Raw genomic sequence first — 134067 nt, 5'->3', positions numbered from 1 at the left:
ACATTGCTTCTTCAGCATTCCTCCCCATCTCCTGCATTTTCTAAACTTCAGATTTTTTTGGCGTTTTTTTTTCTCACCCTATCATTTTTTTTAATGTGAAAAAATGTATTCTGTAGTTATGTTGGAGATGGAAAAATAAATGAATGAAAATGAAAATGTTTCAGGGAAGGTTGCGAGGAGGGTGATACTGCTTGAGCTAATCGCCGGATATGATAGGGAAGAACTGTGTTGTAACTTGAAGGTCAGCAATATGAGTTTGAACATTATCCGTGTGTCAACAGGTAGCCAGTGTAATTTTTTAAGGGTATGTGTTATACTTTCAGGGGCGGATCCAGGAATTTCGTAAGGGGGGGGGGGGGGGGGATGGCACAAACAATATTTCTGATGCTACTTCAGGGTTTTATCTCATTTGTTCTTTTTATTTCTTTTGTTTTAACAACCAATATAGAGGGGGCACGGGCCCGGTGCGTCCGCCTCTGGATCCGCCACTGACTTTGTTGACGAGGAGTTGGAGTGACAAGCCTGGCTGCGATGTTCTGCAGCAACTGAATGCGGTGGATGTCGGTAGAAGGAAGGCCATACAATAAACTGTTGCAGTCTATCCGACTGATGACAAATGCATGAACCAGAATGAGTGTAGCTTTATTTGTGAGGAAACCTCTGACTTGACTGATGCATCTGATTGCTGCCATAGCCGATTTGCAGAAAGTTTTTATATGTTCCTTCATACTGATATGCTGATCAAAGACGACCCCCAAATTTCTAGCATGAGGCACAGGATTGGTGTGACCATCACCAACACAGACATTCAATGGGTTGGGTTGAGAACAAAACTTTGATGTGAAATGGATCACTTCCGTTCTGGCATCATTCAGATACAGCTTGTTCCTCATTGCCCAAGCTCTGACATCAGTTACACAGGCGTTTAATCTTTCCAACGACTCTTCACGCTCAGTGTGCTTAAAAACATTATGTACATTTGAGTATCATCTGCGTAAAACATTACATTCGCATCATTGGCGCTTATGATGTCATTTATCAGTGCTGTGTACATCGTAAAGGAACGGGGCCCGATGACCAGTCCTTAAGGAACTCCTAGTTTATCACTGCAGGCACCCCTAGTATTACTGCAGGTTTCCGAAAGGGCATCTTTTATCTGAACTATGTGCGTTCTGTTCTTAAAATATGAGCAAAACCATTGAAGAACAGTTCCCCTAATTACAAAGTAGCATTCCATTAACTCTCTAGCAACACCTATACCGCTTCCTGACGAAGCGGTAATATGTCTCACTGAAACCTGGCTACATTCAGACATACTTTCGAGTAACATTGAAATCCCTGGCTTTGATGTTGTCAGACTCGATCGCTCTTTTGAACAAACAAATAAATCGAAAGGCGGAGGCATATGTTTCTTCATAAACAAACAATGGTGTAGCAATTTTACACAACGATCATCCGTTTGCTGCAGGGACATTGCACTTATGTTAATCTCCTTTCGGCCGTTTTATCTTCCACGTGAATTCCCCCAAGTGCACGTCTTGCTCGTTTATATTCCGCCTGATGCAGATAAAGATAATACAGCGCAGGTGATTCATGAGAAAGTTAATGGTGTGGAAACAATATCCCCCGATTCACCGATAATAATTCCCGGAGATTTTAATCAGTGCCAGTTGGAAAATTCTATGCCTCATTATTATCAGACAGTTGATTTTGCAACGCGAGGGGACAATATATAGACAGATGCTACTGTTCTATTCCTAATGCCTACAAGTCTCTCATCCGCCCAGGAATAGGAGCGTCTGATCATCACACTGTGCATCGTCTGCCTAAATATAGGCAAAAAGTAAAAACGGTGAAACCTATGAAACAAACTGTGCGCATTTGGGATAAGAAATCAACTGAGTTGCTATAGACGGCATTCGAAATTACGGACTGGGAAATGTTCCAAAATGCATGTGATGATATTCATGAACTTACTGATACAATCAATAGTAACATCGTTTTCTGTGAAAGTCTGCACATCAAGTCTAAAACGGTGACTAAGTATTTGAACACTAAGCTGTGGATAACAGGAGAAATAAAGGGGATTCTGAAAGAAAGGAAGGCTGCGTTCAGAGAAGGTCATGGCGACCTGGTCAAAGAACTGAACGTCACATTGAAAACAAAAGTAAAAGAGGCTAACATAGTTTACGGAAAGAAGTTAGAAGGCTGTTTTCAATCGAACAACAGCAAAGACGTCTGGAAATGCCTTGAGTTAATGACAGATTATTCTAATAAAAAGAGAGAGAATGTGTTTGCTCATGAGGTGAATCCAAAGCAACGCGCCAATGAACTAAACGCATTCTTTAATCGGTTCGATGACGACAATTTTCAACACCTGGCTGAAGAACAAATGACAGATATTCGCGCTTTCTACGATCCCCCAATCACCATTGCAGAGCATGAGGTCCGCTCACGCTTCAAGGCGGTCAACCATAGGGAATCAAGCGGACCGGATGGTATCAGCGGGCGCGTCCTGAAAAGCTGCGCATCACAACTACTTGCTATCCCGTTTCACATGATATTCCAGATGTCTATCAACGAGATGACCGTGCCTAAGTGTTGGAAAGAGTCCGTCATTACGCCAATACCCAAGAACAAAAGACCGACAGCCAATAACTTTTTTTCGGCAAATCGCGCTGACATCTGTTGTTATGAAGTGTCTGGAGAGAATCGTATTGCGCAATCTCATGGGTCCTCTTCGTGAACACATGGATAGATACCAATTTGCATATCAATGAAAAGCGATCCGCCACAGACGCAGTGCTCACTCTGGTAAATACACTACAGACACTCTGGGGTGTTATGCAAGGGCAGCTTACGTGGGCTTCTCCTCCGCTTTCAATACGATGCAGTTGTATAAACTGATTGAAAAACTCAAACAGTTGAATGTAAAACCATGCTTGATTGACTGGATATATGATTTTCTTCATGAGAGAATGCAAAAAGTGAAAATTAACTATGCTCTGTCTGATGAACTCATAACAAACACTGGTGCTCCCCAGGGTTGTGTATTGTCACCGAGTTTATTCATTTTGTATACGAATGACTGTATCTCAAATGATCCCTCACTGCACATCCTGAAATATGCTGATGATACTGTGATTGTTGGCTTGATCAAACAGAATGAAGATGCATATAGAGAACATATTGCTTTTGTTGATAACTGGTGCAAAGATAACCATCTTGTAGTGAACTCAAAGAAAACGAAGGAAATGATTTTTGATTTCAGAAGGAAGAAAGATTTTGAACCTCACACATTGCCAATTGTATTTGATGGGGATCCGATTGAAATTGTTCAAAGCTATAGATATCTAGGCACTGAAATTGATAATCAGTTAAACTGGGAAGATCAAACAAAAGCTGTGACCCTGAAATGCAATCAGAGACTGTACTTTCTGCGCAAACTGAAGCACTTCAATGTGAATGAGAAAATCCTCTGGCTTTTTTACACATCAGTAATCCAAAGCCTAATTACCCATGATAGTGCTGTGTGGTTCAATAATGCGAAACAGAAGGATTTGGTTAAAGTGCACAGAGCTGTAAAACAGGCAGGAAATATAACCAAAATCAGAGTTGACCTAAACAACGTTTGTAAAGAAAAGGCTGTGAATAAAGCCCGCTCCATTGCAGCTGACCGTACCCACCCACTCAATGATCGATACAGCATGTTGAGGAGTAGAAGGAGATTTAAATCAATCAGAGCAAGAACATCCCGTTATCTGAATTCTTTTGTGCCTTATTCCATCCGATTATTAAATGATTTGTAGAATATTTTATATGCATTGTGTTATGGTATCCTCAAGACATGTAAATAAATAAACCCCATCAATACAGTGTTGCACGTTCAGTTCTAATTTCATCTTACGCTGTACTCACAATCTTCATCCGGGCTTCTGCAAGATATAAAGTTAATGGATTATTGATGATGATGAAAGATGTGTTTTATTATTTTGTTATGTTGTGTAATTTTGATAAATACGGTGTTTTTTTTTTCGTAATAGCTCACATGTTATTGGAAAAGTATTCATGTGCATGTATTGTATGTACATTACATTGTATACATGCATATATGTATGTATATATATATATATATATATACAGTATATATGTACTATAAGTATGTAGGAATATGATGATATTTACTGAATTGATTAATTTGATTAGTAGGGTTTTAAATGGTAATGGTGTTATAGTAAGGTTGGAGAGATTGGAGGTTGGAGTATAGATTTGTATAGTATGTAGGTAAAATAATCATTATGATAATAATAATGTTTATTGAATTGATTAATTTGATTGACAGAGTTTAAATTGATATAATGTAATGATGAGGCTGGTGAGAAGGTATGCAATTTTTTTTTTATTTTTATTTTTATTTTTTTTTTGGGGGGGAAATAATTATGTAGATTAAAATGATAATGATTGGATTTTTGAATTAATTGATTGGGTTGATTGCAAATGTGGTATGGTTTAGGAAAGTTTGGAGGGATGTATAGATTGAGCTGGAGGTTGTACGGAAGGTTTTGGATTAGTGTAGCTGATGATGTTTATGTAAATTATGATTAATGAAATTTGTTGAGAAGAGAGAGGAGATTGAATTAGATGAGAGTGAGAATTTTTTGTTTGTGTATTTCATTTCATTCTTTGATTATGGATGAATAATTTGCAGGATTTTGTATACTGTGCCAGAAATATATGGAAACAAATCACCCATATCAGTTTTTGTTGTATTTACAGTTAAAGATAAAGATATATTAATAGGCTGAATGTTTGAAAATTGGTGATTATATACAATGTTCTTCTGTATTATAGTGTTGTCAAAAAGATGCCTTTATGATGTTTGATATGTCTTGTGAATGTTGTCAATGTTATTGTGTATTGTATATTTGTCTGTTTTGTAAAAAGCATGTGGACAAAACAAATATCCATGAAATGGACAATAAGGACTGAAATGAAATGAAATGAAAAAAATGAATCTAAAGCCAGAAGGAGATCATTCTGGACCTTCAAAAGAGCTGACTTCCACACTAAGCGTTTGATTTTCTCCTCGAAGAACCTACGAAAAGACTCTGCAAGTTGAACGGGGGAATCATGGCGTGGCAGGATCCGGTTTGATGCATTTGGTGATGACAGTGTCCGAACTATTAGATACAATCCTCTTTGATCACGAGGAGCAATTTTCTTCAGAAAATAATCCGTTTTCGTCTGGCAAAGAAATGAAAAATAAGCTTTACACTTCTCCGTATAGATGTTCTTGTGGAGTATTTATTACTGCCCGGAAGTGTCAAACAGTCGGTCTAAATCTTAAAGTTGCAGACGTCAAAGACAAGTTAACATAACACGTACAAATTGTCTTTTGTTTGCTTACATGGAATAACACTTCCCCCAAAACAATGGATTTTATGGTTTTATTACGTTCTTCCACAAACGGAGATGACTTCTGATGATTGTGTATAAGTGCTGGACTATGAAGACGATTTTTAAAACACTTCTGATGATGAGTTCTGTCATTCTACTTTTCAGCCTCCGTTTGTCACCTGAATGGGGAATATACTGAGGTTCAGAAATGATTTCAATGGGGTATCGATGGGTTTTGAAATCAAGGATCAACTCTTTTTCAGAGCTAACAAGTCTCACGCATTCTGCGTGAGACTCAAGCATTTAGGGGCCATCTCACGATCTCACGCATGGCACCCATTTTTCTCACGCATCGGGCGAAGTCTGCAACTTGGGCCTACAATAATGAGCATAGCTCAAAAGATTAAAGTGATAGTTGCAATTGAAGGTATATTTCCATTTTGTCTTTCAAAATAAGTAAAAAATAGTCACTTGAAGTATGCACCTGATCGCTAAAAATTGAAAAAGCTCCCTACCATGGGAGACCACAGGGGGGAAAACCCCCTTCCACACCCTTGCTCGCGCGCACATTCGCGCGCCGAGATGCTGAGTCATGAAAATCTCACTCATAAAAATTTTTTGAACTTGGCATCCCTGCGTTTTTGTCAGGGACCTTTAACTCCGAACTCATTATAACCAAACCAACAATGACAGATTAAGTTTCACACATGATAGATCGTATATTTCTGTCCTCAATGGAAACTGAGTATTTGACGCAATTTGGCTTGAGCTATCATTATCACGGGAACGGATCTGGCAGTATTTCATATTTTACATTGCTCGTTTTGCAATATAGAACGCCAAACTGTCCGAGTAAGTGTGTGGACATTGATGGTTGGTTTGTGGTAGTACATGTTAAGTTTTCTTTTCACAAGGTACCAATCACTCTTGTGGTGTGGCGACTCTTATAGATGATAAATTTGACATAGAAATAAATAAGATAGATTCACAAAATGGTGGAAGAACTCTACTTTTAGATGCTACGATAGACGGTTATGATGTTATCCTAGTAAATGTTTACGCACCGGCTAAAAAGATGAAAAGAGAAAGCTTTTTTAATGAAAATTGATAAATGGTTGAGTTATGAAACTTTAGAAAATGAAGCCCATCGTATTGTAGGTGGGAATATGAATTGCGTACTCGATATAAAGAAAGAAGTACGTGGTAGTCAAAGCTCATATTATAAGACACAACAAAGTTTGCACAAACTGTGTAAACAAAGAAAACTGATTGACGTGCGGAGAAATACTCATCGAAATTTGTCATTAAATGTAGCATCAAGACTTGACTACTGGTTAGTCAGTAAAAGTGCGCAAGCAAAAGTTTTGTCAAATGATATAAGACCATGTTATAAAGGTGATCATAATGCTATTTCTCCTAAGTTAAAGATTTCAAATGTTTCTAAAGGTCCAGGGTGTTGGAAAATGAATACAGAAATATCAAAAGATGAAATATGTCAACAAAAAATTAAATCTCTCATCAGAAGTATCTCAGGTAATGCGTGTTTTTCTTTCACACAGGTATGGGAACTCATAAGATTAAAGTACGTGAGTTCACGCAGAAGTTCTGCAAAGATAAAGCTTCAAAAAAGAAAGAGGCAAAAGTATGCCTAGAACAAAGATTCAGTAAACTTCAGAGAATGATTGATGTAGAGAATGATGTTAAGATACGGAAAGAGTATATATATGTTCAGAAAGAACTTGAACAAGTTAATGAAAGAGAATGTAGAGGCGCAGCTGTTAGAGTTAGGTGGCTGGAAAAGGGGAAAAGTGTACGAAATATTTTCTAGGTTTAGAAAAATATAAATCAGAAAGAAAACAGATAAACCAATTGTTTTCAGTAGAAAAAGACAGATGTTTAACTGAGCAAACAGAAATACTGCAAGAAGTAGTGATTTTTTTTCACTGTTATATAAGAAATCTAATGTTGATGAAAATAAGCAAAATCAGTATATCAATTCAGTTCAAATTCCTACATTGAGTGAAGAGGGAAAGAGCAAATGCGACCGTCTGCTAACGATTGCTGAATGCAAACGTGCAGTTTTTTCAATGAATAAAACAAATCACCCGGTTCTGATGGTATACCTATAGAATTTTATCAAACTTTTTGGGATGAATTTCAATTTGTATTGCTGAATTTTCTTAATGAATGTTTCAAAAAGAAAGAAACGTCTGAAACTCAAAAAAATGGACTCATAACATTGATCTATAAAAAAGGAGATCAGCGACATTTAGAAAATTGGAGACCAATTACGCTGTTGAACTGCGACTATAATATAATTGCCGCAGTTTAGCCACACGCTTGCAATCAGTGATTAGTGAATTGATATTGTAAACGAAGATCAAACTGGTTATATGAAAAATCGATTATCAGCTTTTGATATACGAATGACAATCGATATTATTGAATACATGAAAACAAAAATCCTAGATGGTGCAATAATGATGGCAGATATTTCAAAAGCTTTTGATGTAATTGATTTTGATTTTGTGTTGTGTTTAAACAAATTTAATTTGGGTAATATTTTTCAGACATGGATAAAAATACTGTATACATATATTCGCAGCTCAGTGTTAGTAAATGGATGGACATCTGAGTTTTTCTTAATACAAAGAGGCATTAGACAAGGATGTCCACTTTCAGCTTTACTTTTTGTGCTTGCTGCAGAATTTACGTCAACCCGAATAAGAAATAATAAGTGTATAAACAGTATTTCTGTTTTAAAGATGGAGGAAAATTTTGGAGTAAAATTATTACAAGATGCAGATGACACATTAATTTTTTTTTTTGTTTCAGATAAACGATCATTACAAATAGTAAGTGAAGAGTTGGAATTATTTAGAAATGTAGCAGGACCAAAATTGAATGTACATCAGTTATGTGTCTGGGAGCTGCCTAGTCAAAATGGTCACTCAGTGATCTTGATTTAGTGTGGACAGACACACCCACAAAGTACTTAGGGTTTTATGTTTCACCTGATACGGATAAAGCACGAGCTTTGAATTGGGAAAACAAACTTACGAAATTACAAAGACTTTTGGACAATTGGAGAAAAAGACAAAACTTACTCTTTTTGGTGGATTGATCATTGTAAAAACCTTAGCTTTAAGTCAAATAGTTCATATACTTATGGTTGTCACAATTCCTGAGAAAATATTGAAAAGATTGAATAATATGTTATATACTTTTATTTGGCAAGCAAAAACTGAAAAAGTGAAACGAACTATTATGATTAAAGAGTTTGAAAAAGGAGGCGTTAATATGATCGACCTTTCCATGCAAAAACTCAGCTTCCGATTGAGATGGCTTGGATGCACTAGGTGCAACAAAGGGATCATGGAGTAAAATGTGTTTTTATTGGTATAACTCTTTTGGTGGATTAGAATTGTTACTAAATTCCAATTTCGATTGTTTGAAAGTGAAAATGATAAGTAAGAATCAACTCTCATTGTTTTATATTGAAATATTAGAAGCTTGGTTAATGATAAAGAATAATATTTGTTTAAAATATCAACCCATGGTACATGGAGTACAATATGAAATGTTATGGCATAATGAAATTGCAACTTTTCACAAAAATACTTTATTTTATGATGGTTGGTATCAAAGTGGAATTGTATTTTTTAAAGACATTTTCAAGAATGGTAACTTTATATCCATTCCAGAAATTCTGGCTCAACTTAACAGAAAAGTAAGCAAACATTGATTTTTTATTATATTTCATTACGCCAGGCTATCCAAAAGCATGGATAAGCAATTATACGGAATGGTGTATAAAGTTTCATAATAGATCATTAGAAACTCCTAAAATAAGAATAGGAATAAGAAAGCGTGAAGAGAAGTATTCAATATGTTTTAACCAAACAGTTTTACAAACTGTTGTGTACACACTGTCCCGATGGTAACAGAATATGTTGTATATACTGGGAAAAATTTCGACTTATCATTTGACTGGATGAGATAACAGGAATGCATCTGTCAAAAGCTCATAAGGAGACTGAATTAGATTTGTTTTTGACAGTTGCCTTTTGGCGTATTTATAGATATATACTGTTAAGAAATAAAACCGGAAAAGAATGTCGTGAAACTAATTTGCAACATTATTTTGTTTGAAAGAGAAATTTGTAAAAGAATAGAAGAAGATTTGAATAGTCAGAAAACACATCATAATTTACCAAAGCAAATGATGAGATGATGATGATGCAAATGATGATGTGTAAATAGTTTGTGGTTTGTTTGTTTTTAATCTCAAGAATGTCTTTTGAAGCTCAGTGCATTTTCTTTTTCCCCTTTTTGTATAATGTGATATACAATGTTGAATTATGGAGGCAATAAAGACCCTGTTGGAGTAAAAAAAAATATGTTAAGTTTTGAAACAGGTGCGACTAACATGTCTTCTGCTTTCAAGTGACACGAGTTTCAGGAATATTATTTCAGGAATAAACTGAGTATTTGACATATAAATTATTTTGGCGTGAGTTTTCATTATCATTGGAACGGATCGGGCAGGATTTCATGTTTTGCTTTGTTGGTTGTGCAATGAAACGCCAAAATCATCATTATCTTATTATTGTGCTACTACCATGTCTTCCTTCTCCATGCATAATAATTGAGGGAATTACATTAGGTTTCCAAGTGGCACCAATTTCAGGAATACATTTTGTGATTTTTTTTCCTTTCATTCAATGGGCAAATTCAAAATTTTGAGCATGCTTTCAAAATCTGAATCATACGAATCTCTATGAATAGAGTTTTAAATAATGACACATTTGATACATTAGTTAAAATGATTAACAGAGAAGCCGCACATATTGGTAGAAATGAATCATCAACTATTGAAACATGCTTTTATGAAGAAAAAAAAATCAGTACTTGAAATAAAACATTCTCCAAGCCGCAGCTGCCTCGGGCATTTGTTTTGATAGAGGCATTAGCGCCTGTAATGATGATTTTTAATTCTATGTTTCCAAGACCATGCAGATAATTCATAAACCAGTTAGCAGACGATGGAGGTAGTAAACGAACCAGTCACAAGTCCATGTACATAGTTCTCGAACCAGATAAAAGACCACAGATTATAATTGTTATGCTATCAGTAAAAAGGAACGGTTTGTAATTTAAGAATTTGTCAGGTGACCATGTACATAGTAAATTAACCTGTTAGAAAACCTGGTAAGTAGTTTTGAAGTGGTGAGAAATCCATTTAAATGGTTAATGAATCGGCTATTGAAAGATCACTTTTGTGTAATTAATTTGGGTACTAGACATTAGGTTTAGAGACCGAAGACCATTTGCAAGTCAGTACAGACCACAAGTCAGAAGACGATAAAGATAATTCATGCACCAGTCAAAAAAAAGAAAAGATTAATTTATTCTAGGACTTGGATGAAACATTATTGCGCGTGTGTCTCCGATTGTTGAGGGCTGTATAAACCCGAAGTAGGGAGGTGTTCCGGTTTAGCTTTTCACGTAACTATCAAATTGTAATCGTTTTGTGGAGAGATATTGGGTGTGATTAGTTATACGATACACTGTATCTTCAAGGCTTTGCAAATATGCATGCCCATGACTGCCTAAAACCGATTTTGCCTCTTTCCAGATAAAGCATATAGCGTCATCGACATCCACACACATCCATCCATCCACGCATCAATGCCAGCCTAATTAGTGTTGATAGACTGTGAAAAGAAGGAAATGGATTACATGTTTGATCGCCGAAACCATTACGGAAAGTATACACCACTTTCCATATTAACCCATTCCATGCTGAATTCTGAAATCCCCGTAGACTCACAGACCACCAGTTTACCACAGGGAACGGGTTAATTACTGTAAAATGGGACCTTCTTGATTGTCTTCAATACAAACAAGGAGCTGCATCACTCAGACAACAGAAGACATTGACATAATAGTATGTGCTTTCACTTTAGATAGGAAAAAAGCAATAGCACCCATATAGGTTAATTTGGCTATTTTTGTTGTTGAGTTAAGTTTATTCATTTAACCACGGTAAAAAGAGCTTGTAATCAGCTATTCTTCTTCTTCTTTAAACTGAACGCCATCTTAAAGGAGACCTCCGGATGATTTTAAGACATTTACTTTTGAACAATTATAATTAGTTACACTGAGTACAGAATTTCAGAATTTATAATGACTTGGATGAGGAATAAGAATGTTTTCAAAATTTATTACAAATTGCAATGATCTAGGATGATGACATGGCAGCTTCACCATAAGAAAGCATGAGTGGGGGCTCAAGGAAGCAGAACAAAAGAAAGCATGCATACATTCTACACAGGTGAACTTGTTAAGCAAGCAGTATTGTAATGGAATTGCACTGTTACATTTCTGAAATATGTGAGCCTCCTATGTCATCAACATTGTTCAGTGCAATTTGTTTAATGTTTTCAGAGTATTGGTTTTCTCTGCTCAAGGACCACAATAAATTCCAGGAATCTTTACATGGAGCTGTCGATTTATGTACTACATGATGTGAGATATTTATGAAAATCGTCTGGAATGCCCCTTTAAGTTTCTTATTGGTACATGTATCGCATACGTTTATATAATGTTTACGGAAATGTCCCCTCGAGATCGTCAAACGGAAATGGGAAAACATAATTCTGTCACTAAGTATTATACGTTTTCAGCGCAAAGCGATTGAGAGAATGAAATGAAGAATCAGGCTTAAGGACGTTTGAGTGGAGCTCACTGCTATCAAGCAACAATTATTATATGAAAACATATTGAGACAAAAGCACTCTTTGTATGTCTGGCTCGATATAGTCACCTGTTCGTTCATTGCAGAAAAGGAGAAATAATCTCTGAAACTACAAAGGGTATATATTATGTACTTACCTCTCAGCTTATTCTTTTTCTGTTGTGTTTGTTTTTGTTTTCTGCGCAAAATCTTATCAAGACTTCATGACAAATGTACTTTTCGTATGTTTGTATAATTGTATTGCCTTTCAGAAGAAAAAGCACTCGTATAATTCTCATTGTTAAGCTAGGAATTTAATATTGCTGCAAGGGTGCTTCGAAAAAACACCGAAGGGTTTTTTTTTTTTTTTCATCCTTGACGCTTCTTAGAGGACGACATCAAAAAAAAAAAAAAAATCAGCCAGAATCTATTCCTACCTATCCTGCCTTTACAAATACATACTTAGGCACCACTTGACGAAGATGGAAAACCCATCAGAGTCAAAAGAACTCATTTCTGTTCTGCTGAAGATAAGTGTTTAGTTTATATCTCTTCTCAGGACGCTTGCAGTCTTTGTAATCCCAGATCGGGGTGATACAAAATGTAGCCCTTTTCCACGATAATGATAGTAATGGTCTTCTTTATCCAGGGTACTAACTTTAGTAGTCTCTTCAGTGTTGCCACTGCTCTACCCTAGATGGCCCTGCTGGTATTATTACCCTAGCGTTGCCAGGTACCAATTTATACACCTGGATCGAGAGGGACATGGTGGGTAAAAACATCTTTGCCAAGGACGTAAGCACAGGGCGGGAATTGAACTCGGGTCCTCCGTTTGGGAGTCGGGAGTCTTATCCACTATGGAAAGATACAGCATACACAAAAAAGCAACAAGAAAAAGAAGACCCACTAAAACAAACAAACAAACACAAACAAGCTACAGACCGCATGTAATCCAACGCAGAATAGGTGGTGGCGCAAGTTTCGTCCTTACTCTTTGCTTGCGCGTGTTGTTGCTGTTGCTGTGGCTTTTCCGCTGTGTTGGGAGTTTTTATTTGAAATAAGATCCTGTTAGTATTTGTTTAAGATAAGAAAAGAATGACAGCCAATCAATTGCCATGTTACAGCGTTGATCATTACAAACACTGATTACATTGATAATGATTAACAACGAAAATGGTAATGAGAATGGCAATGATAGCAGGTGAAGGTGGTCATAATGATTATCAATAAAGATAATTATCTTTATGATAATAATGAACTGCCTTCTGACAGTATGTTAGCTGTTGGTGCCGCCTTAAAAGTTAAAAGAAGCCCTGTTGCTGTATTAAATTTCTAAGAACTGACAGACGTGTCAGATTTCGAGTTTTATACCGGTCTCAAGTTTGACGTTGTAGAATGAGTTGCCTTACTTGCCTGAGAATGTGCCGAAATCAATGATGTTGCAAAATGATATTACAAAGTATGACAAGCAATAGCGGAAAATAAAGCATGAAAAATGAATTTAATAGTCAGAACAATGGAAAGGTAATGCAATATCGCTCATAAATATGATTTGCAATAATAAGTTACCAAGCTAGGAGTTTTCGGTGATATACAAGGCATGTGTGTATTTTGTGTGTGTACGTGTGTGTGTGCGTGCGTGTGTGCGTGTGTGTGTGTGTGTGTGTGTGTGTGTGTGTGTGAAAAAGAACTGGCGTACTAGTATTCATGACGCGTTCATGCGTAATCTAACCATAACGCGAGTGAGAGAGAGAGAGACAGAACGACAGACAGACAGAGCATGAGGGAAAAAAAAACATTAGAAAACTGGACATCAAGTCTAAACACACATCCGTTTCCATTATGGCGCAGGAACGAAGAAGATTGCTAACTTGAATTTAATGACTGGATTTGATTCTTCGGCCAAAAAGTGATCACATGACCTCTGACGTAATGCGGGAGAACACTTTTTGAAGAGGGGCATTACATTGATATAAAAACTCGCTCCTCGATTCCTGCGGTTTCCAATCGGGGTTTGTCATCGTAAGTCTCGCTCCGGGTTGGCTCTCGGATGACATGCGCATCAGCAGTTCGCGCCCGCATCTGGGATTCGTCATCTCCGTGGCTAAAATCGACCATCGCCTGATCTTCATCTCCATTTGCTACCCATGAGCGCCGTTACTTCAAGTTGCTGAGATTCTGCGTTGGTCCCCTAAACCAGGTAGGAATCGAAATATTTCTCATTTAGTGAGATGCTGGATATTTGAAAGATAGGATATTTAGGTATTCCCATCATTGCAGTATCTCTCCGGAACTGATGAAGGAAGTGTGAAAATTGAAGAATCATTTTTGTGATGGTCTTGCAGTGGTCATCACAACGGACGATTTTGAAGTCCTAGTATGGTTGGTTTTGAATGATGGAATTTTATAGCGAGAAGCTAGATTAATCTAAACAAAGTTTCATATGCCGACGGCATTTTTTAAAATTCAGATATGACGACCTTGATAGAAGTTTTATGTCTCCAAGCAGTCGATATATTGCCAATGTCTGTGAACTCTGAACTTGGCCTATGCATTAATGATTCCGTTGTTTAGGTATTAAATACCACAGTCTTTTGATTTGGAATACTCCTTTGCGTGATAAGAAGTCTCTTTTTATCTTCTTGGAGTAAATCATTCTATTTCTAATGTCTATTCTAGATCATTATCTATCCTATATGCTCACTTGTAATCATCATAAAATGAACTGAAAAACTCGTTGGACACATTAATGATGTTCGTTATTCCCAGGGTTCGTTATTCCGAAACACATATTTCATATACAAGTGTACATAGATGTTCATAAATCCGAACAATTGCGTTCGACATTCCGAAGGTTCATTCATGCGAAAATGAAATAAGGTTTCTTATTCCGAAGGTTTGCAAATGAAATAAGGCTCGTTAATAACCCCAAATGAAATTAAGGTGCCTACTAACGAGTCTTATTTACGAACCGTAGTTCGTTTTTGGATAAATGAACCTTCGAAACGTCGAACCTTCGGAAAACGCCGCAAACCTTCTTATTAACCGACATCTAGTTATGGGAATTTGTATGTTTTAGAATAACGAACGTTGGGAATAACGAAACTTGTTTCATCACTGGATTAATTAGCTTTCGAAATAACGAACCTTATTAAGATTGCCATTGAGTGCCGTGGATAAGATACAATGTTATCTTTCGTTTTGTTACTGTTCGATGTAAGATCAATGCACTGTTGAGAGCAGTTGACTTCACTCAATTATTCAACAAAAAATCTGTATTCTTCTGTTTACTGATGGGGGAAATCATGATATTGTGTCAAAAGAAATAAGATATATAAAGCTGGTTTAAAGCAAGAGATTATTAAGCAGAGAGGTGAAGATACGGAGTAAGAGTTTTCTTCAGTTTTATCTGCCCTCTGTACAACTGAAATTTGTAAGATCGCGACTATTGATGTACATATTTTAACAAACCTGTCGGGGAAAAAAAAGGAATCAGCGGAAATCGAACCTGTCAGCCACTGCTTTTCGGGCAGCGACACTACCAATACCATTTCCTCTACATGTTTGTTAAAAAAAACCCCCAACAACAACAACGTAGATCAGCAGTATTGCGATCTTACAAATTTAAGAAAACTTACCCCAAGATAATTCAATGATTTTAATGAAAACATAAACTGATAGCTCCATCTCCGGAATCAAAACTTCTGAGTCTGTTATCACGAGGCAACTAAAACATTATTTCTGCATGGTTTGAAATCCACATCACTAAAATGTACATTTCAGTCTATGATATCATAAGACACAAAAGAATTAAAATTCACTTCAATTGAAATTTATGTTTATTTTATTATGCATTCGGGAGTCGTTTCCGTCAAATGCGGGGAAATATGATAAAGCAGTTTATCCGCTAAGATTGAGGATTTAAAAGGTCACTGTAATACAATTGTTCTCGCTTTCTCCTGGGATTTTTGCTCAGCTTACGCCTAGACAGGGTTATGTGTTTCCTTTCATTTGTAAAATTCTTGTTTATCTCTCTTATTTAGCTTATTTATCAGCCTCCTTCCGGCCACCCATTCTTAAACCCATCCTCGTTACAATTCAGTATACGCTGCTCTTCTTGATAATGTTGATCTTTTGTTGTGGTGGTTGTTGTTGTTGCTGCTGTTGCTGTTGTTTTGAACGTCTCGTCAAATCTTCATCATACCTACCTAACATCAATGGACATTTTCAAATTACGCCACTCTACGTCTCAAACAATTGTTCAAATTTCCTTTTTAGTTTCAACATGACACAGAGCTACACATGAAAATGTAACGTAACTTTGTGCTAAATTAGGTAGGCTAACCCAGTGTGGTTTTTGCATCCCTGCTAAATAAGGTAGACTAGACTGGTAAGGCAACTTCGACTCTGATTATGTAAATTTGCCACTTGAAGATGTGGATAATCACATCCCTAACCTAAACACTTCCATAATTATGCTTCTCTTGGACTTCCAAGCTTTTGGAATTTACCATAACGTTCAACTTACAGTAAAAAAAAAAGCCCTATACATTGACTACAAATCGAAAGACGCAGACACCGTAAAAGTGTAATAAAAACAAATATCCAAAAATACATTCGTCTCTGACTAAATGTATAACACGCAAAGAAAAAGAAACAATATTTTTCTTCCTTGAAAAGTTGAAACCGTCTACGCATGTTAAAACATCACTTGGAAGATTGTTGTTCGTGCTCTGAACGTATCACCAAATGGAATTGAATAACATGCGCAGTGGAGGTTTTGCAATATAGTTGTTAATCAGATAGTCAGAATGTCAATTTATTTCTTTTCTGTTGAAAAGATTCTAGCTTGAACCAACTCTTCCGATAATAAAAATTTTCAGAGTTCATTGTTTAAACATTACTTCATCTTTCTTACCTTTCGCTCCTTATGACCAAATAAGATGACGAACAGTGTTGTCGTTCTAAACGACAAAGTCGTTTGCGTGTCATGGCAAAATGAGCAATTTTCTCGTAAAGTAGATAATATCTCTCATTGTTAATCATTGTGAACACTGCCTTAATTCAACTCCAGACATAACTTTGTATTCTGCCGGTATGCATGTATAATTTCCTATTTGTTAACCATTATCTACCATGTAAAGTCGAACACTGGCGTAGCCAGGGGGTGGGGGGGGGGGGGCGATGGGGGCGGTCGCCCCCCCCCCCCCCCCCCCCCCCAAGATTTGGACCGGGGATTTGGGAGGCGGAAAAAAAAATGCGTGTATACTGTATGCATGCACATATATCATGAAGCGGGTCTCCTTTCCAACCTTTCATCAAATAAGATTTTTTTTTTATTTCACTCATAGTGTGCACCAGATCGTTGAATTTCAATTCAAAATGTGCAAAATCTCTCGTGCTTGGGAGGGGGTATCCCCCTCCCAAACCCTCCCCCTCTGTGCCTCTTTCCCTAGCTAAGTACACTTTTTAGATTTACAAAAAATTCTGAATAATTCTGAGTGCACAAGACTTATCACTTATATTCCGAAAACTGAAGGTTCCCTCATGTATAAGGGGAATTTCCCCCTTTTAATCGACCCTTTCCTCCCTCAGCCCCCCCCCCATCAGTTTTTTTTTTTTTTTTTTGGTGATTTCCCAATGTTGATTCCATCAAATATGCGTATACGAGATATCTCAATTTCAACCTTAAAAAGATAAAAGCTCCATCGGAAGGGAAGGGTGGAGATAACACTAGCCCACGCCTTCTCCCTGCTCGCCCCCCCCCCCCCCCCCGCCATGCACAGAAGTAGACTGTGGCTATACCCAGATCGCTTTATTTCAATTCTAAAAACGCAAAAGCTCCGCGAGCGGGAGAGGGAATCCCCCTTCCCCTAAGCTCTACCTCACTAGACTTTGTACATACGCACAGATGGTGCACATTCGGAATAAGAGCTAAATTCCGTGATTTTACCACTTCGATGAAAAAGTATTGCACCAAAAATTTGCACCAGATCGCTGAATTTCAGGTCTGAAAACGCAAAATCACCATCGTGTGGTAGGGGATATGCCCCTATCTACACCCTCGTGTGCATGCTTTTTCTGTTTGATTGCTGAACAGACAGCGTTCATGATATTCAGTGTAAGAATTAATACAAGAAGACTAGTGTATTTAAATTATACCATTTTATAGGTAAATTTATTGGTCAATAATAATCTACACCATACTGCAACCTTAAACAAGTGGGACTGTTTCAACTCGTTAAAACACGCAAAAACATGCATCAAATTGCACCATTTGCAACATCAAAATGCAACTAGAGATTGTAATTTGTCATTACTGACAAATTAAGGTGATCCGATTTTTTTCATCAATAATTCGAGTCCTGATCGCAATAGGCATGATCATACAGGTTTCACCTGTGTTTAGAGACATTGGCCGTGTGATGTTTGGATTCTCATTTAGAAAAGGGAGTCATATCTGCCATCTTTGGTACCAAATTCTGTATACACTAGATAACAAAGATACAGCAACAAATACATATGACCTTTGACCCACCTTTACACTCCCAAGATGGCATCTGAGGAAAAGGTGTTTATTTTGTGAAATAATTCTTGCGACATCGTCTATACGTGTGCAAAATGTGGGAAAGATAGGACAGGTATTCGCCAAGATACAAGATGAAACATTTATGACCTTTGACCCTAATTTACATACCCAAGATGTTGTCCGATCAAGTAGTTGTTATTTTATGAAATAATGTACGTGACATGAACTAAACATGTGCTAAGTATGGGGGTGATAGGGGATGTTTTTCTTGATTTATTGCAAAGAAAGTTGCAGAAAGAAAGAAATATGTCAGTACATCGAAGATAAGCTTTAATTTCAACCAAGTTTTTCGATGTAATTTCGACGTTGTATGAAAAAACAAAGGGCATTTGACGATGGTGCAAAGTCTCAGCTACAACATATCAAAATCTGGGAGAAATTCATCCAAGGGTAAGTGAGCTAGTGCTCGATAAAGACAGTCATGTCAATTTTCACATCTAGAAAAATTCCCTCCCATAGAGATAACACATAACGAAGATAAAGAAAGAAGTACATATGACCCTTGACCCCACTTTGCACAGACAAGATGGCATCTGAGCAAAAAGTGTATATTTTGTGAAATGATCCTTGTAACATGGTCTTTGCGTGTGCAAAATATGGGAAAGATAAGACATGTATCCACCAAGATACAGGATGAAACATTTATGACCTTTGACCCTAATTTACATACCCAAGATGGTGTCTGATCAAGTAGTTATAATCTTGTGAAATAATGTACGTGGCTTGAACTAAACATGTGCAAAATATGATGGTGATAGGGTATGTTTTTCTTGAGTTATTGCAAAGAAAGTTGCAGAAAGAAAGAAATTTTTCAATACATCGAAGATAAGCTTTAATTTCAACCAAGTTTTTTGACGTAATGCCGACATCAAATGAAAAAACGGAGGGCAAATTACGATAGCCCAAAGTCTTAGCTACAACATATTAAAATCTGGGAGAAATTCATCGAAGCATAAGTAAGCTAATGCTCGATAAAGATAGTCATGTCAATTTTCATTTCCAGAAAAACTGCACTCCCATAGAGATAACACGTAAACTGGTCAAATTTGACAATATGACTTTTAATCCATTTTTACGAGGTGATGACGTCATCCAGTCAAAATTTTGTAGTGATATTATTGAAAGAACATTAAATAAGCTTCAACATACTGAAATCTCGGTGAAAATTGGCAAAGGATTAGTGAGATACGCTCGAATGAACTTGAAATTTGATGACGTCATTTTGAAAATTTCCTTTTTTTACTTTATTAAGAAATGTGATATCTTTTTATCATTTTTTCAGCATCGACAACCCATGAAATGACATGTAAAACTCATCAGCTTTCAGAATATGTTAAAAAAATGGGGGGTCACCGTCCATCCTGACGAGTAAAATCGGATTTAAAATTGGCGGTTTTTTGGCATAGTTGCACTGTCTATCGCCATTGACGCGCGCGCGGAATTTCAACTTAGACGGGCCCGTATGACGTCATATTGAGTCGGATTGACTTGAAACTTGGTAGAAATATTCCTTGACATTTCAGACATCCGATCAAAGTGAAAAAACGGGAAATTTCTATTGCATATGAGCTGTGCGTGCGTATATGCGCGCGCGCGTACGCGTCCGTCCGATTTTTTCAATTTTTCAAAAAATGCTTTAAATGGTCTGAAACGTGTGCAAAAAAAGTTTGAGCTCGATTGGATTATACAAATATTTCAACGCGCGCGTACGCGCACGTTTTAAGGTATAGATAAATTTTGAGAATATGAGTAGAATGCGCTTGACTTAGAATATATGTGACGTAAATTTCATTGAAATATTCCATTCCATTAATGAGATATGATTGAGAATGTGTTTTCATATAATGACGTCATAGTGACGTCACGGTCGACTGATCACTATGATTTTACTAGATCTGTCATCTTTGGGACACGATACATGCATGGTGTAAGTTTGAACTTGATAGGCATTGCACTTTCTGAGCTAACCTCTGCACAACTTTTGGGGAGAAATAAAGAAAGAAGAAGAAAGAATCTGTACAGATACAGAAGGTGATCCGAAAGGATACTCGGATCACCTAAAAAGTTCTTACCGTGGGAGGGGGGACACCTCAAAAACATGCATCAAATTGCATCATTTGCAACATCAAAATGCAAAAAGTTCTTACTGTGGGAGGGGGGACACCCCCCTCCCACACCCTCCCTTACCCCCTCGCTCGCTCCGCTCGCTCGAGTTCAGTCGCGTTCATAATATTCAGTGAAAAGAATTAATACAAGGTGTATCTAAATTATACCATTTTATAGGCAAATTGTTCAATAATAATCTACATCAAAATAAACTGCTACCATAAACAAGTGGGACTGTTTCACGTCGATAAAACGCGCAAAACCATGCATCAAATTGCACCATTTGCAACATCAAAATGCCAAAAGTTCTTACTGTGGGAGGGGGGACACCCCCCTCCCACACCCTCCCCTACCCCCTCGCTCGCTCCGCTCGCTCGGGTTTAGTCGCGTTCATGATATTCAGTGAAAAGAATTAATACAACAAGTGTATCTAAATTATACCATATTATAGGCAAATTGTTCAATAATAATCTACATCAAAATAAACTGCCACCATAAACAAGTGGGACTGTTTCACGTCGATAAAACGCACAAAAACATACATCAAATTGCACCATTTACAACATCCAAATGCAAAAAGTTCTTACCGTGGGAGGGGGGACACCCCCCTCCCACACCCTCCCCCCCCCCCCCCCCTCGCTCGCTCCGCTCGCTCGGGCTCGGTCGCTTCGCTCCCTCGCAGACTAACCGCCCCCCCCTAAAATGAAATCCTGGCTACGCCGTTGAAGTGGAATACATGCCTATGTTATATCTTCTGATTCATTTCGTGTTATGTTTGACGAAAAAGAAAGAAGGAATGAAATAAATGAAATGAAATGAACTCAATTCAATTCTCGGAGCAGATACAAACTGTAAAGATTATTCCTCTCTTTAAGGATATAATCTTGCACAATCCATTATACAGTCAAATCTTCATATTTACCCCCCCCCCTCTCTCTCTCCCAAAAAATTTGAAAAATATCTGTCAATATTTCAAAGAGGTAATTACCAATATTTTCGACAGAATCATAATATATATATTATACCACTCATGCTCTTTGGGATTTTGTTGGTAAATCTGAGGGTATTGGCCAGTATTTTCCGGTCTTCAAGGTTTTTGATATGATTATTCCTAAATACAAATACAATTACATATATATGTATATATGTCATATACATATATATGTATATGAGTTTCACGCACTGCATGGGATTCGTCCATCAGGCATTGCCTAATGATCGCATCCCAAGCTTTGCGTGAAACTCGGAGTAGCAATAAAGCATGCACTGACGAACCTTACGTCATCTTGTGTAGACGTTATCAACAAAATCTGGTTTCAAGATCCCGAGCGTCGCTTACACTCGTTGATGTCTTAAATCCATGTAGGAATGATTTCAATCTTCAAAAAATCTCATTCACATTTAAAAAACAAAACAAAACGTTTTGTCATTGTTGTTGTTGCTTTTTCTGTTGGTATTTTTGAAAGCTAGAAAGCTTGATTCCGATCCAGAGATAATACTTGCCATGTTCAGTGTGCTATTCCCCCCCCCCCCTTCTTCACTTCTTCTTCTTTTACAGTGGCCTAACTAATCTGGCAAATAACTCCCTAGAGCGGATGGCTCGGCAAAGGAGACTTCTGTTGATTCTCTTCCTAACAAGCTTGAGCGGTAAAGACCAATATACATCTATATATATATATATATATATATATATATATATATATATATATATATATATATATATAATTAATGTGAATTGCCATTATAGACTATTAGCTAATTGTAGCAGAAGTTCTCATACTTGATAAAAAAACGATGGTATTGACGAGTGTCCATGTTTTAGTCGAGTAGTGTCCTCAAACATGCGCTTATCTTCACATGCATTCAAGTCAACGTCGGCATTGAATAAATGTCCTTTTTCAAAAGTAGCTTCGAAGCATCATTTAGTTAATGAGATAATCCAAAACCATCAAACGGCATACATTATTTCTACAGTGAGATCAAGTAATATAGAAATTTTTCAGCCACAGGGAGATGCAACGGTTTTTACATCACTCAAGGGGCGCTTATTCATTGTTCGATGTACTCGTGATCTGGTTACTACAATATATAGAAGAGGCCGGTGAATGCTCTTTTGAATCTAAACGAAAAATCATGAAGTCAATATGATTGACGTATGATTTCGATGTAGTTCTACAATACGTTATATTAATGTCGTAGGATTATGACAAGGAAATCAAATCATATATAAGTATATGTATAAATATAAATATATGTATATATTTATACATATCATATACTACGTGTGTGTATGTGTTTCATATGGAATCATTCGCGTACTATATAGAGCGTATGTTTCCTGGTAATTTTTTCATTGTCACAACGTACAATTTGTGTTTTGAATTTATATCGTAGAACATTTTGGTGCACGTCACGAGACCGATACCCTCCAATCATACAGCCATCGAGTCATGCAGCACATGAGTTAAGTCCCGTGTTGTGATGTCGAACTCGGGGGCTGTTTTTACCTATAGTGTCGAACTCATGGGCTGTTTGACTAGTGGGCTGTATGACTCATGGACCTTTTGTTGTTGTTGTTGTTGTTTTTTAATGTCAAACTCGTGGGATGTATGACTCGAGAGTGTCGGTCTCGTCGGATGACCCCGAAAATTAAGTTGCAATAAAATCAAATACTGATTTGGGGAAAAGGTGTATGAGTGCAGTCAAGGGAACAGGGAGCGATGCTGATAAAGTGAACGAATTTTGTTTGTGGCATTGTTACCAAAAATTTGTGAAAGAACTATTAACAAACCATTTTTACTCAGAGGTAATCATACATGCAATCATGCCCAAGAACAAAAGTTTGAGGAAGTGAATGAAATATGCGTAAAGAAAATAATTTAGGCACGCTTTAATAGCTTCAGGTTTTTCGTAACACATCTCGGGGGTGTTTCACGAAGAATTTAAGTCGAACTTAAAATTTAAGATTGACTAAAAATTATGGTATGCTGTGTGTGTCTTCAATGTTGCTCACCTTTCTAATGAAAAAGAAGATTTCGGAGACTTTTTTATATAGCCATTGATAATACTAGATAAAATAGATAACAATGGAATTATTCTGTAAACATTCATGATGGCTTGAAGTGGGTGGTGATTAGGCAAATTAAATTGCAGGGAAACCAGTGGCATAGCATAATTTTTAGTCAATCTTGAATTGAGTTCGACTTCCTGAAACACCCCCATCTTCTCTTCCCCTGAAGGATCCCACGCTCTGGACCTGGTCCGGCATGGCTCTCATTTGATTACTATCGTTTCTCCAAATTTTCCCGACAACTACCCCAATAATGAGGATAGGGAATGGCGGTTTGACATACCGTACGGAAATATGGTAAGATTTTAATGGAATCTGTATTTTTCTTTGAGGTTTTTCTGCTGTATTTTTTCTTTTCGAAATTCTCTTTTCACGTTAATTCTATTGCCATAAGAAGTTTTATTCCTTCCTGTCCGGGAGACTCTCCGGTGATCAGGAGGTCGAAGGTTCGAATCCTGCTCGAGTATGTACGCCCATGATTTTTTATCATGGCTACTGCAAAAACACTGATCAATTCAGTGTTTATTTACGTCAATGTAGGGCAATTTGTCAATCAGTTGCAACAAGTTTTATTCCCTTTTCCATTTGCATTTCCTTTTTCATATTTATGAAATTTGTTCCATTTCTCCGTTTATTCCATCTTGCATTTCTAGATATCTCTTTATATTTCTCCTTCAATTTCTGTTTACATGTTTTATATGTCTACATATATTTCCAAATGTCTATTTGTATCTCTTTTTATATTTGTCGTTTGTATCCCTTTTTTATTTCCGTTTAATGTAAGTAGATGGTTAACTCTTCAAGGATTACTTATTTGCTCTGCACAGGAAAAAAACAAACAAACAAACAAACATCAGAAACATAAGTGACTCTTCTTCTGTAATTAGCACGCGTGCTGGAATTGACGTTTCGTGTCTTAGCGGGAAGTAATGTATAACTAAAATACTCTCCTCTCCTTTTGCTAGAAATGATAAAGTGAAATTTTAAGCCCCACATGAATTTGGACTTCCATATTTATAAATGAGCAATTAAAACATGTTATTTACAAGCAAAACAATCAAAACTATCCAGCTCTTAACCCAACAATAACAAACACCCCAAAACAAAACCTCTATTAAGCGTGTTAAGTGATATTTTAAAGAATGTTTGACATTGTGATAGTCTCGCTTAAAATCCACTTACAGGGTATGCTTGGTTTTATACAATATTTTATCAATATCGTGATTTTGATTACTGTTGCCATTATTACCATCATAATTTTCTTAATCATTATTGCACTAGATGCTACTATTCCAGTACATTATTTGAGAGACAGACTTGAAAGGATTTCGAATGCAAAGTAAACAGAGAAACATCTATCACCGAGCTATTGGTGCTGGTATGATCTTGATCACATCAAAAGTTGGTGATTTAAAATGTATGTGTGCTTTAAATGACAACGACTTAATACAGTATGCGTCCTGTTCTGTTTGCTGATTTGTGTGTGTTTTTTTTTGTGCTCTTCTACAGGCGCTGGTAAACATCTACAATGTTGACATTGAACGAAATTTTGATTCTTTGACTATCACGCACGAATCCTCTTCCGATGATGCCGGCACTTCCGTGTTCTCATTGGCTGGTTCTAACGTGACGTCACTTACTCTGCCAGGTGGCATTGTTTCAGTCCATTTCTGCAGCGACAATATTGTAGGCATGATGGGTTTTGCGCTCGACATCACGTTGCTATCCGAAGGCGGTAGGTTTTGCACACGACACTTCAATGATATGATCGTTAAGACTTACCGAATGTTGTCATTAACTTGTTACGAAATGACTGATTTCGTATTGAAATAGGCCATGCGACAATTGGCGCTCCATACAGCTCGCACCAGCTCGCAGGCTCAGGTCGCACGGTAGGCATTGGATTTACTTGACATTTACTGCCTGTATGAACGTTAGTGATAACCTTTGCCCCATACACATCGTTCAAAGGGATGGTACAGTTTTGGTTGAGATGGGGATTCGGATTCTAACTTTTTGGGAGATAATTACAAACTACTTCATATATGAAATACTAAAGAGCATACGATTCTAAGAGGAATGAAAGTTTATTTGGGTAAAAATCAGTTTTGAAATATCCAAAATCAAAGCATAACAAAGGGGTCGTAATAAAAGGTGGGTCCCACCTTTTATTAAGACCACTTTGTTTCAGTTTACTTTTGATATCTCAGCCATTTAAAAACCGATTTTTCATTAAACGAGACTTTCATTCCGCTTAGAATTGTATGTATTTGCTCTTTAATATTTCAGGACTGGTTTCTAATTATCTCGCAAAAAGTTTAAATCTGAATCTCCACCTCAACTTAAAGTATACTATCTCATATGTATACATATATATTTATATATATATATACATATATATAAATACATATGTATATATAATACGGAACATGATTAAGATTATGGTGTTTTTGTTTTTTTCGGGCAGCCACTTCAAGATTATTGTAATGGAACAATGAACAACGCCATCGCCAAAATATCATGACATCACTACTCTGGAAGCCGAAATGCTATTAATGGCGTTTTTTTGGTGAAGACCTTTTTATCTTAATTGGTTGCCTCGACTCAAGGTCGTACAACCCTGCGAGACTTGGAAAAAAATGATTAACACAAGTATGTCATGACTATCTTTAATCCACTTAACGGCAGCATCGTGTGCGTACCACGGTGACGCGGGTTCTTTTAACCCGATCGAATCACATTTCTCGAGAAGAAATCACACTAACTCAAAATCAGCCCATTTAACATAATTATAAGCTGAATTCGAGTCCAACTGAGCCTTATACACACCGGCAGGGTATAGGCACTATCATTCGCGAGATATGAATTTCTAGTAGAGGCAGTTGTCAAATATTTGGAAGTTGCGTCAGTCACAATAACCTTTAGTATATGGCCTTGATCACAATAACCTTTAGTAAATGTCCTTGATATTGTGAAAGCTTGATACTTATGTCATGCTATTATTCACGATGTATGAACTGCTAGCGGAGGTATTGTCGTGAGATATTCGCCAATTACGGTAGCCACTAGCTTGTCCGTTTTCTTTCTTTTTTTATAGATAACACCGGAGATGACATCGCGAAAACCTGATCATCAAATCCTCCTTAATTGTCTGTTTATTGTCAACTCTACAGTGATAATAGACAGGGGCTAATGATGGCTTATTATGTGTTGTAATCATGGCCGTGTGAAAATTACTGTAACTGTGCGGTATGATACTTTATTATGCTCGCACACAGAGTTTTCTACGTTCACATTGTGGAGATTTAGTAACCATAATAACGCCCGATGCCAGGCCAAAGATGATTGTCTAGGAAAATGGGTACAACTCAACACAAGCAAGCACTACTGTTAAGTAATTAATCAACGTGGGATTAATCAGGCTTCTCATCACGTCGGTCTAGCGAATGTTTCAAGATTTCTTTCAGCTTTGAAATGGATTGCGCCTGGAGAGTTTTCTAAAACCTCCATACAGGTGGTACTTGCTGTAATTTACCGTTAAGTTTCAATTAAGGTCGAATATAAATGAGACATCAATGTTATCATGAAAGTAATGATGAATAATCATTATACACTCATCTATACATGTGTGTGTATCTGTGTTGGTATTATTGTATTGTAAATCTATGATACAAATTCCATACTGATGCCTAAAAAATTGTCTTTGCAGTTGACTGGAATGAAAATGGGAGTGACATCAACTTTATTCGTGACGGGATTCCCGATTTCAGGTGCGCGTCGGGACTGCAGCACATTCGACAGGTGGCGCGCTGCGATCAGGTGATCGATTGCCACGATTTCTCTGACGAGATCGGTTGTGACGGCGTCCGCGGTGAGTGTCTCTTGAGTGGAATTCGGATATACGCGTAGACTTTAGTTTAGCATAGGTAGCTCACAATTAGACTCGCACACAGCAATTGGATTGGAGCAATGGAGTGAGCTACGCTCGCAGCTCCCCGCTGGCGCTGCGCGTGCGTGTCCTCAAATATAGCGAGCTGCCTTTGCAAAAGGCTAGTATACGCGTTTGGAACAGAAGCCATGATATACATGTAATGGAAGTACACTGCAGGGAGTTCGGATTATGAGGGACATTCTGCTTTGTTTGAAATAGAAATGAGTAAGACAGTGTAGTATGGTGGAAAAAGAAAAGGCTCTTGACAGTCAATCGTATGTTCTAAGTGCGAATTCACGTGCTTATTAACCCATGCTGTGCCAGGGATTTTGGACAGTGTGTACAAAGCTATGTGTTTTTTTTTTGTGTCAGTCGTAACAAAGAGAGTTGAATCTTTGGACAAGGTATGATTTCACCTAAGATGTCCCATCTGACCAAGTTGGAGAAATAATTATTTACCCATCAATTCTGAAATGTATAATAACGAAAGGGCTCTCTGGTAGTAGTACAGTGCTGTAATTACGCTGAAAATGCTACCCTGACTTTGAACAGGATGACAATAACTGTTATATCATCCGAAGGCGCTTCCTTTATGAGATATGACCCCTATCAACATTTCAGAGGCTCTCATGCGGAAACAGGAAAACACACACACACACACACAAACAGAGAGAGAGACAACAGACACCACAATAAATCAAATGCCGATTTGTCTTTTTCACATATTATTCGTCCACAATGCAGGAGGAAAGGCTTTCAATAACATCATCCAACAATTTGATTTTGCAGTCTCCTGAAAGGGCAATACGAGCATCTCAAGAAACTAAAGCAGAGTACATTTCTCCCTCCTAAACAGACATTAAATTTAGGAAGAGCCGATTTACAAAACAGGCGATATCTTTGGCCATATTTTGTTTATTAATCTTTTTTTTTACTGTACTTTTTTTTTTGCGGAGAGGATTAGAATAGGTCTTCTGCTTCGACTACCACTCTCCTTAATATTTCAACTAACCATCAAAGATTTTCTCTTGATTCTCATTTTGTTTGTTTTCTTTGATTGTCTTCTTTTGCGTGTAAAGAGTGCGAGGACAATGGTTTCCAGTGTGGAGGGACGGACATTTGCGTCAAGGCGCATGCGCGTTGCGACGGTTGGTTCGACTGCCCTCTACGAGACGATGAGGCCAACTGTGGTAATACTCGGTCGTGTCTCCATCCTATGAGAGAGGATTTAGGGAGATTATTGTCACTTTCATTCTCTGCTGCTGACGCTTTTCAATAAACTTTCCCTAACTCAAAGCAGAATTAAAGGACAAGTCCACCTTCGAAGACATGTCGATTGAGTGAATGCAGCAATATTAGGAGAACACATCATCAGTGAGAGTTTGAAGTTTGAATCCGTTCAAAAGTTATGAATTCTTGAAGTTTCTGCTTAGTCACTGCTGGATGAGAAGACTACTACAGCTTGTGATGTCACATGTGTACAACGATACAGAGAAGATTAACAGAAAATTCAACATAATTATTTTCACTTTTCTTGCATAACAGAAGAACGCTTGACTTGTCTGTTTCAGAAGGCAAGGGCGATGATTATTACCCTAAACATATACGCCAGTGACACGTCGAGGAAATGTGCACTTTTTATGCCTCCGCTACGAAGTGGCCGGAGGCATTATGTTTTCGGGTCGTCCGTCCGTCCGTCCGTCCGTCCGTACGTCCGTACGTCCGTCCGTACGTCCGTCCGTACGTCCGTCCGTACGTCCGTCCGTACGTCCGTCCGTCCCGTTTTGTTTTTGTCGATATCTCAAGAACCGTGTGGTGGTTTTACATCAAACTTGGTATGAGGGTATATCCTTGGGGGATAATACTTTGTGTGGATTTTAGGGTCACAGGGTCAAAGGTCAAAGGTCATAGGTTATTTTGTGAAGAAAAAAAAATTGAAATTTCATGTTTTTCTCCATATCTCGCAAATGGTTCAAGGTATCTTCATGGAACTTAGTATATATGCTTGTACCGGTGGGCAGTGATTATCTAGGGAAGTTGGGGGTCATGGGTCAAAGGTCAGGGGGGTCAAAGGTCAAGGTCAACTCCTCAAAATATCACTACTTTCCTTAAAATGCAATATGCCTGAAGGTTTTTTTTTTTTTTAAACTTGATGTATGGCATGTATTACCCAATATATATTTTTGGGGAAGTTTCTTGCCAAAAGGTCAAAGGTCAAAAGGTAAAAGGTCAAGTGAAAGTGCTAAATTGCACTTTTTCCTCCATATCTCGAAAGTAACTCAAGGTATCATCATGAAACTTACATATTTATGCATGTTCAACCTAACAGTGATTCTCTTTGGAACTGTGAGGTCAAAGGTCAAAGGCCAGGTTTAGATAATGCTATTTTCCCATTTGATACTGAAATTATACTTTTTCTCAATACCTTGAAAATTACTCAATGCATAAACTTATAAAAGGGTCAAAAGTCAAGTAAAAATCATCAGTTCCCCAAATACCTGCACTCTGACGTTTTAATCATTCATCCAATTGAACCTAGTTTTAGGAAAGTGAACTTTCAGCACATTTGTGTCAAACCTGTCATTTTAATATTTTGCCAATTGTATGAAACTGTCATCACACATTGTCAAGACATTGTACTATTGACCTATTAGGAGAACCATGCATTATGGCGGAGGCATATCAGTAGCCGTAGCGATATATCTAGTTCTCAATACCTTGAAAATTACTCAATGCATAAACTTATAAAAGGGTCAAAAGTCAAGTAAAAATCATCAGTTCCCCAAATACCTGCACTCTGAAATTTAATCATTCATCCAATTGAACCTAGTTCTAGGAAAGTGAACATTCAACACATTTGTGTCAAACCTGTCATTTTAATATTTTGCCAATTGTGTGAAACTGTCATCACACATTGTCAAGACATTGTACTATAGACCTATTAGGAGAACCATGTATTATGGCGGAGGCATATCAGTCGCCGTAGCGATATATCTAGTTTCTCTTAAAAAAAATCAAATTTTGTGAAATTCTCTTTATTTTTCCCATGTATCGTTCTACTCATGTAACATCATGCACTGTAGTAGTCTTCTCATCCAGCAGTGACTGCGCAGATACTTTAAAAATTCAACTTTCCGTTCAAGAAACTTTTGAACGGATTCGCTGATTTTCCCCAAAATTTTCATTGATGTGTTCTACGAATATTGCTGCATTCACTCAATCCACATGTATAATGAAGGTGGACTTGTCCTTTAACCAAAGTCAGTAGCCACCCATTAAGGGGAAATCCAATCCAAATATATGAAGAGTTTGTTTGCAAAAACCGATAAGTCCATATTTGCCAAATTGAGATATTTGCGATTAAAGGTCAAGAAAAATAAAGAGAATAATAAGAAAAGTTTTGCTTCTTTTGACCATAACTTCAAAAATACACCTTTTTATGTAGTGACCAATATATCATTTAAAAGGTATTATTTTGTACTTTATGACAGAGATCATACTTCAAAATCTTCAAAAATGAACTTATCGGTTTTTGCAAACAAACCCTTCATATGTTAGTCTGCTAAAGAAAAAACTAAAATGTTACGAGTTCAATGGTAAAGTTTTTGCTGAAATTGGATGAAAAAAATAAGGAAGTTATGACATTTTGAAGTTTTGCTAATTTCTGCAAAGCAATTCTGGTATACAGTGGATATGAATATGCACATTAGTGAGCTAATCATGTCATAACCTCACAATTTTCCGTGGATCGTGTACCAAGAGAACCCCCCCCCCGAAAATTCAATGTTTCTGTCATTGAAGCCTCAAACACGAAGTCATTCCTTGTTGAATAACTTCAGAATAAGACATAAATGATCAGTTATAGATATACCAGAATTTGAGCTTTGTGCGCAATTGCGTTTGAATGAAAAACGGGAAATGTAAAAATTTTATGTACAAACTTTATGGGTAATTGTTAGGGGATGACATGCTAACTTTGCTATTTGCATGTTCATAATATTGACCGTTCAAGAACTGTTTCCTGAAAATTAGCGAAACTTCATATATCATAGCTTCCTTATTTTTCACCCTTTTTCGATCAAAATTTTACCGTTGAACTCATAAAATTTTTCTCTTTCTTATCAGACTAATTTATATTTAGACTAGATTTTCCCTTTAAAGGCGTGAACTTTTCCTCCTCTTTTTACTGATGCCTGTTAAATCTGTAGCTATCTAATTCTCATTCTTACTTTGAGGATTTCTTTCTCTGCATGTTAAAATTCAGGACGGATCAGTCCAGAGTCTTTCTTCCATAATGGATTCTGGATAAGTGAAGTTAGTTCCCGAAAAGCATATTTAAGTCTTGAAAGTGAATTACTGACCCTTCCACGCCTACATGCAGTTTCAGTTGAAAGTATCGAGGGACACGCCGGTATTACAAATCCATTTCGAAAGTATTAGTTTCCTGGGACAAAATGCAAGCGGCTTAATTCGTTTAATAACCGGCAGGCATAAACACAAATAACCCTGAAGACCTTTAAAGTAGACGTTGCTGTAGTTGACTACTATACATTATGACGTCGTCGTGATGATGCCGTCTCACAATGTCATGTCAATCACCAGAATCGAGAACGCGTGCATTATTGGTTTTATCCATCGTCCTGTATATCTAGAATGGCGTTCTTGTCTGTAAAATGGCTTTCTCGTTTTCATTTATTCATTCAGTTATTTTTTCCATCTCCAACAGATCTTGTAAATACAATTTTTTTTTCACATAATATATAATAAGTGCATATATGTCAACATTACAAAATATGATAAATGAAATTTATGGATATACAGATAATAGGGTGAACAAGAAAAAGCACAAAGAACATTCTGAAGCTAAGAAAGTGCAGGAGATGGGAAGGAATGATGAAGAAGCAATGCTTGTAGGGTGCATCCCCCCAAACATAGCAAAACAACTATAAAAATATTTTATCATTAATCTTATACTTGGTACATTAAACTGAATTTACAAAATGACTTACACGAACTACGAATGAAAACCTAACTTACCCTAAACAAGCACCCAGACAAATCCAAACACAGTGTGCTGTACATATCTCAGCACACATGCTCAGCTCCCTAAAATGGAAGAGGGGAGCTAAAGCGTAATGCTTTTGTCATTTTGTAAATGCAGACAGTTTATAAGTTATTTTGATCATGATTCATAATTTGGTAATCTAAGGCCACCTTTCGTCCTATTATGATGGCGTCATCAAGCCCAGAAGACGCCCCTCCTATAAAACAAACAAACAAACAACAAACAAACAAATAAACAAACAAACAACAAACAAACAAACAAGCAAACAAACAAACAGAAAAACACCACCGTGAGAATGTTTTGTTTGTTTGTTTGTTTGTGTTTTTCCAGCCTTTCCTAGTCGACGTGTCCACTAGTACATCTCAGGGTGGGAACGAGGTTATCATTTACTTAATCACTGGAAACACATCCACTCACTAATTCAGCTACAGTTTGGTGTTAAGTGAATAATTATGTGACATATAAAAAGCACAAAAAACATTTTCTCACATGATGACGGAAAACAAGGAAAATACATATGTATTCATGGATTATGATTAGGCCCTACTAATGATTTATTTCAGACTACAGTACAGCTGGTAAGAATTCTCTCGATCACAATTAAGTGTTGACAGAGATGAAACAGCAGGCATAAAATATTAGTTACACAAAAATCCTTGCTTCAACTACCAGGCACGGAGCGGTGTCCAAGGGGCTGCCAGTGCGGAGCTTCCCCGTTTGTCTTCATTCATTGCCCGATCAGCGAACCGTGTCATCAGCAGGATCCGCCGTGGTTGCCGCTGTGGGCGAACTGTACGGAGATATCTAACTGGCGCGAAGAGGACTTCGCATCCCTTTCCACAGGAACCAACATACTGTGAGACACTGTTGAATAGGCTGAAAGAGCCTGGGCTCTTAATTAATTTAAGCTGTAGATTATGTCATCTGCTCGTAATTGTATCGTTGGAAAACGTTATCTAAGACTGGGTTCTTTTCTGTAGTGGCTCCTTCTAATTTCAAACAATTCCACGTCTAGACGGGATTAGGTACATGTAATCAAAGCACGCCTGAGATTGTTGTATAATATACAATAGTTATATTATAGTTATATATTATAGTTCATATCAAAAATGGATTCGGGGCAGATGAGAAAATCAAACAACGTTAAATGGTCTCCACTGGTCATAAAATGATCTTGTACTATAGTGGCATGCTCAACAAAATGTGATATTACGCGAGGCTATACGTAAGATAATACATGTAATATATAAATATATGTACATATATATATTTTTTTTTTGGGGGGGTGGGGGTGGGGGCTGACATGAACAGCAGATGTCTACCGTGGAGTTGGTGGCCTAGTGGCCTAACGATTCGAGCCCTGCCCTCATTTTGTAGGACACCTTGTACACTCCTGGAAAATAATGTCACTATCAAACCTGGATTATTGTGCTTTACAATGGTTATAACGTCCTCAAAAGCCTGCTCGCAAATATTCATGGTTTCCTCAAAACTATGATATGATATGATATGATATGATATGATATAGGCCTATATGATATGATATGATATGATATGATATGATATGACATGATATGATATGATACGATACGATATGATATGATATGATATGATATGATATGATATGATATGACATGACATGATATGATATGATATGATATGATATGATATGATATGATATGATACGATATGATATGATATGATATAGGCCTATATGATATAATATGATATGATATGATATGACATGATATGATATGATATGATATATGATTAAGATATATATGATGTGATATATGATATGATATGACAATCCCTATTCTATTGCAACTGATTGACAAATTGCATTTCATCAACGTACTCCAAACATCGATCATTTAGTGTTTGAATAGAGTTTGAGTAGCCGAATAATAAGTCAACGAAAGATAATTTGTCAAGCAGCTGCGATAAAAACGACTCGACGCAAGAATCACTGATGGTTTGAATACGCTACTTTGATTCTAAGTAGACCCTACGGCCTTTAAACTTCCCTATACAGGAAGCTGGGACTGACGCCTCTGCCAAACTTAAAACCAGGGGCTTTTCAGCACTTGGGAGAAGTTCACAGCATGTAAGTAAACGTTTGACTCGGTGAGGTCGTATCATCTCACCGTGTTTCCGTAAACGGCGCTATATTATCTCCGTCTTCATCCACGCCGAACAGCTCCATAACTTCGCGCGCGTAAGAAGGAATACCCGAAGAGAAAGATTGAACTTCGAAGCATTCAGTAAGAATTCGAAAATAGAGCCGATGGCTGGAGGAAAAAACAAAACAAAGCATGCTTTTCGGCAATCGCATTTTATTTCTGACTTATGCATTTTGTTTGTCGTGATTTGCTCATGGCGGCGCTAATCAATATGGCGAGTTATTGATTTATTTTTATTTGTTTATTCATTTTTACATTATCATTACTATTTTCTAGGGTGGGGGTGGGGAGGGGCTATGTGACTGTCTTATTAGGTACATTATGTTAAACTGGATAACCGCTGGTGACGTTAGACAGATAGATGCCTAGAATTACAAATTTTACAGTGTTTTTTTTTTAAATATTTTTTCATGGAACTATGCACGAAAATTTGTTTGCATTCTGTGTGTGTGTGTGTGTATGTGTGTGTGTGAGTGTGTGTGTGTGTGTGAGTGTGTGTGTGTGTGTGTGTAATTGAATGATGACCGTTTATTTCAAATTATTTCATTTCAATTTTCAGTCATTTTCCAACAAAAGTACAAAGTACAATAAAACATTTACATTGGTTGTTGTTGTTGTTGTGTTGTTTTATTTTTTTTTCCTTAGGGTGTGTTTAAGTACTAGTAACCTGGGGAGTAGTATGAGGGCTATTATGGGGTGCTTGGGGCGTATTTGATTGTTCGTATCGTATCGTGATATTGATGAGGGTATCGTTTGTTTGCGACATGCATTTTTTTTTTTTTGCTGCAAGGGTTGTTCTGTTAATTTGTAAGCAGCAGGGTTAGTGAATTTTGATATGATGTACATGTGTATGTATGATATGGTATAGTGTTATGTTTGATAAGTAGTGTGGTGTGACAGACGAGCATTTGCAATTGTTATGTAATTGTTACAGGTAGTAATGTAAAGAGTAAAGGCTAGGGGGTTGTTGGGTGTCAGGGGTGGGTGATGTTTACATAATATTCAATAGATTAATTTATTTTCATTGCTTTTATTGGGTTTTTTTAGTTATGAGGGGGATGACATATATATTATTTATGTGTATGTTTCAATAAATATTTTACTATATGTATCATAATTTTCAATATATATGTGCATTGGATCCCATGGAGGAACAGGATAATTCTACTAATGAATCTGAAGTGGGCAATCCATCAATTTTGTAATCTTTGATTATTCAGGTATGATTTAAGTTTTCCATGTATTTTCTTAATGTGAAATGGAAAATAGATAAACAAACAAGGAAACATACGAAATCAACGCAGCTCATTTTCTTATAATAACGAAAAGATAGTTTAAGAGAGTTCAGTCATGAAAGTTAAACTGTAAATAACTTGCATCAAGGAAAAGTTGTGGGAAATGGAGGCTTGTAGACTGCAGTCCCCTCGTGAGCAGTTCCAGTAAAGGGAGTAAAGGGCGTTTTCGTTGTTCCGAAGGTTCGCTGTTCCGAAGGTTCGTTATTCCGAAGGTTCGTTAATCCGAAACACAAATTCCCTATACCTAGAGGTTCGTTAATCCGACAATGAAAAAGGGTTCCTTAATCCGAACATTTGTGGCGTTATTCGGAAGGTTCGTTATTCCGAAGATTTGTTAATCCGAAAATGAAATTCGGAATAACGAACCTTCGGAATAATGAATCTTCGGACTGAAGAGCCTTCGGAATAACGAACCTTCGGAATAACGAGCTGTAACCGTGCAGGAGGCCGCTATGACGGGTTTGAATGTCGTTCATGCGTTTTTGTTTCTTTTCCCGATAATAGGGAGCTCACAGGGTGTCAAATTACGCATCTCGAGGCTGGACACTTCGACGGGATGGAGCGTCTAAGAATGCTGTAAGTACAACATCCAACCTAAGTTTATGATAAATTGTGGAGGCGCTGTGGCATAGTGGATAAGACTCCAGACTCCCGGAGGACGCGAGTTCGAATCCCGCCCAGTGCTTACGTCCGTAGACAAGATGTTTTTACCCACCATGTCCCTCTCGATCCAGGTGGATAAATTGGTACGTGGCAACGCAAGGGTAATAATACCAGCAGGGCCCTCTGGTAGAGCAGTGGCAACACTGAAGAGACTACCTTGGATAAATAAGACCTTATTATTATGATTATTATGATTATGATGATGATGATGATTATTATTATTGATATTGTTATTACTATCATTATTATCATTATCATTATTATTATCATTATAATTAATGATATTATTATTATTATAAACAAACACACAAACACCGACACAGACACACAAACACACACACACACACACATACAGAAATAGAAATATTTTCAAAACTTGAGCATGTGCACATATCAATGCTCAATGAATAAACGGATTCATTACACAACTACTGATGATTATATATTATATTTGTACTACATTCTAAGACTATGGTACATGTATAAGTTACACAAGAATTCTTCATCTACCAACTTCTTTATCTATCTAATTGAGTTTTATCTCATTATTACGTAACCAAGGGATTTCGTCAGAATGCGGCCAAATGAAAATAGCGGACAGAGCCCAAGTACATCATAGTATCATACAATGATAACAGTTAAAGGGAATGGCTAGTAACTGATCAGTGGGAATGCTGGGGGATGATTGTTCCAATCCTTGTGGGATTCATTTAAGAGTGCATTATATATCTATTGTTGTGTGAAAATTATTTGCTTCAGCATGGTCTCATATTCAAGTAATGTGTAGTTTAATGTGTAGTTCAATGTTTCCAGGTTAGCATGCCTGTACAGTGTCGTTAACAGGCTAAAATGGAAACATTGAACTGCACATTACTTGAATATGAGACAATTCTGAAGCAAATCATTTTCACACAACAATAGATATATAATGTACTCTTAAATGAATCCTATAATCATCCCCAAGCATTCCCACTAATCAGATTACTAGCCATCCCCTTTAAGCCCATTAAAAGGAGAATATACCAGCACAAGGAATGTATGCTATCGAACTCACCTCACTTTCATAGCATTGTACAATATAAGGGCATGATCAATTTGCTAGTGATAATAAATAGCAGAATATTCATGAACATGCTAAGTATGGACCAGTAGCAGGCTACGATAAAAAAAAAACAAACAAAAAAAAACAACAACAAACTAATACCACGTGCCTAGTGGCGAGATTTATTTATACTCATGTGGTCTAAGTTTATGAGACCCTACCAGAAATGTGACGATCCACATACAATAATGGCTGCATTTTGAAAAAAGAAAGAAATGAGGCTGTATATTATGATCATTTGGACTATGAATGTACAACGCTCACCGTTTTGTTTTTCTCTGATTTATACTGCAGAAGATTATCCTATAACGGCCTCACCTATTTGCTGAATGGAACGTTCCGAGGACTCTACTACCTTCAGCTGTTGTAAGTATAACTAATGCTTCCTTCATTTATGGCTTCAATTTTCCTCGGATCCTCTCTGTTTCCATGGACACAAGTGTTCATGATTCATAAGTATCTGCGAAAGGCCTTTATTGTTTGATACAAAGGTATCAGAAAATGTCACATTTTATTCCTGAAATTTGTGAGGGGGGGGGGGGCTCAGCACAAACTCTGCTGACAGATTTCAAAGGGGAGACTACTTTTTCACCGTGCGAAAATTGCACGTGTTTTCTGCATCTACTGAAACAAATAACGAAGTCTCCTACTTAAAAGAAAGCGTGACGAGTTTCCAACATCGCCAGGGTGTGTTTGTAGATGGATTGACCACGATCGACCAATACTAAAAAGTTCTTACCAAGCTGGTTTTAATTCTTATCTAACCAATGCAGCCTAGATAGCATCACGACCAGGTAATATTGCTGTCACTGCTCTCTCCTTTTATGACTATTCATGAGGCAGGTTCAAGAAAGCAACCAATGGCAAACGCATATCCATGTCATGTGACCGTGCGTTGATTTCGTAAACATGCACATGGTAGGAAAAAAACCCGCTGAAACAACTGTTCGTTCGTTTGTTTGTTTTTTTTTTTAAATTAACCATCTGAGAAAAAAAGTAATGACTGGATAGCTCGTATCTAACTGAATTAGCTGGTCTTCATGTGGTCCAGTTGGACGTGAGGCGGACCACTTTACCGGGTTACGTTTGCGACGAATGACGCGGAACTTTTATGTGCATGACTTGTGACTCTCTCGCACACGGGACCTCTATTTTATGCCCTATAATGGATATCCGAGGGACAGAGTGTTTTGTCCCTTTCTATAAGTGGACGGTGTGCTTAGACTCATCATTGCTCAGCTAGACTCGGGAATCGAACCCGGGTCCCTCTGGATCTGGAGCCAGACGCGCTATACCGACTGAACCAAATCACCGCCCACCGTACTTTTCAGATAGCGAAAATAATGATGACAGCAATATCAACAATGATGTTTTTGTGGCTGTGTAACCATCTTAAAGTTAATCACTTGTACATCAGCCCTGCCTTTTGTCTTTATTCTTTCCAACACAGGTGGCTAGAAAATAATGACATATTCAGGATCGACGAAGGCATTTTCACAGATCTCAGGAGCCTCTACTTTATGTAAGACAATCATACAATGTGCATGCCTAACAAAGGACGTCAATTCGTATTCCTCGCACTTCCTCTCATTCTCAGAATCTATCTTTTGTTCGCTTTATCTTCAGATTTTGCAATTGTCTCTTCTAATAATGGTTCAAAATCTCTCTCTAAAAAAGAATGAAATAGTCACAATCATTGAGAGATGGCGCTGAAATTACAATGACCGCGTGAAAAATTGCATGTTTCTGAAAAAGAGTCTGTCTTTTCAAATTTATATAGGTCTACAAGTATGGATTCAACCCTTCAGATTCCATTCATCAGCTATAACAACGTAGGATTAATAATTACGATATTGCGCAACGTTACGCAAATCACCAACGCTCTCTCACGAAGTAGATAGTTGTGCTTTTATACGGATAAACCTCTCGAAAAGACAATGCCGCTACAATGAAGAAGAAAGATGGGCATCCTCGTAATTGATTCTGAAGTACTCGGTCAACAAAGAGAGCGTCTTCTCATCATTTAGTGTTGTTGGTTTGTTTCACATTGACTAGAGACTTTGAATGGAATCCGGTAACAGACTTCAGGGATGGAGAGTTCGCTGACCTCGGTAACTCCCTGGAGCGTCTGTAAGTGATCTTTTAGTTGGTGTTGTTGTCGATGGTGTTAATTAAGCTGCATTTACACCAAATCTGGAACGGGTCACGGGAAGGGGTTTTTGCTACTGTGCGCCAAAAGGAAACATGTCGGATTCCGTTAAAAAAAGAGTCAGTTCAGTAATTCGGTATAAAATCACCCAAAATGTTATTCTTATGTCAAAATCAAGAGCAACAAAATCAATAGTAGAAGATTAATTTTGTAATAAAATTATTAGTGGGGAAGTGATATTGATTTGTAACAGAACCAGACATGGTTCCTTTTGGCGTACCATAGCAAAAACCCGGTCCATTGCCCGTACCGCCCTCGGTGTAAACGGGCCTTTAGCGTTTACGTCATGTTTCATTCTGATCGAATAATGTAGGCCTACATGATATGCTAAAAGATTCCTTACGATTCATTCTAGAGCTGTGGTTTCGTGCTTTTATTCTTTGGGATATCTCAAGATACTTTCTCTTTCTTGTAACTGATTTAATTTTCCCCCTATGTCGGTCCTTGGTCTACTTAAAGGTACATCCCGCTGTCACGTGATGGTCTTTAAGATGTATTTTTCTGATCAGAAACGTTTTGGTACCTCAAAAGTTTCCCTGAATTTCCTTGTCTTTGTTTGTGTTTCAGGTTAAAGTACCTTTCGTATAACTAACACTGTGAGACTTACTCGCCCCAAAGTGCTCTCCATGTCGTAGTAATCATGCAATTAACTGCCACCAGCAGCCCCATACGCATAGCGTAATGGGGCTTCGCATTGTAGCATTCAGAATCATGGCATATTTAGTATCGCGGGTAAATATCAACTTAAAATCCAAAAATTTCTTCAATTTGAAGACTTACCAATTAAGTTGAAGTATTGAAAACAGGCTTCGGGCAACGTTTGGTTCTGCCAATAGTCCCTTTCTGTTCGAATTGATGACTGAATGTGACTCGGTCGAGAGGACCTTGGGAGAGCTACATACACTGAATACTACGGCCAGCGCATGCGCACACATCACATGAGCACAAATTTCAAATCCATGAACGGATAAGATGTTTGTGTGCGCATGCGCTGGCCGTCAATTCAGTGTAGCTCTCCCAATTAGGTCCTCTCGACCGAGTCACATTCAGTCATCAATTCCAACAGAAAAGGACTATTGGCAAAACCAAACGTTGCCCGAAGCCTGTTTTCAATACTTCAACTTAGCTGGTAAGTCTTCAAATTGAAGAAATTTATGGAGTTTTAGTTGATATTTATCCGCGATACTAAATCTGTCATGATCCTGAATGCTACAATGCGAAGCCCCATTTAGCTATGCGTATGGGGCTGCTGGTCACAGTTAGCTATGCGTATGGGGCTGCACGCTGCTGCTGGTCGCAGTTATCATGCAATAATGGTTTCGTACAATACGTGTACTACCTCGCCGCCGTACGGCGGCGGCTCTGGTACGAAACCATTATTGCATGATTACTAAGACATGAGAGCACTTTGGGGCGAGTAAGTCTCACAGTGTTAGTTATATGAAAGGTACTTTAACCTGAAACACAAACTAAGACAAGGAAATTCAGGGAAACTTTTGAGGTACCAAAACTTTATATCATCTTTTAAGCAGGCTTCTCAGCAGGGACACTGCCTAGGGCGTTCCAATGAATGATAGACCTGTAGGCCTCAGTAGTAGTGTTAATTAAAGGACCGTATCCAATGACCAAGAGATAGTTGGCTTCTACGAAATGCGGTAGGTTCATTGTGAGCATCACTTATCTGATAGATAAGCAAACACTTCGGGTTTCACTCAGTGCAAAAAAAAAAAGAAAAAAAAAAGAAGAAGAGGAAAATAATCGCTGTTCGGTCGTAATCACGGTGTAATAACTTGGGGATCTGATCGAATTTCTACTTCGTTCAACCGAGTTTGAAGCAGTACTTTCCTAAGCACAGGTTCTAGGATACTTACCCTCTGGAAATTTACGTCAGTCCCTTCCCCTGACCCTATAACTCTAATCCTAATCCAAACTCTAAACCTAAACGTAACCCTTACCCTAATCTTTACTCTGACCCTGTCACTAGCCAGTTTTTAGCCGCGGGTAATTGTCCTGATACTGTTTTATCGATGTTCGTTGTACCATAATTGTCAGGAATATTCTTATTCTATACTCCCCCGTTTTTTAAAAGGATTCTGACTCGCACCAACCTCACCGCCCTAAGACCAGAAATGTTCGCTGGGATCGCCAAGAAGCTAGTGCGGCTGTAAGTTGAGCATTGATACTCAGGATGATTTCTACAGCAAGACTGGATCAACACCTTATATCGAGCCCCTTGACACCCCCACCCCCACCCCGAGCCGTAGACCCTATATTTTCTCTTGATCGACGCACTGTTCTTTTTTTAAAGTTTTCGTTCTCACTCTCCATTCAATTCAATTTTATTTCTGCATTCCGTTGTCGATACAAGCTAGCAAAAAGTCAGCATGTTTTACAAAATTGATATACAAATAAATTTGACATATTACATAAGGAAACGTTTTGTATAAACTTAACATATAAAGAAAACTTATGAAAAGCTTGCTTCCAAAAGGCGCTAAATCCATGCATCATTTTTCAATGGATTTAGCGCCTTTTTGGAAGCAAGCTCTTCATATAATGTGAACTTGATGCGCACAAAAAGAGGAATCACTAAGAGTAAAGTCTCTGATAAAACGACTGAAATGGCGAGGCATTCTTTATTAAAGCAAGGCTTGATGGCCCCGGGTAATCAAACAAACAAAACGAAAGGATAGAAAAGGGCAACACCTTTCAACCGTGGAAACATTACACAAATACAATACTTCACGTGCGAGTTTCTTCACTTTGTCTCCTCTACAAATTAGATTTGTTAGCAAATTTAATTTGTAGAGGGAGACAAAGTGAAGAAACTCGCACCTGAACCTTCACCCCTCTGAATAATATCTTTCTTTCATCTAATACAATACTTAGTCTACCGATTGGGTATTTCAAATTTTGAAGAAACGATTGTAAGTAACATGAAACGTTGTTGTTCTTAGTTCTTAATTTTTTAGCATAGTCCACTCTAACTGTAACTGAACCGTCTGTGTATAAATCAAAAATAAAACTCGTTAGACACATCATTGTGTGCTGCGGGAAACATTGAGCACCTCTCCTCACACTTGAGCTGGATGTTTTATGTCTATATTAGAATTGCAGTATTTCGGAAGCAAATGGTAAAATAGAAGAAACTAGCAATCAGCTTGTCTTAGGGTTGTGATATTTGGAAAGAAGATAAGAAAATCATTTTAGATGTTCTTGAAAAGAAAAATAAGATCGTCTGATGATTCTGTCTTTGCTTTATTTGTTTTCTTGTGTGTCTGCAGCAACCTCCAGAACAGTACTGTTCACAAATTTGAACCGGGAACTTTCTCCAACATGACACTGCTAGAAGACCTGTAAGTTATGCGCGTTTCAGTTTCAGCGATGATAAGATTGTCGAATTTCTTTTTAATATGTTCACAAGTTATCACTTGTGTCTTTGCTCTCGATGGTGGTGGGGAAATGGAAACCTAGAATTGCTTCATTGCGTAATTCGAAGCAGCAAGTTGCAATTATGAATAAGAGTAGCAACTATTTCAACCCCATTACCTGTAAACATTCGGCATGGGTATGACACGCCCATGTCTGTTTTCTTCTGTGTGATTATGATCTACAATGTATTTTAAGATGAACGTCATTCTTGTTTTGTTTTGTTTGTACCATTATCTTTATCTTATCAAAATCATCAAATCATGCAACAAGATTGCTAAAAAGTTGCACGGAGTCATTTCATTCACATTATTTAAAGTGCAATCCCATTACTCCACTTAATTTGACTTTAATGAATATAGTTTATTATTTACATGAATATTGAACATTAGACGAACAGGATGATAGCAATTTTGTAAAAATTATAAATTATATTATGCAAAGATTCAGAAATAGTGATGATGTCACCATTTCAAACCATATTATTCTTCCAAGGATTTGTAAAAAAGATTTGTTTGATTCTTTGTTCTAGAATTCTGTCATCAGTGGCGACCACGCCCACGCAACTTTACCCTGGGGTGTTTGATGGGCTCGATAGTCTGAAAGCTATGTAAGTTTGCCCACTAACTGCCAGATCTCTGAAGTCTTAAAGGGGAAATCCACCCCAAAAATTTAATATGAATTCAAAAGAAATAGGAAAATATTCCCTACAGAACGATGCAAAAAATAATGACAAAAATCGGATAAGAAATCAGAAAGATATGACATTTTGAAATTTCACATGTCTTATTATGTAAAACATGTCTCGACCAGTCTTGGAATATTCAAATCAGCAAGTCAACGATGTCATGCTCTCACAATTTCTTATTCATTTCATATACAGAAATGACAAAAATCTCATATTTCAATTGTACAAATATAACGCTTGTCTTAAAAACCACCCCAAAATAAAAAAAGAACAAATGTTAACTCTAATATATCTTGGTATGGGAACATGCGTTCACTTGTAGCAGCTAAAAATAACATTTTTCCGAATCTAGATATATAGCATACATGAAATTTTGTGAGGGTATGACATCATCAACTTTCTCATTTGAATTTTCATAAGGACTCGTCAGGAAATGTTTTCTGAAAAAAATGTGAAGTTTAAAATTATCTTCCTTATTTCTCATCCGATTTTTATCATTTTTGCATCATTCTGTAGGGAATATTTTTCTCTTTCTTTTGAAATTTGTTTATTTTTGGGGTTGATTTCTTCTTTAAGAGGTATCTCACTGAGAGAACACTAAAGTGTTTTCGAACGAGAGAGGTGACAGATCCCTCTTTCGTCAGGGGTCATAAACAGTTGCAAACAAGTTCGTAAAACAATGTTCATGTCGTAAAGCAATTTCAAACATATTCAAACTTTCTTTGCGTCATAGGAAATTAAAAGAAAGTGTTTGCGACAATGAGAACTGTTTGCGAATGTGATTGCAACTGCTTGTGAACCATGACGATACCTATTCGCTACACCCGCAAACTTTCGTCACCACGCATTTGTAGATTTTTTTTAACGTATAGTACCAAGTAGTATTATCCTTACTTAATGAGAAGAGAAACAAATAGAAGAATATGAGGTAAGTGGAAGGGGAGTATTCTTTTGCTGAAAAGTTAGTGCAAAGGAGTGGAAGTAATGCGATAAAAGAAGTGGACAAATAGAAAGGCTGTATGAGTGTGCGTATTTGTGTTTGGCTGTGTGCGCGTCTGTGTGTAAAAGAGAATTCAAGCATAGGTTAAAGTTAATAAAAATCTTCAGGAGGAGGGTTTTTTCGGCAGTAACAAAGTTATTTTTTGCTAAAATATACTTATTTATGTTATGTACATGTATCATGATTATGTATAATAATGTTAATCACTGTTTTCATACGGTATAGTAACAGCTAGGCCACTCTTTTGAGACGTTGAGAGTATGATAATGTTACGTTGTCTGCCTGTAATAGGTATACTAACGATCCACGGCTGTGCTGCGTGGCTCCGGATCATGCCGAATGCATCGTGGAGATACCGCCACATCCGCTCTTCACGTGTCGTCGAACTTTCCTCCAAAACACCACCATCAAGATCTTCATCTTCATCCTCGCCATCAGCGCGTTGGTAGGCAACAGTCTGGTGATCATCAAGAGGCTTCGGACGGAGGTATCTAGCGACGTCGCTCGCGTCCAGTCAATTCTCATCACAAATCTGGCCGCATCAGATTTGCTCATGGGCCTGTACATGCTGCTCCTAGCCATCATGGATATATACATCGGGGAGTCGTACTTCTGGGAGGGGAGAGCGCAGGAGTGGAGGTCTAGCACCCCCTGCCAAGTTTTGGGGTTTATGTCAGTTGTCAGCAGCGAGACCTCTGTGTTCCTCCTCACCCTGATCAGCATCGACCGCTTCATCTGCATCATGTTTCCCTTCAGCACCAAGCGCCTCGGGCCAACAAGCTGCCGCATCGTCGTCAGTTTCATCTGGTTCCTCGCTCTGTTGATAGGCGCCGCCAGCATCCTCCTCACCATCTTCGATCCCGACTCCTACAACCTCAGCGACGTCTGCGTCGGCCTGCCCTTCATCCGCAAGTTCATCAACCCCGAGTTGCAGCCGGACGATCGAGCCCTCAACTCGTACAATCTGGCCCTCTACCAGATCGCGACCACGTCCTCGATCTCCACCTGGCGTTTCTCCATCGTCCTCTTCCTCGGCATCAACTTCTTCAGTTTCTGCCTGATTGCCCTCTGCTACATTCTCATCTTCATCAAGGTGCGCTTCGTGCGCACCGAGGTCGGCAAGCGCACCAACAAGTCGGCAGGGGAGGTCAAGATGGCCATCCGGATGTTCCTCATCGTCGGCACCGACTTCTTCTGCTGGATGCCCATCATCGTCCTCGGGATGCTGGTGCAAACCTCCGGCATCACCGTGACGCCCGACGTCTACGCCTGGCTCGTGGTCTTCGTGCTGCCCATCAACTCGTCCCTCAACCCGTACATCTACACCATCATTTACATGATATCCAACAAGGAGAATAAGTAACCTTTACCACTGTACAGCAATGTTCAGGGTTAAAGGGATCGCATAGTTTTGGTTGAGACCTAACTTCAGGTTTCTAACATTTTTTGGTGAGATAGTGAGAAACCTCTTGTGAAATATGAAAGAGCCTGTAATTTCCCAGAGGAATTTAAAATGAAAATTGGTTCTAAAATGGCTGAGATATACCCAAAACAGAGTGATCCGAATAAAAGGTGGGACACACCTTTCATTACAATGGGTTTGTTTTACTTTGTTTTCTGATGTCTCAGCAATTCCAAAACCGATTTTCATCAAACAAACTTTGAATTTCTCTCAGAATGGTATGCTCTGTGCTATTTCATAAAGTAGTTTCTGGTATCTCACAAAAGGTTAAAAGCCCAATCCTCACCTCAACTAATATCCTCCCTTTCAGGATAAAAGCGTATGCAAAGTACTTGTAAAAGAGTCAGTAATCTAGTAGGGTTAGGAAAAGATTGCATCAATTTGTGGCTTTCACTTGTTATTGCTCTGCTCTGCACCAAGGCGATAATTATCTGATTCGTTTGGCAGCTGTGGTCTTTTTTTGAAAAGTTTTTTTTAAGTGTTTCTGTCTCTTCACAGCTGTATTCCTATTCAGTGTTTTTGTTTAAGTATTTCTGTCCCTTCACTTTTCCTCTTCCTCCTCCTCTCTCTCTCAGACCTCTCCTCTTCTCATTCTCTGTTCTCTTTTTTTTTTTCTAGGTGGAATAAAACACAGATGGGGAATCACTTGAATGACTGAATAACAAGCTTTATTCAGATGACGATTTTGTTTGTTTTCCTTCATGTTTATCAGCAGGAAAACATGAAAAACTGACGAAAAAATTGATATGAGTCAGACGCGTCACCAAGTCCCCATGGGGGCGCTATTTCTTATGTGGCGGCTGGTGGGCGATCATGTCCTGGCTGATGCAATCGATAATCTGAAAAGGAACTCTGATGTTGGTGTAAGGCATCGCTCGTCTGCCGCATAGCACAGCACGCAAGATTAGATCGTACAGTCATATCCCATACCTTAAATCTTTACTTGCTGTACACTGTATTATGTTATGTTCGTCCTGAATTCAATGACACGGATGCACTTTTCTGGTGATAAAACATAATTATTTTATTAGTTGTATTTGTGTCAGTATAGTTAACAATGATATCAATAGTGTATAGTCGCAGTGTTAGTGCTAATGATGATAGTGCAAGGATTTCTCAGACACTTTTCTAGGTTTGTTGTTGATATCAAAAGTGTTATCAAATGTGAAGACAAAATCATGCACAATGGTCAAAACACTCGTTTTTATGTACGTACACTATTATGTATGTATGTATGTAAGACATTTTCATGCACTTACCGTCAGAGGGCGCCATCATTAAATGCGTTGAAAAAATTCATCATCTTCAGTTGTTAAACTCGTGTGCTCTTAGCGCCGACTGATACAGAAATACCTCATAGCGTCGTACAGAAATACCTCATACCATTGTACACAGAGTACAAAATCCCTGGCACATGGGTTGCAAGGGATTAAACATCAACACACAGTGCGTTCACCGAGTTGCCTACTTCATGACTGCCTCTTGACAAGACTTAGTCTGGACTAAAACTAACAGCCGTCCGTCAGGTTTTGGTCTGTATAGGCATACGGTGTCAGACGTTCATTCTTTCTCCTCTATATTATTAAGCTTGGAGGCCTTGTCCAAAGGCTAACACGGAGCAAGCTGAGAAGCCTGTTCACGACGAACCGGGCTGGCCAGAAAATACACAAAAACGGCCAATGATGGGTGGGTGACAGTCTGTTTATAAAATCTCCTCAATTGCAGCAATAATGCAGCGAAAATTTTTGAATTAGTGATGAATAATGATAGTCATAAAGATATTTGTATAAATTTTAACAGGCATTAGGCGTAAATATTCATAAATGAATGATACACGCCAAAAAATCAAAATAACAACAACAACGTCATGCATCAGTTGCACCTCCACGTGATTAGGGAAGAATCTTGACAGCTTTGATATTAATTATAATGTCGAATGATGTCATGTTGGTAAAGTCCGTCTACAGGTGTCTTTTTGCCTCTGTTGTGTAATAAAGGTTTTTATCACTCCTCACATTAAACTATGTCTTTTCATTCTCAATATTGTGAATGTTTTATTCTATGAAACTTTTTTTTGGGTGTTAAAGTAGATAAAATATTTTGCAAACGATTGTGTATTTATTTGTTTGTGTGTGTTGATCATACAGTAAGTCTGAAAGTGGTAAAGTCCGTCTGCAGGTGTCTTTAGCCTTTGTAGCATAATAAAGATTTTTATCACTCCCCACATATCGTGTCTTTTCAATTTCAATATTGTGAATGTTTTATTAGACGAAACTTGATTTTAAATTTTGTTAATTAATTAATTGATTAATTAATTATTATTATTATTTTTTTTGGGGGGGGGGGGTGTTAAAGTAGATATGTGAGCGATTGTGTATTCATGTTTGTGTGTGTGATCATTATAGCAAGTCTGAAACCAGCATGAAATGCCTCTTTCTTAAATTCACACTATGTAGAAGTCTTACCTCTGTGGATACAGGCAAAAATGAGCTACCCTATAAACACAAGTTGTACATTAAATATGCTTATATAAGAACAAGTGGTTTTGCATCTCGAATGGTATACACGTTTGATGAGACTTTAAATGTATTTGGAACTAAAAAGCACTAACCATTTTCATCATTATATATGTACTATAAATCATGACTAGGTATACATGTATACCTATTCATCTCTCTCAATGTATCTTACTCTCTCTCTCTCTCTCTCTCTCTCTCTCTCTACATATATATATATATATATATATATATATATATATATATATGATAATGAAATATTTATAGTGCATATAACAAATGAATGTTCCCTATGCACTTTACAATCTCATCACAAAACATACTGTAATTAACAATTTACTTTCAATACACACACATGTACAAAGAAAAAAGAAAATATCAATTCACAAATAGATGTCATTAAAGAAGATTTGTTGAATATATGTATATAGAAATATATGTACACTGTATGTATGTATATAAATATATATATAATCATATACACATAAAAATTATATCTATCTCTCTCTCTCTCCCTCTCTCTCTCTCTCTATATATATATATATATATCTCAAGAGCAACATCCACCTCAAGTCTAATTTCTTTCACTATATGCTACCCACAATGAGGCACTGTGTATGTTTGGGAAAGGAACAATCTCTCAGAATTTATATATATGTATATATATATACATACATATATATATATATATATATATATATATATATATATATATATATATATATATATATATAATATAATATACATATGTAAGGGCCATTGATGGTCTACATAAACACTGTGCTGTGATTAGTCACAATGCAATCATGTGACTAACGCAGTGAGACTTGAATTCATTATTCACTCTACTACCTGCAATGATGTCAGACGTCGGGAAATTTAACTACCCCCTCCCCAAACCGCCCCCCCCCCAAAAAAAAAAAAAAAATGATGGCCATGCAAGTGTTCAGTATTCATACGTTGAAGAACTATCAATTTCTACCATTTGCACCTCGAGACTGCTCTGCTTTGTGGTATAAACAACAATGGACAATCTCTTTTTTTCTTGAGGAATTTTCAAGTATTTTATTCACAGGAAAACTGCATAGGAAATACTGTCATTTTGACCAGACTTGTTTTTTCTTCTTCTTCTTCTTCTGAGCATTCACAGAACACATGGCATAAAATATAATTCATTTTCAATAATATCTTAACCACCTTCCTTCCAAACGCCTTTATAGATCTATCCGCTACATTCTTTGTAAGAAAATTCATATAGCAGTGTATTTAGGATGTATATACATACATACATATACCACTGAACTAAAAAATGAAGGAATTATACATTTCATAATGATTCATATGATTGCTTTAACTTCGATAATCTAGTTAAGCCCTGTAGTAGATTACGTAAATATATTTGGCAAATATGTTTTTATTGTGTTTATCACATTTGTATACAAAGAAGGCTATGTACAAGGCAGAGATGTATACAATGTGCTTTGTAAAGCATGATACAGTACAGTCCAGTCCATATCACCTCTATATAATCATCTATATATAATATACCAATGGATATAATTTTTGACACGCATTCACAGGCTACATACACTGTGTCAGCTCTAACACACATCAGCCTCCGTATTCCTAGCTACATCTTGCAGTCAAAATGCAAGATGAGTGAGTTCTGTCCATTTAAGCTCTTTCATAAGAAACCCATACAATCTGCCTGCGTGTAATCCCTCACCACACCCCCTCCCCCATACGAGACAAAACATGTTTAAAGCTGCATTCTGTTCTTCCTCTCATAAAGTAACAGCTGCATGGCAATCACTACATCCATTTCATTACGTTTTCCTTAAAAGCTGTATGACATTACACATTTCTTCTAAGAAAATATATATTACTGAGATACCAATTCAATAGAGATACAATTCAAAGTGGGCAGTTTTGTGCTAATTTAACATTCAACCATTGCCAAAGTCCAATGTTACACATCTTATTTAGAGACATTATGTATCTCTTCTAGAAAAATATCTATTACCCATCCTGATGCCAGAGTATCTAAAGTGGGCAGTTTTGTGCTGATTCCACATTCAACAACTGTCAAAACCCAATCTTACATATTGCATCGGTCGCTTAATTAAAACAAACAACCTATGGTTTCTCAGATTTCAAGAAATCAATAATTTGACTGGTACTACAATTGTTTTATTGATCACCATATTAATGATGTGTTAGTAACTCTCAGGACACAAGACTTGAACTCTCGTATCCATTTTTCGATTTAGTTTTACCAAGGCCAGTCGGCACAGTATTTTAGGTTGAATTTGGTGAAGTTGGCCTTTGCGCAGCCTGATGATAATAACAACCATGGCAAGTATCAAAATTCAGATTCTGTTTCAAATTTAACATCTCCAAAATTGTATTTGCACACTATGTTGATTTTTTATTTTTATTTTTATTTTTTATTTTTTTTTTGGGGGGGGGGGGAGGGGTGGGGTGTAATTTGGAGATCATATTTCCCATTTTGATAACTTCAATCACTCCTAAAAATTATCATCAGTGATGCATTCCTAGCCAAATTCACACATTACCCCACAGCTAAATTTTCGGATGTGAAACACCCTCCGGACAGCACATGATGAAAGATAGACTTTGCATATTCATTCGCATCTCAGATCTCTGCTGCAGTTCTTTTGAAGCAGAATACTCGAAAACAGTGGCATCATATCAAGTTTGGTATATTCACACAAGATATGACAGGTGAAAAATATACGGATGCATATATTCCACCTTCACATGTTCACATTGGCAAATTTACAAATATATCACTTGGCAGTTGTGAGAGTTTTTTTTTTTTCATTAGCAGACAATGAAAGCACTAATGCCACTTGCAACAGGATTTGAACAGAATGATGTATATATAAGTATATATATATATATATATATATATATATATATATATATATATACATACATATATATATATATATATATATATATATATATATGCACACACCTTTCATTCATTCACAAAATGTGCAATAGGTATAAAAAGGCAAATTGCATACATGCCCTGTACAGATTTTAATTTGCAGCCGAGTACAAAGAGATACAAGCCGCACTGTTGAGACAAAGATTGCAGACAACTATTGCTCTCAAATTCCTGTGTGTGCAGGATTTTCCAACATTTTCACCCAGACTGCCATTGTCTGATGAAAGCAGCTCCATCACCCCTACACCCCGCCTCCCCCCCCCCCCCTATGCTTTTCATCAAAGGCAGGGGCTTATTAGTTCTCTCCCTAATTTGACGCCAGCCTACTGTATACTCTGAGGTACGCATACTAACACATACGTTTCATTCCTGTACATTACTGTTCGCTTTGCGCACACCCTTACACCCACTACACCACCAAGTGTATGAGTGTGTTTAATACTTTATGATATCAATACACATTCTTTCAAATAGCAATGTTTCCAATTACAAGGAATAAAAAAATCATATTTTGATGAGTCAATAAATGTCCATATTCATATGAAAGCATGCTCATGATGCAGGAAAAAACAAACAAACCCAGAAATCTGAAGCATTGCAAGGGTAAATCTAATTCGAAGATGTTTTGATTGGCAATCTAATTTCTAAAAGAATTTGCAAAGTCCTGGTATGCCTATACATAATTCAAAAAGTTAAACTGATGCAAGTGTTTGGCTTTGGTTCTATTCTGTATTACATCATTATTATTGCCATTAGCATTTTGTTGCACAATCAGTGTTATTCGGATCTTTTGGGAGAAAGTCAATCAAATGCTGATGACACTTTAAGCATCAAAGTTATCCTGATGTTCTTTGATTTGTTGAGTTTTTTTTTGTTTGCTTTGAGCTCCGGATAGATTAAAAATGGCATTCTTTTTATTATCAGTATCATATTTGTGTGTGTGCGTGTGTGTGTGTAATCTCTACATATCACATTCCCAGAGATGGCCTGAAGAATTGCCTTAAGCCGGTGAAAGTCTAACGACAGTGAAAGAAAACTAAATGAGAGGGAATTATGTTGGTATATTTGATTCCAGGTTAAGATTGTATTGTGTGCATACATGCCTAGGGCGCTCACTGAAAAGTCAGTCGGCGGTTTCGCAGTGGCACATTTTTGTGTTTTGCTTCTGAGAGAGAGAAGAGGCAGACTTCCCCTACAATAATGAAATGTTCCAAACACCAGCGGGGCTTATTTGTCAAAATCTTAAAGGGGAAATCTAGTCCAAATGTAGGTTGGTCCGATAGGAAAGAACAAAATGTTAGGAGTTCAACGGTAAAATTTTGAAATTCGAAATCGGTTGAAAAATAAGAAAGTTTTGACATTCTGAAGTTTCGCTAATTTTTCAGGAAACAGTTCTTGAACCGTCAATATGAATATGCAAATGGAAAAGTGAGCATGTCATCCCCTCACAACTTGCCATATACATGTAGTTTGTACATAAAATTTTGACATTTCTAGTTCTTCATTCAAATGCATTATGCCCGAGGCTCAAATTCTCGTATATCTATTATTAAACTGATCACTATTCTGAAGTTATTCAACCAGGAATAACATCATGTTTCAGACTTCATTGACAGAAACATTTAATTTTTGTCATTTTTTTTTACACGATCAATGGAAAATTGTGAGGTTATGACATGGTTAGCTCACTCATTTGCATATTCATATCCACTGTACAAGAACTGTTTAGAAGAAATTAGCAAAACTTCAAAATGTCATAACTTCCTTATTTGTCATCCGATTTCAGTCAAATTTTTACCATTGAACTCATAAGACTTTACTTTTTTTAATCAGACTAACTTATATTTGGACTGAATTTCCCTTTTAAAGAACTGTACCAGCCACAAGTCAAATTCTATGACAAGGATATCTAACATAAGAGAAAACCTACCCTTATGAAAGCACCATCTTTTCTCTGTTTTTCAAATGTTGCTCTCCGAATTTACTATAATTATGATCTCATTTTCCTTTTTTCTGGGAATATCATCATTTATTTTTGAAATGGAAGAGAACCCAATGTCACTCGGGGAGGAGGAGGTTTTGTAACAAGGAAATTTGACAGAGATGTATATGCACATGGTACTCTTATCTATTTCTGAAGTTAGTTAGTCAGCAACATTCACTAATTGATTTCATATTCTGATTTCTCCCACCCACAGTATACCGTAATGGCAGTTATTGATATCGAGGATATTTTCTTATGGGCCTGATACACACATTGCATGTTTCTGCGCTCAAAATCTTTTCTTTTTTTTTCATTCCTTATACCATTCATCTCCCACTGGATTTTCTCAGTTATTATGCCTTGCTGTAACTGCATGATCTTCACACACTCAACACCCACATAGTCACACAAACACATGCACGCACATCTACACATTCCTAACACACTCCCTCCCCTTCAAACACACACACAGACACCAGGACATACTCTGTGTGTATTTCAGTGTCTTAAAAAAATACAGGATATTCGCTCCACTTTTGTGAGTTGAATGAAAGTGTACACTGATGATATCACTATATCACTATATATCAAATATAACTATCAAATATCACTATAACAATGATACAACTGCATCGATTAAACCATCTGCCTCATCTGCAATATTCTATGCACCTTGGAAGTAAGTAAAATTAACTGATGATATCTGCAATATATATATATTTTTTCATGAATTCTAGAGACAACTTTTATGATCCAACCATATTTCCATCTTATATCTCTTCCATAGTCAAAGTCTCTATTTTTCTGTTTCCTTGAAATATTTCGAATTATTACCCATTTCAGACATCTGAGCTGCGGGTCTACAAAATTGTAGTCCCCTCGTTTCAAGTGCTAGCAGGAAAAAAGGGGGAATATCTTTAAAGGCATAATTTACCATTTGCAGATGGAACAAAAGACCAGCATTACTGCTTCAAAATAGTTCTAAAATGTGAGTTAGGGATAGAAACAACCAATGTAAAAATTTATACCAGTATAATCGATGCTGAATATTGTTAAATATACAGAATGTGAACAATAGTAATAATAAAAATGTTTCCAGGCTTAACCATCTAAAGCTACGGTTTACTGAGAAAAATAGTGATATCTCCTTAAGCTTTATTGCAAACATTTTGTATGGTATGACGTTTTGTGATACAACTGACCTACACACATATGCATCATCAAAAGTGATATGTTGAACATTTTTAAATTCACTGCTCCCAAAGGTAAACTGGACCTTTATGTCCCTATCTTTTACAAATGCCTACAGGATTTAGATAGAGAGGAATATAGCATCTGGGCACTTGAAAATTTGCTGTTGATGAGAGTTTTGCGTCAGAGGGCAAATTCCCATGTTAACTCGTAAACAAAGAGGTCGATTGCTGCAGCTGCCTTCTGCTGTGTGTAAGTGTACGTGTGACTGCGTGTTGAGCTCAAGCTGGTGCCGAGTGGAAATTATTTCTTATTGGGAAGTTGCAAAAAGTTTAAATTGTGGCTGTATCTATTACTGCTCAAAATGCCTGAAATAGGAAATAACAATGACATGGACTGGCTACTTTGGGGGGATACGACATTAATTGCCCTCACCATAGAATCCTACTGCCCGAGTTGAAGATGAGGGGAATATAATTCTAGTTCAGGCAATAAATGTTGTATCCCCCCTCAAGGCCAGTCCATATCTTCAACTGTTTGTTTGGACTTTGAAAGCAGATAGAGTAGTGAAGATTTTCACACACTATTTAATGCTGCAATGCGAGCAGCCAAAACAACATCAATACATGGATGTTGTACCATACTGCTCCCATACATAAATTCTCACAGAGTGAATATATATATGCCCCTGCTTTTACCACTTTAAAATTTCACAACAATTTATCATAATTATCTTTTCCATATCATCTCAAAATGCACAGGATGAACCCTTCAATGACTAGTAAATACTGGCATCAGAGAAATAGAACCAACAAGTTAAAATTGTGAAAATGTTAAGAGAGCATATACAGATTTCTACTACAAGCAATCATATGGATATTGATAAGAAAGGACAAAAGCATATCATATTCCATTAATATTCCCTAATAGGAACTAAACATGTGAGATGATGGGTAAAGATAAAAGTGTAGGTGAAGTAGAGTTTTTGCATGGAATTGTTTTTCACAAGCAGTTTATATCTTGGAGAAGTCTTGGACCTTGGCATAAACAAATTGTTCTACAAGATAACAAAAACCAAAAACATATGAATTGGTTGAAGAAGAGTTAGTAAGCTTTATATGGAACTTGTGGAAATGTGAGATCAAAGTTGTACGCATCATGAAAAATACTTTTTCCCTCTCTCTGTCATAGTCATCATGATTTCACACCTTTATTTCTTTCTTTAATCATTCCCTGTTGTTCTTTTTTAATGTCTTTTTAGGATTCTGCACAGTTCCATGTACATCCCAGCAACCCCCTGTGGGGAATGTGTATTATGACCAGGTGTAGACACAAAGTAGCTTTCATTGGCTTTAAAAATACTTGCCTGATCAAGCACGTGAATCTCAACACATCCAGCTTACTGGCTCATACATAGAGTCCAGCTCAAGAAAGGACATCCAAATATTCACCTAACATTTCACCCTACTGTGATAAGCCAGATTTATAACACCTAAAAAAGAATGCAGCTATCCGATCAGTCGATTATCCATCACGTGACATGCAGTTAAAAGTACCACTGCACACTGCTGCTGTTGGCTGTGCAAGTTTGTTTGAGTAAAAATGCGACATCACACAGCTGACGTATGTCACCAATTTCCATCGACTCCTCTGTTAAACTCATGATCACTGTTTTTTTTTTTCCATTGCACGGCCCTGATGTCACAATAAACCAACCTTTGCCGCACGCACTCAACAGTTACGAGTGTGCTTTCAGTCATTCATTTTACTGTCAAGGACTTCAACTGGTCCGTTTCACACACTACTGACTTGTGACTGCGCTGCTCATTCGCCTTTTACAACAACAAAAAAAAAAATGGTGGCCATTTCTGCACTAAATTCAAGAATTTGTGTGGACCACATCTGTTGACATCTGAGGTGTTGTATAAAACAAATAGTGTATGGTCTCTACTCATGCAATGGAACAAGATTTGCACTCCATGAAAGATGAGGTGCACTATTCAACTCGGCTTCACCTCGTTGAATAGAGCGCCTCTATCTTTCACCTCATGTGAAATCTTGTACCATGACACTTATGACCATTTTCTATTTGTATGATATGTTGCACTCTTATGACACTGGTGAATTGGCATCAACACAAATACTGAATTGTGTTAAATGACATAGTACAGACATCTACTATTTTCTTTAATACATGGCTTTAACTTTCAAAAACTTTTACTAGACCAACATCATCAAAATAATCTTCTATCTTGTTGTTGCAATGTTACCGAAAATGACCTGTACCCACATACCCTGCAAATGCAATGCCATGTCATATTTCTTTCAGACATTTTCCCATCTGTCTTTTTTTTTTTGCAATGCTTTTGTTTTGAAATACCTTCAAAGGCCAATTTCAGTACAGTTATCTTAAGAATTACTACTAAATATAACTGTCCTCAAAGTGCTGTAGATTCTTAAAGTTCTGGATGATTCCCCTTCTGTTAAAGAGAGAGTATAGTATTGGTTGAGGTGAGGATTCGGCTTTTAACTTTATGCGAGATACTTTTAAAAACCACTTTATGAAATGTGAAAGAGCATATACATTCGTAGAGGAATTAAAAATATATTAATCATTGATGAAAATTGGTTTTGAAATGGCTGACAAAGCAAAAAACAAACAAAGCAAACAAACAAAAGGATCCTACTATAAGGTGGGTCCCACCTTTAATTAGGATCATTTTGTTTTAAATGTCTCAGCCATTTCAAAACCAATTTTCATCAAATAAACTTTGATTTCCTCTCAGAATCATATACTCTTTCACATTTCATGAGAGATTTCTCATTATCACAAAAAGTCATCAAAAAACGTTGGAACCTTAAGCTTCATCTCAACCAAAACTGTACCATCCCTTTAAAGGCTGGTCTACAGTCCTGTGATGTGGAGTCATGCTTCACAGCGCAAACACAATACCACAATACTTTACATCACAAGTAAGCAGAAGAGATGGACAGTTGTAAGACATGGAACACCATACTTCAATTAATTCATTACATATACTGGAGATGCTCTTGTTTTTGAGGAATATATTCCAAGAAACAAAAATACAACCATCCATTCCCCAAGTACAACATTCAGCAGGAGGTGATAGCAATAGACAATATCATATGGATGCAGTGCAGGAATTAAAATACTATTCTGTAGTATTGCTCATGTTTTCTTATTTCAGATGGACAAATGGTGGCAGTTTGGAATAATTTGTGCTTTAGTGTGTAAGTGTAGTTTGTTTAATGGTTTATCTATTTGTTAATTTGTTTGTTTCCCTAAACTTGCATAATCTGTGACTGCTTGAAAGATGCCTGGAGCATTCAGAGGAAAAAGGAGAGAGCTTCAAAAAGCAGGTGAATGAACTCAATTGAATCAAATTAAACCAAACGTTGACTTCTTGTATGTGGCCTGCTATAGAGGCAGTGTATGCTTATTGTGAGAACGCAACTACAGCTTTCGTATAGCCACAGTCACACTGGTAAAACTTCCAGAAGCTTAACTTTGAGAATGTTACGCTTTGCGAAGTTTGCTCATCCGTTCACACTAGCAGTTAAAACTTCTCAGAGGTTCAGTTCCTGAAGTAAGGGTCTCTGGTGCCCATGTACAACTAAGAGGAAAGCACATGCCATCTGATAGTTAATGATTGTTATGTAAAGAATGCACAAATGTACATTCAAATGAGCGCGTGCTTCGCAAACAGGCTTGTCATGTGACAAACTTCACGAAATTTCAGTTGCATACATCCAGACTGCACAAATTTCATCAAGATTTGTGGGCTGGTTTGGGGAAATTTCCCTACTTTTAGAGGGAAGTTTCATGAGAAGCTTTGCTAGAGGTGTTTGGAAAGTTTGTGGTTACAATGGCTAAACTTCGAGAACTTAAACATCGCGAAGTGCTGCCAGTGTGACTGCAGCTTGTAAGTTTGTGCTGATAGGTTTGCTAAATATGCATGTGGGGATGCAGTTCTGCATAGATTTCTGTCATTAGTCCTGGCCATTAACTGTCTAAATTTGCTAGATGCTGAAAGAGCTTGCAAAAGGAATGCAATTTTAAGAAGTTTTACCATTTTTAATTACAAAGATGTTAAACATTTAAGAAGAAACGGTTTTGAGTAATCAGTTCTATAGAATTGCACATACTATAACATAATTATGCAGAAAAAAAAATATGTGAAGAAAACACGGAATAAACTGGTAATAAAGTGCACGCTTCTACCAGGATATTACTACTAGTAAGATCAAAATCATTTATGTCATAACATATCGAAGATTAGAATATTTTGTATGAATACTTGCTACATCTTTTGGCCCCCTTTATACAATGTAATTGCCGCTTATTATACATTGGGTACAGCATTTGCTTGTCCATTACATTTTATACTGTAAATTGATGTATTCAATGATGAAAAAAACACCACACAATATAAGTCAAACTGCCCGACAGGATTAGATATGTTACCAGCAAAATATTGCAATACCCATAAGATTTTAATCCTTGCCAACCTTGTGATAATCTTTTGATATTAGGATAATACTGCCATATTCTAAAAGAAAAAATGAAACAGTGAGTCAGAAATGAACATACAATGATCAGACGGCATTGATTCCCCATACAAGGAGAGCATGTTCAATTCTGGCACTCATACTTGTAGTGAAATGCAGATTCCAAAAGGAGGATTGCTCTTTTGTTCTCACCAATTTTTATTTACTTAATGCCACAGTGTTTCACACACACACACACACACACACACACACACACACACACACACACACACACACACACCAAGTTTGGGCGCTTTTCTCCACGAGACACAAAATCACTGGAAGTTTTAACAGTGGCAGCTAATATAGCCACCATAATCACACGATTGCACTTGACCTGGTTGCCGCCCGTATGTTGCCATGGTAACTGTACGTATTGTAAGCTGCAAATTGTTGGTGCTTCGCATGCCAGGGCTAAGATATAATCCCCCTTTGCAATACAGGCATAGTCCTCCTCGGGTGGGGCACATAGGGTTTCAGTTATGTGTATTAATCCTGTACCACAGGGATTAATGTACAGTCCTTTTGACATGCATTCACTCATACATACATACATACATCAATAAATGCACGCACATTTAGATACACTTGCAGCCTCATTTATGCATATTCTCTGACAATATGATTGACTCATACCCATTCACACTACATGAACACCCTCTGCTCAAAACCCGCAAACATATGTGAGGAAAAAAAGAAGGGAGAAAGATATCCTCCCAATAAACTTAGATTCTTGTCTCGCTGTCTAGCGCCGAAGAGCTTCCGGCGCTCGAGAGACGACTGCTACTGTACGAGACAGTATCAGGCGATCGTGGAGGCATGCTGGGTATTGGAATGTCTTGGTCGCTGGTTGCCGGGTTGCACACGTCGCTCTCGAGGTCCCGCTCGCTGGACTGCGGGCTCCCCTCCGCCCGCAGGGTCGAGTCACTCATGCGGTCGTGGGAGTGGACGGAGCCCGCGTCGCTGCCCTGGATGTCGCTCTGCGAGTGCGACGTCTTTATCCCGAGCGCCTGCTTGTCGTCCTCGACCAGACTCGGCTGCGACGACGACGACGACAGCTTCTGGATGGCGGTCGGCGATGTGGACGTGGGGTCGGCCGGCGACGTCGCCGACGAGGTGTCCGACGACTCCGCCCGCGGGGGTGGAGGTTCTCGGGGCCGCTGGTGGTATGAGCCCCACCCTCGACGTCTCATGAACCCCCTCGGGGCTGGGTCGGACTCCTGAGAGTGGTCCTCCTCTTCCTTACCCCCCTCTGACGCGGTCTTGGCATGCCTCTCGTCCCGGTACAGCTCAATCAGCATGTCCAGCTTGCGGTCAATGAGAGTCACTCGCCGCTCCACCTTCACCACCCTGGACAGCAAACTGATATTGGGGTCAAAAAGTTCCAGGTCGCCGGCGCCGCGACCTTTCCGCCTCTCTAAGCCTGATTTGCCCAGGATCTGGTCTAACCTGCATGTGCAGACATCATACATAATGGAAAAATGACTCAAACATGATGGACAGCTGCCAATACTTGAATGAAACAGTGTGATACTCATTTATCTTTGAACTTGCAGCATCTCAATTTTGACAGAGAGTGTTACATGTATAATACTTAAAGCATAAAGTGATTATTTATACCATTCACCATTCTAGGTGAGCTTTGTGAGCATGTTTCACTTCTAGTATCACAAGTTGTAGACTACAAGATATACTCAGAGCATTTACAGTGTGAACTATCATACACAATTGTTTTGATGCACTCAACAAAAGCTCAAAGCAGGGAGATGGAACATATACTGCATATATTATGTTTGGTATATATAGAAACATATACTGCATATGTTCTATGGCTGAAAAGAGTTGCTGACTAATTCCAACATTTCTAATCATGGTAATTAGGATAGATTCTTGATATTTCATCTGCAGATGAATGAAAGACAATAGCACTACCTAGGGAAATTACCCTCTTTAATTCATTCAACTTTCTTATGCTCACTTTATGACACAGCTAGAGCCAAATTTCCGTAATCTTTTCCTTTCTTTTATTCTTTTTGAGAGTGCGCATGATAATTCAAATATGATGAAAGGTGATGGTCAAGCAGAAGAGAAAAAAAAACACTGAAGTATGAAAAAATTTGTGAAAAATCATGCTGTCATAATCAAGTATAGCCAGGAATAAATGTCACCATGGTATTAAATTATTGACTTAACAACTTATTTTAATCATTCTGTACAGTCAAATTGTTTGCAGACTTTTCAGTCCTTATGGAGCATCTAGCAATTATTTTGAGGAGCACTCAGGTTACCAAACTAAACAAACTGTCGAGCAGTGACTTTAGCATGACATGATTCAGAAGGACGCAGAATGCTCAGAACAATTTTACTGGAATACATTTAAAAAGATTGCTTTAATTTTGTCTCTTTCATCTCCTCACCTCGACTGAAGATTCTTGATTCGGGCAAGCATGTCCGCGTGGCCCGACGAATATTGCTCAATGACGTCCTTCACATCGTATGGCCGGAATGCCTCTTTGAATTTCCGCCGCGCCACAAAGTATTTGATCTTGCGCACGGCCCTAATCGCATTCTTGTGAGCCTCGGTGAGTTTGGTGACGCGAACCGGTTCCTCGACCTCATCTACAATAATAATCAAACATACGTCGGAATAAATAAGAAAAGCGACATCAAAGACCCTTTTGCATTACCAGCTACACACCTAAAACAATGTTAACAATTTACAAACTTTGAGAGCGGCTCTTTACAGTTTTTCTGGTAGAATTTCTCTCTACAACCAGTCTACTGCAAGTGTAAGTCTCATTATAATAAGCTACTTGGGGAGCTAGCAATAATACATGACAGAACTCTAATAGCCAAAAAAAAAAAAAAATCCGAAATAATATCTATGAAGGCTACAAGTGGTAACATGAATAGTTTGATTAATCTTTCAGACATGTTAAATGTATATTACAATGAAATTTAAACTGAAAAGGAAACTTGATATTTGATCATAACGCACACTTATCATTCTTTACCCATGGAATCTTCTGCTTCCCATGAAATATGCAAGGCAGTTCATGACACTATATTAGGCACTGCTGTGATTTAATTGCATTTTAAGGAGATAAGCCTCACAACAAGAAATCAAACCAAAGAAACTCGTGGCTTAGTAGCAATGGGATCCCATTTTTTCAATCCAATGATTTGTCCTCATTACATATACCTCCACCAAAACAGGTACTCACATTTAATCCATACCTAACATGAATATATCGGAAAAAGAAACAACTTGTAAATGCACAAATCACACACAACAGTTGTAGGAATGTTTCTAACCACTTGTAGAAGAAGGGGATAAGTTTGTTCAGAGAATGAGGCATAGAAATAATGAAGCCAATCTCATAATATGATACTCCCCAGTTATCTAACCATCACCACAAGAGGGAGACATACAAGGAACACACAAGAAAAAGTTGTAGTGTCCAAAAATGGATACAGAATACAATGGCATTAACAGTGTCAGCCTATTACAAACACGGAGAATCACAAATGGGTACTATAACTGCAAATACAGCTGTAGAATATGAAAAAGAGATTGAAGAAACTGTTTTTTTTTTCATCCACAAAATCTCATTTTGTCAGTGACAACCATGGACACTACAAAAAGAGTCCTATAGTCAATGCCTGGCTAAAAAGATTGAGACAAAATGGCTGATGCTTTGGTTTCCAAACTTCTTATATTACAAGTTACCATTTTTTAAAAGTTGTATCAACTGAGACACAGCAAAATGTTCCCCAGAATTCTCCTTTTCAAAACATGCAATTTTAAGGGGAATAATTTCCCATAGGGCCTATATGCATTCCATCTTTCACCCATGCTTAGTGCAGAACTCATGCATGCTTGCTAGTTTGTAGCATGCAAACATTCAGTACTATTGTGCCAAAGTCTTTGCATCAAGATATTGCAAATATCCAGGAGCACATCACAAACCTTCTTGCAAAAACAATGCAGATTGTTATACCCTCTTATGTGGCTGTTTTGGGACAGCAATTACGATAACAGGGTTAACAAAACACCACCACCAAGCCATATTAGATGGACTACTTGCAAAATCAAAGGAGAAATTTTTGTTTTCATTTTGGAGATATTTTGTGGGGTCAAAGAGGTCAATATGCTAATACAGAAGTTATTAAATTAATTTTGATTTGCAATTTGCAATGGTTTCAGCTTTCACATGATGCACAAAGAAAATGGAGAGAAGTGATAAGACCAAAAACATTAATCAACTATACAGATGTACAAAATTCATGCACAAATTTTGATGGATCAACTGTAAAGACCTGCCATATCTGGATATACACTACTGAGATAAAAACAAGTGCCATATACATGCAATCATATATCCTCTATAATATACTACGAGGTCATACGTGCACTGAGATCCACTGCCAATATGAGCATGCATATCCAATCATATCACTTTACTAGGACTGCATCCATTCAAAAGAGAGACTTGATTTAAAGACATTTGATGTGAAGAGATGTTTAGGTTAGGAATGAGCACTAGTCTTCTAATTACTGTATATGCGGTATATTTCACAGTGTTTTGATTTTTCCAGATTTCACCAATACTCACTCGTATGTGGAGTTAGCAACTAACAAAAAATATCGACTCCCACAATTCAAATGCACAGTATAATCATAGCAAAGGTCATAAATTGCTATTTTTTCCCCCTTGAAAAGTGATGATATTCCTCATTCAATCTTTGAATGTGGTTCTCGGTTGCAGATTAAACCACTTGCAAAATGTCTTTCAATTCTTAATTCTCAAAATATTACACCCTATGAAATATATGGCATATACAGTGGAAGACACTTCAGCAGCTATTGGTATATGAAATTTGTCCAAGGGATCAACCAAGAGAGCTTGTGTATACAACTTGAACCGGCTGTTACTTATATACATGGATGTAACACTATCATACAGATAACTTCAAGGAACATAATGACCTTTGACCCATTACCCTCCTTACATCAAAGAATTAGTATGTATCATGTGAAATAAGTTTCATGCATGTACATGCACTGAAAAGGAGTCACATTTCAGATAGAAAAGAACATGCAATTTATGCATTTATAGTTTCTGTATGTTAAGCTGTTAGTATGCCATTTGATGACCAGTGGAATAAATGATTGGTATAGATAGAGAAGAAATAGCTCGATGGAAAAGACTGACTTGATGTAAAGATGTTACCATCACATGACGAATGTACTGATGACTCAGGAGTGGAAAAATCAAATCTGCACCAATGTAGAAAACAGCTCTCTCGATTTTAACACGCATTTCAAATTATTACTTTCATTTCAGGGCAATGACAACCCCCCTAGCTCTTTGCATCACTCTTTAAAAGGAAATCTCCAGAGACTGTTATAATTTCTGGCACTTTAGACCAACATTGGTTTCAAGAAATAGTCTGGTAAAGAATTATCTTTGAATTCACCAGCTTCATGTGCTATTATCATTGCCAATTGCAATTGAATTTGCACTAGAATGTACATGCCCACAGCTATTTCAAATGAAATGAGGTGTAAAGGTAATGAAACACATCACTTTGTGGTACTGCTCCAAAATTTCCTTCCATCAACTTGCTCACTGTGTTTACTGAACTCCTCTGTCCACAGATACGTAAGCTATGATTGTAGATCTTATATCATCTCAACGAAGGTGGATCTCAAATTACTTGCAGGTTGTTCTAGCATCATTAGAATGAACATCCTTTCATTAACCTTCTGACTCCCATATACTGTGACCCCCCCATGTCGAGTCAAGGCATGACACATATACACCTGGTTCCTGTATTTTAAGGCAGAGGATTTAATTGATAAAGGGATATCTGAAGTAAGCAAACACCACTTGGTGTCATCCATTCTCTTAACCCTACCAAGGCCAAAGATGGGACCATCGATCGTGCACAGTGGCCATGGAAGTTTTATCAGACGGTGAAACTGAGGGAGTTAATGCATCACAATAAGGACTGACCCACATTAAGGTCTCTCGCACAGGGTATTCAGAGCACTTGTGACTCCATCATCACTACCACCATACCCTGATCTAGCTGAAGACACTGAAGTTGAACACACTGCAAAGTCAAATCATTTGGCTTATAAAATGAATATTTGTCCTGAATTTAAAAGTTTGACAACTTAGGTGTCTCTTCACTGAATCTTACTATTCTAGGATCATTTTAAAATGTAAACGTTTTGGTATATAAGAATCAACTTAACCATGTTTGAATTGACAACCAATTTAGTTGACATGCCTGCATACTCTTACATGACTACATCTAAACTCTAAACCTATTGTTAAAATTGTACTGACATTAATGTGATGTGTAAATTTTCCATTGTTCACGCGGTACTTTTTGGAATTAAATTCAGACAATCATCGATGGTATCTGATGATTAAAGTAAGAAAAATATTGACAAAATTCCAGAATCAGACAGTTGTAGTTTGATGACTGTTTGTCAGGGTTTGTGGGTGATGGATCATATCAATTTGCATATATAGATCCAGGGGGCACCATGACTACAAATCAAATTGGGTTTCTGGGAGGAGAAAGGATGATCCACGAAGGAAAGGATCCGAAGGAAGGGACATAACCATGCTTTCATCCTGCATTCTCTAGCAAAGGGATGCGGCATCAATGCACCTGCCAACGAGCACATCACTGTTTATCTTCTCTCTGTATCAAAGGTGGTCGCATGCTAATTAACCATCAGGGTTTACTAGGAAAAATAGAAACAAGCAACAGCCAACTTTCACTTCTCCAGCAACAAGTGAAAGAAAGTAGTGATTCATTACCATGGATGCACTTTGCACACATCATTAAAGTCACCTACAACGAGCATAGGTGTGAGAACCTGATGTGCCCACTTCAAATACAGCATTTCAAAATTTCAACCCTCGATCGGTATCAATCAAACACACTAATGAGATCGCAAGCCACTATTGGATATAATACCCGCAGCCCTCTGCAATCCATATAAGTGGAAATATACCATGTGGTAGGAAATGTAGTCCCACACATGGAGTCACCAAATACAAAGCCTTTGTATGCAGTTGATGTCTTTAACCCTTGCATGCTACACTAATCTCCTGTCCAAAGGTATGTGTGTGGAATTTGTACACATTTGTCTCAAAGACAAAGAAAGGGTTAACTTCTGGTTTTTTCTTATACACATGATTTCTCTCTTTGTTTGTTTGGACGCCAAAGTTTCCGCACAAACACAACCACAACCACAAAACTAAGGTTTACCCCCATCCCCTCCAAAATAGCCTCATTAAGAGCATGCAATTCTACGGGGAATCAAAAGTCTATTTGATGAAAATCGGTTTTGAAATGGCTGAGATATCCAAAGACAAGGTGAAACAAAGAGATCCTAATAAAAGTTATGGCCTGTCGCCTTTTATCATTATCACTTTTTTTTTTGATATCTCAGCCATTTGAAAACCAATTTTCATCAAATAAACATTGAATCCTTCTTAAAATTACATGCTCTTTCATATATTTCATAGTAGGTTTCTCATTACCTCACTTAGGAATGTTATAAACCTGAATCCTCACCTCACCCAGTACTGTACAGTCCCTTTCGAACTACTGTACAAGACCCCCTCCCCTCCCTCCCTCCCTCCTCCTCCACAAAAAAGGAGGGGGTCATACATGCTGATGCAGATTTGAGAATGGAAGATGAAATGATGACAGAAGATGAGGGAAAGTGTTAGCACCTTTGCCATGATGGTGATGATGAGAGTGGCGGAAACTGCGAGTGGACCGCATTGAGTCCTGCTCACCAAAGGTACCCGTGTGGCTCCCGTTGCTCAGCCGCACGCTTAGCATCGTCTTCTTCTCGTCATGGTCCGGATCGTCGATGTCGCGCTCGGAGCTCTTCTTCAGCCGCTCGCTGGTGCGGTGCATCATGGGACTGTTGGCGTTGTTACTGCGCTTCATGGACAGCCGCGAGATGAAGTTGTTTGACCTGAAACTACGGTTCGGGATTCATAGCGGCGGAGGTAGTGATGGAAGGGGAAGGAGGAATATCAGTTGACATGTTAATAGTCTCTCATTTACAGCATGGAGTGCTAAAGTATGACATCATAGCCATTCATCACTATGGGAACTGGTTCTAAACAACCTCACATTGTCCAAATATCTGTGAAGAAAAAATAGTTGTAATCTACGCTTGTACCTGGTTCCAACCTACTGCCCGAAGTATTGAGTCAGGATAGGTTTTTTTTTTTTTTGAACCAGCACTAAGCTGTAAAATAAAAGACTGTGACATCATCACTTCCAGTACCCTATATTGAAACTACACTGATATCAGCTTGAGTTTGCTAAAACACCATGCTTGTGTATATAAATGCTGTACTGCTTATTGTTGTTTAATAGGTTTCATGTGAAACAGTAATTTGGTTTACTGCGTTTTCAAAAGTGGGGGGGGGGGGGCAAAATGGTCGGAACCTATATGTTCCTATGTGCATTATGCAAAAAAAAAATGGGGGGGGGGGGCAGCCCCCTGCCCCTCCAGTTGCACCGGCCCTGCTTTAAAGAATACTAGAAAAGGAATATGCATATAATCTGAAGGAAATGAATATTTCTTGCACATATTTTGATATTACACCCAAACATTTCCAAATTAGCATTGTCATACAATTCCAATGACAAGTACAAAATTTACTAAATAATCAACACTGAAATATTCCACACTTTGTGGCACACTTGACGTCATCGATCCTGCCCCCTTTGAGAGAGGATAGGGTCGTGATCTCCGTCAATGATCCCTATGTACCTTCCTGTGGTAGGACTGTGTACAGGTTTGATATGAGGTTTCCACGTCGCCGTTGAGCTTGAGTTCGGATCGGCTGCATAGCATCGCCACAGACACTATTTTAGGAGGAGATAGAGAACGTTTTGTTGGATCATGAAAAAAATTCACATCAAGAGTGTGTGTGTGTGTGTGTGATAGACAGAAAGAGCGAGAGAAAGAAATTGATTTGGAACTGAACACCTTAGTATACCCTGATCCTCATGAGCACTTTGTCCCGAAACTTACACAGCATCATAATAAACAGCAATTATGAAATCTTCACAACAACTACTGTACCATAACAGTATTCATGTGGGATTGCTGATTTTTTCTTACCTGTATGAGTGTGTCTTACATGTACTTGTATTCAATCAGAAGGTTTTATTAGAGAGAATTATACAAATGTTGATATAAATGCTTGACAAGGGATTGCCAGATGCAATGAACACACAAATGGTCTGGGAAATTGCTGTAGGTGTATAGGTCTATATCCAATATCAAAATCCTTCATAAATAGTCACTATTAAAAATGTGCAACCACACAAATTGATCTACCGTAAAAGTGGATATTGTCGTGCGAGCAATTTTTCGTGCTTCACTGGTTGAGATGGATTTCGCATATTTTTAATTCTGCGGAATCAGGACATTACCTACTGGATTATATGGCATGCACAAATATTGGCGTGCTTTTATTTTCGCACTAACTTCTGGTTGCTCGAAAATTTCAACACCGCGAAAATTTCCACTTTTACAGTATTGTTTGCAATCACAATGGAGCAATAGAATGTGAAGAAAAATTATTTGAGCAAATGTTAGATGAGGTCGTCTGGAGGTCAAGGGTTACCATTTATAACTCACCTGTATCAGTTGTGCAGCAGGATGGCGCCTGCGGGCAAAGTGCTTCTGGCGTTGCTGCTGCTGGACTTGCAGAGCAAAACCGGAACCAAGGATACCCTAGGGGGTGAAAGGTCAACATTGTGGATAATTGTACACATGTCCTAGTTTTTGTTGTTATTGTTATCATGCTGCTCTCTGCTTTTACAGTGTATTCCCGCCATCATTCTATGCCATACTACAGGACTAACAGTGAAAGTCTCCTCTGATGGCTTACATATAAGCAATGAGAAGAAAGTGTCTTGCCCCAGGACAGAACTGCCACATGTCGAGGGACTTGAACCATGTACCTCATAATGGAGAATATGCGGTCTTATATCCACTAACCCACAGTGTCTCTCGTGCATCGCTGGCTCCGTTGGATAGATAGATGCATGTGGAGCTATAAGATGGTACCTCAGAAAATACCTCAAACTACATCTCTATAAAGCTTGTCTTTTTCATGGGCCTCTCTTTTCCAATAACACAATAATTTTATCACATATTCCAATATAGGTTGTGCATTTTGTTTTTTTTTCTTTCCACTTTCAAATGTACCTTCATAATTACTGTGTATTAGAATGATTTCTTGTTCAAATTCATTCAAAATGTGAAATTGAAATAAGAAAAACAGTGAGTGAGGCAAAATGAATAAAATCACACAAAACCCTGTGCAAGACTGACTAATGTAGCTTACATTTTAGAAATGTTCGTCTAAAAATCCTGTTTCAGTGTCAGGTTCCCAAAAATGTTGACAACATACAGCATGCACAAATTACAGGTTTATCATACATAGCCGTATCTGATCTAAAGTAAGTTCCCTCCGAATGATTGACTTTTAAGTGTCACATGGGGCAGAAAAGGGCTTCAATACAGAAACCAGAGGCTTCTAATTGACTAGTGTATAGGGTGAGGGGAAAGAAATATGCTGCAAATATCATCAACAATGTGATGACATCACACCTACTTCTTTGCAGTCTGAGCTATACCTAATTTACAAAAATTGAAAGTTTCTTCTAAAACTAATGGTGCTTTACTCAGGGATAGATCCAGGAATTCCATAAAGGGAAAGCACCTTTACAAAATTAAAGGGGGCACATGCACCCCCATTTTTTCTCTTTATTTCTTTTGTTTTAACAAAAAATAAAGAGGGGGCGTGTGCCCGGTGCACCCCCCTCTGGATCTGCCACCGCTTTATACAACATTTTATGCATGAGTGTTAATCCTAGCTGCCACTGGTTATGCTTCTCTCTAGATTGAAAAAAAAAAATAGATAAAAGAAACTTACTGCAGGAAGGGCAAAGAAAGAAATGCCAATGATGGCGAAGACAGCGGCAGCAAGTTTCCCTGACCAGGAGTCTGGTGTCTTGTCTCCGTAACCGACGGTTGTCAGGGTTACCTGTAACGTGAGGATGAGACAAGGACATACTGGTAGACATACTGACTGAAAGACATGGCAGATCTTGGCTTGATATTAATTTATCAAAATCAAGTGTGACCTCTTCAAATTTATCGCTGATCTTCCTAGTGTTCTGCCATCATAATTACCAAATAATGTCTTAAAGATATTTGTTTGTATGCTTTTCCCTTATATATTTGACCCCTCTGTAAAACAGCGCTGTTACAAAAGCAGCACTGAGTACAGTCATCTTTCTGTTGAAGGTCTATCTTTATGGAATATATCTTTGTTTGTATATCTTTTAATGATGGAAAATAAATACACTACCCAGGTAAGTTGGGACTTGGATTTACAATCATGACCGTGAATGTATACATCACAGGGGGTTTGAACCCATGACCTTCCATTTCTGAAGCCAGCACCGTGTCTACTGCTTCATCCATGGTGCTTCCATTATACCATGGTGCACATTACCAGCTTGGTCTAGAGGCTGGCCTTATGGCCACACACGTTTGGTATGTGGGACACGAAGAACAAACTCTAGGGTAAATAGGGGAAAAAAAAAGGGGGGGGGGGCTCTTAACCTTCCGTAAAGAGAGGAAATAGCAAGTGGCAAGGAAACAAATATGAAATAGACAGCTAGATGGATAGTGAAATTTGACAAGTGACAAACAAAAAGATACACACACACATACACACACACATATGAATATAATATACAGAGAGAGAGAGAGGGAGAGAGAGAGAGAGAGAGAGAGATAGAGATGGGGAACAGAGGGAGGGAGAGATACACATAAATTGAAAAAACAAAGAAGTTAATAGCTGGATGTATAGAATATAATGCTGATGGGGATAACTGAATAAATAACTATTTAAACTGACACAGGGATGGATAGGAGATAAATAGACAGATAGATAGAGAAGGGGGGGGGGGAGGGGAGAGACAACAAAGAGAGAGAACATGGCACGGGGAGAGATGGGGTTACTCACCAAACCTTAAAGGAGACCTCCGGATGATTTTCAGAATTTTACATTTGAGCAACTATAAATCAGTTATACTGAAGACAGAGTTTCAGAACTTGTGATAATTAGGATGAAGAATAAGAATATTTTCTAAAATTCAGAACAAATTGCAATGAACAAGGATGCTGACATGGCAGAGTCACTATAAGAATGCATGAGTTGGGGCTCAAAGAAGCAGAACAAAAGAAGAAGGCATGCATAGATTATACACAGGTGAACGCGCAATCAAGCGGTATTGTAATGTAACTGCACTGCTACATTTCTAAAATATGTGAATCTCCTATGTGATCATCCTTGTTAAGTGTAATTTGCTTAAGGTTTTTCAAAGCATTGTTTCTCTGCTCAAGAACTACAATAAATTCCACAAATCTATACATGGAGTTGTCGATTTATGTACTACATGATGTAAAATTATGAAATTATCTGGAATGTCCCTTTAACTAACAAGGCATCAGCTGAGAATGAGAAGGGCGTTAAGGTGCCTCAAACACTATTGGCTTTAGGGGCAACTTAACGCCCTTATGATTCCCAGCCAACGAAGGGGGCAGTTGCAAATGAAGGGGGCTGAGATCGTTAAACTCACCAAGCCATACCACATGGCGTCTGGTAGTGTCTTGTAGTCACCATCATTCTCCGCTTTGTTCTCCAGCGTGAAGACCAAGAAAGACACGGATATGAGGGCGAGGAATCCGATGTACCACGTCGTCAACAACTCCTGTGCAAGCAAACAGATCCCATGTGGCAAATATGAATTATTCCAGTAATACCAAGCTGGTAATGGGTACAAGGATGTAGGACATGCCAGGGAGAAGAAGAAGAAGAAGAATTAATTAAGTTATTTTCCTCTATGAATTTTATGTGTTTATGAACTGTATTAAATTTTTAAATATTTTACTCGCATTCATGTGAGTCCCTCAAAACTTCATAATCAGGGGCGGATCCAGGAATTCCATAAAGGGGAGGTGCCTTTACAAAATTAAAGGGGAGCAACATGCCCCCCCCCCCCCATTTTTCTTTTTTATTTCTTTTGTTTTAACAAAAAATAAAAAGGGGGCACACGCTCAGTGATGCGCCCCCTCTGGATCCGCCATTGAGGGAGGTACGTCAGGCAAGCGAGAAGAAGAAGAATGAAGTTATTTTCCTCTAGGAAATTTATGTGTTCTTGAACTGTACTAAACCTTATTTTACTTGCATTCATGTAAGTCTCTCAAAACTTCATGATGAAATGGGTTTCAGCATACCACTTTGGTTGTAGTAGACCATAGTCCCACGGGAACGAGATAGATTTTGGGATAATTACACAATTCTGATCTTATTGGCAGTGAGTTTCAAGTCATCTCTGGCAAAAGGGTGAAGGGAGCAAACCCAGAGATGCAACATTGACAGATTTAAGAGCAATATCATGATTAACCAACATGCAAGAGAGACGTCTTAACCCAGATTTTGAGTTGCTTTCTTTTTCCCATATCACTTCAGCATAATAGAAGACAAAAGAGAATGGATGCATGCCAAGATATTGAGGTCATCAACCCAGCATCACCGCCTTCAATGTTTTGTACCCTTATCTTCTCCCAATTCCCTACACATTTTTTTTTCTGTAAAGCACCAGATTTTCTCTGCATGAAATTTTCATGAAATGGAGCCAATGACCTTTTTTTTTTTTTTTTTTTTTGCGGCATGAAATTTTCCCCAATTGTCACTGGCATTCAATGCATATAGATAGTATACACAATAACTTTGGAGTGCATTTTAATTTTGCAAATCTTGGCTCTTGTGAAATTTGCCAATTTAAAATGCATGCAAACACTTTTGGTTTTACAGTACCAGCCTTTGATGCCTTTTAACATCTGAATTTTTCATTGTTCCTCCAGTCCCGACTATCTATCCTTCCAATTATGCTCTCCTTTTCTTTCTCACATCTTCCAATTCCACCTATCTTTCTATCTTTTCTTCCTGCCACACCCTGTCATCCCTCACTTTCAACATCTCACATCCAGCATCCTAAGCCCTCCATCCATCCAACCTCCTAGCCAACATCCGCTCTTAAATCCTCCAGATGGTATCCTTCTCCCTTCTGCCATCTATCTCACCTCAAAAACTGATACCACTATTAACAATATGTGCTGAGCAGCTAGAAGATATGTCACAACATGCAACATTAACCCTGCTTTCTGAGAATGGTTCCCATTATACCAGGGGGGCGATCTTACACCCCGTTCTCTGAGAATAGTCCTCATTATAAACAAGGGGGTGAGCTTTACACCCCTGTTTTCTGAGAATGGTCCTCATTATACCAGGAGGCATGCTTGCTTGAATTTTCTCCTAATTAATGCTTATGCCTCATCAATTTACATTAAGTTGTACTCTCACAGTTACACATCTCTAATACACTCCCACATAACACCAATAACACACCGACTTCATCTTAATTTCACACCCTAACACCTACACCTGCACATATGCTTTAAAAAATCATCATCTCACAATATGCCACCTTTCCTTAGAAATATATAAAGAAATTGAATGAAAAAAAAGATAAATTCTATTTTCAAAGTAATTTATTAAAGTAAAGGTAATTCATCAAATAGAGAAATTCAAATCTTTTCAATGATACTGCACTTGTCACGTAACAAATGCTTTTGAAGATATCTTTAAAATCATAGCACATGCACATTTATGTTATTTTCTTTGTGTTTTTTTTGGCAGCTTCAATCTCAAATATCCCTCATTAGATTGAAATGTATTATTGGTTTTTGCAATTAAACTCTCCATATGTGCAACAGTATTGTAAATAAACGAGTAACAGTTTGGTAAAAGTTAAAGGAATGGTACAGTTTTAGTTTAGATGGGACCTCAGGCTTCTAACTTTTTGAGTGCATGTGTTTGTGCGATAATGAGAAAGCTCTTATGAAACATGAAAGAGCAGAATATTTTAAGAGAAATTTGAAGTTTATTTGCTTAAAATTGGTCTTGAAATGGCTGAGATACTCACAAAAGAGATCACAATAAAATATGACAGGCCACAACTTTTATTACGATCTCTTTGTTTTACATTGTTTTGGGATACATCAGTCATTTCAAAACTGATTTTCATCAAATAAACTTTCAATTCCCCTTAGAACTGTATGCTCCTTAATATTTCATAGAGTGGTTTGTAAATATCTTGCAAACAGTTAAAAGCTGAATCCTCATCTCAACATATACTATACCACCCCTTTAATTAATGAAATAGTGCCCCATCCCATGTCATTCTCTGCTTTTATACAACACCTATTTAGAATGTAGCCATCCAATTGGTCGATTGCCCATCACGTGATATTTAGTGAAAAGTTCCCTTGCATGCTCTTGCTGTCAGCCGTGCAATTTTGTTTGAGCAAAATGTTCCATTGCACGCCTCTGCTGTCACAATAAACAAACATGTGCCGCGCGCACTCAACAATTACAAGCGAGCTTACAAGCGCATACTTTTGTCACTCATTTTTGTAAACAACTTCGTTTCGCATACGTTCGTACACGGTGACTGCGACTGTGAGGCTACTCATTCGTCTTTCACAGAAAATGGTTGCCATTTCTGTGCTAAATCCAAGAATCTGTGAGTACCAAACCTGTTGACGTTCGAGGTGTTGTATAAAACAAATAGTGTATGGTCTTTACTCGTGCAATGGAACCAGATTTCACACTCGGTGAAAAATGAGGCGCACTATTCAACTCGGCTTCGCCTCGTTGAATAGAGCGCCTCTATCTTTCACCTCGTGCGAAATCTTGTACCATCGCACTTGTGACCATTCACTATTTGTATAATAATGACACTTTCCTGTTTGTTTTCTCCATCCTTTACATTATGATTGCAACACATAAAGTCACCACCCTTATATCTGCTGTGCTACTACTACTGTTCCTGTGTCTACAGTATTTTTGGATTTTGTTTAAAAAACAAATGCCATGTCAACATAAGGCTACGTTTCTACTGTTCCTGAGTTTACATTATTTTTTTTTTCAAACAATTACCATGTCAACATAAGGCATAGAATGCAGTGAATCAATTCATACCCAAATCAGAAAAAACAATGATGTACAGTGACTTCATCAGCCTTGTTGTTGTTGTTGTTGTTGTTGATGATTCACTTGCTGTAATATGAAATATTTACAGGTGTCGAATTTTTGTGAATTTTGTGATCTGCTGAACTAGTGAAAAAATAAACGATAAAACATGAAAATTTGGGGAAGCAAATTAAAATACTGTCAACTGCAATAACATATGCATCTGCAGTTGAATCACTGTAGATGAGCTGATTTAGCTATAATTCACATCTCCTATAGATACCTGCCTGAGTATATTCGGGGCTATAGTCGTCAAAGGGTTAACTGATATTTGGCCAGCATGAGAAAATGGAATGGATGAAAGTTCCCTCTCCCGTTCCTTTTTTGTTTGTACATATCTTACCTGTCTGTGGGCCCACACAACTGAGCCGAGAAGTTTCCACGTGTTGCCGCGGCGATCGACCCTCACCATTCGCAGGATCTGAATGAAGCGAAGACCTCGGAATGCTGGCTCTAGGAATTTGCCGTTGCTGCTGCCTATGACGATTATTAACACGGACGCTATAACTACAACAATGTCTGTGTGTCACACCCAAAAAGAGGAGAAAGAAGGAAAAGGGAAAAAAAGCAAATGTTAATTGCAAATGAAGAAAAATTAAAAAGCAATCAGTGGTGTGATTAACAACAACTTTGAACAAATAGCATGACTCTTTCATGAAAATATTCCAAACAAGCCTCAGAATTTAAGGTAAAGTCCCTTTTTATATGTAATTTGAATAAAAAAGTGATTAAGCATAATGACTAGTGTCAGTTAATACTGCTTTTCCGATTTCAGAAAAGAGGATATAGAAGGAAAGACACTTAAATGTTATTTACAAAATCAGCCAGCAATTGCTCCTGTATATCAGTCTAATTTTCTGATCAAAATTTCATCAAAGCAATTTGTAACAGCAAATTCAACTCAATGCTAACTGTAGACAATTGTATTGGACATTTACTTGTTTTGAATTGAAAATTGAAATGCAATCAGCAGTATGATTAACAACAACTTAGAACTAATAGTATTGTTCCTTTATGAATATGAAGAGTTTGTTCGCAAAAACCGATAAGTCCATATTTGTCAAATGGAGATATTTGCGATTAAAGGTCAAGAAAAATAAAGAGAGCAATAAGAAAATTTTTGCTTCTTTTGACCATAACATCAAAAAAGTACCTTTTTATGTAGTGACCAATATATCATTTAAAAAGTATTATTTTGTACTTTATGACAGCGACTGTACTTCAAAATCTTCAAAAATGGACTTATCGGTTTTTGCGAATAAACTCTTCATAATATTCCAAAAAGCTTCAGAATCACAGAAAATATAGTCCCTCTTTCATTTGGAATTGGAAAGAAAAAATGTAATCAAGCATGTGACTAGTATCAGTTAGTAGTGTACTTCTGATGTTTCACAAAGAAAGATAAAAGAGGATAAATGAGGGGATACTCTTTAATGTCAATTTACCAATCAGCAAGCAATATTGCTCATGGATACCAACCTAATTTTCTAATCAAACTTTCATCAGAGCAATTGTAACAGTGAAAGCAACTCACTGCCCACTGCATACAAATGTATTGGACATTTATACTTGTTTGTATTGAACCCAGACAGTGATAAGTCATGACATGAATAATAGAAGGTAGTTTCTTCCAATGTTACATAGAGATAACAGCTTGCTAGCCCCACCAGAACCTTAGCAATGCATTCATGTAACTGATCCCCCCCCCCCCCCCCCCAGCTTACTTTGAAAGTTGTGGTCGTGAGTTCAATCAATTAAATAATAGCATGCACCAAGCTTTCTGATCTGCAGTAGATAACCTACAATGTATGTGTATGATACCAGAATAGATGAACAGGCCTGAAAAGTACATTAAACATAATACAGAACAAAACAGCGAATATCCCTCGGTGACATGAGAAGTTTAAGTCCAGTTGGACTATTCCTAGGCAGGTCAACAGACAGACAGACAAACAGACATACACAAGACATACACACACTCTCCTTTCCTTTTTTATCTTTCTCCCTACACACACACTCACACGCTATGATGATCTGGATAGTCTCTTGCAAACTTACTAAAGGTAGAATCTGCTCATGTAATTCAATTCAATAGTGTCATTGACTTCAACACTTGTATTATCAGCATTATAATGATTAAATGTACAATGGTACCTAGATGAATGTAATATAAATACATTTTATTGGTATATTGGTGTTGCTGTTGTTTTCATTTCAGTATTTCATGTCCTACAAGCTTGGACTTTTAGTGGAACACTTTTTTGCCGTCGTTATGATTACTTCTTTTAATTTGTTACCATGACAAAGTGTGCATTGTTTTTTTGTTGTTGTTATAATACCATTTGTGTATATATTTTACATTGTGTTCAATGATCTGTCTTTCCCAGCTGGATGAAAGTCAAATTGACACATGTAGCGCTTTGTATCATGTATTTTTTTAAAATGGAAATAAATAAACGATTGAATTGAAGTAAATTGGTATATGAAAAGTAGAATGATACTTGATACTTCAAACAGTTATTCTTCCTTTACTCCCTGTAATCCACCAGTCTGCCAGACATCATTGCTTCCATATATCTTGCCTCTTTCTTCGCTGCTCTCACGATATCTGTTAGGCCTCAGCAGCCCACTGACACACTGCGCATGACTAAAGCGCAGTATTCTCGCTGATTGCTCCACAGCGGCGAGACAATTTATCGCTCCCGAGAGCTCCATCAAAACCGCTGTTAAATTCTCTAAATTGCCACGGCCCCTCAACCTTAACTACATGTTAGCTGTCTTCTTTTCATCGAAAGTCTTGTAAATGATCTTTCCGCTTCTGCCCCCCTATTCCACTCAATTTGTTGAAATTCAGCCGAAGCAGAACAAATGTTCTGTTCCATCTAATCCACTACGCGTGACAATAATTTTTGCATGATAACTGTAGACGGGGAAAAGAACCAACCCATTACGCCCTCCTTTAGAATCACTGGGACTTTCCCTCAAACTTACTTGCAAATATATATTTTTTTAAAATGCCAAAATTGCCTTTCTGGAGAATACTACCCAAACAACATGACACCAACCCAGTTTCTAACAATAGACATGCATTTATAGACTTTTTGGGAACACATATTGATGGGATACGTCCTTTTTTCATTTTTCCCTGCTTGTACAGTTTGTACAGAAATACTATACATCTGCACGACACATAGGTAAAGATGCAAATGCAAGAAAGGAAAAAAAAAGTATCTTGATCCAGACACATCTGGCTTTTTAATTTCTAAATAAAGAAAGAAGAATAAACAAAGATGATGCAGAAAAATAACCCTCCCAGCATCAGCGACTGTGAATATCAACTGTTCCTGGACACAGCAGTCTCGCCGGTGGCTGTGATTGGGTTAATGTATGCATTGCCCATCTTCTATCCCGTGAGATGCAGCCTCCACTTCACTTCAACTCAACTCCTGGGGGAGCCCTTCAAGCTTTGGAAATATCCATAACAACAACTACGCAAAAAAAAAAGAGAGAAAAGAAAAGAAAAGAAAAGAAAATGAGACAAAAAGAAAAAGAAAAACTGCAACTTGGATCAACAACCTTGGTTCCACTGTTTCACTCTTGCTGGCAACAGCTCTGATGGAGCTGTTGCCATGGCAACCCCTCCATCTCCTTCCACACCACCTGCGAGAATCCTTTCCCCCGGACGAGGATCTTAAGCCTTCTCCACATCTGCCAGCGCGTTCCCAGGAGAAATTCTCTAGCTCAGGATACACGGCAAGCAGAAGTGAACCACCTGAATTATTTATTTTTTTTATCAATTCTCTATTTCTCTCCTTCTCTCTCATTTTTGTCTTTCTTTTTCTATCTCTCCTTCTCTCTCTTTCTCTCTCTTTCAGCTTCCTCCTAAAATACAGCAGTATTCTACTGGTGAAAGATCTGCCAGCAAGATTTGAACAGGAAAGACAGTAAAGTGGGACATTGCCAGCTGCTTCACACAGAAAGGGAGCTCATTGTGTTTCAAAACAATATCTCGGATGATTAGTCAAAAAAAAACATTCAAGGACTGCACAAGAATGCAGTTCTCATTTGCCAAATAATAATACGATACATTATAAACACATGGTATGATATTGCATCCACGATACAATAACATAAAATGAGATATATGACAAACATATTTTTGTGGCTAATTTGGAAATCCTTCATTCCGAAGAGACTGGAAATGAAGATAACCTATAGAAGGGTACATTACTGTATAGTAGTGCACATTGACAACTAGTGTCAGTCTGTCAGTTTATTTTTCTATTAGTTTGCTTTGTCTCTGTTTGTCTGTCCCTCAGTTTGTCTGGGTGTCTGTCTATCTACCTGTATGTCTGTCTTCAGTGTATGTCTGTCTATTTCTATACATATTCGTCTCTGCTTTGCATGTCTGTCTTTCAGTTTGTCTGTTTATCTCCCAAAGTGTATGGTTGAATGTTTTTGTGTTTGCCTGTGTTTTGTGTTCGTCTGTCTGTTTGAATGTCTCTCAGTCTGTCTGTTTATCTCTGGTGGAATTTGTATGGTTGCATGTTTTGTTTTTTTTGTCTCCCTGTATCTGTGTTTTTCTGTTTGTATGTCTCTCATGTTTGTCTGTTTATCTCTCAATTTGTATGGTTGTACGTTTGTATGTCTATCTGTCTCCATGCTTGCATGTCTACCCGTTTCTACAATCGTATGTTCGTCTGTCTCTCTGTCTGTCTGTCTGTCTGTCTTTCAACTTGTATGATTGTATGATTTCAAATTCAAATTTAAATGATTTTATTTTCATATAGAGTAATACAAATTAATATACATAATGCCTACATGAGTACATAATATTCTAAAGAATTTGAATCGCATAAACTTCACCAACCATGGATACAAATTATAGTAATATCAACTTTGTATTTCAATAGATAAAAAAGTATTTTATGTTTATTTATTTCTGTGTCTGTCTGCCTCTGCCTATCTACCTGTATGTTTCTCAGTTTGTCTGTGTCTCTGCCTGTCAAACTGTTTCCTTGTTTGTCTGTGTCTCATTCTGTCCATTTCTCTGTTTGCGTTTGTCTCTCCGTCTGTATGTCTCCTCAGTGCGGTGGCAGCTGTTTACGAACAATACCACCCCAAGCCCTGTGTCGGGTCTAGATTGTCGATAAAAATGTGATTTGTGACCTCATAACATGAACATGACCAACAGATTGCTTCCAGTCGGAATGCCTCTGGTATCACGTCTTGCCTCAATTTCTTCCGCACCCTTTATCTCAACATCAATTTCAATCTTCACCGCGGAAAGAAAAAAAATCCTACATTCCCCCATGTGACAGCTTTCATAGCCTTTACCTCTCATCCATTCCAGGACTGCACACTGAATGGTTCTTATTACATTCTTTACAGGCTTGCCTATGTCAGTTTCTTCCCCATTTTCATCTTCATCTTCTTGTATCTCTCCCTCTCATTTCTCTCTCTCTCTCTCTCTCTCGCCCCTTCGCTCTTCATCTTGCCTCTGTGAGAGCCACCGGTAGTTCTGGTATAGGCAGGGCAGGAAATGAACTCTTTTCTACAAGTTCTCTGGGTACTTTGGCCTGTCAGAAAATTCAATCTGATTTGCACTGTACCACTATGTGTACTTCACCTGTCAATGTGGAATGTATTCATCACTATCTTTATTACCTTTTTTATGTGGATGTGTCTGGGTTGTTGTCTTTTTTTTCCTTCAAGTGGGTTGAGAGGCAGCTTGTATATTATACTATATGGGTGTCTGTCAATCTAACTCCTTTGCGGAACCTGCGCCTTCATTACTATAAACTAGTTGCCAATTACAATAATTGGCATAACGTCGATGGGGTGACAAGACCTTGTATCTCAAATTTTGGTGAAAATGACTTTCTCCGATTAATGGCCAGATAATAAGTTCAGTGATGACCTCTGTCCAAATCCTAACTTTCTTACCCCCAAAAATGAAGCCACCATGGCATGTCACATGAAAGGCTATCCCATTTGATATACTGCTTTGGCTGCCATGTACTTTACTCTCCTGAACATTTGACATTTTGTAGATACAAGATCTTGTTGCCTCAGTGACGATAAACGAAACTGAAAGGACACACAATGCATGGTTATTCCTTCAGTGGCTTAAATCTTTCTTAAAGGCGCATAGTCCCGGTAGTGTAGAGGGCGCTGTTGATGATACTGCCGATCACCGTTAGCATTGATACGAAGATTGCCGAAGTTGAGCTGTCATCACGAGTAACGTGCGTAGGCGTTGCTAGGTAATGTTGCCTTCGTTGTCTTCTCTGCGCATTGCGCAGTCTATAGTAACGCCAGGGTGCATGCATATGTGCTTGTTATTATGACATCACAAAAGAAGTTTGCTAAAGCTGTCATCCCCCTCAGCTGAATCATGAGCTGAACTGTGATCGGACCACTGACTACAGTGGATCGGACTTCTTCGGACTTGGGGAAATGGTCACAGTGTAAGCGCCTAAGAGGAGTTGATAGCGTAGGTCTCTACAGGAAACTTGTGCTGTGTGCCAGCGTACGCATTTGACTAAACCACCGGGACCATGTGCCTTTAATAGCAGTTCTTTCAAGTCTTAATCATGACTTTATAGGTGAAAGTTCTTGTCATATCCTCATTGCAAGAAACAGCTCCCTTCGGTTCGCTTTTCAGTCATTATCATAATCGTTCCCAACTTACCTTTCCAAGAAAATACAGATATTCTAAGATTATATTCTATTCTAAGACAAAGTGAAGAAACCGCTGCCTGAACCTTCATCCCTTTGAATAATATCTTTCTCTAATTTACGATTATCATTACTAGTCTCATAACATCATAACACCAAAATCTGAAAGAAAAAAAAAACAAACTGCAAAGTGTATACAGTTACTGTAAAAGTGGATATTTTCGCGCGATTAAATTTTCGCGCTTGGCCGGATGAGAAGAGTTTCGCGTGTTTTTAATTCCGCGCAATCAAGACACCAAGTACAGGAACATACGGTAAGCAAAAATATTTGCATGCTTTTATTTTCGTGCTGGTTTCTGGTTGCGCAAAATGCGCGAAAATTTCCACTTTTACAGTACATAGAATTTCCACAGATCATCATCTAGAATCAACTCCGGATATGAACTGACATCTAATGTACAGCAGTAATGATGTCATTGACCTTTGAACTTTGACCTCACCGAGTATACAAAGGGGTCGCCTGATGAACCTGAGTCTCCCATAGTGACCCTGGTAGCGGCTCCGGCAGCCGGCAGACCAGACCCGCAGCGTGCATTCTGTGCTTAGGATTAGTACAGCGACAATTTCCTGCAGAAGGGTGGGGTAGGGTGCAAAGGGGGGGGGGGGGTGGGGGAGAGGACGGAAGGGCGGGGCAGCGGGCACAAAGAGGGACATACGTATCACATGACCAGTCATTGTGTCATCCTCGGGTTAAATATTCATATTCAAGTAATGTGCAGTTTAATGTTTCCAGGTTAGCATGCCTGTACAGTGACGGGGCGATCGTTAACGGCCCGTTATTACATTGCTTGAATATGAGACCATTCTGAAGCAAATAATTTTCACACAACAATAGACATATAATGTACTCTTAAATGAATCCCGCAAGGATTGGAACAATCATCCTCCAGCATTCCCACTGATTCCCACTGATCAGCTACTAGCCATCCCCTTTAAAGCTTGAAATCAAATGAGTATGGTAGTCAAGATGTCAAATATCCAAACTGTTGCCAGAATCTCCTCATTTGGTGCATTTTCTTGGCTTTGAAATGGACGCAGCCATCGGTAACCAGCATTAATGCGATGCTGATGATATATAGTGTTGGTGCTGCTGAGGGGATCAATGTCTGCAGTATTATCAGGTTACCATGGCAAATTTTCCAGTGTATCTGCTGCACAGTTATACTACACACATCATAATACAACAAATTATATCAAGAGCAGATTACCATGTGTTTGCTTTTTGTAGTAGTCTGAAGATGGATCCAAAACAATGGTATGAAAGGATGATTTGCTTTCTTCCTTTGGTGGCATGCCTTTCAACGCATGGCAAACATTATGTGATAAAAACTCAATACCATACTTCACCATTATCATTATATCACCAAGAATTTCCAGACACATTCTCCTCTAAATGATAAAGAATTTTTTTTTTGTCTGTTCTATAAAATCAAAAAAATATAAATTTACTTCTTGGCAAAACCATAGTATATAATGCCTTGTATATAGAAATACCTATGACCAATTGACATGAATATCTTAACATGTTGAGGACCCCCTGATTGTGCTACAACATGCATTTTCCGTAGACACTTGCCCGAGTATATGCGGGACTCATCCTCAACGGGTTAAGAGGTACACTGATGCATGAAGTAGTATGGTTACTGGCATATTCATTTATTTTGATGAATTCTTCAGTTTTAAGACTGATATGAAATGGAACAGTAATTTCCTCACCCTGAAGCACAGGCAGTTATGTCATGTTATTCAGCGCTGGTGCCATTAACCCGTTGAGGACGAGTCCCGAGTATACTCGGGCAGGTGTCTATGGGAAATGCGTGTTGTAGCAAAATCAAACCGTCCTCAACGGGTTAATAGGCCTAGACACCCAAGTTCAACAACACCAATGATAATAAAAGTAGTGACTATTAATATAAACCACACACGGCCACCTTTTGGGGCCCATGATGCTTGATATTTCATTAACCTTTTGAAGACTTGTCGCAAGCATACCTGGGCAGGTGTCTATGGGAAATGCATGTTGTAGCAAAATCATCCCGTCCTCAACAGGTTTAACGATATGACCTTCTTATCTCATAATGATTTGCACAAAATGTGGCTTACCAGTACAAAAACCAAGTGGTTACACGTCATGTAAATATATGAATCTTCATCGTCGACAGTTGCTACTACGCTGACAGCAAGGCACGTGAACAATAAAAGAAATCTGAAAGACAAAAAAATGAGAGAAAAGGACAAAGGAAAATGATTATGAATGGTGTACGGATACACAAACAATACCCTCCCCCCCAAAAAAAACAACAACAAAAAACAAACCCTAAACAAACATGTAGTTTATTGTAGCTAGATGTGTTGACATGAAGTTTTACTCTAAACTGATTTACATTCCACTTCATGGATGGCAATGAACAATGAACATGGAAAATATGAGAGAAAAAGTAGATCAATAGTGGGCATCATAAAGTCCAGATAGATAGAAGCTTTAACAATTGACTAAAGTGCTTATTGACCAAATTTCTACCGTGTACTTCCACCAATTTCTTAACCCGTTCCATACTGAATTCTGAAATGCCTATAGACTTAAAGGGGCATAGTCCCGGTAGTGTAGAGGGCGCTGTTGATGATACTGCCAATCACCGTTAGCATTGATACAAGGATTACCGAAGTTTAGCTGTCATCAAGAGTAAAGCGCGTAGGTGTTGCTAAGTAACGTTGCCTTCGTTGTCTTCTCAGTGCATCGCGCAGTCTGTAGTAATGCCAGGGTGCGTGCATATGTGCTTGTTATTATGACATCACAAAAGAAGTTTGCTAAAGCTGTCATCCCCCTCAGCCGAATCATGAGCCGAACTGTCATCCGACCACTGACTACAGTGAATCGGACTTCTTCGGACTCGGGGAAGTGGGCTAAAGCGTAAGCGCTAAAGAGGAGTCGATAGCGTAGGTCTCTACAGGAAACTTGCGCCGTGCGCCCGCGTACACATTTGACTAAAACACAGGGACCATGCACCTTTAATACGCAGGCCACGAGGTTCCAGTACGGAACATTTTAACATATACATGTATGAACAAGAAATAACAATAGGCCCCTGTGAAAAATGCCACATTCCATGAAAGTTGACTTTCATGGAAATGCAGTACAATGAAGCAAATAAACTGGTATATTTCTTTTTAACTCTTTATGTGCTATGGTGGAAACCCCCTGTGTGCCACAATAAACCAGAGACACGCAACATTTGTAGTCATGCCTTTGGAAACATTTTGTTTTTCAAATCTGTGTAAATCTTATAGATTTCTGTTAAGCTTGACATACAGTGAGCAAAGTTGTGGAGAAAATGCTATGGTCTGGTGTGATGTACATTATATGACAAATATGTGACTGTTTTTCTTTCAAATGACCAGCAGCTACAACGCTCACTAGTCAATCACCACATAAAATGCAGGCTACTATGTGAGAGGAACGGAATCGCGAGTAACGTTTTCATTGTACTTGCTGTATTTTGCGATTAATCGATCAGTTTGGGTGGGTTTGTGCATTTGAGCAGAATATGCAAAGCTGGCACGCCGTCAACTGAGTTGGGCATGCGAATGTGGAACATAAAGAGTTAAGAGAATGAACAGAATTTATCTAAGATACGGATCTTTCCCCTCCCCCCCCCATATCAAAGACTTCACACATTTCTTCTATACAAGGATACTGGTGGTCACGTCGCATGCACAAATTGGATGAGGCAAAGGTGTCATCATCGCACAAGTGCGGCTGCATCTGCACACATCGTTCAGCATCGCCCGGAAGGGGTTGCTGCCCCCACATATCCCTTTCTACATTGCATCGATATATTTCCACCTGTGCGTCATAACCCCATCAACACTCCGTGCATCACACAATGGCACGTGTGAAGCAGCTAGGGTCAACTTTTAGGGACTCTGCTTTCTTTTCTTCTTTTGTCCCCCAAAATAAATCCTGTCACTGCATGTGTCTGCAAGTGTCAATAGCCGCGGTCACACTGGCAAAAGATTGCAAAATCTAAGATTGCGAAGTCTTTGCGATCTTCGGTCATCTGTCCACACTGGCAGCCAAAGATTCTTGATCTGTAAGTCTGTGGAAGTTTAGGTCGCTGGTGCACATACGCAAGAAAGACGAAAGAGTGCCATGTGCTAAGGTTAATGATTGTGACACAGCAATGCACATCTGTGCATCCAAATGAGGCATTAACATCCACAAGAAAACCATCGATCGATTCTGCAAACAGGTGGTGGACTGGTCACAAAACAAACTTTGTAAAGTTTCCATTGCTAGCTTTCACACTGGCCAAAGATCGAGAAGATTGATGGGGGGGGGGGGGTCCTGAAATGTCCCTAGTTTGAGAGGGAAGTTTTGCGAGAAGTTCTGCAAGAAGTTTCTGTCACACTGGCAAAAGTTTGAGATCTTAAAGATTCAAACTTCATAATCTGTTGCCAGTGTGACTGCGGCTATTAATTCACTGGTGGACACCAGTTCCACATTGTTTTTTTTTTAATGATGTAGCTTCATTGGCTCTTCGGCGAAATGTTCTCTTTTCAGCTCAGTTCTGGAAAGAACTAATGGGTATTTCTTTTACAAAGAAGGGAATTGAAAATGATTGGGAACCACTCAGCCATATATACTGCCAGAATAAAAAACAACAACAACAAAGAAACAAAAAAGGAGCATATGAAAAACTAAAATGATAATCATAAAAAGATAATTTTACAGTATACAACTTTTGAATGCACATATTGGGCAGTATTGTATGCACATGTTGTGCAAGATTACTAGGCAATGTGTACGGAAAATAGAGGAATAAATCATCATTGTAGGTCTACGCTAAACAGAGAGAGAGAGGTGAAACATGAGGGAAGAGAATCATAATCTATCAAGACGTATAGATGCACTAAAACAAAGTCTGTGAGAAAGCAAGACAGAGAGAAAGATGAATAGATAGATAGATACTGTAAAAGCAAACATTTTTGTGCATTTTGCACACCAGAAACTAGCACAAAATTTTCAATAAAAGGCTGTGAATACTTTTGCTTGTTAAATGTATCACGATGTAATGTCTTAATTCGGTGGAGGAATTGAAAACCAGCGAAACTGTTCTTACATGGTAGAGCGCAAAATATTACTCGCGTGAAAATATCCACTTTTACAGTAGCATCAATACATAGTGTGTGGGAGAAAGAGACAAAAGGATTAACAGATACATGGAGACAAACAGAAAAATAGAGATAGATAGAAAGACAGATAGAAGGATGAATAGATAGATACATAGAAAGAAAGAGGGATAGATATGATAGATAGATGGCTAGATAGATACAAGTATAGATAGATAGACATATAGATAGATAGATAGATAGATGGCTAGATAGATAGATAGATGGTTAGATAGATACTTAGATAGATAGCTAGAGATAGATAGATAGATAGATAGATAGAGAGATAGATGGCTAGATAGATAGATAGATGGCTAGATAGATAGATGGTTAGATAGATACTTAGATAGATAGATAGCTAGAGATAGATAGATAGATAGATAGATAGATAGATAGATGGAGACAGATAGAAAGAAAAAAAGATAGAAAGATAGATAGATAGATGAAGACAGAGATAGAGATAGATAGATACATTGAGAAAGAGAGAAGAATGAAGAGAGGAGATGATATTGAGAGAGTAGCCAGTGAAGTACTTTCAAAGACAAACAACACTCCATACGCTAAAACAGCATTTTTCCATTACCAGCCATGGCAGGTTCTTCAAAACAAGTATTGCCTGGCATGATGAGAAACAGTGCTCGGGGAAGAAAAAAAAAACCTTAAGAAAATAGCAAACATGCCCGGGAGTGACAGGGCAACAACTGTGAGGGGGTGAGAGAAATGAAAATTTGGATTTGGTTTGTGGATGGTGGTGTTGAATGTGGAGGGGTTAGGGGTGTTAGATGACTGCAGCTTGGAGGGGACAGAAGAAAAATGAAGGTGGGGCTGGGTGGGGGGAGGGACACTTTTAGCAGAGATTGCATGAGAGGAAGAGCTTCCCCCATGAGATTTGGTTCTGAGCACTGCCGAACATTGGCAGAGCTTCCTCTCCATGCAGTGAGGCAAAAATCGGCAAAGTTAAGATTCCGACGCCGTCCAGTCAAGGTTAACGCGGCAGGTACGCCGCTTGCGTCACGTTCGGACATAAATGGCCTGATGACGTCGCACCGAATGAATCAGACAGCCCACCACCCATCCCGCCTCTATAGGGGAACCATCGATTACATCATCATTCCCAGCATGTCCACTGTCTGTCCTTGACTGATAACAGTGCGGTCTCCCAGTGTGCAGCATCCTGCACTGAATAAATAAGGAGGTTGGGAATTTGTAGGTTTAGAAGAGATTTTAGAGCCACAGAGAAGTTATCCCTAAAATGAAATGCAAAATGTGACTATTTTCAAAGATTTATCCCTCTATTTTGAAATTTGACGCTGCAGTGTGACGCATTATACAAGTAATAAATGAATGTTTATGAGTGCATTGGACAGAATATATCATGAGGTGAAAGAAGAAATGATCCATTCAACGAGGTGCAGATGAGTTGAATGGATGAATAATTTAATCTTTTACCGAATATCGAATGAAATACTCTGTCCATTGCACTCATAAACATTCACTATTTGTTTTATAAAACACCTAAAAATAGATCCTTGTCATTTGATGTTTTATAAACTTAGAAACAAGAGGGAATGAGAGAGATCTGAGATTGAGAGCGTGCTGAGTGCTAGATGCTAGCGTGCTGTCCATAGAAATGCTTGATTGCACATAAACTGCAAAACTCAAGCATTTTACATACAAATGTTGTATGTAGTGTGTCGGACAGCGTGTGTACAATGGAGCAAATCACATGGATCCAAGATTGCACGGTAAATGGAGCCACAATTGCACGAATGTTTACATAACAGTTAGATGGGCAAGCGATCAATATCAAACAACCAATCAAATGACAGGGATTTGTTTAGGTGTTATATAATCAGAAACATCACACATATCAACAGTAGATATGAATGTAGCGGATTACAGAGACTGCAGAAGTTTAAAAGAAATTGCGATCGTGGAGCATGGTTATGAGCAAAAAAATGTATTTGCACATGTCGCACTCATGTTAGGGATCAGAGTAAATACTTTTTGTGCATTTTTTAATTTGCAAATGGCACCTGACTTGCTAAATTCACGAAAACAAAGACCTTGCGAAAAATATGGCATGCAATATTTTTACAACTTGGTCGAGTTAAGATGGATTCCTGTATGCTGAAAAAAAAAATCTCGGCAAAGTTAAGCCCCGTGTCTGGAGACATGATTGTTTCAAAGGTTTGTAGGCATAATATTATAATTGCAAGTCATGTGGCATACATACTGTGTAATCAATGTTCAATGTTTACGAGAGCATACTAGGGGTCGTCATATCTAGCGAATACATTGCAGACAAAGTTAAGCAATGTTCTGATTTACTCAGAATAGGGGCCTACCTAACACTGATCTCATGCATGAGACTTGCTCCATTTCGAATCACGTTGCATTTTCCCTTTATTCCTAAAAGAGCAATCTAATCCTTCCCCACCTTTCGCTTGGCTTTTTGGCCGGCCTGCTTTCATCCCTGATCACTAGAGATCAAGCCCTCGGTCTAGATCTCGATCCCTGCAATATATCACGTACCTGGTGATTCCACTATTACCTATGTTTCATCACAATGACCTAAAGCATACGGCTGGTGCATTGCATAATCCCTTGCAGCGCATTGCCTATGACTATGCATGGTTGCATTTAACAGAGGGGGAATTAACTAGCAAATTATTACAAAGTGCAAGAGCACACAGCAAGTATGAAAACTTGATGATTTGGTTCACTTATTACAGACAAATATGACAGCAAACTAATGATTATTTGTCAAACAAGAGGTGACACTGTCAGAAATGATTTTATCCCAATAAAAAAAGGAAAATATCTTATTATTGTGCATGCAGGTCAATATAGGGGAAAGGACACCAAGGCCCCACCCCCACAAAAAACAAGAAGAAGAAGACCAATAAATAACACAGAGATGCTTTTTTTGTTGTTGCAATGAAACAACCAAAACCATTCACCTTTGAAGGTTGTCAGAGATAAATCTTTGGTGAAATTCACATCAGTGGCAGATCCTGTTGGGGGGACAACGGGAGCATGCCCCCTTTATTTTTTTTTTTGTTTAAACAAAAGGTCAAACAAAAGAAATAAAAAGAAAAAGAAGGGGGCGTGTGCCCCCTTTTATTTTGTAAAAGTGCCCCCTCTTTATGGAATTCCTGGATGTGCCCCTGCACATTATCTTTAGATAATCATAGATATCTTCAATGAAAACAAGGTATTGACTTAAACATATAAAGATTCATAATTCTGAAAATTTAGAGGAAAGGGGAATACGGAGTAACTAGTTCCTATCAAAGAAAATTTTCTGCATACAGATGCAAGAGTATGATAAGAATGTTTTGAGTCTGACACATCAAGCAATTCTTTTTTTTTATCAATTCAGTAAAGTGGCTGGTTTTGTGAAATATCGGCAATGATACATGAGTCATAATGGAGTTGCATTTGTCATCACAAAACACAACATACAGATAAAGATATGAATAAACTCTACATTCAATGTCTGCTATAACACATCAAAACACTTCACTCATAATTTCAGCTGTTAAAGCAGCAGGATTTGTTTCATTTTTTAGTCTTCATTATACAGTTCTATCTTTTCCACTCATCTCAAATATGCTTAGCATAACAAAACTGACGGTATCATCCATATTCTGTATGCAGCGAAACATGATACAAACATTCCATACCTGGACAAACAAAACTGGGACATGTGACTGGCGCAGATAAATATCAAGGGTCAGATATCCGTGGCACTCTTGTGCTAAAAAATGAGGCCAGAGTGTGACTAGAAAGCTATGTTAGTCAGAAATATGATATGCCATTGAGTGAGATTAGAAACACAGAGGAGAGGTTTAAATATGGAAAGGGATCAAAGGTTCCAGGGACCTTTGAAAACCCACAGGCAACACGGATATCTCGCTGAGTCAAAGAATTTGGACCTTTTTTCTATGCAAGTTTTCATCAAAACTAAATTACTTTCCTCAGAGCACCAGACTCTTGGTTCTGGGAAATGGAGGGGATTTTCTCAAAAGCATTGTCTGGTTGAACTTTAGCATGGAATTTTCATGTAGGGGGAAAATGATACAGTGCATCCAGAATCATTTGCCGAAGGAGGGCGGCTACAAATGGGACATTACTTTCAATTGAAATGTCACTTCACCTCGAAAAAAAAAAGTTGATGAATTCTCGCACTGCAAAGGATTCATACCTTAATCATTTGGCTTTTATGGTGGAGCCAGTGTGGAAGTGGGAGAAGGGATGTTGTAGGCTTGGGTTGAGAGACTTACTCAACTCCCTAGTGCATCGATTCTTGTCACTCTGGAAGCCATCATCCACAGGGATTTTGTGAGAGGTAATAGAATGCTTCCCAGCCCACTAGACGAAACCCACCAACCCTCACTGAGACATTCCTGAGCTGGTACCAAATGGCCCCTCCCCCCTCTCTATCTCTCCCATTCCATTCACATTTATCTCACCGGCTCCGAATGTCATTAGGACAATGCGCAGCTATGCCAGGGAAATATGAGTTGTGTGAGAGCAAGAGGGTCATATGTACACCATCAGGTATAAATGAGATAGCTTACGGGTTTCTCCTGTTCTTCATCTACCTTCTTTCCATTCTTCTTCCTTTTCCTCATCTTTCTTTTTATCTCTTCCTCCTCCTTGCCAAACTTTCCTTCTGCCTCCCCTCTTTCCTTTCTTCCCATTTTTCCTCTTCTGCCCCTCCGTTTTCACATTCTTATTTCTCAGTCTTTATTCTTTACATCCTTCTTCCTTTCCCTTTCTTCTCCTCCTCTTTCTCCTCCTCCTCTGTGACTGGTATTATATTTCACTTCTTTGCTCCTCATTTCTCTCCTTGTCCCTTGCTCCTTGTTGTTCATCTTGTCTTCCGCAGTTTCCTCCTCTTTGTTCCCCTTTTCTGTGAGTGGCGTTATACAAATGATGCACAGGATAGAGTGCTTTAGTGGAGATGTAGCGCACTCGAGGGTATTTACAATTGTGAAACATGCACGAGGCAAAGCCGAGTGCATGTTGCACTACATTGTAAATACCCGAGAGTGAGCTGCATCTCCACTAACGCAACGAAATAATCCTGTGCATCACTTGTTTTATAAAATGGGTCGAAAACTAACAGCATTTTTCACGTACCTTTGTGGGTCAACACCAGTCAGCTACATTTAGCACTCACTCAAGAGTCAAGATGTCCGAAGATGTTCGTCCCAAACATTTACGCACGTCGCACTCGGAAATCCCGCACATATAAGTACTGTACAAGAGTATACATACGCCACACATTATGCACACAAGAAAGGCCGGCCGGCAGCCCAAACTAGAAGTTGTTTACAGGATTGACAGCGCGTATAGTAGCGTGCGACGCACTTGTAACAACTGATTGAGTGCGCACTGCTAGTGTAAAGATTGTGAAGTCAGGCCGTGCATGTCAGTGAGGAATTAATGCAAGCACACGTGACTTATTTCAGCGCTTCCAATTGGCTACATTCTTGAACCCATTTTATAATACATTTTATTTCTTCTTTAAAGGGATCAGATAATTTGGGTTGAGACCTAACTTCAGGTTTCTAAAATTTTTGGGTAAGATAATGAGAAACCTATTATGAAATAAGAGCATGTAATTCCAAAAGGAATTCAACATTTATCTGATGATCTGATGTTTTGAAATGGCTGAGATACCCCAAATAAAGTAATCATAATACAAGGTGGGAACCACCTTTTACTATCGCTTTATTTTACTTTGGTTTTTGATGTCTCAGCTATTCCAAAACCGATTTTCATCCATCAAACTTTGAATTCCTCTAAGAATACTATTATCTGTACTATTTCACAAATGGTTGCTTGATATCTCGCAAAAAGTTAAAAGCCCAGTCCTCATCTCCACAAATACTGTACTACCCTTTAATCCTCTTCCCTTTCCAAATTTCCAACCATGTTTTTTTTTCTTCTCCTCTTCCTCCTACTTTTTTTCTTTCTCCTAAACTCTAGTTGTATTTTACTATTTCTTTTCATTGCAAGTGTTCAGATTCATTATCAGAGATATGTGTTTGTTCCCAGGGTTTAAAGTATTTTGGCAGACACACACAAATCATATCTCCCTCGAAGAATGCTTAGACTAGCCAGCAAGCTTCCCAACTGGGCTCCAAGCGTAAGGGAAATTTCATAATTCTCCAGATAGAAATGAGCCAACTATGCAAACCGGGCTGTTCGGAGATGAGAGATACTATATCGAGATGACGAACGGCCGCGCGGTATGTCTTGATGAGATGGCAGACATTGTTTGGAAAGTAGCCACATCTTCAGGGGGGACAGAGAACTTATTTAACGAGCATGGATCATTTGATTTTTATGCCCCATCTCAAAGGAAATCATACAAGAAGGAATGGGCAATATAAGAAAAATATTATCATCATTAGTGGCATGCACTCGTTGCACGGGAGGAATGCGATTTCATCATCCTTATCAGCCGCTCTGTGTATTTCTTGATGTGCAGAGTGATGACATTTCATTACCACTAGAAGCTACGACATGAATAACATTCAGAGCATTGCCTGGCTAGTATCTCGTGGTTATATCTAGAAATATTGCCTTTCCCCGGCGACACATACTTTGATATTGCCCAGAAGGCCACCCATGTAACATAATCATGGGTACGGATCTTGCGGTGCAGCGAAATGTCTGCTTGGGTTTTGATATCGCAGCCTATTTCTCCTCATCAAAACTGCAATTTTCTTCTCCAGAGGGTACTCTAGATCTTGGCCTTTTTGAAACACAAGGACAAGATAAGTCAGTAGAGAAGGCACACTTTTATGAAGATACGATAAAAAATGCTTGTAGAGATTTTAGTCATGAAAGATGGAAGGCATAAAAATGTTGCCTTATCACTGACTGTGTCTGCAAGAACCTCTCTAAATGCGGATGCCACTGAGATGATCTTAGACTGATGTTCATACGGACGGAAAAGTTTGGATGCTGTTCCACAATCCTTGAGGTACTATCATGAACTTTGGCAGTAGGTACAATGAACAGGAATATGGGGGAATGTCAGAATGGATACGTACCTACACACGCCAAACAGGAGGTACAAGTACCCTGGTACATACATGGATGGATGTCATCCGGTCTTGCAACTGTAAGACAGAGGCATCCCTGTTCTCTACCGCAGGAAATCTTTTCTTCGGGAGAAGCTTGCAGAAGGGATGCGGGGAATTTTTCAAAGGGAAAAAAGTGCAGACGTAGTACAAGTATGCCAACCAACTGAATACAGAACTGACATGGAATATAACCTGTCTATGGGGCTACACCCAATACGATCAGCCGGGCTTACACTGTTCCCCCTACTATTTCTTACTTCAATACTTTGGTAGAGGGCAAAAAAATGAAAGGGAGAGTGAAAGGGTACAAAAGAGAGAGAGAGAGAAAAAAAACAAGCAACTAAAACATACATCCCTCAGGACCCAACACAGCAGGGTCACAAATATTCAAGTCTGCACTTTTTTCCTCCCCAAGTCACCGAACGTCAACGCCTGTGGTTACGAATCCTACAGGCTTCAACATTCCACAGTGCAGCTTGACTCAATCAAAAGTCTCACTCTATCTGACCGTGTGAAATGTCTCTGTGAAGAATAAAAAAATCCCACATACACACACAAATACAGCTTAGACTTACTCTTTGATTAGACCCTTTCACAACATGTTATGTAATGATTCGAGTATCTTCAAGTCACTTTCACTTGCAGTAGTTGAAGATTGGATGGAACCAAAAATTAAAACAAACAAAAGTTGTTTTATGAGCAAAAAATGGGACACCATTCTGCTTGTAGACTTACAAACAATCAACTATGAAAGAAATGGAAGATGAGTCCATGCAATTTAGCGTCACATTTACCATACACCAAACTCCAGCCCATTCAGGGTGGTGATGGATCTAATGTGTTCCAGAACACAACTTAAAAAGAAGATGATATTAGTTACGTTCAGACGACAAGCCCTAACCTCGAGGTTAGGAAACCTAATGGTTAAGCTCTTGCCCCCTGACTTCGACGTGCGTCCACATGACGAATCTTAACCTCGAGGTTAGGAAACCTGAAGGTTAAATCCCTGCCCCTTTGAGTGCGTTGATTTTTGTGTCCACACGGTGCTTAACTACAAGTTAGACCCCCCCCCCCCGCCCCCCCCCCCCCGCGGCTCGTGGTTAGAGCCCTAACCATAAGATATCTTGTGGCTCTTCACATCAAGCTGACCTCAAGGTTAGCTAACTATGAGTGCATGTACACGGTCCCTAACTACAAGCTTAACCTCAAGGTTCCCTAACCTCGAGGTTAAGGCTTGGTCGTTTAAACGTAACTAATGACAAACTCTATTCAATGTTGTAATACAGATTTTCATCCCAGAGCAATCAATGCATACGAAGAACCTTTGTCTCACCCTTTCCCCCTGTCACAAAATACTTTAGACGGAGTGCAAATATAATGTCAAGGTTATAGATTCATCCCAACATGCAGCTTTCATGAAAAGGACATGAATGATAATGGCAACAAGAAACCCAAGCATCTGGCTGCAAAGTAACTGAGGTATGCAACCGAGAGCGGAGAACCCATCAGCATTCTTCTTGAACCACCGGAGAGTTCTGTCTCCCGTGGCTACTTCACCCAGAATTCTTCGTCCCCCATCCATCCTTTTTTTTTTTTTCAAAGGCAATCACTGTCAAGGCTCTCTGTACTAAATTCCAAATTCCACCCTCTACCATCCTCCTCCCCTCCCCACCCCCTCTCTCCACATTACCAATATGATGAACCAGATCAGGTTGATGTAGTTTGTGTTTTTGCTGATGTTATTGTTGCTGTTGTTGTTGTTGGGGGGGGGGGGGGGACAAGTCAATAATATGTTCAATCAGATATTAAGCAACCAACACCAACAAGTCTGCAGCATGTAATAAACATCTTTTGAATCAATGCTGGCTAAGTGTATGCTTGGCCCATTCACACATGCTTAGAAATACTGCAGAATTTTGTGTGGTATTTTGTAAAGTGAATGCAAATACCTTGCAAAATTGTTTACTCTGTTCAATTCACATGCATTATTTCTGTCACTAAAGAAAGCGAGATGCATATTATGTTACCGTGGAAAAAACAGAAATAAATTTGAACTTGATTTTGAAAATACCCTGGTACTTAGGGATGGTAATTCAAAGTTTGCACAAATTATGCATACAACATTTGAATCTCGTCATGAAATAATGTACCACCCTTCGCACAACGGAGTATTCTTGTGTGATCTGACACACTCCTTGCCTTTTTCGGCTATAGAAAATACCCATTAGTGCAATGCTTACTTTGGAGAGGTGTGTACTTTCTGGCCAAAACTACTACAACAATTTGTAAATGAGAACTCGTGTTCCAATATATTTGACCATCACAAAACAAACGAAAAGTCGCACCCCTTGATTTTACGTGAGGACTCAAAAAAGGTGAAATGGGTCAACCAAGTCAATCTTGAGTTTTTCATATTTTCTGAAAGAGCTATCCTTCTTCTACATTATTTTTAAGTTTGGGATCATAACATGAATGGGAAAGTGTGCTTTGAGCAGTTTTTCTACAACACTTTTTTTTTTTTTTTTTGGGGGGGGGGGAGTAGAATGATCAGGTATATCTTAAAGGCCCCTTTTCCTTTCTCGAAATCCTTTCCATACTCTTCACTTTCAAGTTTAATAACTTTTGAAAGGATAAAGCTACTGCTTTGAAAGTTGGCATTAATCATGGACAGAATATGTTAATATATCATGCTCAATTTCAGCTTAATTTGATAATCCCTTCATTGTTGTTGCTCCAGTTGTTTACATCCTGTGTTTTGTCCCTTTCATCACAGCTAGCACGGCTTGGTAAAGACTAAGCACTTGAATAGACCCTGTATGTACTTCTTTTTCAGAGCCTCTTATCTCAGTTCACACGTTTCCTGAGTGTGTGCTTTCTTTCCAGTATTTAGATAGGTTAGGGGAGTCCATTTGAGTTGAGTTACACATCATTTTAAAGCTTAGAGTCTGCTCTTTCAGAATCTGCCCTTAACTAAAAATCCATGTCTGGCGACTTCTTGTTGGTTTTGTGGTGCAGGGTCACATAGGACTACTATGTTAATGCACCTTTTGTTGTTTCTTTCCATGCAAGAAAAAAGAAGAATTGATTTAAAAAAAACTTTGAAAACTCCCCAGTCATCTTCTCAGCCCAAGTATGCTCTAGACGAGTCGCAGCTGTAGTGTGCACAAAGAATTAATGATTCCTATTATTCTGTGGAAGAGTGCAACATTATTAAAGGGTACCAATACCCTGAGTATTACATGTAATTATGCTTCCTACATTTGCAGAATATACTTGAGATAATCCCTCTGCAAAATATTTCATCTAAATTTTAAAGAGTATTCAAAAAACAAAAGCAACTTGATATAGACTATACAATCATCCGATTCTTTCCATTGAATAATCATGCTATCCATATTTATCTTTTTTTCCATGTACATCTTCAATGATAGAGATATATGCAAAGCTAATACAGGCACAAATGTACTTTGATCAATACCTTGCTAATATCAAACGGATTGACATAAAATCTCAATATTATTCATAAAAATGTACACATATAGCTAGAACATGCACGCATCAGTACCAGCGCTTCTGGAGCAGAACTTGAATGCATGGAGCACAAGTGTTACATTTTTATAGAGATATGATTTTTTTGTGTGTATTCTAGCTGTACACAAATTTGATTTTTAGGGTACTGGACATGCAGGTACATTTTACATCACTTCTTGTCCCAATACATAACTACAATGATGATGCCACAAACCTGGCATTATTACATCACCCCTGGCATTATTACATCACCAGGAATGTAAACACGTGTGTTCTGTCTATGTAACATATTTTCATGACGCAAGTACACACTGTTGACAGTGATTATTTGTTTCTATTTCATAAGGAAGACAAAGACAGGACATCTGGGAAATGCTACACTGCTGTTTGGTGGAGGAGGAGATGTTGCCTAGCAACCGACAGTAACGCTAGATGGGAAGCAGAAGGCTGTAAAACAAGAGTAAGTTTCTTCAAGTTACATCCCGTCCGCTCCCGAATGAATGATAAATCAGGAAACGTACATTACACTTTGCCTTAACCAAAATGTTTTCTGTGTACACGTGCAATGAGGAATTTAATAAGATGATGAAGGGTGGCCAGATGGGCATAAATGATGATGATGTATTTCTTTTTTCTCTGAAAAAGGCAAGGATGATGAACCTTGCACTACCAAATGTCCTAGAACCTCTCTCAGAGTGGCAATATTCATCATGAACACAAACAAAGCTGCGATGAGCAATCTGGCAAAACAACGGTAATAATAAAAAACTTTCCCCCGCTGCTCTGCAGGTGATTGCAGCTGGGCGAACTTTGGGCACGTCGCGTCGACGGACGGTTGACATTACAACGTGAACATTAATACGCCGTCGATGATGTCAGCCCCACACACGAGGGGGCATCATCTCTCACCGACACCACAACATTTGCGACTCTCCCCTCCCGCCTCCGGAGATTCTGACGTCAACCGAGGGATGCAAACAAACGAAATGTGGAATCAATATGCGTTAGTCATGCATATTTGTCGGCATGATATCGCGGCAAACACAGATAATATGGATGGATTGGACTTGTTCTTTACGGCTGTGCATCATCTACTTGCTTACCAAGGATAAACACTCATATCGCAGTGATCCAGGCATGTGTGCCGTCTGGTGAAAGTTGTCGTAGTGGACCACCATCTACAACTTAGAGATGGAGAGTATTTAACCACCATCTTGAATATTAAGTCAGAGGATTCCAAATATGCTCACAGCTAAAGATAAAGATCAATGATGCTTGAGCAATATAAGTTAAACACTTTTAACTGCAACACAATTAAACATTTTTAATCTTTTGTCAAGGGAACTCCAATTGATATTCAAACAGACTGGAAAGGAAAAGTCTTAACTGTTTAGAAAAAAAAAGTTTCATTAAAATTAGACAAACATACAGAAATCAGTGAAACTCTTGGGGTTCAAACAACTTTGCAAAAAGTTGATATCAGTAAAATGATGATGACAATGACATAATAATGCAAATTCGATTATGTCACCATATTAAAGCTCTCCTTCTGGTGTGTTCCATGAAATGATTACAACTTTGTTGTTTCTGCCAGCAACTCAGCAGCTAGGATCCCATTTTTCTCTTATGATGTCATCATTGTTAAGTCACTGCAATCTCTGCATTCATGGTTGAGTGTCTGGGAAATGATTTCCTCATCTTTAATTGGAATCAGGAGGGGAGATTTAGTGATGATCTAGTGTTCATGCATAGGGGGAATTTATAATGCCGTGACATCATTGCCTTATAATCTATTTTGTCTGCTACCCATCTAGCTGTTCTGGAAAGACAGGTGCAACATTAATCCCCTGACTCCCAAAGTTGATGTTTCCCAATAGGGTTATGCATGGCACACCAACATCCTGATGCCCAAAGGGTTAAAGATCCTTTAATCTTTGATGTGTGATTTAGTGAAAATATGACTGTTCTGTTCATTTTTTAACCGGTTGAAGATGAGTTCTAAGAATACTTGGGCAGGTGTCTATGGGAAATGCGTATTATAGCACAATCAGTCCGTCCTCAACGGGATAATGTCTAATCACCAAGGTCAACTTCAAATGGAATAGATTTTTATGTCATAAATTCAATAATCATTTTTTTAGTGGGATTCTACAAATTTTTAAAATATTCCCATTCAATTCTGCAATTGGGAAGATCTATCACTGAAGCATGGGAAACTTATGAAGTATTGTGCGCAAAATACCAGATACTCATACCCCTTTCAGTAACCCTCTTGGCTTGGACCAGGAGCGGGCCAAGTCGAAAAATTTAGAGTTTATGAACGGGTCGGGCCAAAGTGGCCCGCGCCAGGAGCGGGCCAGGAGCGGGATATTTTGGCACTGCTGCAGCTAGCACCAGGCGCAGACCAGGCGCAGGCCTGGCACTGATCAAAGAGTTTATGAACGATAGCAGCGCAAAGCGCGGGCCAAAATTCCTTTCACGGTCAAAGGTCACAGCTTACACTGCTCAGCTCATAAACGCGCGGCACGCACATCAAATATTGTACGAAAATGCACTTCTGCTCTGTAAATGACCTGTTCAGTTACCACGGCAGTTATCCCCTACTTGACCTAGTTTATGAATGGGTCATTGTAAAAGTAGCGCGGCTCTGCTATAGTTACTGAATGCAATTTTTACTGCTTGGCGCGGGTTAATTAATCTCGGACCAGGAGCGGGCCAAAAATGCATGAGTTACTGAAAGTGGTATCAGAGTGGTAGACGTTCAGTGGAAGAAAGACATGTGAGCTTTGATTAACAGATTGCTTCCAAGAACCTTCTGGGTAATGCACAATGTTTGTGTGAAGTTGGGAATCTAGTAGAAGATAGGTTAACCGAAATTTCAGCTGACTTTCAGTAAATAAGTGTCTCAGATGTGTCTACAAGTTTGAGTTTTTGTTTTTTGTGGTAAAGGCTCTTGCTGTTTTTGTGCAGAAAATGGTCCCCTTCAAATTGCAGGATCGCAGACAGTGTTGGTTTTATAAAGGGGGAAAAAGAGAAGCACATTAGTAATGCTAAACAGACAAAAATGAGTTATGACAGTCTGCGGCTGAGAATTAAGATATCAATTTTTGCCCCAAGGTGATGTAACATAGATTTACTGAAAAATGCTCGCAGGCTGCTTGTAAGTCATCTTCTCCAAACGCTTGACTCCCCGGAGCCATTACTGATAATTACTGAATAGATTTCCATTTCCTGTGAGCTGGCCTGAACATCACTTCTCAAAACACGCATCACAGGCAGCAGCCCGAAGCGGTGCATAGAGTGATGGAGAAACGGGAAATGATGCCTCATCCAGCAAAGCAGCAACATCTTTACATTACAAGGAGAGCCTCTCCTAAAGACACACAAACTTAATTTGCTATTAAATGTCAATGAGCCTGGTACGTTTTTCTGTTACCATAAAAAAGTGAAGCCCTTCCCAAATGAAATGGCAAAGGTAAGATCAAACAAAAACAACCACAATAAACCAAAGCTGTCACAAAGAGGCAGGAAAGTAATAAACATAAAATTTCACCTGCAAAGACCGCAAGAAACGTAAAAAACACAATTCTGATGCGTCGATAGAGAAACCAGAATACACGCACACATTGGACACTATTTTGTGTCAGCATACAATGTTCCGTGGCACATCACAACACCGCCAGACCACAAAGATATATTCAAATTGAGAATCACCAGGAAACCAGATAACCGACAGACTACCCCGCGACACTCCCAGGTGGACGCAATTTTAGACGAAAAACACGGCACCGGGCATTTTCCTCCTTTGTCTGTCTGTTCAATCCCGTTGCTCACAAGGCAGGAGCTAGCCTTTCAATCACCCATTTGTACATTTCCTAAGTGGATTATGTCTCGAAGCTGAGCCAGAGGATGCTGGCATCAAGAAGACCAGATAACAGGAGTAAAGGGGAGAGGATGAGATAACTAAATGGAGGGAGGAAGGATGAGAGGGAGAGAAATATATAAAGAGAGAGAGAGAAAAAAAAAAGAGAAATAGAGATACATAAAAAGATAGAGATTGAGAGTGAGAGAGAGAGAGAGAGAAATAGATATACATATATACATAATGAGAGGGACAGAAATAGAGATAGAGATAAATATAGAGACAGATAAAGATAAAAGAATATATTTAGAGAGATAGATATAATAGATATAGAGATATAGATTGAGAGAAAGAGAGATAGAGAGAGAGAGAGAGGGAGGGAGAGAGAGGGAGGGAGAGAGAGGGAGAGAGAGAGAGGGAGGGTGAGAGACAGAACAATAGAAAATCTCCAACCACAGATGGGGCAGATATGCTCATATGATTTGAGATGAAAAATAAGGGAATTAAAACACTGTGGCAACTAAATGCAAACAGCATGTACAAGCAGAAACAGTGTTGACAGAAGTCTTGTTGGTCAGACAGACAGGATAAGAAAGAAAAGATAGATTGACAGACTGATAAGGAGAGACATCAAAATGAAGGAAGACAACAGAGATGGAGTTTCACCAGAATGTCGCTCACATCAAAGCAGACGATACAATTTCCGGATCAAGAGTTTAAAACACAAATTGAACTAGAATTCTATATATTTTCCCTTCAACATTGCCTTCCTCATTTGGTGAATCATTACAAGACTTCTGAGTAGTCATGAACACCACTGGCATTTCAGAGACACACATGACATGTACTAGTGTGTTCCTATGGTAACATCAGACGATTACCACATGCATCAGGAAACAGCCACGTAGAAATATACGACTTTGTCTCTGTGCTTGTGGACTTCATATAGGGATCGAATATCAATCATATTACACGCATAATTCATAATGGCAGCCAACCTGCCTGACGAAGAGGCATCCGCTCTTTTCTGACCTGTGAAATTAATGTGAGTTACAGTTCCACAAAGGCTGTTGTCAGCAAATCAAATTCCTCGAATTCTTGTATTGACTTTACATGTGTGTTTCCCCTGGCAACATTACTGTCGTGGAACACCGAATGCAAAACCCCTGACATTCATCCTCATAATTACGAACGATCTTTTTCTGTCTTCAGAGCATGAGCAAGATGGCACTCCATTATCAGTTTAAGAGGACATATCAATGGATATGAAACTGGAGCTTTTTAAATGGATTTAGGCTTTCCCTATAGAGCACCTGGAATTTGCCCAGAGACATAACAGAGATATTTTGTTGGAGATCTCACTCACCTACAATGAGTCTTAGATTGAATGCCTCCCTGACAACACAGAAAGAAAATGTTTTGTTTCATTCTTGAAAGAGTGACATTTTTGTTACAAGGACGTGAAACATGAAGGCATTTCTCATAAATGTTCAAGGCTACGACACATACGTAAATCAAAACCGCGGATATTTTCAGATCATCGCATGACATTTTCAATTTGCGCCACACGGTGGGATAATGGGATTGTGTGATCTCTTTTTTATGACAATTACTTTCACAACATTTATGCCAAACAGTAAAGGAAACAATCCAGTGAGCTTGTCATTTGGCAAACAAAGCCCTGTAAGGGTTTGAAGCTGGTGTAAGAAGTTTATGCAATGATTTGATTACATTTGCATTCCAGTTTACATACCAAAACATAAGATGCTCGGTTTCAATTGTGTTCCCTTTCACCCACTTCCCCCCAAATCCTTTCTCACGATATATTCAAGTATCTTTTCGTGCAGCTCCTATTGATAGCTACATCCCGAACTAATTAACCTAATTTTCTCATCAGCCACAATACGGCACTAGACAAACTCATTGTATTCTTCCCGTCAACCACGGTGAAGCGCATTCTGAGACGATGTTGGGAAGCGTTGACATTAAAAACACATTAACTGTCTGGTAACCTGTGCATCTTGATTAGTCACGGATCGTTTGTGTTCAACCCAGCGAGGGCGGGTGATTTGACCCATCGCATGTGACTTGCCACAACAAATCTATGATGAAGTCACAGGCTGCAGAGCTAAGCAAACCTACAAAAATAGCAATTTGACCAATAACTCAGAAATTTCATATTAATCACAAAATTTGTGAGTTTGATTTCTTATCAATCTCTACGTTTCTAGTGGTCACAGTTCAAATATATTTGAATTTATTTTTGAATTTCAAAATGGGTGAGATATTTTGAAGCACATTGCTATGGTGCTTTAATACAAATGTACAATACTTGATTTGTTTTCTAATTTCCTGCAAAAAGCAATTGTCTCAACACCATTTGTCTGGCTTCATTACTGTTTCTTTGGTACCCAACTTTTAGTTTTGAAGAGCCCTCCCCGTTCAGTAACGGTTTGGTACAACTTACCTGATGATTGAACGTGCCCACACAGTAGGGCCTATGCAATTCACTCTTGCATGGAAGATCAATGGACACTGCTGTGGCCTGATTTGTTGATCACCAATAGTCATTCACAAAATAAAGCAACCACAATTGGATATGTTCTCAGATTGCAATACTCTTGGCATATCTTTTTGACTAATATTTTGCATATTCTTTGTTACCCAACTGACATTATGTTATCACAGCATTATTATTCACATTTCTTTGGATGCAGATGTGCCCGTTCTAGAGCACAAATTGACAATTTCTGCAGGCATTCGTGGAAATTATGCTTTACTTTTGAACTACCAACTGTCTCCCTAAACTTTTGCACTGCTTAGCATCAGTTATTTTGCATCGTTACCCAGATTCTATCCCAGAAACATCGAGAGAGCCAAAAACAGCCTTTTCTGTTTGCAAATAGATATCAAATCATGGGACCACAGCTTTTCTGGGAAACACACTCTCCCTCTCTCTATTTCATGCCAGTTTAACATTGTGATATTGAGAATGTTTCATAAGTGCCATTTAAGCCTTGGGCAACTTGCAGAGATCAATATGTGAACCATATTTTTGTGAAAAAAAAAACACCTGCAGATTGTCCTTCTCGAAGCACTTCTTTGCATCATAGAAATCAGAAACCACAATCACTTGAGTGATCATACACTTTTACGCACTCCACCTTTAAAGGGATTGTACAGTTTTGGTTGAGACCTAATTTCGGGTTTCTAACATTTTTTGGTAAAATAATGAGAAACCTCTTATGAAATATAAAAGAGCATGTAATTCAATGAGGAATTCAATGTTTATTTGATGAAAATTAGTTTTGAAATGGCTGAGATATCTAAAAAAGAGCGATTCTAATGAAGTGTGGGACCCACACTTTATTACGATTGCTTTGTTTCACTTTGTTTTTGGATGTTTCAGTCATTCAAAACCCGATTTTCATCAAAAAACTTTGAAGTCCTCTTAAAATGGTATGCTCTGTACTATATCATAAGTGTTTTCTTGGTATCTCGCAAAAAGTTAAAAGCCCAATTCTCATCTCCACCAATACTGTACCATCCCTTTAAATTCTCTTTGCTTGTGTGTGGTTGGTGAGTTTTTGTGAATTGAGAACAGGTTACACTTTAGAGATCTGGGTAGCATTTTTTAAAAAACACTTTCAGTCATATTCCAACACTTGCTAACATTGCCAGTAATCACATTCTGCGTCAAAATTTTGTTGTCGCCGAGATACTCGGTGAAGTTGTAAATGCCAGGGTGTAAGCCCCCTGTGTGCCAGATTATTCTGAGACTGCAATGCAGGCATGCTCTTGGACAGGCATGCTTTGGGAAATCATTCTATTTTAATTTCCATGGAACTATTTATAGATTTGTTTGTTTGTTTGTTTGTTTATTTTGCTGGACATGCAATGAGGGCAGTTGTACAGAAAAATCCAGACGTTGCTTGATGTAGATTTTATGACAAATCTATATGACTATTTTTTTCTTTCAATGACCAGTAGCTGCATTATTGTCCAGAAATGACTTTTGCACACAAAACAGAGACAGAAACTTGAAATTTACTCAAAAATCCAATAGGGAACACCGTTTGATATTCAATCACCACACAAGGCAAGCTACATATGAGAGGAACAGAATCACGAGTGAAGCTTTTGTTGTACTGCGGCATTTGTCAGTTTATCGATTGGTTTGGGTGCACGCTTGTGCGTTTGAGCAAAAGATGTGAACTTGGCAAGCCGTCGACTGAGTGGGCATATGAACGTGGCACAGAATGAGTTATATTCTCTTCACAAAAGTTTGTGAAGGCCTTATCGTGTTTGTTGGATGATGTAACACATCCCACACGTCACTGACATTTCTCCTTAAAAGTTCTTTGGTCGACTCGCTCGAGGCAATCGAGCACACAACTGAAGTTAGCGGCATGAAATTTGACGCTCATATTTCAAAGGTTGGGGAATTTTCAGAAGACAGGTGGATTCCTTCATGCAAAATCTCACAGCGAAGACCCCCCGGGTCATTAGAAACCTGTCAAACCCTTGCAGAATTGATAAACACCCATCCCAAAGGGACAGGGTGGCTTCGGATTCATCAATACCAGGAGAAGCGAGCGAGAATCGGCTAAAGCAGGCCCCCCTCTCTCTCCCCTCCTGCCACCGCTAATGAACTTCGGAATGTCGGGAATTGGTGAGCGGCGGGCGGTTCCAATTAGGGAACAATGCGGGCTCAGTTGGAGCTGCCTTTTCCACTCAGACGGGCTGTAATTACAGTTACCGCTTCTTAGAGGGAGGAGAACTTGGAGAAGATGAAGAAGAAGAAGAAGAAGAAGAAGAAGAAGAACAAGAAGAAGAAGATGATGATGATGATGATGATGAAGAAAAAGGAAAAAAAGGAAGAACGGAAAGAAGAATACGTAGAAGAAATGGAAAGGGGACAGAAAGAAGGAGAAGATGAAGAGGAAGAAGTAGAATAAGAAGACAAAGAAGGAGGAGGAGGAGAAGAATAAGAAGATGAAGATTAAAAAGATGAAAATGTAAGAGGACTAGAAGAAGAAAGCAAAGGAGGAGGAGAAGAAAAAAAAGATATAAAAGAATAAGAAGCAGTAACATTTATCACAGAAATTAGAATGATGATCTAATCACATATAAATGTTTATTTTAATCAAGCAAAAAGAAAAAGACCTGAAAACTTGCATGCTTGATAATTTCTAGTTCATAGAATGTTAAACACAATGTTTGTTTTATATCTATCCACCATAATCGTAAAAGCAAATCAGCTGAGGTACTGTACTGATGTTATCTGACAGATCTGCGATTGACTTTTGCAGTAATATTTGCTCTTTCATAGTGAGCTTTAAAAGTAAATACCTTGTTTCTCTCACATCAAGTTTATTGCAGGGTTGTAATTTTCTCTGATCATGTGAGTTTAAAGGAGTAGGGTTTGAAGTTTCAAACAATCACTAAATAAACATAAACTTTATGACATTTTTATACATGTGCATATATGCACACACACACACAATATTTGAGTTAGCCAATAAAAGCATCTAGAAATGTGCTGTGACACTAGTTCAAATTCCTGCTCAAATTTCTGCTGAAACAAAACAGGTGTTATAAGAATTTTAGTGGCATTACAGTTTACAGGCACTAAATGTTGTTTTGGTATAATTTTTGTATCTTTTTCTTTGGATATGTTCAGAATACACTCAAAATTATTTCATAGGAGACAATGTTGTTTTCGAATGGAGCTTAGTGAGAAAAGGAATAAGACATCTTTCCGATGGAAATCCACTTCAATACATGAGTGATATCATTTACTATCTCCAGTTGACCTGAAGGTGCCTCAGGCACCACACGAAAATAAGCGGAAATTCCAAGGCATGCATCAATTTCTCGTTGCCAGGGCAGCGGATTGACCTTTACAGCCAGATGAGCAGGGCTATTTGATAATAATTGCAGTGCACAGACAAAGTATTGCAGAAAATCTGGGAAGTATAGCAAGTGACAGCCTACATTAAGCTCCCAAGAAGAAGCAAATACCCATCATTGGGGTTGGGGCTGCATCGAAGCGACATCAATTTTCAGAATTGGATGTAATTGCACGGCATCAGTAGCATACTTTTAATGGTATGAAATCCAAAGCCGCAGAGGCCAGCAAAATTCTGACATTTTCATAATTTGGCTACCAAATGACCTGAAACAATACATTCTTGAAACCTACACTCATAAATATGCACACAAGGACACACACAGAGATATGAACATACAAATAAAAGGTATTTTTTATGTAGACAGGCATTTATAAGCATTTGTATACTGTCTAATGTATTTACACCTTAACCCTTTGAGGATGGACTGATTTTGCTACAACACGCATTCCCCATAGACACTTGCAGGAGTATACTCGGGACTTGTCCTCAACGGGTTTACTGTTGCTTTGGGGGATGCAGAATCCACATCCATTTAAAATGACATATATTTGAAATCCATTTAATCTGTTATTTCAAAAATGACCTTTAAAGGTGTTTGTATCATCAAATATCAACAGAGAATAAAAAATAATGTATGTATATCTCCAAAGTTTAACATATTAGATACAATTTTTCTATGAGACTTAAAAAAGCAGTTATAGTCTCTGTCCGTCTGTGTGTCTGTCTATCTGTTTGTCTGTCTGTCTATCTGTCTGTCTCTTTCTCTGTTCTTTGCAGGTAGAAAGCTGTGAATCAACAATGGCATTGCGTGCCAAAGCATGGGCCATCAAATCTCATCATTGCAATTTGTACAACACACTCATCTATCCACTTTGCTGCCCTATACATCAGCTTCAAACAGTTTCAAATCTCATGTCGCATGTTTGAGCATGTGAGTAGGCCCTTATGATATCCCACAAAACTAAACTGATGCGTAATTTAAGGAGAAAAAACATTTCAAGATGGAAATTGACTAGATCATATCCCTCCCTCATACCCAGGTAGTGATGAGTGGACTCCAAGATTAAATCTAATACTAGGGGGGATGCTGGCGCAACATCTGATGGGACTCGAACAACAGCCTATTCATAGTCCCATCAATATCTTCAAGCCTTAAAGACATTAATATCTTAGCATCTCCTCAATACCCGTCTCTCATCTTGAGTGACTCCAGTGAAACTGAAGCTTATCTCCTTCTTTTTTCCCCCAAAAGGAAGGAAGAAAAACAAGATTTACAAATGCTATTTCACCTGAGATCTGTGAAACCATCTACAAACAAGAAGAAGAAGAAAAAGAATAAGAAAATGGAAAAAAAAAATACACACACTGATGTCGACATTTTGCCTGAGCACCAGGAACCTATCTTGAGAAGGTTGGTAAATTTCACTGCATTCAGGGAAAAAAACATTCCCCCAGAAAAGTAAGACAAATATATTCGAGTGGATATTGGTCTACATGAGTGCACAGAGAGAGAGAGAGAGAGAAATGCCAGGCATCCGTATTATTGTCCTGGCCGAGAGATGCCCATATGATATGTTCCTCCTGATAAGCGGGCCTTGAGATCGGATAATAAGGGAATTGTTTGGAGAAGACTTCGGCCAAAGATATGATATATGTATTCTGTCTTGCTTGACTTGTCTGGGCAGGGCCTACAGAAGAGACTGAAAAACAAGCTAAGACAATTGATCGCAAAACGAGTTAACTCCATTCTTGTCAAAATGATGTATGTGCAATTAAACTGGCAAAAAAAAAAGAGAAAAGAAAATGACAAGAAATTATGGGATATTTGTCATAACTTCAAAACTATTTCTTTTTATGAAACGAGTGAAATATCAGTGATATTATAAGGATTTATTTTGCTCTATCTGATGATGGAGTTACTTTCCGAATGTTTGAAAATGGCACTTAAGCCGTTATGCGGTCAAACTTTGGAAATGTACTGAGATGGAGGAGAAGAAGCCAGAGATTAATTGATATAGTTCGAGTGGCGAGCTGAAGATGTGACCATAGACTATGAAGTTGTTTTAAACATGAATGATAAAAGCAAAAATGTTTGTTAAGTAACTGAAAACTTTTGGAGTATTTCTTTTCAATTCAAATGTCATAACTTTTTAAGAATGTGCAGAATGTTTTCATCTGCATGATATATTTTGCACATCTAAATTTATTTGGTAAAAATGAAAATAAATGAAATGAAATGAAATCAAATTTCCCTGGAAGCGTGATATATTGCATTTCATGGTGACTTACAAAGTAACATTGGGAGTTGCAAACAGCAATTTTACCCACTGCAAAACAAAATTTGTAAAATGACTGTCAACTTCTTTTTTTTTTTTTTTGGGGGGGGGGGGGGGAATTGAGGGTCTTTGCATCGGTTCTTGTAGTCTATTAACACCAATAGTTCACCAAAAGAGGACCACACTCAACAGCTTAAACTTGATTTGACACACCCATCAATACGTACCTCTATAATTGTTTTTGGAAGATAGAGAAAGTTTCAGTGAAAAGGCAGAGATATTGCATATTACTCTTCCACTCTTTCTGCAATCAAAAATGTGACTTACTATGATACCAGATAACAACAGGTGGTATTGAGTGGTTATTGAAAGAAGAGGCACAGGATAATTGCTGTCTTTCAAAAGAGACAAAAATTGATTACATTTTAAACATTACTCAGATGCCATACAAATTTGCAGATAATAGACCAGTTTGCAATGAACAAATGTAAGCCTTTGAAATCTCTACCAACTTTGTTCAACGTGAAGATATTGAGCAGGTTGTGATCCTTGAGACAGTCTGTACTTCAATCAACTATATGTGACCGTGCACCTCAAAACGAACATAAAGTCGCACACACTGATTTTGCGTGAGGACTGAAAATAAGTGAAATGGGAACCTAGCTGAACTTGACTTTTTCATATTTTCTGAAAGAGCGGGTCATCTTTTACATTATGCTAAAATTTGGTATCATAAAACGGGCAGGAAAGTGTGTTTTTTTAGCAGTTTATCTCGAACATTTTTGGTAGAATAATGTGATTAGGTGTGTCTTTAGAATCCCTTTTTCATTTCTGAAAAACCTTGTCCACACTCTTCACTTTCAACTTTAATAACTTTTCAAAGGATAGTGCTACTGCTATGAAAGTTTGCATTACTTATGAACAGAATGTGTTAATGAGGCATGCTTAATTTCAGTTTAATCTGATAATCTCTTCATTGTTATTACTTTGGTGGTTTACTTCCTGTTTTTTGTCCCATTCATCGCACAGCCAGCACGGTTTGGTAAAGATTAAGCGCTTGAATAGACACTGTACTTCAGAACCTCTTTTCTCAGTTCACACTTTCCTGAGTTTGTGCTTTCTTTCCAATATTTAGATAGGTTAGGGGAGTCCATTTGATTTGAGTTATACATCATTTTAAAGCTTAAAATCTGCTCTTTCAGAATATGGTCTTAACTAAAGATTCATGTCTGGCGACTTTTTGTTTGTTTTGAGGTGCAGGGTCACATATGTTGAATCGCTTTTGGCCGCTGTATAGCAAGGCGCCGAGGTTGACATGCTCTGATTGTGCGCGAGGTGGCGTGCATCATCGCACAGTGTGCAAGGGGTCATGACCCTAAATATGATCCTCTGCCTGGTTTTTCATGCAGATCTCTTCCATACATCACTGCAGTTGCTCTGTCAAATTAAAGATCGTATAGCCACCATGATACTTGCAAAATGCAAATGGGTGAGAATGCTTCACTGACTTATTGAATTGATGCTAAAGTCCCAAAGACAGTAGCTAGCAGCTTAACTCCATCAGAACCATCTCTTCTTAATACTATTGCCATCTCATGCAGTACAGTTGTAGCTAGTAATACGAGGGGTAAAACCTCCAAAGTCTTGAGACAGATCTTCTCCATGGAATCTGGCTCTGGGATATGCGTTAATTTTGCCTCCTCATTCTCACAAATTGAGTTCAATAATCCTCAGATTTCTCTCTCAGCTTGGCTGAGATGCGACAGGGGCAAGCCAAAAGACTGCTGTTCCTTACTCACACATTTGACATTATTCCAGTCACAAAATGCTGATTGGTGTTGAACGCCTGCCACATTTATAGTCAATTTGTGACCACCCATCTGAAACTCCATAAAAAGTTGCAAATTAGGATTATCTGTAACGGACAAAAACATGTCATATGGGTTAACCGATTTATTCTTTTTTTTGAGTTTGTCTTTTTAATATCTGGGAGAGTTATATTTTTTCTACCTACTGTCAAAATTTGGTAGCTTAAGACAAAACCAAAACCAAGATAATAATACTTATATATTGTTGTTGTTGTTGTTGTTGTTGTTGACAGGCGTGCCATGGTGCTGATTTTATTGGGAAGTGTGTTTCATTGATCCCACTGCCCAGCATCTTTGGGTGACCCCAATCTTTGAATCCTTTTTTCACCCTTTTCTATGAAGCTGCACCTTGTAACCTTCTCTCTTTTAATCACTTTTTGAATGGGTTAGGATGGTCTAATTTTGAGAAGTTATGTATCATTTTAAAGCTTAGAGACTAATCTTTGTCACACACTGACACCATATTCTTTGCCAGTTACCAGGATGAACCATTATGAGTACAAAAGACAGGATTTGTTCTACATGCATCATACATAAAGTCAGGTGGACGTTGGTGGACGCAAAATATGAAACACCCCAAAGCACATTTTTCGATAAATGGGGAAATTCCCAATCTTGTTGGTTCTAGCTGCATTATTCTGTATTACCCTTTAAAGTTTTAGCACAATTATTCAGAAGAGGTGGTTTACCGAATACCATGTTTAATAATGTCAATCAAGGGTAAAAGAGAGGCAAAAAGTGAAATTCTAGAACTTATTACTTCCCGCTCCATCTTCCAAGTGCTGCGTAACCTTTCGGGAATCAGCACACGTGCATATGCAACAGGGATGGTTTGGTGAATTTCCATGTTAAATAATGTCAATCAAACCGTGATCAGTCGGTGACACTTCATGACAAGCGGGTAAATGTCTTGCACTGCACTTTGATTTGGTTAACTTCTTGTCGGATATACCCAGTCTTCCCCCACGAGGAAAATTCAGGGCTGCCAATTACATTGATGGAGAGTTTGGAATGCACTGTGAGAGAGCAAAGTGATGGAGGGGATGGTATGGAATGGGAAGGGGCTCCCCCCCTTGATCCGTGGTAGGGAACTTTGACAATTTTACAGCTTAATTTTTTCTTTTTAATAGTTTAGATAAGGTGCATATTTTAGTCATGATTTCAACACCTACATTGAGTGGGTGCGCCTGCAGAAAAATCTCATAACTTTGGGCTTGAGCAAATTAAACGTTTGGAATATCAAGAATTTTGCAGACAATTTTTGTTTGTTTACTTTCTATTTGGGGTTTAGCATAGCCATTTGTTTATTTAAACTCTGTGAATTGCATGAGTCTCATGCTGATTGCTTGAGAGTCGGTAGTCCTGAAAACTGTTGCTGATGATACTTGATAATTTGATCTGATCTACAAGTAAGCTGAACTTTTGGGTGCAGTCAGTCTACTTTTGGCTCTAGCACTGGAGACACCCGAGGCAGCAAAGTAGCAGTTACAATGTAACTTCTTGCCCGTGAGATACCATTGTCTTTCACAGGGTTAGCACATACACATTAGCCTAATTGTAAACCCAGAAATTTTCTCAGATTTTGGAAGACAGTAAAGCCAAGATCTGCAAAACTAAAATGCAAGCAAAAGTTTTTGTCAGCACTATATGCATTGAATGCCAGTGGCAATTCGTGACAATTTCTTGCCACGAAAAAGGCTGTCCGCTCCAGATTGCACGAATTTCATGCCGTGAATACATGTATTTCTGATTTTACGGTATCATAACCTGTTCCACTATGCACTGAGTTAACTCTTCAGGTGGCCAGACACTGAGCTTAACCCATTGAGGATGAGTCCCGAGTATACTCGGGCAGGTGTCTATGGGAAATGTGTGTTGTTGCAAAATCAGTCCGTCCTCAATGGGTTAATTTACCAAGCTTTTTCATCAGCACTCAGTAATACATCAAAACCTGACCCCATAGTTGCATATAGAGTTTTAAAGGGATCGTATAGTTTTGATTGAGACCTAATTTCAGGTTTCTAACATTTTTTGGTGAGATAATGAGAAACCTCTTATGAAATATGAAAGAGCATGTAATTCTATGAGGAAATCAACGTTTATTTGATGAAAATTGGTTTTGAAATGGCGGAGATATCCAAAAAAAGAGCAATTCTAATAAAGTGTGGGACCCACACTTTATTACGATTGCTTTGTTTTACTTTGTTTTTGGATGTTTCAGTCATTCCAAACCCGATTTTCAGCAAATAAACTTTGAATTCCTCTTAAAATGGTATGCTCTGTACTACATCATAAGTGTTTTCTTGGTATCTCGCAAAAAGTTAAAAGCCCAATTCTCATCTCCACCAATACTGTACCATCCCTTTAAGTCCACTCAGGTGTAACAAGTGCATGCCTCAGTCCAACAGGAAGACCATTGTCACACAATAGGGATTAGGGAGATTAGATAATCTCTATTCGTTGACAATTAGTTTTCACATTTCTGTGCCAATCGGCAAACAAAACATAGTAAAGGCTAGTAGCTATGGGGATCAAGATTATTTGCTCATTTTGTTTTATAGCATAATTATTCAATCAAGGCTATAAAGCAGCCTTGATTGAAGAGTTGTGTTGCAAGGTTATTTTCTCATTATTCAGGCAAAATTTTTGACTTTGAATTTCTGCTGAAAAAATCTAACTCCTTTGCATTCTCCTGACAGACAAATATGGGCTTTTTAAGCTTTGACATGTTAAGAGTCATTGCATGTATTCATTAAAGTTCATCTCAAATCTCTATTAATCCCATCACCTCTCACCCTCTCTACTCACACCCCACCCTCAAATTCAAACACTCACTGGGCTTAATGTTGACTTAACCAGTACAGACATGACCATATTATGTGTGGGCATGTTTGCCCCCCAGAGAATCGCTGCGGCATTGAATATTATCACTCGTCACACAGGCCACCCGTCTCCATAGTCCCATGCATAGCATTAGGTGCGATGTTGTCCCCAAACTGTCAATCAACCCGTTTTGCTGGCGGCATCCCCACCTTAAAACGTCCCATTAGGATGCTTGATAAATGAGTGGATTGGTGGCATATAGCCACTCTTGCACTTTGCCCACGCATCGTTCTCTACTGTCAGAATGTCTGAATATGGACTTATTCTTGCAACTTTATAGGCTGAAATCCCATTTACATCAACTACACCATTCTGCCTATATGGGTGATGCATTATGTACGACACTGTACAGGGTAACATTGCAGTCATAAAATTTACACATAAAAATGTTACCTGAAATGCCAGGGAACTTAACAACACACACATAAAACCACTGCAGATTTGCATGGCATACTGGTGCATCATTTGTACCTAGTTTTGATCCATAGTTCAAGTTCAGCAAGCACCATGTTTCATATCGTTTGTATCACATGTCATACAAGTGCGCATTCCCCCTGATTTTCTTTACAACTGAAAGTTTGGCAAGCAGCATATTTCACGTTCAACATCGCAGGATTGACATTTTATGCATCAATGATTGCTAGGGCACAAACAATGCATTTAGAATGGCTACCTGGTATACTCCCTTAAAAACAAAAAACAAACAAATACAAAACAGAGAAGAGATAAAATGTAAAACTCAAGTACAGTGAAACTAATCAGAGGACAATGTTATATTATGAATGATGATCTTAAATGTACCTTCACCGTGAAGGTACATTTAAGATCATCATTCATAATATAACATTGTCCTCTTCGCATCCAACATACTAAACTGTCTGAGGTAAATGAGCATGATAATGTTAGTAAGATTTCAGCAGGAGAATAATTATTCTCTACAAACATCAGGATTCTATAATACTAGCAGCACCCGTGGAAATCCACGGGTCTGAGGGGTTTTATTTTTTTTCCCTCATAATACGATGTTGCACATTTTTATTGAAGAAATAAAAAGAAAAGTCTTCTCATTCTTTCGTTAATTGTGCTGTCTTCTAAATGACCACCCTTCCCAGAAATTTTATAATACATTTTTGTAGTATATGCCAGGCGATCCGGTCCATTGGTAGGGATCATTCCCGCCACTACTTGCTTTTATTATAGAACTTGAGTTTCGAGGGGTTATTTGCACCCGTTGAAGTCCAACAGTTGTCTTGTTGCCCCTCACCCCCCCCCCCCACGCACACACACATTTCCACCTCCGCAGGGCAAAAAACAAAAACATTCAGGGAAAAATTACCAAAAACGCAAATGAGATTCCCCGAAAGTTCTGCCCACAGGTTGTTCCCGTCGAAACGGGAAGATATTAACACTATGACTTTGATTACCCCCTGCTCTTGCATCCACGCGGGCACCCGCGGGAATCCACGGCTGGTCTCAAGGCCTCGGTTTGTTTTGTGTGTTTTTTTTTTCATGTTTCTTTTCCCCACGTCATGACAGAAAAATAAGATATTTTCGTCTTCATAATTTTGCTCCCTCCTTGTTTTTTTAAATCACCAAAACTTGGCTTGATATATGATATTAATATAGAACTACATCTGCTTCAGATTGTACATTATCATAATTAATATTAGGCCTACAATTTTTGCTCCTATTATTGTTATTATTATATCATTATTATCATTATCCTTATCATTATTAGTATTATTATTATTATTATCATCATTGTTATTATTTGGGGAGGGGGAGATCATAGTCATCAGGTTTAATAGGCACCCGTGGGAGTAGGTTCTCACGACCTCGTATTTTTTTTCTTTAATATTTTTCCCATGTTATGGAAGAAAGAAGAATATATACATCACTGCATTCGTCTTCATTTGCTCCCTCCTTTTTTTTTTGTCACCAAAACTTGGTTTGATAGACCATAGAACCACACATTCTATTTCCACTTGCAATTTTAAAAATAGGCGGTCGGCAAAGCGAGGTTTTCCTCTAAGTCCGCTCATCTTATGAATATGTATGATTACAGCAGCTCTGCAGTAAACGAATGGACACAGCTGCGCGTGTAATCTGATAGGGTACGATCGGCAAATATATTTAGCCGCGTCCTAAACAGTCTGCGTACAATGACACCGGACTTGAGAGCAAACGGCGAGCAAACTAAATGACGTACCTGAGCTGCATATAGTATTCTGCAGTTGTGCAAAATACAATTACATAACCAACGTTCGTTGTTTTCATTTGGGGACGCCAATAATGGCGAACTGTACGTAAATGCCCTTGTAGTCCATATCACGCACACACAGATTCGTGTAACCATCGTCAATACATTCAGTACACGTAACAGGCGGAGGCAAAGGTACATCACAGAACTATATACACACAGTGTAGAGTGTGTATAGAGTTCTGCGAGGTACATTGTGTGTGTGCGTGCGCGTCCGCCGGAAGATGTCAGAGATTTCGCTGCACCATCATCTTTAGTATCCCCCAGTGTCTCTGCAAGCTAAAAGATGGAAGATCGAGAAAGCAGGAGGCCAGCGCAGGTTCCGTGAATATTGAAACGCTCGGCTCTTTCGTCACGCACAAAAATGCATTATGCATGTAGCTAATTAATTTTTCTTTTTCGTCCTCGACGTCGACACGGAGGCGGAGAGGGGACGAAACCCACGCCATTCGATGTAGGATACTCTCCTGCGGCCGACGGCACCGGTCGCAACTGCCCGGAGCCGACGGCTCGGGAGGAGATAGAGAAACCAGCAACGCCCAAATAAAACAGGAAATACATAAGGCCGCGACAACAACAACAACTTCGAGTATTATAGTATAGGATGTGGTATGACTATGCATCTTAACATCACAGATTAAATTATATGAATTAATGGATACTCACCTACACTGAGAAAAATATGATTTTTCTTCTGCATGTTCACACCTCTACATTTATGTAGAATGACACTAAATATTCTATGTATCTACTAATATCTCTTTCAGTGATTGATTCATGTTTCATAGACATATTTTAAAGATAGAAAAAATACATACACGTAACTATAGATGTTGCTACCTAAGCAAACACAGGTCCTCAAGGTAGAGAGTAAAAAGAAACCCAAACAAACAAACCTATAACATTATTGAGTCTTAGTTAGGTTAACCACTCCCTTTTGCAAACTAATTTAAAGGAAGATTGATTTCCTTTGAAGCACTGGTAATTACACATCATTTGTCCATGAAAATTCCAAGGAACTCAGACCCAAGCCAAACATTCTGACACATTTATAACCCCCTAATTGGTATGTCTGTCTCACTCGTAAAAAAAGACAGATTATCAACTGCCATAAACTACTGGAATTCTGATAACAGTCAGACAGAGAATGTTAAAGCCACACAGACATGCAAGGCTTTGCCTTACATCAAACAATGAAAACAAAAACAAAACAGGAGACAGGGTGATATTGGCTAGGAGCCAGAGCACTAAAACGTCGTTAAATATTGTACTCTTTCAAGTTAGATCATTGTCAAATACTCGTTGAAGGTAAGTGCACTATCTTCTATTGAAAGAAGATGAAGACGGCTCTTGTTCTTTTCCGTACATTGGAACAAACTTCAACATCTCTCATCTCCATTTTTACTTTTTCCTTTTTATTCTCATGTAACCTTCTTTTTTCATGATTGGCTGTGTTGATGTGAAGGAACATACTTCAATTTCAATTCATTTTCATATTTGTCAATAAAAAAAAAATATCTGTGTTGATACATCAAATATACAAAGTAAAGAGATACACAATATCCGGCTGAGATATACAATGAATTATCACAAACATATACAACATGGTGGTCAATGTTTGTAACTTTGGCTCTTTGTATTACGCTAATTTTCTGGTTGTAAGCAATTTACAAGATAGTTTAGAATTGCATGTCTTATAGATGATGAGCCTTCACCTCGATGTTCCAATCCCATGATTTTGAAGGCACGTTATTGAAGTTACGACAGTCCTAACAATGACTTGTATTATGCTTTGAATCTACAGCCAAACCTTGAGTATGCGACGCTCTGCTCTGATACTTAATACAAATGTCCACATAAATTTGTATCTATTTTATGTGCATGTGACTTCTAGTGTTTGACACCTCTCACAAACCATACATCAAATGTATTGGCAGGTAATCTGTATTAGTCTTTGTACAGGCTATGGCGATTCCATGTAAGTTCATGAGACCCTGCCTCATCTGACAATGACTGAAGTATGAGAAAAAGTGAAGAAATTTTGGACTAAAAATGTAATTGGTACTCTGATATCATTTATTTTGCTTTGGTGGATATATACAGTCATATGAAAATAATATAATGTTCATGTATATGTGTACATACTATACAAAGAGAGAGAGAAGAAAAATAAAAGATAGATAAATAGAGAAATAGAAAAAATAAAGAAACAGAAAGAGAGAGAGAAAAAAAGGGGAAAGACAGATATGATCTCAGGGGCAAATCAATTAACCTGTTCCCTACCAGGTCTGGAGAGCCTCATTCACTTTGTGCAGGAACCACCCGGTTTCCATGGCCAATGGGTTAATCAATATCTACCAATCAATACATGTGCTCTGGTGATCGAGAGCTTCATCTTTGGATTCAGTTTCCGACAAGGGCAATCCTTGCACAGCATTTATGAAAGATATCATCATCTATATGAAGTGTTTTCTTTTATCATTTGCAAGTCTAGAATGCATACATTATCTTCCCAGTCTTCATATATGTGACTGTGCATCACAAAACGAACAAAATTTCGCACACCTTGATTTCACGTAAGGACTCAAAAAAGGTAAAATGGGTCAACCAAGTCAATCTTTAGTTTTTCATATCTTATTAAAGAGCTATCCTTCTTCTCCATTATTCTTAAGTTGGGGATCATAAAATGAGTGGGAAAGTGCATTTCCAGTAGTTTTTTCTACAATCCTTTTTTGCAGAGTAGTGAGATCAGGTAATCTTATAGGCCCCTTTTTATTTCTTGATAACCCTTTGCACACTCTTTGCACACCCGGGCACTAGCATTGGTATTCTATATTTTTTTCCCAACCGGTGTATCTCAAAATAATTACATGTATATTATTATAGAATAGTATATAATTTACTCATTATTTATCTAGCGATCCACGTCCGACAAGCTTTGCTTTTTAGTGGATCACTATTTTCCATAATCGGATTTATTTTCCGCTCGCCCACGAAGAATTTATACAGTGTTTTTCCTAAATATTGTACATGTTATATGTTGTTCTATAATTTGTCTCGTATATATATTACATGAATCTTTTGCAAACGTTTGAACCTTATTTCAGCACATGTATACTTTGTACTATGTTTTTTGATTTTCGATGATTGGAAATAAACTATGATTGAATTGAATTGAATTGAATACGGAAATAAAAACAACAACAACAACTCTTCACTTCCAAGTCTGATAACTTTTGAAAGGATAACGCTACTGCTTTGAAAGTTGGCATTAATCATGTACAGAATGGGTTAATAGATCATGCTCAATTTCAATTTAATCTGATAATCCCTTCATTGTTGTTGCTCCAGTGATTAACATCCTGATTTTTGTCCCATTCATCGCACGGCTAGCACGGTCTGGTAAAGATTAAGCGCTTGAATAGACAGATAGACTGTGCACTTCAGAGCCTCTTTTCTTGGTTCACACTTTTCCAGAGTGTGCGCTTTCTTTCCAATATTTAGATAGGCTAGGAGAGTCCACTTGAATTGAGTTATATATCATTTTAAAGCTTAGAGTCTGCTCTTTCAGAATCTGGCCTTACCTAAAAATCCATGTCTGGCGACTTTTTGTTTGTTTTGTGGTGCAGGGTCACATATCATCTTTGGTAAAGTATGATTACTGAGCACAGTCACATTTACAACACCATCGTAACTGATTTTTATGGGTAGCATTATTTGGTTTAACCACTTCCAAGCAGCAGCAATATTTTTGAGCTGAGCAAGGTTGCAGGCAGTTCCTTGTTAGATACCAGAGATTGTAATGAAGACGACGTCTGGCTGTTGTCATTGTTAGTTTGGTATTATAACAAGTAGAGATATCTGAGCATCACAAATTGTCTAGGGCTGCAATTCTCTGCAAATCAGAAAACATACTGATGCAGAAAAACATATTCTACAAAAACAAATACATCATCTCTTTATATGTATGAAGATATAGATATAGGTGCACTTGAAATAAAACAAGTAAAATTGTATGTATTATGGATGCCATATAAAATCAACCAAAGCAATGTTCTAAAATAATTTTCTACTTTTGGAAGAAAATCTAGTCCAAAAGTTCATTCATCCAAAAATGACATGAGTTTCATTAATCCAAGACTGAAGAAAAAAGGTGTGCACTAATGAACCTTCCACATTTTTTTTTTTTTTTTTTTTTTTTGTTGGGGGGGGGGGGGGGGGGGTTTAAGAGGGACCCAAAGAGGAGTACAACATCATACCAAAGGATGTCATAGAAGGCAGAATTTGAACCTGGTATGTTCCATTTGGGGTTCCAGAAACCTAGTCACTATACCACAGTGCTGGAATGAGTTGTATGCTGCAAAGATGACACAGTTTTTGCCCCTCTGCATCTTAATTCATTCTCTCAAGATCTGACCCTTGGATGCTCCTCCGCCCTTTTGCCACACACTTCCTCTCGTTTCCAGTGTATCCCCTGTTCCTCCATGCCATAAATCAAGAGTGCATCCAAACTGTTTGACGCAATGGTCAAATGGTACAGGGGTGGCATTCTATCCGGCCTAAATGACTCCCATCCGGGAGAATGTTAATCACCAACATAAATCTCATGCTTCGCTGCAACAAGGTCACATGTGACATGTGACTCTGTGATCAGTATTGAGCAGCAAAGACACTGACAGATATTGAGGAATTCGTTTGGTAGGGTAATTTCATTCAATTTGATTTATGAACAAAATATCTTCAAACAAATGTCAGATTGCGGTCACATTTGTTTTCCTTTTGAAGAACGGCCAAGAGAGGGTGAGAGAACGGAGATAGAAAGAGCAGTATTTTTATTGTAAGTGATATTCTGAATGATTAAGATGTACATTCTGCTTTATTAAATGAGTGGTGGGAGTGACAACAAAAATCTCTGGAAAACGCGTTATGTTACGATTGTTGCTCTAAATCAGGGTATATTGGACTTGATGTGGTTTAATCCTATTTCTACATTCCAAAGGTGTTTATGTTATGTGAATACATACAATAAATTTCTTGTCCTAAAGCAAGTTTCTTGCAATAAACAACATTGGCTTTTGATTTCATTTTTTTTTTGGCGCCTTTGTATTATCAGGAAGCAAATCAGAAGGTCATTTAACGTCTGGCAAACATGATCAAGACAGCACATGGTTCTCTGAAAGATTGAAAGAGTGGACTTTTCTTTTGCATCAAGGTTAATGGATGTAAAATCAACAACGACTTACAATTGAATGCAGGTTTATTATTTAGTTGTTAACCAATGTTACTGTAATTTCAGCACACACTGTATAATTCATATCAGTCAAGTCTCGTGTCTTGTGAATCAGGACCTCCCTACAGTTTTGCAGCTGTTACAATTTTTAATTGTGGAGTACAGTCATGAGTAGAGAAATGTACATGTGCATGTCGCTTTCATGTTTGCATCAGAGTTAATAGTATTTGTGAGTTGTTAAACTCACCAAAAGTATGAAAATAAAACCCCCACGAAATATGTGATGCATAAAAGTAGCTAACACACACATTATCTGGTATCAAGAATCACAAAAACATATGCAAAGTTAGCATTTACATCAGAACTGGGGGAAAATCAACATATTGCCGTCTTCATTAGATATGAATACATGATCAAGAAAACTCTGAATGATTTCCTGGTACAAATACTGTATACACTGCTACTTTCGCGTACAGGTATTTTCGCGAATGATGAGGTCACAGACATTTTTGCAAGATGTTGTTTTCACGAATTGACGCCGACGCTTACGTTAATGCTCTATTAACACAGCGCATGGAGTCATTTTCGCGGTCTGTTAAATTTGCAATCCAACTGTAACTGGCGAAATTTGCAAAAATTAAACCCCAGCGAAAATAACAGCTTAAACAGTAAGCCACACATTTTACGTAATGATTTTTTAAAGCATGATGGTTGCAATTGAGACCTTGAATGAAATCTTAGCAATGAGATAATATCCACCATGACTAAGGTAACATGTATACAGGAAACTATCCGAATGAACTCAAACACAACTTCTAAAAGCGATCTTTTTTTTTTCTGTTACAAGCTCCCGAGTGCATTGGATATGACAGCTTGAGCTACTGCCCTTTCTTTTTTAGTGCAAAGATGAAGTCTTTGCCCAAGGTTAACACACTTTCAATAGCAGATACTCTGTAAAATATATGATCACTCTTTCCCAAGACTTGGTTTCTGTGTAGATGGGAGTGACGTATTTTGAGTGCAACAATTGGTCATACTTTCTAATAAAACAAACAGTTCCTGTGGGTCTTAAAAAGATAGATAGAGAGATAGATAGATAGAGAGAGAGAGAGAGAGAGAGAGAGAGAGAGAGATAGAGAGAGAGAGAGAGAGAGAGAGAGAGACAGACAGACAGACAGAAAACTGCGAATTTGAGCACACTTTGTTACTTAATACAATGCATCTCAAATCCATCAGTCATTTTGCCAATTTCAGTAGATGCCACAACTTGCTTGCATATTTTGTTATCTCCCTAAGATATGAACGCAGTGTTGGTCCAGATTTTGCTGTAAAGGGATTTCTAACAGAAGCACAAAGAAACGAATGAATGAAAGAATAATTTGGTCCTACACACTGTCTCTGCTGTTAATCTAACAAGCTCTTCCAGTTGGTACCTACCAGTGCTATAAACTTGAGCCAGGCTTTCTCCCCAGTGAACTGCACAACGATGTACTTGTTGTGATTATGCCATATTGCCAAACATCATCATGGGGGGGGGGGGGGTAGGCAGAGGGGGCTTGGTTGAGGAAAGGATTGATATTAGTAAAGTGGGAATAAATCATATTTGTCAGGGGGGATGGGGCAAGCTTTTTTTTTTGTACCAGCCAGGTTGTTACAAAGCTCACAACATTTGTTTTTGTAACAGCCAGCTTGTTACAAAAAACAAAAACAAAAACAAAGCAAAACTCACAAAGTTTGCTTGGGAGCCAAGATACCACTTTTGCACAATAAATATGAGTTGAGAATTTTGAAAAATGGAATTATTCTTTAGACATGGCTGACTTTTGAGCCCATTCTTGCATTCAATGAATAAAAAAAGCCATCTTCACATGCTATGCGACACCTCAGAAGGAGAATTAAGAAAGAGGGTCGCCATGGCGCCTTTAATGCCCTGTGAATCAATTCTCTCGGGATGGACTTCAGCATCTCTGCTGGCTGGGTTAGGTTATCATGGACAGCTCCGTCCTTCTGGCTGTTTGTTTACACCATTTCATTTGTGACTCCCGCATAAATATGCCCACGGTTGTACAAACACTGTCATGCTCTGATTGGTTTACCTTTGACAAGCTGGCTGTTACAAAAGCAGCTTGTCCCATCCCCCCCCCCCCCTCCTCCCTGCCAGCCAGCCCCCATTTTCCCACCCCCGAGGCACGTACTTAGCAGCCGGGCAAGAATGGCGGATGCACTATCGCCGCGCCTCCGCGTATTCTCGCCATCGTAAGACTCCATGACAAATACGTTGATGGCTAAATAAACATCTCTAAACTCACATCGGCGGAAATATCTTCCTTCAAGAGTGGTGGGGACGTGGGAATTACCGTCTCTCGAGTTTGTCTAGTCTTCCAATAAATCACTTGATCTCCCTTGGGTACTGGGTCATCGCCATGGTTCCCGCCTCCGCGCACAAAGGATGTGGCATACGCGAACCCAGCATCTTCTCGCAGAGTTCTCGGCAAAGTACTTGTCCTATATATTTTGTGGCTATGCAAAGTATTTATTCAACTATGAGAAAATATTGGAGTGTCGGGAAGAGATGGGGGTGGGGTAGGGAGGATAAGGAAGAAGAAAAGAAAAAGGGTTCACTTATGTAATTTCTCATTAAAACCATATTCCATGTCCATATATACGCTCTCCTTCCCATTGTACATTGCGGCCATCTTGCTGCCTGTTGTCCGCAGGGTCACATGCAATACAATATGTGCCAGCCATGCCCTGACACAGTTTACATTCTCTAACAAAAACTGCACTACTCAATAAATGAAAGACAAACAAACAAACTGAAATTCCGCTCTTGGAAAACTAGGTTAGATGCATACTCTCCGCTGTATACAGGCCCTGATCAATCTCTAACACGTATATGGCAGGAGAAATAGCCAACTTGACAGATAGAAGACAGATGCAGCAATTTGAGCATTCTGCCTGCGGAGAGGCTCCAAGGTTTTAAGGAGTATTGATCATCGTAATTTCACAATTTAGGAACGTGCAGATTCGTTTTCTCATACCCTGGAAAGTGAAATGTTGTTTAAACTCTGTAGGAAAATCATCCCACATTCAACACTCCATCTGTTTCTTTTGTTTTGTTTTTTCCCCTAAAATGTGTCACATCAGAAATGTGTCATGCTGAACAAAAAGCAATCGAAAGTGACACTTCTTTGAGGAAACAAGAAAAAAGGAGAGAGAAAAAAAGAATTGTCAGAATGAAAAAGAAATGATGGAATAGCAAGGCTGGCAAATTTGAAAACACAACCCTAAATGAAGCACCATAATATCAAACATACTATAGTTCTCAAATCGGTAAATTTTCCCAATACAGCATGTTATATACAACACATTTCAGAAGCTCCCATATACAGCATGCTATATATCACTTTTCAGAAGCTCCATATTTGTCATTGCAAATCACATTTTCTTATTTTTGATGAAGACACGACATGCTGAATATTTTGGTATGCACTCTAGCTGGTGGCTTTGGAAGTTGCTGCCAAAGGAAAAAATGAAAATTCTTTGATGTATATTTGCCTGTAACAGAGCATTTGACCTACCTATGTGTTAGGGTGGAACCAAGTTGACATTTGAATCATTATTTGATATCTGCACAATAGACAGCTGGAAAATGACCAAAAAACGGGAATCTAAAGCTTAGGATTTTTTTCCTGACTACGAAAAAAGGAAAGTATGTCATGATTGTAACTTTCACAAGTTATATCTATATTAGGGATAACATTGCAAGATAAAAATACTTTGGTTTATGCATCAATATTTCTTAGTCCCAGATACACACTTTTATGTTAAGCACACTTTTTTTTCAAAATATGGACTATACTGTTATCCTTTTCCCTCTAGAATGCCTACCCACTCATGTGCCCACACAGTTTGAATATATCTGCTGGAGTAGGATACTGCTAATTGTCCATATTACGTCTCCACTTAAATCTGGCACCAGTAGAGGAGCACTATTGACTGGCAGAAAACTCAACAGCCAAGTCAAGTGCTCATGTTTCGAGGCCACAAACCGAGACAGCAGTTAGACAGCACTTAGCACCTACTCCATCAACAGGGATGAGTTGCACCAATTTCTGACAAGATGCCCTTTGACCTTCCCAACCATGACAGGTGCGCCACTTGGACAACACCAAGGGTGCAGGGTGGCATCCCTTCCATTCCCTTGCGCCCCTCCCTCCCCCCTCCCAAAAAGCAGAGAGAGAGAGATGGGGGGAGGGGGGGGGGGGGAGAAATACCCAAAGAAGATGACCTTTCTTGAAAAGAGGTTACCCTCTAGTATATTGGCACCTGCTCAGAAAACAAGTGCTTCGAATACTTGGACATGTCAATGGGACGCAATACCTTGTCCCTCTTTTCCCTCTTCTTTAACCCATTGCTCACAGGTAGGCCTATTGGCTTGACCATGTATTCATCCTACGGGAAATCACAGTAACTCGGCAGCAAATGGGTTAAGTGTGAATTCATCTCCATCATACCATTCCTCTCTGAGAAAGATGTGAAGCAGATATTTTTCCCCAAACCTCCAGCCCTCTTCTCTTTCTCCTTCTTATACCCCTTTCATACTATGAATGACTTTAGCTCACTTCTAAAGTGGGATAACTTTAGCTAGGGGTAAGATATTTTAGGCCATATATACTGCCATTCTCTACCACGCGAGTTGCATGCAAGACAATGTGCACATCAAGGGTCAATCAACATGTTAAAGCACTTGGAAGTAAACCCATTGTCAAAAGTTTGGGTAACTGAACTTAGACCAAGCTAAAATCAAGATACCTTTTGTACTGACTATAGCTCAGACCTGAAGTGGACCTGAACAGAAACTGCAACCCCAAGCACCTTCTGATTAGGAGATTCTTCCGCCTGAAACCCCTAGCAAACAGGAGACTCCAACTTGATGTGCGCGAAGCGCAAAGTTCCTTGCGGCTGGGGTCCAGCTTTAGGATTATAGATGCTCTCTTGTGCTATCTAAGGCTTATTTTTCAACTTACAAAAACACAAAGTAAGAAATTATTTCCAGCAGGAGACACAGAGCCAGGGTAGGAGAAATTAAATCTCAAGCGGGAGAACGGGAGATTTTGCAAAAATGGGCTTTCGCCGGGGGATCTCCCGTCGAAAGCGGGAGAGTTGGGGTCTCTGCCTGAACCACCTCTGAGAGTGTGCTAACTTAAGCTCAGGCTATCTCGATATCTCACCTCAGGTCCAGACTTGAAGCAGGAGAACTCTCAGTATGCCTGGGGTATGATCACACGTACATGTCAACATGAACATGAGTGAGCCGGAAGTCCCAAATTCAATGGATCATAGGGTAGTGCACCCACGACCTTATCTGTGTCCTTTATATATCCTGCAACTTTCTGGTTCTCCGCATTTTGCAAGTTTTTTTTGCATTACCCTGCATGACCTGGCATCACCCGCACATTTTATTACTCAGTTGAAACAGATTGGGTGGAAGTAAAATACAACGTGTCCAATAATAATAACAATAACAAGAATGATGATGATGATGATAATAATAATAATAATAATAATAATAATAATAATAATAATAATAATAATAATAATAATAATAATAATGATAATAACAACAATATTAATAATGGTAATAACAACAGTAATAATACAGCTCTCCATCTTCTAGGAAGTTTACTTTTGATTCCTAATCATGCCAGTCCTTCTAATTTCTTGCTATCACTCTAACCTCATCTCATCTAATGTCATCTACACTTTGTACAGCTGAGAGTTCCTTGCTTTCTGCTTAGACATAGTGTCACTATTATTTGCCCACCATGCCCCTCCCACTAATTGCTTTGCACATAATGTTAACTACACACCTCTCCCCTACTTTCACAGCACATATGCCTTTCAATTTTTTCTTTATTCAATTCTAACATATCTGTAATGATATGTGTCCACTTTATCCTTCTTCTTCTTTCCCACCATTATATCTCTCTCTTTTTCCATCTCTTTTTATATTTCTCTGCATATTTCTCCCTTTTTGTTACGTTTATGTGCATCCATCTGTTAGGGTGTTACAGTGAATGACATTAACCCATTGAAGACTAGTCCTGAGTATACTCTGGCAGGTATCTATGGGAAATGCATGCCAAAGCAAAATCAGCTCGTCTTCAACAGGTTAAAAGAAAAAAATGCTGTGTTGTTGTCTGTTCTCAATGCTGATAAGAGTGTGTGACATTTAGGTCTCACTATAGATTTCCCCCCATGTTAATGCAATCTGGGTCACAGGTATGAATACTGGCTGGACATACAACCAAGCTACTCTTTAACCCACCAAGCCCCAGATACAATATTTATATGGTTTGAAGCTGTATCTTTTGCATTTTAAACTATTCTTGGTTAGTGTAGCATAAGTTAGAGTGGAGCAATATTTTTCTATCAGAGTCTATTTTTGTTCATAAAATTATGTAACTTTCTCTTTCAATTGCATTCTCTCCACACACCTCTTCATTGCTAAATCTAAGACTGCTCCTCAACTTGGCAACACAATTTAAGGTTTTACTACTCTCTCTACTTGTAAATTTCTTTCTGATTTTTGTTGTTGTTGCATATGTAATGAATCTGTTTCAGTGTGCACTTCCTCTTATAAAAACTATGCTGTGAAATTCAAAGTTGCCAATTCAACAACAAGATGAGAATTCCAGCAAAGATTTCCCTGGGATGTGATGGCTTAAACAACTATAAACCAGCTGTGTGTTTCTCTGTATCCATGTACGGGGTGTTCCGCACTGGAAGATTCTGTTTATGATTTTTTTTTTTCAGCAACATGCTCTAGGCTTACTGAATTAATTTTTAAAAATCTAAAACTGGACTGAAAAAAATATTTCTCCAAAACACACTTCTAGAATCTCATCTTGTCCAAAGGTGTTTTCTCTACGCTGGTTTTGCTAGAAATAGGGCATGAGTTTGTAGCCTGAACAGTTTAAAAAGGACATACTCAAAGATGCTTTTCTTGGTTCCTATATAAGCTCTGCTGATTTCAGTAATTTTTTATACATTATGATTAATTTTAGACTCACAATGACAAAATAGTCTAACATGCAAAATATTGTCCCTTGTCTACAAAGCAGAATTGAAATTGCATTTACGTTTTGTTAAACATCTTAATTTCCAAAGTGGATATCCATGCACATACAGAGAGGAGGAACAAATCAATGCTGTTTGAATGGCAACCATTAGTATTGTTAGTCAATTGGTGGATAGAGGTGAAATGACTGGAATATCTAATCTAGCAGTATTCACGGGGAATTGAGTGGATATTGATCAGCGGCTTACTCAAGTTTGAAAATGAAATGAAATCTGATATAATAAAGATCTGAAAACTGCTGATAACAGGGGATGCATGAAAAAAGTGCAGAACAAGCTCAAGTCACTACTTTCTGTTTCCCTTTTTGTAAAGAAACCCCCAACAAATGACATCCCATTGCTTTCAAAATTCAATTGGCAAAATTCCTGTTACGAGGCTAAGAGAAGAAATCGGTTCCTCCCGGCTGGATCTCCTCTCACCTCGAATCGATCCGATCGCCGACTCATTTTTTTTTTTCAATCTTTCTTCCCATCCCACCTACTCCTGAAATAGAGGCTCACTTCCGCCAAAAATTAGACTATCCGATCCATTTCCATCGCTGTTATTGATTTTAATGTTGGCGATGGCACACCTGAATTCAAAATACGGAGAGGCTAAGTTTATAAACACGCTCTTGCTGCCATCTCTTGGTTGTTTTGCTTTTGTTATCTGTCTATGAATCTTTGGCATGCCTGCATTTTCATATCGGAGCAGATGTCTTTACTGAGAGGAATAGCTTAGGCTGCGTTTATCTAACTTGAAAGAGAGAATCACATTTCAAAACGCGTTTGGAACGGTGTTTGCAAACGTGGTTTGAAACGCGATTCTCGGGGTGCCGCGTTTATCTAACCATCATACAATCGCAATTCAAGTGGTGTCACTGCCCAACTGCTTTGCGCGTTTGACCCGGGAAGTAAAGGTCAACTGCATACCACCAAACATGCCTCATCAGTCACACACATATGATGGGCAAGGAAACACAACCGGAAACAGCTGGGATTTGACCTTGAGATATAAATGCGTTTCAAAACGGCATTGCGTTTATCTACTCACAGAACGGCGATCGTGGTCTCAAACGTGTTTCAAAATGCCCTCTGAAAGGCATTTCAAAACGGCGTTTCTAAACGCGTTTGAAAACACGGTTGCGTTTATCTAACCACTGAAAATGCCTCAAACGCGTTTAGGATCGTGATTCTGCCTCAGAAATTTGTTAGATAAACGCAGCCATAAAAGCAAGTTGAGGATCTGTGAAGATCTGCACAGTATGTTGAGTTTTTGTTGTGGAATTTTGTTTTTTGTGGGGGAGGGGAAGGTATGTAAAATGGGGCGAATAGAGAATAAATGCTACTTTTGATAAACATTGACTGTATCTATTGCATGAAAACATAACCTCAAAACAAGATTTGAGAGTTTACAAGTTAATTCTTAGCCTTTCAAGTTGGATATACATACACATACAATGACTCATTTTCTTCTAATTTAAGCCATACTATTAGCCAAACTATCATTTGTCACTAGCCATATTTCCTTTCTAAATGGTCTCTATCCCAGCATGCATAGCAAATATGTTTTACTATTCATGCTGGGTTATCAGCTACCTTTCTGAGAAAAAAAATAACATGGCATGGTATGGGATAAATATTGATGGTTACCACTGAGAGTGATTTAAATCCCTTTTCAGATACATGTAGGATATACAGTAGAAGACGCTGCTCTCTACTGTGAATAGCGTACAACCTTGCATATCAAATATTAATTTGATTGAATAAACAATTACGCACTAGGAGCAGTATCTCTGCCAATCAAACCACATTATGTCCTTTACACTGCAGCACCCACAAACACCATATTGGTTTTTCAAATGTATCTCTCGGATGTACATCGATCCATGCCTTTGGGAGACAGTGGCGGATCCGGAGAGTGGCGCACCAGGTGCTCGCCCCTCTTTATTTTTTTGTTAAAACACAAGAAATAAAAAGAAAAAATGGGGGAGGGAGCACGTGCACCCCCCCCCCCCTTTAATTTTGCAAAGGCACCTCCACTTTACAGAATTCCTGGATCCACCCCTGGCATTATATCCACCACAACACACCTCTGAGAACATGACAGTTCTTTTGACTGAAAAAGTTATAAGGGCCCTGCTGCATAAAAGATGCAATCAAGCATTAGTTGGAAAACCAAATACAAGTTGGGTAGGAGCCAATCAGAATTGAGTATTCAGAGACTTATGTTTGATCTTGACCTTTAAGCATCATGGCCCTAGTGGTTGAGGGGACTGCCATGCTAGCTAAGCAGTAGCAACAGTTATAAATGAAAAGCCAGCCCTTTTCTACGAATTCTCTTGAACGTACACAGATGGGGGTACAGAAACATCCAACTCCCTCTGAAACACAATCACTCAAACAAGGCTGCCCAGAATGTGTACAAGGAAGTTTTGTAGGTGGTATATTGTACATATATATATACCCCTACAGAAATACAACACAAAACAGCAAACACATTCATACAAATAGACTGCTAAGAATGTATAAAAGGGAAGTATGCAGTTGGTATACTCACACAGAAATATGATACAAAACAGCGAGCCAGCCCGTGGGTCTCTCGAGGAAGTTGTAAATTCGAGTCTGAACCTTCCGGAACTTGGCGTCCCGCTTTGACACCCTGTAGTTCAGCGGCTTGCCCAGCAGGCTCATTCGCTGCTGCGCCAGCCGCGCGTGGGTAGCCGAGCGTCCGTTCATCTTGTTGAACTCCTGCTTCACTTTTTTTCGCATCTCCGAGTGTTCGTCCTCATCGATATCGTCCTCCTCCACCCCGAGGAAGCCCACCCGGGTGCGGTTGGACCGGCTTGAGAGGGCGCTCTTGATGGGCTTCCTGCTGCTGGGCGGAGGGTCGTAGGTGTCCTGTTGGGCATCGCTGCCGCCGCCGGGATGGAGCGGTTGCATCTCGGTTTCATCGACACCGCTGTCGGCGGACATGGTGACCGGCTGCACTTGTGGGGGGTCTCCGTTGCCAGGTGGTGCTGGCAACGCTCAACATCAGTAACATGCAGCAGCCAGAGCTAACACCTTCCACACACCGATATACTCCTTGGTTACCTCTGCTAGGAAGGGTATTTGCCTTTCGACTGGCTCCTCTATGGAAAAATCCATCTATGGCCCACAAAAAAAATCTTCACTTTAGTCTTGGTCTGTTTCAGCCGAGATACCTTTTTGCAAAATCATCATAAACTTTTTTTTTTAATGTCTGTTTGACAAACTATTGAAAGAAAAGTACTGTTTTTATCCTTTGTTTGATATTATTTTGATAACAGATCAAGCAATGGTTATTTCAATTTTCTGTTCTTTTCTCATTCATTACTTTAAGATTTGATGCTTTGATGCCACAAATTTTAGCTCTAGATAATACCATGAAAGGGAACTGGTGTGGACCCATTTGTCCTATCTATGGTCACAAAAGGAAATATGCTTCGGGTTTGTGATATCTCCTGCATGAAATAGTCTAACAAACATGCTGCTGTGCACTCATTCACTCTTGACGATCAATGGCTTTTTACCCAGATGTGATTTCCTCCAGGGGGGAAGCGGGAAAGCCTTCACATCACAGCTAAAGACTTCGCGCACCACACATACGCTCTCTCTGTTTTGACAGCGCATCAAATCATCCTCCTCCTCGTTTGAAGCCCGCTCGTCGTCGC

At 38.4% G+C, this 134067-nt stretch overlaps 2 protein-coding genes across 3 annotated transcripts; one reads left to right on the top strand and one right to left on the bottom strand.

Moving 5' to 3' along the window:
- The first annotated feature begins 2392 nt into the window (after window positions 1-2392).
- On the top strand, window positions 2393-46829 carry LOC139734548 (uncharacterized). The gene is made up of 14 exons (XM_071645322.1): window positions 2393-2498; window positions 24071-24198; window positions 25411-25636; window positions 27611-27772; window positions 28912-29022; window positions 33570-33753; window positions 36880-36951; window positions 38435-38506; window positions 39591-39662; window positions 40196-40270; window positions 42439-42513; window positions 43634-43705; window positions 44311-44388; window positions 45758-46829. The coding sequence occupies exons 1-14, from the start codon at window positions 2393-2395 to the stop codon at window positions 46827-46829; spliced, it is 2505 nt and encodes an 834-aa protein (XP_071501423.1).
- A 10790-nt stretch (window positions 46830-57619) lies between these two features.
- LOC139734554 (potassium voltage-gated channel subfamily KQT member 1-like) lies at window positions 57620-133581 on the bottom strand. 2 transcript variants are annotated; one of them, XM_071645328.1, is made up of 11 exons: window positions 132933-133581; window positions 85251-85353; window positions 83588-83714; window positions 76750-76925; window positions 72889-73020; window positions 71172-71282; window positions 69869-69964; window positions 68993-69087; window positions 67932-68188; window positions 62583-62784; window positions 57620-61614 (listed from the first exon to the last, which is right to left on the bottom strand). In XM_071645328.1, exons 1-11 carry the CDS (start codon window positions 133346-133348, stop codon window positions 60891-60893), a joined length of 2439 nt encoding a protein of 812 aa, XP_071501429.1. In that variant the 5' UTR covers window positions 133349-133581; the 3' UTR covers window positions 57620-60890. The 2 variants fall into 2 exon arrangements, with proteins under 2 accessions (XP_071501429.1, XP_071501430.1); XM_071645329.1 differs by having other exon boundaries at window positions 67998-68188.
- Window positions 133582-134067: the final 486 nt, after the last annotated feature.

Source organism: Diadema antillarum, unplaced genomic scaffold, assembly GCF_040938485.1.
Source record: "Diadema antillarum isolate AM-2024a unplaced genomic scaffold, OU_Dant_1.0 seq00000532_RagTag, whole genome shotgun sequence".
NCBI classification, from domain to species: domain Eukaryota; kingdom Metazoa; phylum Echinodermata; class Echinoidea; order Diadematoida; family Diadematidae; genus Diadema; species Diadema antillarum.
This window is presented reverse-complemented; position numbering and strand designations above follow the sequence as displayed.

Coding starts and splice junctions, on each gene's coding strand:
- LOC139734554 (XM_071645328.1), bottom strand. CDS start 133,348: ATGTCCGCCGACAGCGGTGTCGATGAAACCGAGATGCAACCGCTCCAT. Junction 85,354..132,932: donor GTTTTGTATCATATTTCTGT/GTGAGTATACCA, acceptor TTTGTCTTTCAG/ATTTCTTTTATTGTTCACGT. Junction 76,926..83,587: donor GCGACCCCTTTGTATACTCG/GTGAGGTCAAAG, acceptor TGTGACACACAG/ACATTGTTGTAGTTATAGCG.
- LOC139734548 (XM_071645322.1), top strand. CDS start 2,393: ATGACAGATATTCGCGCTTTCTACGATCCCCCAATCACCATTGCAGAG. Junction 39,663..40,195: donor CTCAGGAGCCTCTACTTTAT/GTAAGACAATCA, acceptor CACATTGACTAG/AGACTTTGAATGGAATCCGG. Junction 40,271..42,438: donor GGTAACTCCCTGGAGCGTCT/GTAAGTGATCTT, acceptor GTTTTTTAAAAG/GATTCTGACTCGCACCAACC.